The sequence below is a fragment of the Rhea americana genome, unplaced genomic scaffold, assembly GCF_003343005.1.
Source record: "Rhea americana isolate MKP2758 unplaced genomic scaffold, rheAme1 scaffold_50, whole genome shotgun sequence".
NCBI lineage: Eukaryota > Metazoa > Chordata > Aves > Rheiformes > Rheidae > Rhea > Rhea americana.
Genome location: NW_028186646.1, coordinates 3497555 through 3641733, shown reverse-complemented (window position 1 = coordinate 3641733; position 144179 = coordinate 3497555). Strand labels below are relative to the sequence as shown.

At 38.7% G+C, this 144179-nt stretch overlaps 1 protein-coding gene and 1 long non-coding RNA gene across 5 annotated transcripts in view; one reads left to right on the top strand and one right to left on the bottom strand.

The window, feature by feature from the left end:
* Positions 1-2140, top strand: part of LOC146588622 (uncharacterized) — a 3524-nt gene extending 1384 nt beyond the window's left edge. Inside the window, exons 2-3 of the long non-coding RNA XR_014897400.1 lie at positions 185-253; positions 877-2140. This is a non-coding gene — a long non-coding RNA (uncharacterized LOC146588622). The remainder of the gene's footprint in view (positions 1-184; positions 254-876) is intronic.
* Positions 2141-23975: 21835 nt separating this feature from the next.
* Positions 23976-85851, bottom strand: VIPR2 (vasoactive intestinal peptide receptor 2). 4 transcript variants are annotated; one of them, XM_085317692.1, is made up of 13 exons: positions 85552-85851; positions 82329-82431; positions 68676-68783; positions 64506-64603; positions 48509-48606; positions 45182-45323; positions 42884-43034; positions 41845-41905; positions 40523-40592; positions 35005-35096; positions 30848-30977; positions 30721-30762; positions 23976-29826 (listed from the first exon to the last, which is right to left on the bottom strand). In XM_085317692.1, the coding sequence occupies exons 1-13, from the start codon at positions 85600-85602 to the stop codon at positions 29653-29655; spliced, it is 1320 nt and encodes a 439-aa protein (XP_085173818.1). In that variant the 5' UTR covers positions 85603-85851; the 3' UTR covers positions 23976-29652. The 4 variants fall into 4 exon arrangements, with proteins under 4 accessions (XP_085173818.1, XP_085173819.1, XP_085173822.1 ...); XM_085317693.1 differs by having other exon boundaries at positions 45182-45263; XM_085317696.1 differs by lacking the exon at positions 45182-45323 and having other exon boundaries at positions 42884-42915.
* Between the last annotated feature and the right edge of the window lie 58328 nt (positions 85852-144179).

The window sequence follows — 144179 nt, the reverse complement described above, 5'->3', positions numbered from 1 at the left end:
GAAATTATAATTATTCCAATATATTATTATTTATTCCGATCATAAGCCTCTTTGAGTACTGAGCAAAGCAAATCTATCACGGATTACCTACTGCCAGTAGTATCACTTAATATATTATTATTTAAAAGATGATTAATAAAATAATTGTCTGGTGTGTTTTCTTCCTGTCTTCTTACTGTTACAGCCCAGCAAGAAACTTCCATAGCGTCAGTCTGGAGAGAAGGTGATATTTGGCTCATGCTGAGGAAAAAGGGTCAGTCTTTCAATTATGTTGGCTGCTGGTTAATCCTGATTTATTTTCTGTCTTAAGTACTGCCAGTATCTTTCAGGTCTAATAGTCTTGCAATGACAGGCTGAAATATAATGTATTATTTCCATTTTAATATCTGAATAGAAATTCAGATAATCCAGTCATCAACTGGATGATCAGGCTCACAGCTGTACGTAGCTTCACTGGGCAACAAAGAAGGGTTGCAGGTACCACAGCTGGGAGCAGAAGTGATACTCGGTGTGAAAAAGAGTGAGGAAAAGCGAGTGCTTGTATCCCACTGAGGAGTCCCTGCTATTGAAGACAAGGGCAGATTTTCCCTGACTGCTGGATCAACTTTATAACTGGAGCACCAGCCGACTGCCAAGGGAGACATTTAGCTTGAGACTGCTGATAGCGTGAGGGAACTTCATTTCTCTTTAAGAACAGGAACTCTGCTGTAGGATTAAGACTTTGAAATATGCAAAGGAGGCTTCTGTGCGGTGGGACAGAAGCCCTTTCCAGCTGTGGAGTTGGCTGAGGTTGAGAAATAGGAAGTGATTGTTTTAAAGTGCGGGAGACACTGTGTTGGCTCACAACATAAATTATGCATCTTCCCCTTCCTGTAGGCCTGCACCGTGTGTTCGTGGCTGAACACACCGTCCTTGGCTGCAGTGGAAAGAAGCTGTCTGGATAACAAGGGAAATGGAAGATCTGCAGAACAGTCATTCCTCACTGAACCTCCCTTGTCCTTCGCGACACGAGAGCGTGCTTGGAGGATGGATGCCTCTAGGTTCCCAAAGAGGGAGGATTAGCTAATAAAAAATTCAGTGCTTGGCTTCTGATAGCCCATAACAAGTACTTAATGCCTCAGTAGATGGAGGGAAAACCAAATTTAAAACTTATGTGGGAAATACGGATAATACAGTCTCTAAAAAAAGATTTCTGCAATGCTCTCTCATTCCAGGCTAAACTAATCCTGTTTACACCATGTGAAAACTTAGATCTTGTGCCTATCTTCCTCCCACATATATTTACACTGTTGCTTAAATACAGGTTCGGACCAAAGCCCTGCCCTGTTTACCGTTCATATCACCATTAGCATGGAAACACACACGCTGAGGCGTAGACGTAGCCGAGGTCCCCAGGTCCTCTCAAGGAAACCTTTGCGTGTGATAAGTTTGTTGGCTCAGGCGTTGGCTTCTGCACTCAGAGCTGGGAGAAAATGCTCAGAGCTGCATTTGCCCCATCCACTGAGGACAAACCTGAGCGCAGGACTGCTAAACCCAACCCAGACTCACGGTGTCAGAGGGAGCGGCCAGCAACGTGGGCGGACAGTGGCTGAAGTCAACTCTACTCTTACCAGTTATGTAGAAGTGTCTTTGTGCTCTCCGGTACGCAACAGCTATAAACATAAATTCTTCTCCTACTTCTACTGCCAGCCATGAAGAATGTTGGAAGCTGCCATCTTGCCAAACAAGCATCATTTCTTGTATCATCGATTTAAATAAGCATTTGACAGAACAGGCAGAGAAAGATTACAATACAGAGATTAACACGGAGCAAATGCATGGAGCATCCTCAGTGCGGAGGGGAAGCCTGTGAGTGACTTGATAGGACAGGTGAACTCAACTCTTCTGCTGAAGGGAAATTCTCCAAACTCAATAAAACAAGTAAAAAGGCAAAACCTGTGCTGTGTACTCTGCATCCAGTGCTCTGGAAGACTGTATGGGAAGCGTAATATTTCTTCAAATGTTCTAGGAGATATATGATGTGTTTGCTAAATCCAAGTGCAAGCTATAAAGTATAATAAATAGAGAACAGTCATTAAGAAGGCACGATGTCTATTTTAAATTAGGGAGTAGTTGAGCTATGGCAGTGATACAGAACATATTCCCGTAAAGCATTATATCTCTATCTGTAGTAGAGCAGATGCAGTATCTGCTCTGTAGTAGACAATTTTATTGTCAGAAAAACATATTAACTTCAAAATACTGCTTGGACCTCATAAAACCATTCCCAGTTTTTGAGTGCTTTATTTATGTACTATCATAACAATGATCCAATGGTTATTAAGGTGATTTTCTCAAACAGTCCTGAATTTAGGAAAAAAGTATTGCCATGTAAGTGGCAGCTGATTTCCTGTGGTTGCTTCCAGATGATTGGGATTTTCTTCTATGATTCTACAATCTATTTACAAAACCAGTTAAATTCAGTAGGATGAATTAGGATACAACAATAAAATGTAGACTATGATCCTGCAAACCTTTTTGCTTTTTATTCCCATCTCCCCTCTCTGGGAAGATTCTGGGGTTTGAATGAAAGCTCCTTGTAGCTAAGAAATCTGCAAGTTAGGGTTTAAGCTCCCTTTGTATCGATCTAGTCAGTGGTGCCTAAAGAGCCATTCGTCTGGCCAGAGTTAGGTGGGTACCTCAGGGTGAGCTGAATAGCTCCGTAGACCGCGGGAGGGGGATGCCTATCACTTGAACGCAGGTGTCTGATGCCACTTGAGATGGGCCTGGAGCAAGCTGTGTGGCCTCTAGCTACTCTTTCAGAAAGTCTTCGGTCTGTGACAGGTCCTAGATAATAGTTACCAGGTCTGTGTGAATGTACCAGACACCCTAAGACACCACAGATGCCTCTAAGTCCTTATGTTGGGCAACTGAGTTGAGCCCTCTCTGCACCTATTAAAGTATATTTGTTCTTTAATTAAATTAAAGAATTTAAGAATTAAAGAACATTACCTTTTAAATTAATTTTAAGAGTCTCATTCAGTTATTTTCCTGGGGAGATTTTGGCCATGTATTTGGTGGAGATGTAGGCTGAAATCCAACTAATGAAAATACCAATCTTCAACACTAGCTTACCTAATCAGGAATTCCACAAGACTACAGGGTATTACCAGCTGTTTTTGTATTTCATTAGAAAAACACAAATCAGAACTCTATAGAACGAGGACAAAGCTCTGATCATCTTCTTGGGATGTTTAAATTCAGTGTGGATATCATTGACAAAATTTCTTTCTGTTCTTATACATTTATAGAAATGCCAATATCATCGTGTTGATGTATCCATATGCTGATTCTTTTTCACATATGCATGTTCTCTTCTCACTGAGTTCTCTTACTGATCATTTTTCTGTATGACAGCATATCTTTCATCAGATACTTATCCTTCCTGCTGAGACAGATATCTCTGAAGAAGCATTTATCACTGATTACTGCAGGAATCATTCTTGAACTGTGACCTGTCTACCGAGTTTACATTTCATATGATATCTAGATTTGCTGTTTCTGTTTTTTTATGCAAAAGTTATTTCCAAGAGAAAAGTCTCCTATCTGGCTCTCCAGTTCATTATAATTGATTATTATTTTCAGTTCAGCTACTAAAGATGCAACATATTTTATGAATATTTTCATTAATGAATAGACAATATGCTGCAAATAATGTTGTCATTGAATAAAGTAGGATTTTATTGGCTTTACTATTTATTTCAATAGATATTTTATTAAGAAAAAAGAAAGTAAGAAACCATCTTTTGCATGTAGGTGGTGTTTTTTCGTTGCTAAAGGAAGTATATGTATGTATATTGTATATAGATATATGTATGTATGTATATATGTGTGTGTGTATAAAAATTAAAAATAGAATAGTGTTCTGAATTAGAAAGTTAAAGTTTGTTACTTCTGTTGCTCTTTATATTTGAGATATTGTCACTTTTCTTCAATGTGCAGCCATAATAGGGAGCAGACTTTATCCCATCCCATCCCTTGCTAAATGTGGAGTGTCCTGATTGAGTGGGAGCAAGTGAATTGGCTGTTGGATGTCCTTAGGGGAAAGGAACCTGAGGTGCCAGGGTCTGGGGTAGATCAGCACACTGGGAGAGCAACTGGGAGCCCACTGGAACTAGTCATTGATGATGCATTGTAAGTTTAACTTTTCATCAGAGTTTTTGTGTGATTTAATTTACATTTTTTTCAGCTGCCTTCTTTAAAATGTCTTCCTGCTGTCATTATTATTTAAGTATCTGGAAGGATGAATTTTCTCCCTGGGGTGCCAGTCATCCACTAGCATCTGCTAACATACCTCTTTCTCTCCAGGGTCACAGGGTGAGACTCCTTGACCAATGCCTAGAAGAGAAGAGAAGAGAAGAGAAGAGAAGAGAAGAGAAGAGAAAAGAAAAACATTGTGAAACAGTGATTTTGAAAGCTGACCACTGCCTAGACACCCTGAGAATCAGTAATGCATAAAAGATCTTCAGCAAGAAATCCTTACACACAGCTGTAATGAAAAGCATTCCCAAGGGCAGCATTTTACAGTTATGGCCACAGTATGTTGGTCCCATACTTCAAGCAGTTTACAGAACTATTTTGTCGCTCCTCTGTTCTATAGGTTAGTCTTGGCTCATTGGGAAGCACTTTCTGATGATCTCTCCCCTTGGGGACTCACCATGCCCCAGTCTGCAATTGCACATGGGCAGAGGGTGACCTGTCAGTCCTCAGCTGGACACTGAATGAGCCAGTTTGCTTTGAAGTTCCATTAACAGAAAGCATTTTGATGGGAATATCTACACCCACAGCAAGGAACTGGTGCATAATGAGCCACTCAGGACCAGTGAGAAGTGCTTTGGGCCTAAGACAAAATAAATGTTTTGCTCCGTCATCTTTCTGTTCTCCACATCCTGGTCGTGTCTCTGAACAGCCCCTTCCCATACTTCTGAAATGTTCTCCTCCCGCCCTGGGTACAGTGGTACTGTCCCTCACCCTGCATTTCATTTGGACTGCCAAACAAACTACAAGGCCAAGAACAAAAGGTCTTCTCTCTATGCAATTTTCTGTTAGTATATTCTATTCAGTAGTTTCAGAACTCTACATATTTTATAAACATTAGTTGGATTTATCGCCTGTGACTTCATGCTTTTCCAGGAATTTAGCTTTAATGTGCTTTCCCAGAGAATACTGCAATGAAGATAAGTCTGTGCTGTTATAAACTTACTGACAGTGCTCTATCTTGTCACATAGTTAACACAAACATTTCCAAAGCTGTTAGAGTTTAAACTAGGCCCTTAAGTATGCACTTAATCAGTATAATGAATAGGTATCGCTGAACTCTTCCCTTGTTTTGGAGCTCCAAAGCCAAAGGTTTTTAAGGAAAGGGGAAGAACGTGTCAAGTGAGTACCCCTCTAGACCCAGTGACTCATTTCAGCATCTGTTCTATCCAACTGCAGGTGCCATCGCTCACGGCTATGCTGGTAGAGAGTATTAAAGAAATGAGTAAAATTGGAGGATGGAAATTAGTTTAAGGCATATTGATAAATACAGAACTTGTTTGAAGATCTATGATGGTCCAGGAAGAAAAGAATGGGTCCAGGATTCCTGTTTTCAGGATGATAGCAGGAAGGAGGTAGCCCTATAGCCATAGTCCTCTCCTTGAAAGACTAATTCCAGATTACAAAGTATAACAACCTTCATCCCAGCTGGAGAAACTGAGCTTTTAGACTGAAATGTTAAGGTAGAGTAGCTAAGCAGGAATAAAAATGTTGTATCTTGAGAGCTACCTCCCTGGGAGAACGGGTTTCAGGTCTGGCATTGGCCAGCACCATGTACGCATTTTAGTCATGAAACACATGAGCAGCAGTGGGAGTAGGGACTGGAGCCCAGGTAACTTCCAGAGCATCACTCTCCATCTTATTTTCTCTATTTGCAAAAAGAAAGGAGAAAACTCCCTTCTACAGAAAGGAGAAAGAAACCCACTCTTCTAAAGCGAGAATGCATATCACTAAAAACGTTTGAAAGTTTGGTGTCAGAGGTGGTAGATATTCTTTGTACCTCAGAACAGTTAGTTAGAAAACTGGAAGGCACTCACCGATTTGAAAATTATCAGGAATTCGGTCTTGATTTTTATCCCAAATGCCATAATCTCCCACACTGTTTAACCTTTGTCACGTGTGTACGTGCCCTCCACACTGCTCTTAATTATAGCATCATGTTCCCACAAAACACGCCACATATTGTCCTTCTTTAATGACTAATCACTCCATTTTCCTATTAACCAAAGCAGCAAGTGGGATATTTGCTTCTTTCCTCCCCACTGAGCAAAACGTTTTATCTAGTTTCCTCACAACACATAATAAGTAGAATTTCAGACTGGTAACTGTGAACGGCTGCTATGGATACAAATTTCACGTCTCTGTTACTGTTCTAGGACTGCGTGGAGTGTTTGTAGCATATTAACCGAAGAACACGGAGGGTCCCAACATGAGCAGAGCAAACAGAAACATGTGACTTAGGTTCCCTATTTTATATATATATATATATATGGTGCCATGCACAGTATGCTTCACAGTGAATATTCACATTTATAAAAGCTTTAAAAAATGAGAAAGTTTCATTTGCCTTCTATATTTGCCTTTGCTCATTAGTCTCCCAAGAGAAAATTGATTACTAGCTTCTATTTATTTCTTAGAAGAGCACTTGAAAGCTCCCTTTTCAAAGATGCAATCTGTGGGCATGTAGCAGGATTCAGCCTATGACCATGACTTTTATGCATTACTGTCATCTCATATCACAGTCAGATTCGAGATGACATATCACCATGCATATATGAACAGATATGCACCTGAACTGGCCAAAGATTTCAATATTCTGAAATCTGATTTCGTTACAATGTGAAATATAAACCAAAAATTCCAAAACTATTGAGGAGGGTTGAAAGCCCTAACCAGGATAGAGTTAGGAGGAGAGGACAAATTCCTCAGATGTGAGACAATTTTTAAATGGAAGACTTGAAATCTCTGACCTGGCACATAAAGTGCTTCTGTGGGTGAGCTATGAGAAAAAAGAAAGCTTCTACTGGAGATTTATTGGAGTCAAATTATTTCAAGGAATGCACTTATTTTAACAAAGTAGTATTTCTAATAAAAATGTTTTCTAAGTATTTCTCTCTAGAACATCAGATACATACATAATTGGAAAGCAAATATTTAATAATGAGTATGGTTATATTGCATTTAATTATACTGCATATCTTACGTTACTATAGTCCATTTTGCAGAACCAAATGTCAAAGGTCTCTTTTCCCAGAAAATTATGTAAACTTCATAACTAAGACATACAAAATCTTAAGCACAGAGTGTGTAACAAAAGCTGACAGCCTCAGAAACCCTTTGTAAAAGGAGACAAGAACAAGCATTTCCCCTAAACATAAGCATTTACCAACAACGAATCAATTTGCGTTTTCAAATAGCTTATTAAACAAAATCTGTAGGAAATGAACTTTTGATATTCTTTATGCTATTCTTGATAAAAACATAGACCAGCACTATTTTCCTACAGTATGCTAAATGGCACATCTCCCCCCGTCTTTGGATATCGAACATAAAAGCAACAAAATGGACAGACAAATAAACAAACTTTATCGAATTCAGCAGCGTACACATGCAGGTTGGGCTTCTTACCAAGTTTAAACAAACGGACCCGTACATTGCTGCCGAGTGTGAAATGGCTCGGTTTGTCCCACAGGTTTGTTCAGTGTTGCGCTGGCAGTGTGTCTCACAGGAAGGATGACGGAGCAGGGAACTCGCACTTGTTAGCTGACTGTGGCAGGAAAATGATGCTGCAGTCACTCTCAGCGAAAAGTGCTGGATATCATTCTGCAGCTTTCTCTAATTCTTTTGTTTTAGGCTCCCCGAGGTCACATTTTCAAAGGCCTTCAGCTCTGAGTCTCGGAAGCTGTGCAAACGGCTGCCTGCGTATGTAAACCGTGCACTGGTGCACACGGAGGTTTGGGTTCTCGCTGAAGCTTTGCAGCCAAGGAACACCTCATGGTCTTCTTCAGTACTGCTACTAGGGCCAAATCATGAGCACAGGACAGAAGTGGAAGAAAATATTCGTAACACTATATCATAGTATTTTGCAGGATAAGAAGGCAACACGATAGCACTTAACTCTGTGGAATGTTATACGCTCTCCCTTCATTCTGTTGAGTGATGCAGCCCTGACAAAACAAAATTTCAGGACCTTTTGAGGTTCTTATCAGCTAAGAAATGTTGTAAGGAACTAGATCACAGCGGGCAGGGACTTGATTCAAAGCCTATTTAAATCTCTTAAAAACCAGGTGATGACTGGTCACACTAGAGAAGAATCTGTAGGTGGAAGTATCTCAGGCACATGCTTCATCTGTATGGGGCTCTAAGAGAATATAAACATCTTGCCAGAGAAGCAGGCAAACGAGTGATTTGCATAAAGACCTACGAAAAAAAAAAGAGATTACTCTGTCAGCATGTAATGGTAATTATCTTATGCTGCTGGGCTTCCAAGGCACTTCCTTGTAGCTTGAACTAATTCAATACTAATTCACTGAATATGCTGAACCAGGAATGTTGTGCCATTAAATTAACTCAAATAGCTTAGTAGTAACTGGGCAGCAACACAGCTGGCATTGCATAGATCTTCATCATCGGTTATCACTGGTGCCCCTGTAAACTGATATGTTTCACTGGGACTTTTATTGCTGAGGGTGTGTTGGTTCAAGTACGAGCTACTGAATGTCAGATCAACAATCCATGTTTTCAGATTGTTTTCCTTGAGCAGCTAATGAAATAATTTTGAAAAATCAATTATGTCTTTTCTTCCCTCTATGTTTGATCTCAGGGTAATCTTATTAATTCTGAGATATGAAATTCTCATAAAACCAAGCTTTGTTCCAAACTCATTGAATAGATTTTGAGCCTAACCATGAAGCAATTTAATTACCAACTCTGCAGTTAAAAATGGCACAAGCCAAGTAGTATTGCAGAATGCAAGACACTGCACAAATACTGGTTTTGTTTCGAACTGTTGGAGGAAACAGGTTTGGATTTATTTGAATAGATTTATTTAGTTTGTCAATATATGCTTCAACTCTGTTCACTGAAGTATTTAGCATATGAGACACTCCATAGCTTTCTTTTGGAGTAACTGTGCACTTATATTCAAACTCAAAGACTTATAAATAAGCCTCTTCTGAGATCGCGTTTGCAAATGTACTGCATTTGGGAGGGCCAACTCCCTTGGGACGCACCTCGCTGTGAGGGACGTATCCAGGTAACGTTTGGAGTCGTGTCACATATTCAGCTCCTATTAAGCCCCAAGGAAACTAAAGGAGCAGCTTGGAGAGGCAACCGACTCCAAGAGAAATTAAAACTGCTAGCTGAAAATTACTTTGAGAATTTTAAAGCACACAGTCAAAAACAATGTAAAATCAGTTAATGAGGAGAAAATTGCAATCCTACTTCATATATGGCACAAATCATTTATTTCTGAGATGAATCTGGTAGCAACAGTTGTCAGCGTGAAAACAGTGACACTCATGTGATGTGAACTTACGTCCTTCGGGGAGTAGCAAGATAACTCTCCATGAGAAACTCTAACCAAATGCTATGGTTAGCATAACGAAGAAGCACATTAACTCACTACTGTACATCATTTATTGTTATTAACAGAGGATTTCTACTGATCTCAGTCTTCCTTATAAGAGGCCATTGCCTGGCAGTGATGACCCTGTGAGAAAGGGACCAGCAGAGCCACTGTCATGACCAGGTGCAAATAACCTCCACTCTCTTGTTCCCTGGGGAAATGCTTTGCAAGCAGGGAAGAGCTTAAGCCAAAGATCTGAGTTATAATGAAATTCATAAAGGAAATTATACTGGAAAATATGCAAAAGTCTGTAGCCTTAGCAGTGGCAGGAAAACAAGCTTTATGTATGCACAGCCTGTTGTATGAAGGGATAGGGAACACTTTAGAGAGAAAAAAATATCTCTTGAAATGTGGCTTTTGAAAAAAATATTTGTTGCATAAGTCCAGAAGAAGGAATGGAATATTTTGTAAAAGAATTTAAAGTCGTGTAAGTATCTGATACCATTTTGTCTTGTTAAAAGCCAGATTGTTCCGGGTGCAATGGCGAAATGAGTAACAAACAGTTAAGCAAAAGCACAAAACATGAAATTCTCTGAACAGTTAAGTGAAATATATGGAAAAGTGAAAATAAAATCTATATTCTCAACTCTATTCTCCTGCAAAAAAATGACTTTTACATGGTCCCAGGTTTGTTTTTCAGGAGTTCTGAAATTATAAAATATCCTAATTGCATGTGCACAGCAATTATGAAAAAGGTAAAGTCAGAACAGCTATATGAGGCGCACGCTGGAATGACCATCAAACCAGTATTAGAGGAAGAAACAAAGACCAAGGAAAGAATCTTCAGCATGGAAGGAAAGGTAAAGAAAATCTTCACAGAAAATGAATTGATTTTCCTTGACATGATGGTAGTGTTTCCTGAGCCACAGAAAAATCATGTGACAAAAAAGTGAGAAGCTCATCTGGGGATGGATGTGAAAAGACACGAATATTAAATCAAGCTTTTTATATTCTTTTTTCTAATGATTATAAATTACTTTTCAATCAACTTGAACTATCCCTGCTACGCCATATAATATAAAGAGAGATCAAATGTTACAGAAAAGAACATTCTGCTGAGAGAAGGATTCCAATTCATAATCAATGGTTCTTTTTTGTTCAGAAATTTCATGTAAATCCATAGGACTTCTGTGCTGTAAAGCTTTCAAGGTAGAACCTGCTGAAGAGAAGAAATTGAATTGGTTATGCTTGGGGTTCAGAAATTTCTGACATATTCTTTTGTGAGGTCCATTTTGGTTTAAGTCAGTTTTATTTTGGTGTAATGCCAGTGGCTTTTGTCAGCTATGTTCGACAAAAGAATGCACATGGAGAGTAAAATCCCTTGCTGTATGTATATATGTATTTATATATAAGTATATATGTATAAGTATATATACAGCTGCAGCCACATGCACATAAGCTACAGCCACTCAGAAAGGTGCCTTTAGATAGTTCTGTGGAAATGCTCATTTAGGGCTCAATGGTAATCAAAAGTCAAAGAGAATATTTGATGAAGTCTTTAATTAAGACTCTTTAATATGTATTTCTTAACACACATAAATCATCAACAAGTTGTAGAAATCAGTGGTGCACCCGCCTCTTTGTCACTGTTTGCAGCTCTGATCCCTATAGGAAAAGGGATGTAGCAAAACTAGAGAAGAGAAAAAGAAGTGACCATAAACAGAGCCACAGAGCCTCTTCTATCTGAGGACAAATTAAATAGCCTAGCACTTTCCGGCTAGAAAAAATGATGACTGCAAATGGGGTAACAAGGGACTGATTATTCACAATTTTTCATAATATAAGACGTAAGAAACACCCAATAAAACTGTTAGGTTAGACACCCAATTAAATTGTTAGATTACAGCTTTAAAATAAAAAGAATTACTTCTTCAGACAATGCATAAAAAAATCATAGACCTCAGCCTCCGAGAACGCTGTGGAGGTAAAAGGATATAACTGTGTTCAAAGAGAAAAGACTAATTAATGGGGGAGAAACCTAGCAGTGAGTATTAGGCATGACGGGATGCATGCAGCTTCTGGCTCAGGTTATTCCCAAAGCCTCTAACTAGGACACCACAAGGAGGAGAGAATCATGTCATCCATGATCTGGTTTTATCACTTTTCCCCTCCATCCTCCACAAATTCCAGGCCAAGACAGTCTGACGATCTGGCTCACCTCTGGTTTGATACGGTAGGGCATTTATGTTCTTATCTCAAAGAAGATATTCCCAGGTGAACACAGACCAGGACAAGGGAAGTGAAAATCATTACACCTACGATGCAGGTACAGCGGCGGTGGTCTCTATTCACTGTGGTCCAAGAACACTCCTCAGTTCCCATTGCACATGTATAACATCTTTAACAAAAAGCTAAAATACCTCTCTAAATACAAAGCTTGTTGGAGATACAAGTAGTACTACCTTAATAAAATCTTTAGAAGAAAGAAAAAAACCCTCAACCCTATCCACACATTTATATCAGTAGTAAATGTAGTTTATGTTATCATAACCTATGCTCACATTCATGTTGTAGTTTTCTGTAATTGCCACAGCAAAACACTGCTGTAAGAACATACAGACAATGGTACAGTTAAATTTAGTTGACTATTTAAATCTTAAAATTCAGCCTCTGGACCATGCAGCCGATAGTATATGAATGAGTCACAGAAACTCGCTATCCATGAAGAAAATTACAAATTCTTGGTTCCAGCTTTTCTCGTTACTTTTTATCTCACCTGGTTCCTACCAGTATGGATTTTAGGTGTCTTTGATCCACAACATTTATAGGAATTCAAATGTACTTCAGATGCCAGGCACCATGGCTCTTGCCATTTCAAAGTAGTCATAAATTTTCAAGTTCTTCTACTTCCATTTTTGTTCTTTATGAGTAGGTCATTATTTACCAAGTCTTTAGAGATGAACTCCTACTTTCTCAGGGGGGACTGCATGCCTTTCAGTGACAGCTTGCCAAGTCTCCCACACTGTGCTCCCAGTCGGGAATCTTGGAGGTGCAAGTAGGGCTCACCAAGCTGAACTCAGATGTTGTCCTCTCCTGCACTTACCCCTAGTTTGCTTGTCTTCAAAATGAAGAGAAGTGGACGTGCAAATACTAACTCAATTAAATTTTGAATGATAGCCTGAATTTTAAAAATGATGTTGATAGCTCTCAGGCCACACTTAGCAAATCATTTGAGTGTGGCTTCCATCCCAGGGCAGCCCCATGTGACTGCCAGGAGGGCTGGTAGATAAACTGAATGGGTTTTGGGTGGAAATGAGCCAACTGGAGCCAGAGGGATCTGGTGTGATGTTGCCGTAGGACCCTGACTAACTCCAAACTGGATGGAGATGGGAGAAACCAGGGAAGCTGTTATTATCTTGCCCCTTCACGTCAGTCCTGAGACTCCTGTTTTTAGCTATCCAACATACGTGGAGTATTACTCATAGCTCTTGACCACATGAAATATCTTGTTGTGCAGCCCACAGGGTCAGAAGCATTGCCACACTCAAAGTATTCCAGCAAAACACTCCTGTTGCCATAGCTGCATGGGAACTGAAAAGCCAGCTTTGCCCTCACTTACAATAATATACATTTCAGAGACATCTCCAATGATTTTAATAAGCAAGGATGTGATGCTTGAGGTTTCAGAAATGACCCCTTTCTTTCTGGCCTGAAGAGAAATGCAGTGAATTTCCAGTCACTGAAATAGTTATCAACATATAGTCATGCATGCTTCTGAGAAACAAATTTGAGTGACTGCATTAAATCAGTTGACCTAATTCATCAGCATATGATAGAGCCTATGGTCAGAGTATCACTTGCTAGTAAGAGTACCAAGTACAAATTCGTACCATTAACTGACACACAAAACTGTAGGCCTTCTAACAAGAAACCTATAGTCCATGGCACCAAATTGGTATTATGTGTCTGGAGGACAGCAAACATAGTAATGATGTAAAACGAAGGAAGGGAAGACAGACAGGCTAATTAGTATGACTTGAATTGGATGCAAAGCTTTAAAATACTTTTTAAGGAAAAAGTAATTTAAGGCATGGAGTAAATAGAAAATAAGAGAAAATAAAATATGAATTTGCTAAAGCTAATGGTGCTAGAAAATCTCATATCCTTGCTAGATAACAATTAATCTCTCAGGCAATGGAAATGCTATATGTACTCAGATTAGTGCAAGATACTTGACAACCATATGGCCAGTGTGATTTAGAAAAGTCAGGGAATAGCATAAGCAATGCAGAAAACTGGCTGAAATGGTAGGAAATTCTCTTTGGGGTGAAGGGAGGTATCAGTGGAATTCTGCAGGATTCAGTCCTGAGACTGATCTTATTTAACAGCAATGATGTAACAAATTCATTAAAGGCTTGGTCCCAAAATGTAGGATTTTACTAATGAAGCTTACTGATGACACAAAGTCAAAAGAAATCCGTCATATGTGTAATGAAGATACTATTAAACAGCCCTCAAGGACCAAAATATTAGAAAAGGGATTAAACATAATAATGTGAAACACAGGCCCATTGGCTAAAAGCTGCTGCTACTAATTCTGGCTTTAAACCATTGTGAGCTCCATTCTTGGAGGTGTCAGGATTTTCCAGTAGAAACAGGAAATGATTTGGGGAAAAGCAATTTTCCAGGTGGAATGCTTTCCTGTGCTCAGAAAAGATTATTTTTAACTTGAAAACATGCTAAAAAAGCATGACCAGTCAGCCAGGATTTGGGGTGCATCTGCCTAGATTTATGGTAAGCCTCACGAAAGTATTGGGCTCTAAACACAAAGCCAGACTTTAATGGAGCATAGTCTAGAACAACTAACCTTTCAAAAATAAGTAAGACAAGCCTCCCCGCCTGGCTCACCATGCGCCGGGGCAGCGTCTTCCTTCGCCCTGCTCAGCTGCTGCCGAGGCCAGGGACGGCCCCGTCCTTCCCCTTCGCTCGCTCGTACCCCCGGGCAGCCAGCCTGTTTGAGAAGCTGATGTAGGAACATCAAAACAAAGAAATCAAGCAGACACCGTCCATCACGGCAGGCTACCAGGAGGGTGAGAACGGAGACTAAGAATTTTCCACTCCAAGCGAAACCTTCATTTTTGGCGTAGGAAAATCACAGTGGTTCGTCCCGAATGACGTCAGATGATCAGTCCAGTTTTAGTAAACTTGCACGTGTTTCTTGAAACGGGGAGAAGTGGCAGAGAAATGGGCGGTTTGCCTGTGCTGTCGTCAAGGAAGGGAGCCGATGGGGCTAATGCCAGTCTGCATCATCCATCATCGCAGGACACTTTACGTTCAACCCTACGACATGTCAGCATAAAACTTTCCAAAGTGTCTGTTAAGCTTCTGTTTTATCTCCTCTTTACCAGTGTCAAGCCAGGCTGGTAAATTAGAGGCTTGTTTCCTCACAAGTTTTCATCAAAGGGCCTAAATCTGTCCGAAAGTCAAATGTTTAGTCTTAGTTGGATGAAGTATGTTTTTTGTGGGGGCTTTTTTCGGAAGAATAGATGTGACCCAAAACAAGCCAAGTCTAAGGAAGGCTGAATTCATGGCTAAATAGCAGGACTGGGATTCAGAAGGTCTGCACAATATCCTGGACTGCCACAGATTTCCTGTATGAACCGAGAATATCTGCAATATTCGGTTTCTCCCCTGGAAAAATGTGAATAGTTCTATCAAGCTAGTAAACAGGGAGAATTCATGAGCTAATATTTTCAAAGCGCTTTGACAACTTCTTTGAGACTGTACGGAGCTGCAAAAGATTAATATAAATTATATTTCATTGCTGTGTAGAGCAAGGTGTCTACATCTGGAGCTTTTGCTCTCTCTTGGTAGAAATCTAAATTATTCATGCATAGCAGATTTTAAGCATGAAATACTGGCTTAATGTTATCTTTCGCTTGAAAAAAATTCATTTACATCCACTCGCCTCTTCACCATTCAGTCTCAGTGCGTTCTCTTCAAGCTACTAACATTTCCTTATGTTCCCGGTTTTCTAATCGCTTCTGCTTTAAAGAGACTTAACCCACAGCTTCTGCGAAAGGCCGCAGGGAGGCTGTCGCCCCGTCCCCAGCCCCGGGCGCCCTCTGACGCAGGTTCCTTCTGCCGTAAGCAGCCCCCGCGGTGCCATAGCCCCAACAGTTCGATTGCTTCGTTAACTGCCTGATCGCAATTTTGCTCCTTTCCAACGAGACCACTACTATTGCTCTTTCCGGCTACGAACAGAAATCAGCTGTGCTCCCGGAAACAAGGTCACTCGGAGCTGGCAACACGCGGGATCGGCTGCACTGCTTAAATTCCGGATGGCACCCGCAGTTCTCAGAAATAAATACCGTAAATCGAAACCGGCAAATATTGTCGATATCCTTGGTGATTCATTCATTCGTGGGACGGGCCGTGATCAGAGTGGGGTCCTGAGCAGTATGGATTAGTAAAAGGGACATTGGTCAAATTAGTAGCTTTCTTCCAATTTCAACACCTGTGATATCATCTTTAGATCTTTATCTTTTTACAGCCTCACAGGCTGAAAACAGCTTTGAATCTGGCCAAAAAAAAAAAAAAAAAAAAAGCACTGTTATAACTATTCACATGACGATTCATAAGTTTTTACTCGGGCATTTTCAGAAGGATGTAACAGATGAAAGCAGAAATATGTGAAGCTTAAATGGGCAATGTTACAGACTTTTAAGGAGAAAATTTTCCTGTATGGAAAAAGCAATGTCATAAGGTGTTCCTGTGCAGCTCCAAGAAATAAAGAAGGAAAGTTTTATGAGAGACGCATGGGTCACAACAAGGTTTTTCAGCTTGGAGGACACAGCAGGAGAATTCTGGCTTTCGTATCCTGTCCTCTCGGGGGAGAAAAGCAAGAGCAGGTGGGAAGCAGCCGCCGCTTTGGACAGTGATAGCAAAACAGGCTCCATCTTAACCTCGGAGAGCTTAATTCTGCATTGGCACATTGACTGAAAGAGAGGTGAAAGCAAACAGGGAAGGTTTCTATTATTAAATACAGCCCTACAGCTATTTTTAAATTTTATTCATTATTGCAAATAATGAATAGCCTTCTGCAAGGCTTATGAAACAGTAGAGTTGGAGAAATCTGATGCCTGATGAAGTTTTCCATTCCTCTGGAAGTGGAAACTCTGAAAGAAAAGCCCTGGTACATCACCACGTTCACATTTATGTCAGCTGCCTGGAAATTGCTACCTTAAAGGCTGAGGAAGGAGAAGAAACCTCTTCCAGTGATCCGCAATAACAAGAGGAGCTCTTGGCATGCAGCAAAGCTGCATGGAGCGACACAGAGCAACCCTTGAGCCCAGGGATTCAATAAGCAGCTGCAAACTCTTGGTTTGGAAACTTCAGACTGCTGGAAACATTATGGTATATAGCATGGAAACTTTACACTTCAAAAGTGCACTGCTCAGCTCAACAAGCACGGCGGCAAAGAAGGTTACTCTTTAGAGAGCGCAGCCTATAGTGAGGTGGAAAAAAATGCGGCCTGAGGTAGTGTTATGGCTTAGCTAAGATGCGATACTGGGAGATGAGCACTGCATGCATCTGGGTGTACATCACGAACTCTGTGGGTCAGAAGGAAGCCCTGCAGAGGCAACTCTGTGACAGTGTTCAGATGTGGGTTTCCTGATGCATTTGGCATGGGTGACTGTCAGATCATTGGTTTGACCTAATAAACCAAGCCCAACTATTTCTAGTACAGTCTGCATTTAGAAATGTTTGTAAATCTAAAAAAAACCCAACCCAGCACCTCCTGCAAACCTGTAGACATATACATTATATTCAATTTATAACAAATCTTTGTAGATCTTTACCACTTTTTATATTGATTATTTCCTTTGCAGGAAAATTTTACAGAAGCCAGTTGCATGGTTTGGAGTAAAATGGTATTGGAAGGAAATCTATCGGAGTGTGAGATCATGCAGAAAAATGTCAGTCCTCACATACAAGCTCACATAGTTGTTTAATCCTGGAACATTAACTTTTCTGTAGGCAAACCTCTGTTCTTCAGTGACTGATATTGTTGGCTTGGAAAGAGTCCCAAGTTACAGGTTTTTAACAACAATTTTCTCATTTGGATGGTATGAGACTCACCAGAAATACTTAAGTACTTTATATATCCTGTACAATTCTCAAGTACAATCATTAATCGCACAGAAACTGCTGCATTAATTCAGTGCCCTGTGGCAGTGATTTACATCATGATTTTTCTGTGTCCAATCATCATCTCCGGGGTTCGTTAATTTGATATTAAAACAGCATGTGATAAATTGCAAGCAGGATTGCTGTGTAGGGGAGAAAAGATGAAAGGTCATGTATGAAAGCAATGCTGTAGGAAGAAGCAGTAATCATTGTAAATATCATTCAGAATTACTCAGCTGTGCAAAGAGTGGTAAGGACTACTGTGCTTTTTATCCATAAAAACCCAACAATTTTAAAAATAGAATTGCATTAAAAGTTAGAAGGAAAATCTGTTGGGCCCATCTCTCCGTTTGTTTGAATTACTTATCTACTTTACAGTGGCAGATTTTTAAGACAGTGCAACCTAGATGGATGTTCAAAAATGCTTACTTATTAATGCCAACCGAAATCAAGTCAGAATCTAACTCCGAATTATTATTTGCAAAGAAAAGAAGAAACAAAATCTGGCCTACTGGCTCCTCTGCAACTTCTTTAGTCATTCTTATGTCTCATGTATAGCACACTGTGTCCTGTATCTTCAAAATCTGAAACTGCTTTAATTTATTCAAGCTCTCTTGCCACGGAGACATAGTTATTGGCCCAATAGGCTCTAAGTAGTGCTACATCAAACCTGTCAACTTCTTAGTAATCAGTTATGAAAAGAGCCATTTTGACTGAAGTACTCATCATATTCTGAAGCCATACATCAGATCTGTAATTAAGTCACCTCAGTACTTGAAAAGCCATGTTAAAAGTCAGAACAAACTTTTGCAAGACGACATCAGAAAATAATAAACAGAAATCTCAAGGAATAATAGCGAGACCTTTGATGTCTGAACCAGAGATGCTGCTCGACCCCGTACTGCGAGGCCACCCTGCAAGTTCGGAGCCCTCTGCACTGCAGTACGATGGCCCCAGACGACATTGCTGTCCCTAAAACTCACCCGCCGAAGTAAGCGGATTGAAGGCTACAAAAGAGCTCCTTAGACATCCCACCTTAGACACTTTTCCCTGGCTTGTACCATACTATCAGCTGTACGCCCCCAGCAAATACAGTAGCTCAGTAGCAAAAAGCAGTAGCTCGAAATTTGAATATTTAAGGCAATAGTCTTTTATGGTAATCAGATATTCAGTTTTTTTTTTTTGCTGCTTTTGTTTTTTGTAAATTGTAGAAGCTAAACTACAAGATAATGAAGAAAACTGTTCTGTTGTAGCAGCATTTTTTTCCCCACAAAATACTATTATGATACCAGAGCATCTATTGATCTCACTTGAGGAAGCGCCGTACACAAAACATAGGTCTTTTGCCAGCTTTCTTGCAAAAGAAAAGTGCCGTTTTGAATTCTGAATAGAGTGAAAGTGCTGCAGATTGTAACAAAATCTATCCGGATGAGATTTCTGCCCCAGGAAGTCTCCCTTACCGGGGGACGTGAAGAGCAGATTACAGGAATGTGCCGGGAGCGACCGAGACACGGCTGGGGCTGGGCTGGGCAATGGGCTGCACCGTCTGTTGAGTTACCGGGCGGGAATTTGGACGCCAGTTTAGTTTAACCTTGAACACAGCTACACATCCACGAGTTTACACAGGCAGATGGCAAACTTTAAGCTGTATTTAGAGAGAAATAAAATGTTAACTGTTCACAGGCAGAGGCAGGAAGGGCAAACTAATGAGTCACCATCAAAACCTGCCACTCTGTTTATCTGGTTATGAGCTGTACTTCGATGGTACGTGTGCTGCTCTTCGAGCTCTCCAGCTCCGTGTTCCCGTGTCCTTTCTCTGCTCTGGGGCCTGCCCGTCACCAGGACTGGGCCACTATCCAGCACGGACAGCCGTGAAGGAGTGAACACCAGAATCACTGTGTTTCGACTGAGGAGACTGTAAGAATAATAGAGCCACACTAGGTCCAGAAAAAAATCCTGATTTCTGAACTGGTGGAAATATTTCAGCCCTCCTGAAAATCTAAACAGCATTTTTTTTCCATAACTGATTTGAGCTTCAGAGTCAAATCCGGTGTGATGGATATCTAGGGCAGCCTGGCGTCAGGTAGTCACATTTATAGCATCAGTAGCCACAGGGCTACCCAATGGGTAATTTTTGTCTCAAAATGTATTTAAGTTAGCAAAACTATGTGCAGTATTCACAATTAACATAATCCTTCAGCTAACATGGCTGATACCACAGCGTTTAAGGCTTGATGAGACCAGGAATCCTGATTTACATTGAATGCTTCCCAAAGATATCGCCTTATTTGCTCAAAGATGAAAAAATGCTTTCTTGGTCTGGTAAAAGGCTTTTGACTTTTCTATTTTAGCAGATAAATCAGTGTTTTCTGATTCCATTCCTTATTCAGAAAAGTGTTAGTTTTGTCATATGTAGAGCGCTAAGAAAAGGCTGGCAGCTAAGATATGTTAAATTTCTAATTAAGAGGTGGGAAATATGGACCTTCAAGGATAGGTGGCTTGTACCTGTACATCTAAACTTTGCAGTCTGTATAACCTAACTGCAAACCATTTGCAGCAAACCTGCTCAGGTTTTATATGCAGTCCATATTTCTGAAAACTCAGCTTTATACGTATACAGGGAAAGGTTGTTGGGAAAACTGCTGACAGCTCCCCAAGGAGCGACGGACCTGCAGGGCTCTTCAGCAAGGCTCTGGACTCCCCTTCACAGTCCTGTATCCACCCACCTCCTACATGTCATCTCCTAAACCGGGATTCCCTTAGCTCTTCCATATTCCGATAGGAAAACTTTATTTCCTCAAAGTAATTGCCAGCTTTGACCCCCTTTATTCCCCTAACTTCACATCTTTTTTTCCTAGACTTCCAAAAGTCAAACTGTGTTTTTCTTTTATCGTTTTGAATTAATTTTAATTTTTAAAAAGTACTAGTCAACTGCAAATTAATTATAAAGATCTGAAGCCACTCTCCACCCCATGAGTCAACCAAATGCTTGATAATCCAGATTGTCCAAAGAAACCACTGTTTTTTAAATTTGATGACACATGCATGATGAAAGTTTAAACCATCCAAATACATTGCCAAATGCTAAGATGAATAATTACAGCCCAGAGGAAATAAACTATTCACCCCAGATATTTTGAGAACATATATAGAAGTACAGTTGTGCTATTCATGGATCAGTGTGTGAAGAGCTAATTGGAAGAACTTTTCTCAGCTATGGATAAATACAGAGCACAATAGTGGGAGAAGATGAAATAAGACTAAAAATCTCTTCCTGCTACTCAGACTCCCAAATCATCTGCGTCAACACTGGACTCTGTTCATGCACAAGCGATGGAGCCATGTGAGACTGAATCTATAGCTGAAACAAGTGTATAAAATAGCATTAACAGAGAGTCTTATGAGAGTGATTGGCCCTACGTCAAAAAACGAAGGATTTTTGTCATTCATTTACATTTTTAAACTATTGGATTTAGAAAAGTTCATAAACTTTTTTATATCTTTTCTTGTTTCTTTCCAAATTGGACATATTAATGAAGTTCAGATCCCCTAGTTGTATAGAACTGTAGGAAAGGTAAGTGGATGGGGCACCAGATCTAGTCCTTTGCTGTCTGAGACTCATGCCGTATAATTCCCTCTAAGCCATATAAGTGGGAATCTACAAGCGGGATTTTTCATAGCTGCCACTAGGCTCTTTCAAAACCTCAGTTCTCAGGTGACTGCAACATTTTCTGATTTCTCAGTGATGTCAGCCTATGTGATACCAGTCGAGTTTCTGAGGAATTTTGCATAGGTGGCAGAAACCCAAACGCTGCTGCTACTCCTCCGTGTGGTCCCCACCAGTGGTGCAGATGGACACCCAGGAGATGAAACAGTCTCAGTTTTCCACCTTTGGGATCAGCCAAAAACTGCTTTTCTAAACTGAGCACTTAACTGAGATGTTTAAAATTACATAGAAATGATCTGGGCCTAAATGAGGAGAAGTCAGTATTGCCTATACCCTGCCTAGGACAAGTAAAAAGAGCTGTGGCCCAAATAAGGTACACCTTGAGCTTGTAAAGGTTTAAGTTTTTTTTTTTTTTTTTTTTAAACTTGGGAAAAAAATTTAATTTCATATGTTAAGATTCCTTTCAAGTATCTGAACTGATAAGTTATTGTCCTGTTCCAAGAAATAGGATGTTATATTCTTTCTAGTCAAAACTATGAAAATGATTCTTTAAAGATGTATTTTTGAGGGAACCAATATTTTTCCTCGTGTTTTTATTGTTGAGCAATAAGGTCAAGTTAAGTGTTTTTTAACGGAGGCCATATGGTTTAGGCACTTATCTGAATAACAGAAGCTAGAATCTGCAGGAATGATTAAATTGTCTAATTCATCACCTGACTAAGACAAAATTATTCTCTACAGTACAATTTTCTATAGTATTTAGATTAGTTTTTAATTTTGAAACTGCTTCTCATGAATGCTGCTCAGCATAACAAAGTATCTCCTAATAGTCAGGCTCCATCACGAATTACGTCTTTCTAGACTTGCTCACTGCTTCCTTCGTTATCTGCAGAGTATTTTTTCCTCATGGCACGGAGACGGGCAGCCCGAGCCCCAGGCGCTCATTAGGAGCAGGGGAAGAACGTAAGCGGGAAGCCGGGGACACGCGGTGGCCGGGGGCCTTGCTAAAACCTTTCCCAAGAGAAAGCCCGGGCTTGCCTTGAGAAGCGATCTCAACCACCACGGCACACGCTCAGAAATATGGGAGGATTTTGACCTAAAGCACTGCTCCTCGTTTTAGTCTTTTTTGTCTCACAAACTCAGTGCTCGTATTTAATTGGTGCACGTTTTTAACCCAGGGCACTGATGATATTCTTTAAGATACCAACTTAATGGCATCTTAAATGTAAGGTTTCCTTAAACGTAAGGAAACCTTTTCTGGAGGTCTGACAGGACTCCAGCCTTCCAGGGAAGCCCGCTGGGGCCGTGGCCAGCGCTGATGGATCCCACCCAGCCGCTTTGCTCCCCGGCAGCTGGCTCTCCGGGGGCGCTCGGGCTCTTCAGCCCAGCGGTGTCAAGGTGACCTCTTCTAGGGACCGTCCAGTCAGCAACGGGAGAGGACACCTGCATGTGGGCGCTGACGGGCTTCGCAGCCATGTTCAGACCCTGTGACGGGCTCCTACACGCCGGCATCGCTCAGCGGGCCAGAGGACCCCTCCTGGCGGCATAACTTCTGGGACAAGCACAGACACGGGCAGAACGGGGCGGATTCGCTGGGGCCGTGAGGGACGGCAGGACGGCTCTCCGTCACGCCTTTCCACCACGCCTTTCCGCGCCTGCCCCGTGGCAGGAGCAGCCTCGGCCCTTCGTTTTCCGTGCAGTAACGTTCAGCGTCCATTACGCCGCCGAGGAGCCCGGAGCTGCCGAGGCAAGGGGCCTTTCCCTGCTGCCGGAGTTTTGAAAATGGGCTTCCGAGTGTATTTAGTGTTCCGAAAAACGTAGATATAGACATAAGAATAGCTAGATATCTTTTAGGGAAGAAATACATGATGAATGGTGTTCCCTCTCCAGAAATGGCTTCATAGCCTTCCTTTCTTTCAGCTTCACCACACTGTACTTCCGAAAGATACCGGGACAAACACTTTTAAGCAAGATATAGTATCTCAAAAAACTACCAACCAGCCGGGTGTTTACGTAGAGGGCATGCAGGATCACCTGGATCTATCTATTGGTGTGTCCTTCTTGTACCCCTGTAAACTTACCTAAGTTGCATTAAGCCATGCATTCCTCAGTGGAATAGCTCAGGTAAGGGGCCAGTTTTCTTTAAATGTAAATCTTACAGCTCTTAATTAGAAAGTGAAATATTTAAACGTAGCCACATCCTTCAGCATGGTCCTGACCCACTGAATCGGTGAGAAAACAGTATCAGTTTTCTGAAACATAAACAACGCAGGTTCTGTGCAAAACCTTTAAATTTGTTTTCCCTCATTCCTCTTCAGCCCTTTACAGTCTTATTAATTACTATTATCACTAACAGTATGAAGATATAAATGCTTGTTTGTTTGCAGTTTTATACACAACACACCACAGAGAAGTCTGTTACGGATGTGACATTAAAACGAAACAGAAAAAGAACAAAAGAGCAAAACCAAAGGATAGGCGTACTGGATTACAGTATGAAAAGCAAGTCTATTTACACACATTAATCTATACAACATCATAGTCTGTACATTTTGTAGAAAATTATCACATTCATTTGCATCATCTTAAATTTTTACTGTATTTGACAGAAAAAAATTATCAATAAAGATGACAAAAGAGAATTTCAAACCAATACTCATAGTAATGCTCCAGAAAAAAGTTGCAGCATATGATATGAACTTACTACAGAGCTTGGGAAATAAAGTAGTTTAGGGCATTTTGGTCACTGGTTTAGCTGACAACAGAAACGTCACTGGTTTTGAACTAGCTAGATACTGTTTGCAGTGGCAAAACCGGGTTCAGCACTGAGCTGCTAAAGCGTGCCGCAGAGTGCTGCTTTTCGGCGCTCCTCCCGGCACACACGGCAGAGCCCGCGGCTGCTCCAGCCCTCCTCGCTTGATAAACGCCACGGCGCCGTACCTGCACCTCTGCTGATCGGTTATGCCAGGGCACTACTGACCGCCCAAAGCTCATATAGGCACTCATGGTAGTGTAAAGGTACTTTTATTCTAGTAACGCTGTTTGCTGTATCACTGTGCACAGGCATTAGTTGTTCCAACAACACCCATTACACCCATAGTAGCTTTTTCTGCAGGTTACTTGCCAGGTTACTTTGCTTATCGAACATGTTTGGTTTTCATTGGAGATATGTGAAAAAAAAATCTGTATAAAGTAAATTTAAAACAAAAAAAAGTTTTAAAACTCACAAAAACAGGAAGGAAAGAATGGAAATGATCATCTCAGTCCTTAAGCTTAGAGACGCTTGCACTCAGAAATGCCTTACTTCACCAGCAGCCCCAGACTGCCGGGGTTGCTGCTGCTCTCCAGCAACTGCTTTCCTCATCATCATTTTAAAAGCAGAGGAAAGCTCGTCTGGGGCGTACCCCAACGCGAAGAAGCTGCTGCGGAGTGGAGCAGGCAGTCTCCTCCCGGACACCAGGAAGCTTCCTCATGCCTTTGTCACCTTTTGCCACCACTGAGCGTCTGCTGCTGCAGTACACTTCCAACGCAGCGCTGCCCGCAGCACCGATCACATCACCATGCTGTGAAAGGAAGGGAATGAGAGTCCCGACTCCTAAGCCAACGTATTACAAAAATATATGAGTTCAGATGGCAGAAAAATACTGTTAATAATCTTGCTGCATGTCATTTGCCAGTCCCTGGTCAGCAGTTAAAATGACCAGGAGAGCTGCAAGTGGCGTGAGACACGTGGTCGACGGGGTATGTCATACCGACGAGGGAGCGACTGCAGCTCTGTGTCTGTTGTGGCCAAAGCCATTACAATGGAAGAGGGCACAGGAGGGAACCAGGAAAAATAGTTGCGAAAACACCTTGCAGTAAGAATTTCAGAAATCTGACATCTTTAGTTTCTCAGAGAGGGAATCAACATGTGACTTTAACAGCAGGAAGCTTCATATAAGGAAGATGTCTCATACCGAAGAGCACTTTGGTTTAGCAGATGATCCTTCTACCAAAGACAAAATAAAACCCAAACACCCAACCCAAAGCAAGAAACAACTGCTATAAGCTGAATCCAGACAAATCCAAACAAGAAATAAGGCAACAGGGTTTACCATGGAAGGCCTGGGACACCCTACTGAATGAACTTTACTGCCTGCATTTTAAATTATCCTGCGTGTTTTGCTTCAGGATAACTTTGGACAATCCAAATTATTGCCTTAAAAGGGGGATATCTGGGCATCATTTATCAGCCAGACACCTAACGGACTCCTCTGGCCATAAACTCCACCACAGAGATTAATCTTACTTAATTTTAGATAGAAAGTGAGAAGTCTAAGTACTAGCTACCTATCCTGGGCTCCTTTTATAAAATAGATGTTTTGAGAGGATGATTCAGTTTACCTACCTTAGATGCCCCTCTGAAAATGGGATGAATCATCTTAACCTACAGACTATTTCTCTGTGATGACTATGGAGGGTGCATTGAAGAGTCCATAGCTCAAAAGCAGACATCTAAGTTTTAGGTGCCTAAATTAGGCGCAAGTGAATTTCACCAAAGTTTATTAAGCATCTAGCTGAAATTGATTCTGCAGAGGAAAATTTAAGTCAACTAATGGAAAAATATGTATGTTTAGGTTCTGGTCATCATTAGCAACTGGAGAGTTATCTGTCACAACGTCTCCCGCAGGCATCAGCAGGACACAGTGCTGATAAAAACCACTCACAACGAATGGTGCTGCCCGGAGGCTGAAGGGAAGTGAAGCACTCCGATTACCACACTGTAAGAGTGAAGCCTATTACTGCTCTTGTCCAGGAATCCTACAGCACAGACGATGTTCTACTGGCTTTTCAGTGGGAACAAAAACCTAGGTTTCCTGCCTTGAAGACTTTACAACCCAGTTTTGACCTTGACAACCAAAGGGAGAAAGATTGTAGAGGAATAAAAAAGGTGAGAAACAGTATGTGAAGGGCCCTCAGGGAAAGGACATGACCTGCCTTGCTGCCTTCACCTCCTCCCTTGACACACCAAGAACTAAGGGAAAGCGGTGCTCAAGGATGCCAAAGGGCTAAATGATGCTTTCTTGCACTGTCTCTCTGACTGTTAGAATCACTACAGCACAATACAAGACAGTTTATCGCCACAGTGAGGTGCAAAATGTAATGAGAAACAAAGCCAGGAAAAACTATCCTGTGTGTTGGAAAAATGCAAAATATTGCTCAAGTGCTAGATTCATCAAACTGATTTGCATTTTTTGCATACATTTTAATATGATGTGTGTCTGTGTGCAAAAGCAGCTGAAAGTCAAACAGGTCTCATGATGATGGGGTTGATGCTGGAACCTTTTATAAAATTCTTTGGAGATCAGAATTTTCTGGGAGTGAAAACTGATGAGCACCATGCCTTCTGGGCCTTACCGAAGCATTACGAAGTAAAGCTCTCTGAGACAGCATGTCTCTCATGTTGTCTATATTTAGATTCTATGATTTTTAATAGAGGGATAAGTCTTTACAAATTACCGCACTTTTCACTGGCTTGAAAGAAAAGCATACGAAGCCTCTTTCTCCCTCGCACGTCATTCTTCACTTGCCCATGCAGGCACTAAAAATGCAGGTTATTTGAAAAATCAGTGATCCCAATTTTGGTCTACCACTGATGCAACTTCATTGTCACATACAGCACTACTTGTTGCACCTTAAAATGTATTCCCTCGTTTACAATTTACTGTTTTATAATCCAGAGATCATTAAAATGCAGATTTTTCTCTCTGCTCATCTAATTAAAGCAAAGATTATTTTCTCTAGGATACACAATGAATTCTGAACACGTAATTGGTGATGCATCATGCAGAACAGGCTGATGGAACTGATTGCTTTAAACTTCTGTTTCTACACCACGATTCTGTTTGTTTCAGCTCACTTGCAGAACCTCCCTTGAATACAAAGATGAGTCCATTTGAACGCTTGTCAAGTGTGCCTTTCCACTTTTGGGTTTCAGGGGAATAAAATAAATTCAGCATTTGAGAACTATTGTCGCATATATCCACATATGATCTCATTTTCAGAAAGCTGAGCAGTCCAAACGACATGAGAAGCCTGAAGTGCACAGATATATTTAATTTAGGAATACCAATAACCCCTCAAAAGCTCCAACATGTCTTTACATATTTGCAGTCAAGAGTTTGCTGTTAAGGTTGTTCAGAGATCCAGGAGAAATACTAAAGGTCGGCAGTGGTTTCTGGGTCTAAAGTCTTTGGGAATATTTAGTATATAAAGTTTAAATACAGGTGTACAGTCCTATCTTTAAACCCCACTGGGCAGGCTAGTTCACTCCAGTATCTCATAGTTACTTCACCAAGTGACAGTAAAAAATACTTGGAATAACTGCAGGTGACCAAGAGCTGCCTTAATGTCAGATTTGCCAGGTAAGAATTAAATGATTATTTAATGCAAATGATACCTATTACATTAAGGCAATTGTCATGTAATATAGATAAAGTTACTGATTCTGTACTACTCATGTGATCATTACGGCATTTTCTATCTTTGGTTTTACCGAACTTTGTATCACTCCAGGATCATCTCATTAAAATAAATGGTGTTTGACTGATAAACAGGTAAAGTAAAACAGACTAAGAGGTGCAGGGATACGCTGATAGCTGCCTAAAACATCCCTAATACTGGCAGTATTTTCAGGAATGTACATGTGTGCCTGCCAAAGGATCCTCCTTGCTGCCATGCTCCTCTGTTCCTGGAAACGTTAGGGGCTTTATACTCTGCTACCTCCGTACAATCTGTTATCTGAAATATTAGGGCAATTCTCTTTATGGATCCAGGGTGCTCATGTAAATATATGTTATTCACACTTACTATTTAGAGTGGACATGGTCAACTCTGACATGAGAAGTAAACGTAACTGGATTTATTTCTTTTAAGATTGCAAATGTTCTTTGTATATTTTTAAGACCTTGTCAGTTCTATGTCTTTTTTTTTAAAGTGACTACATAAGAGGCTTGATGCTGCTGAAAATTCTTGCAATTTATGCCTTTTACGGTAATTTTTAGGGATTATGTCTATTTTTCTTTGCTGGAATCATGTTCAGTACTTAATTTTAAATCAGCTCAGACACAAAATAGAATTAAGCTAAAATATTTACATTATTCCTTAAATGGGTGTTGTAACTTTATTGAAATATTCTCTCTTTTAACTATCAAAGATATAGTTCTAAAGACACATTTTAATGAAAATATTATATGGAAACAATATTTTCAGTGGGTAATAGGCTAGCCAAGGCTGTTTATTCTATGTCAGATTGTTCTAGTGATAAAGAACCTCTTCAGAAATTGTTTAATATAAGATCAACACAAATCTCTGGCACTTTAAACAGAGGAGTACAACTGGTGACTGCAATAGTGCTATTGGCAAATGGTGATATTTCAATCATAACTATTACAGTAGGCTTTTCTAAATGGACTGCAAAGATAGCCCTACTTTCTGCACCAAAACCTAAAAAAACGGCACTTTCGGGAGGGATAGTAGGAGAAGAATCAAGCTCTGTAGGAAGTCATCTCTGAATTGAATGAGGATTTATACAACTAGCCAAGAAGTTTTTTTCTCCCTCCGTACAAATAATATTAACGATTCCCTGGATTACTACACTATATTCCCACTGTGGTTAATTATAGCCTTACATTTCTTTATTTTGCTTTGTTTTCCATAATTAGTACCTGTACTAGGTACTAATTGTAGTATACCCTTAAGGAAAGGAATGGTACTTTAGGTATAAATAAAGTGCAAGGAATTTGCTTGCTTCCCATCTAAACTTTCATATGTATCAAAGCAGTCTGCACTGATGAGGGTACCGTTCAACTTATAGACAGATTTAAGGTGAAAGGAACCACTATAGCAAATCATTTTTTAAATAATTATGGCTAGTAAATGACAAGAGAATATCAGAACTAATATGAATGGCATAAAAAAAAAAAGCATAAAGCATCCATGGGGCAGGTGTCTCTGTTATTACCTGGTTGGCTGCACAAACCAATTTCCCAAATATCAATATGTAGAAAAGCAAAGCATTAAACTGTACATTTTAGAAAATACCACATCAAGCTGTGTAAGGAATGATATATCCCACAGTTTTTTGTTTCTTCTTTTGGGGGACCTAGCTGATTTATATCATGGTGGTCTCCGTCTGCATAAAAGACTGAGCTCTTGAATGCCGATGGAGCTGAGAAACGCTTTCAGATCCGTTTCGAGAAATCGAAGAGCTGTGGAGTCTGTAATCTCTGCCTGCTGTCTGCTTCCAGCACAGACTCCGCCATTTCCTTTTCAGCTCCCCTTGCACCTACGTTTAAAAGAAAATGCGTATGAATTGAAAACATTTTTCTCACATGAGTAACATTTCCACATTTATTGGCTGTCAAGTGGGGACCCCTGAGGAATAATTTCTAACCAGTCTTTACAAAGATTATAAAATTGAGGCAAAGACTGCATCTACATCGTATCAGAAGAAACTCCAGGGACACTCTCAAAATCAGATTTGAAGCATTTGTACTGAAACAGAGGCTACTGGTAGATAGCTATTAATCATAAGTATTTGAAGCACAGAATCAAATGATTAGCCCAAAAATCAGGCATCCCACAAATATCAAAGGCCAGACAGGCAATCCAAACACCTGATTTCAATCTCCTATGCAAGCAGATGCCTTCTTTAGGTAGATTCCTTCTGTCAGACACTGTATAAAGTATTCTCTACTTTAAAAAAGTGGCTGACATCAACAGGAATTCCTTCCTTCTTTCACATTCAAGGTTAGGAAAGTTGCTCTACGCTGAACATTTATGAGAATCTGCTGCTGTTCTAGGGGTGAGATTCAGAAGATTACCCTTAAACATTTACAAAATGGTGTTTACAGTTTTGGATAAATTTTTAGACCTGTTGCATCTCGGTTGCACAATTCATTTGATTGTAACAGGGCTAGAATTAGCCTATACCAAATAACAGAAGACACACTTACTGACATGCCCACAGTTTGCAATGAATTAGATTTCATATAGCTCTTAACTCTCCACCTAAATACTCTGATTTCTTCTATTGCATGAACACTGCCACATATATATTCTATGAACTGGACTGCAAACAGCTTTTAAAACAACTTCATGACACATAGAGTAGTCATAAAGGCACTGTAATATTTATTGAAAACAAAATTACATTCTCAATAGGAAAGCGGAGACTTACTTCACTGTTCAAAAAGCAATACAGGACTGCAACAATCAACCCCTGGAACCAGACAACATTCATTAGTCAGTACACAGTAGTAAACGAGCCAGTAAAACTTTTTGTGAAGAAAAGCTTTAGAACCTACCTGAAAAGATCCCAAACACAACTCAAAAATTATTTTATAGTTATTGGAACTGCGGTCAGGAAACAGAGCAAATACTGTGTAGTGAACTCCAAATAAGGGAATAAGCAACAACGTGGATTTTGCAAGTCTCCTAAGTAATTAAAACAGAAAAAGATGGGGTTTAATGATAAACTCATTTCATTAAGGTAAGTACCTGATGCAATGTTGTTTAGATAAACCATACATGACTTCAGATTTATAAACAGTCTCATATATACCAAAAATTGTTTTCCTGTCAAGCCTGCTACGAGATCAGCCAGAGAGTAGCCCTACAGATTAATATAATTCCTTGTTACACTTGTTCTTGCTGATCTAGCCCTACCCCTAAAGCTGCAGGGCCTCTCTAAACCAAAAGACCTTTTTTTCAGCTGCCCTCTGGACAGGAGCAGGGTGTGGGACTGGCGCTCTGCTATGTATCCTTGACACTAAGCCAGGTCCCAGCCTGTTCTCATGTCACTCTTTTTCGGGGATGGGGGAGCAAATTGTGATATTCCACAGGGCTATGCTCTACAGAGCGTCACTAGCTGTGATCAGGTCTTTTAGGATACAACTACAGAGGGATCAGAGTAGAAAGGTAGAAAGGTTTCCTTCCTGCAAAATCATACAATAGTTCCTTTTCATGTAAGGTACAATCTCTGTCTTGAAGTTATTACACTAATGTTCATGTCCTCAAAGGTTGCACTTGGGTGGCTAGCGTGTACATTTCATATACACAGTGTGTAAGCCACATCTACATCATGCCATCAACAATATCAGCTATGAGATTTTCATCAGTAATTTTAGATTTACTCCTAAAAGTTTGTAACTATAGTGATGTTATTAAGCATTAATTTGAAATTTCGATTATGAAATACAATTTAGCACAAGTTAGGGAAAAGATAACGTTAAATTATTAAGCAGAACAATTTTGACAAATTGCCTGGGAAACTACTGAAAAGACGGATTGCTAATTATCCCTTATTTGTCACTCATTTCACTTTAATAACACCAGTTTTATGCATTATATGGGGCCAGTCATGCATATTACAGATGTCTGATATTACATAAAATTCAAGAAGTTAGCATGTTGAGTCCCATAATTCATCAGGTCTTGATGAATGTAAGTTGATTCAACAATGAAAGGAAGCTGCTTTGAAGCAACCTACGTTAACACAAAAATCAAGGTATTTCAAATAATTTTATTTTTTCTGTGTCCTCGGGGCCTTCCTCTGCTCATAACGTCTCAGAGGCTGCATTTGCTTATGTGGAAATAATCATTTCTGACAGCAAAGTTTCTCAAGAATAGTAAAACCCTCACAGCTAAAGGCGGTATTAGCATGCGAAGAAATAGGGTTTCCTTGGCAAAAGAAATTCACTGTAAAAATCTACAGCTGGAGGAGATGATGAGGGCAGCATATTTCCTGGTTTCCCAAGTAAAACAGAAAATGGATTTTTTTTTCCAGCTTAATCCCTCTCATTGTGAAAGTAAAATGAGGAACAAAATGTATGGAACCAGATACAAGCAGATGGGAGAGAGGAAGAAAAGAAAAATGGTGACTTGCATGAGTATTATTCATTTTAGTCTCATATTTCACTTTCTTGTTTTAACAATTTTTGACTAGCTGATGTTAAAATACTGCACTTACATTTTAATCAGGAAAAGAGCCAGACAAAAATAGCCTTCTTCTTCTTCTTCCCTTTTATTTTTTTTTTAAGAAAGTGCATTTGCATTTTGAAAAATGAACCTTCTGATCTTTAATTTGTTCTGCAGAAGCAGTATTTCTTGAGGAGGTTAATATACTATTCTCATGAGTATCTGCTAAACATCATACAATTCAAACTTAACCAGGTAATCAAATGCTAAAAACGAAGAATTTAGAGCGCTGAACAGTGAAGAATAAGTTTTCTAACATTGAACATTTTTATACTATGAAGCTTGACAGCAAACCATGGAAATTGATGTGCCTGATATGAAGGGAACACCTCATTTTCATCAAATACACAAATACTGCAGGGAAACAAAGAAAAGTTTCTGTCACTTAAACTTCAGCAGATTTCCTGCCTGTCTTGCCTAGCCTGTTAGATACTATGCTAAATAATAACTTACTGACTGCGTAATTTCATCTGGGTTGATTTTATTCTCCCACAGTCAATTAATTCAAAGAGCAAACACAAAAGAAACCATGCATCTCTTTGAAGCCCAACCCTATGTCAACCTGGTGGTACCCTCTTTTCATTGATGACTCAAAATCCTTCACTTTTTGATTACATAGCAAGTTATCTGTCTATAAGTGGACTTACAATGGGATTAGGAAAAGACAACATGTGGCTTCCAAGGAATGAATATTTAATGCAGATGCGTCCAGCATGCTTGCACCTTTGTGCTGAAGTCATCCCTCACTTTGAGCCCCTTCATTCCCTCTTCCAGTGGTACAGCAGCTCCCATGAGCTTAAATGCACACCAAAAGCTTAAATGCCCACGGGGTGTACAGAACATTAACAGGTCACAAAGGTAGCAACTTACTGTGAATGCCCCCATATCTCTGGACACATCAGGCTTCCAGAAATGCATGCAGTTCTTACATGCGTCACTGGACTTACTAGGTTCACTTCATTGATAGGATAGTCAGAATATGCAGATATAGTTGCCCATCTCCAGCCTGGATGACTGGTAAGTTAAAGATCAGGGCCTAACATGGTAGCACAACAAAGCTGGAAAGTCTGCAATTTTTAATCTACTACACTATGTTTCAAAGACCCAGTACATTCTATTAATGTAAGTACAGCTCCACTAAAATTTACTTTGAGATAAATCAGTAGACTAGTACAACAGTATTTGTAAACCAAAGCCACTTTGAAGCAATTTAACTGAACAGTGTAAAATCATTCCTTGATGCTGCTTAAGGGCTGGCAGAAGATTTATGGTTGATTTTTACAAATACTACAGAATGTTTCATTTTTCATCTATGGACATGGTAAGTAAAGTCTCATAATCTGCCCTAGTCCTCAACCGTCTTAAGAGCCCTGGGATGTAATAACACAGCATCAAATGTGTCATGTTGTTTCAAAAATATGTAGGATTCTAGCTGTCCTCAGTTTAAAGATTTTTTTTTATTCTAGGACCCCATGTTTCATCTGCTTTTACGAAGAGAATTCAGTATTTTTTAAATGAGGAAAAGAGGTGTTATCAGGGAGCCCATTTTCAAAGGTCCCCGCAGTGCATTGTTTTGAATTTTCAGTGTTCATGGTAGTCTTGTCATTTATGTGTTATTTTAAAATCCTAAAGTGTACAACATAGTGTCTACACCTGGGCTTTAAAATAAGATGTAGTACAACAGAGACTTGATTCTAGATTGTAGTATGCAGCAGCTATTACAATAAATGATCATAAGCAACATGATAATATAAAAAGGAAAAAATTCAATTTAGCAATGTGTTTAAATTCCAGCCCCCTCCCTGACATTCACTGATGATGAAACTTTGCAGATAATGGATATTGATTTAATGGTCAAGCCAAAAACCATCAAAAAATGAAAGTCCAAAAAGAAAACAAGTTTATCTAAAGCTGAAACTCTTATTTTTATCTGGCAAGATAATGTAAGATGCTATTTTAGATCAACATAAAGCATATTTTACTTGGAAATAAACCCATTCCTTTGATGTCTTTTTTATTTTTTCAGGGCTAGCTTCCTTTCGGACCTTAAAATAAATGCAAATACTACAACCAAAGGGGTTCAAAAAAGAAAAAACAAAAATTTTGTTTTTAAGGAGATTGTAGCAAAGCACTTTGACCTTGAAACTGGTTTTGTGTTGAAATGAAATATTTAAACTTTTTTAAAAAAGATACTCCTTCCATATTTTGCATCAACAAACTCATTGTATTCAACTCAATTTCAAAAATAGCTTGTTGGTCTTCATGAATTGCTTATTTTTCACCGAATTTACTGTTTGATAAAATTTATGTTCATCTTTATTTCAGCAAATTGTTAAAATCTTTATTAAATCACATCTAAAAACAGATGCTTTGGAATTAAATGCAATTACAGTTATCATATCAATTGTTGGCAGCAGGTTTCAGCAGGGTAAATCTTATAGAGATTATTTTGGTTCTGTATATAATATCTAAAAATACGACTCACTTGTACTGTGACTGGTCATTTCCTCCAACATCAGGAGATCTTAATTTCTGCAGTAAGATTCTTATAATACTAATGAAAAGTATAAAATTCACCTGCAAAAAAAAATATATAGTGATTTCTAACTTCTCAATAGAATATGCAGCACAGGGAAATGTTAATCAGGCAGACTAACCAACTTGCCAGCGAGCTTTGTGTACTTGCCAGAATACATTAAGCTTTACATTGTCAAAGCTATTGTCTGTTTTCTGCCTCACTAATAGTTACATCCACTGTACCTCTGCATGGCCCCAAGTGCTAGGCTGCCTGACAAGAGCCTTTGAAAGTCCCAATTGTCAGCAATCCCCTTTTCCCAAATCTCAGTTGCAGACAGGATTCCTGGCATGATGACATATTGGACATGAATTGGTGCATGGTACTAAATTCTTGTGTGGATTCACCACTAGAAGCCCAAAGAATAATGCAAGTCCTGTTTATAGTTTTGACTCTCACTGACCCCTCATTCTGACTTTTAGTATTTTATCTCTGGATTAGCAGAGAGAAGATTTGTTGCACAGGTGATCTGTCCACTCCCATCAAGCATGGAGAGGGTCTTTCCCATGTGCTTCTCTGCCTTTCTCAGGTAATGATGCAGACATTAGCTCTGAAGCATCTGAATCCTGGCAATCTAAAATTTTATTCTCATATAGCAGCCCTCCGAGATAGAAAAATACTATTATGATCTGATTTAATAGATAAGGATTGGAGATACTTGGATAAACAAGGCATCACTTTGGAGTTATGATTAGATCCTGATCAGTCTAGGAAATTCAACTCTGAAACTCAGGAGATCTCAAATCTGATTCCCATAATATCCCCACCTTTGGCTTTTGGCACCTTGTAATCACCAGGTACTCTGGTGCTGGCTTGTTTTCTGTGGTCTGTAAAGTACTCTGCACATTAAAAATGGTGTGTAATATTAAGGTGATGAAACATTCTGAATCCATTACATCTTCCCAGCAACAACGTGAGCTAACTAAAAACAGGACTACATAAACAGCTGCAGTAAATACATGTGTTTTAGAAGAAATCCATCTAAGAAAATATTTCTGTCACTATGAGAATAAATATTATATACTTTTTAACTAAACCTGATCCCAGAGCTCAAAATCGGGAGGCTAGGTATCTAACCAGAAAGTGCTAGCCTCACTGCTATAAATCTTCAGTTTCTCTCTGCCTTGATTTATTGCTGTAACTTTGTTCAATCTTAAAAACTTGGCTGTAAGCTCTCCAAGTTGAATGGCCTACTGTGTCTTCTCTAAAATACCCAGTACAGTCTGTGGTGTGAATAAGTTACGATCGTAACAACTGCACCTTCCTCTGTATTTACTATTTTCTTTAGAGAAAGATGGGTGATGGGAAGCAACAGTGACTGACAGTGATTAAATTAAAAATCAGGAAAAATAAAATTTTTTTTGTTTTGAAAAAAAGATAAAAACAAAACATTAGAAAATACCAGCCTTCACTGAAGTGAACACATGATTTGCAAGTAGATGGTGAATCTGAAGTTTTACTTTCTGTATGTCTCCCCAAGAAGTAATTTGTAGAAGTCAGTATTCTTTCTGATGGTGTTGTATCTACAATCTTATTTATCATAGCAGAGTAAACAGATCAAGTGATAAACATTTAGCAGGGTACATACACTAGAGCTGCTATCAGTGGGCAACCAGAGAACTTCCATTCCACCGTATATTTTTTAGACACAACGCAGGACAATGAAAAATCTTTACTCTATATTTGCACAGGGGCTGGCAGAATAGCTTCTTGCTCTTGAGAGCCCCCCCACATAGCTTCTACTGTAATAGAGTAAGTTGTCATCCTTTTGGTTTCTGAGGCATCAACTCAAACAACACTAGACTCAAGTGACTCATACTGGACTGTCATTCATGTATTACATTTAAGTCTGTTTTAAAACAAGTCTATTTTTCTCTTTAAGCACAACCTCATATTAATGAAAAACATGCATTATTCTTGGAGTGTGTAAGTAACATTCCTTGGCATGACTGAGCTTGTAAATCCAGCCAGAGGAAACTGTGTGTTAGGATCTGAAGGTGGAAACTGCCACTGAATTACTACAGTAGAGCAAATAAACTTCTGTAGGATTTTAATATAAGATATTATTGATCGTTTGTTAAAATCCTTTATATACCTGATTTGGAATAATATATTTCAGCAAAATACGAAACAAGCAGTGTCCTGGGATTTTACTTTTAGCTCTTCAGTCCCATAAAAGCCTTTAAGCATAATTTCTTTAAATGGAATAGAATATGTATATTGTTGCATGAAATATAAGAACACTAAAATGAGAAAAAAGTGTGAATGCAGAGAAACTGCAAGACCAAGAGAAAGTTAAAACAAATGATTGGCTCTTAAGTGGAATAGTGTTAAGAAGCTGGTGATGTATTCTTTTACTAGTCAACTTGTTCTGAGAATAAATTTTTGAGTCCAAACACGTTGCCTAAGGAATTATCATTTAAATTGTCTTCATGTTGCTTCTTTTTTGCTCTTTAATCATTTATACTAGCTGCATTGTGAAATAACAAGATGAACATTTCAGTTACTTCAATGTAACAAAAGTACAGTTTCCACCTGACCCCCTCACTTCGCCCTAAATGACAGCAGTTTATTTAAGTGTAGTTACAAAGAAGGCAGCTGTGGAGGTACTTGTCAAATGGAGATTACAGGTGATACTCCAAAGCAAGTGTTTGGAATAGTATACCTCCAATTAAAAAACTCTGAAGTGTGTAAAGCACGAAGCACGGAAGCTTACCAAATCACTTTTCTCAGACCAAAATTGTCCATAGAAGATGTCAGGGAAGGCCTCTGATGCACTGAGTTAACTGAAGCCATTCCCACTTCGAGAAGTGACTTCAGAAATTGCTCTGTCAGTGCTATTTTCTGTTTGATAATAACCTTTTAGATAATATAATCCTCTAACCTGCTAAAATGTTTGGAAGTAATACCGAAATTGATGGAAGAGAGTGCATATGGCATGAAGACTGACTGGACTTCCTGTTAAATCTAATGCAGTTAAACCACTGTTCCTTAAAAATCTCCACTTTATTTCCTCCTACTTTCAACAGTATATTCACAACATCATCCTCAAAAAAAAAAAAAAGTCCACCTCTTTTTTTTCGTTTGTTTTGCAGTCTTCCTCTTGCTCTTAAAGATTTTCAGTATCACTCTTACTCCAGGCTTTGCATAAGATAGCATTTCCATAGCATTTCTCAATTTATGTGTTCTACTTTCCTTCATTTTTCTGAAATGTAGCTTCTTTCAGAGTTTTCCTACGTTCACTTTCTCACTGAGTGCTTACAATAGGTCTTTGTCCTTCCTAATGCTGAAGCCATTTGTTAGAGCTGATTGTCCTTGTCACCACCCTCTGCAACATCTCTGGTCCTACTATATTCGCTAGAATAGACTGAAGGCACTGTGCAAGTGAGTATGATGGAGGTACATCACATATTTATACAGAGACAATATGACTCTTTCTCAATTCCTATCCAAATGACTTGCGATGATCTATTTTCATTGTCAAATATCAGGCAGCATGGAGCTCATTATTCCCAGACTGAATCTTCAGATTTATTTTTTCTAGAAGAATACATTATCATTATCACTGTGTATCTGTATTGAAAATTATTTTCTCATGAAGGCAGTATTTTTTAATTACGAATGCTCAATTTAATGAGACATTTCACGGGCTGGCTACTCTCATTCTATGAATGTATATTCTACTTTGCACAGCAGTATACTTGCATGGTGTCCCAAATGCCACAATGAGTGTAATGATTATAGCCTGATGCTCCAAAAAGCTACATTACCTAGATGGGCAACTTACAGATTTATCATTGCTTTACATAACCACCTGCACTTCTGAATTCTCCTTTCACAGCTTAACTTTCCAAATGCAAAATATAGTTGATCAAACAGCTGAGGAATCATATAATCCGACAATTAAGTGATTTGATATGCAGCAAAGGCTGCAGAATCCCTTGGCCATCTTTTGTCGCTCTCAACCCTAGAATATCCTGCTGAAGAGAAAAAACACCTCTGGAAGCAGAGATGCAGAGAGCAGATCCTAAACATGTGCAGCTGGAAATCCATAAAAGGTCATTTGCAAAACACTTTGCTATGTCTTACAACGCCATTAGATTAAACCAGAAATAGAACCAGAAAAAAAAAAAAAAAAAAAGAACATGGCTTTTCTTTGACTGACCTCAGAGCGTGGTTCTGGTCCATGTTTTGATACACTGGACTTATGCTGACTGACCTCTACTACATTTTCTTAACTCCCAGTCCATTTCCCAGTCTTTGCTAAGATCCAGCTGGAATTCAAGTCTGCCAGTGAGCAGACTGTCTCCATGTCTAGGACATCTTTGGAGAAGCGCTGCTTCCCAGCACACAAGTCTACTAGATAGCTGTTGAAATTGAAGATCCAGAGAAAAGACTTAAACCTTTCTGTAAACACCAGGTGGTTGCTTTGCTTTCATCATTTATCATATTTTCTTCATTCTGGACTATTCCACATTCCAGCTCCTTTAGGGGTATGTCCACTTTTCATGCTGTAGTTCTGTTACATGCCCCTTTCTTCATAAAATAAAATACTTTTCCTGTGAGTTCCCCATCTTGTGTCAGTTCATACATATGCCATATCCTACCCTACTCTCTCTTTAAGCTTTGTGGAATTCACTCTGACAAAGATTATATAAAGTTCTTTCCAAATCATTTTCAGCACAATTTTTATGCAAGCACATAGTAAAATGCAAGCTAAAGTATAAGTGCTGGGCTGACCTGGACTCTCTTGAGATCCTGTGTAACCTAATAATGCACAAACATTTCTAAATGACTAAAGTGTACAAAGACCAGAGCAAATGTATCTAAAATGCATTAATTTGTATTGTGACTACTTCGACAAATGGACATATAACCATAAGGTATTATGCTCAATGTTAAGTACACAATTATCACAATTAACAGGAATTTTAATATGCTACTCTAGTGATTCTGATAAGCTCCACACAGAAAAACCCCTATCAAACATGCTCAAAGGTTGAAAATATTTCATGTTCAATATATATTTCAGAAGCTTATCAATTAAAGAAGGATCTACACAGCTATAATTTTTTATGATTGCAATAATATCAGATTCTCAATTGCAAGGCTATCTGTTTACAAGCAAAATCAAATCTTCAATTCATTGGAAAATGTAATCAGATTTTTGCTTCCCTAAGGCAGGGGAGATTTTTAAGAAAAAACAACTTACAAATAAAAGCAACTGTTCATTTAATAGGAGGCAGATAAATTTTGAAGTCAACAAATTTTAATAGCCTTGGCATCTCTTTAAAATTTCTCCTACAGTGTAATTTCTTTTCATTAAAATAGAACTCTTTCCTGTCTGAAACTAGCAGTAAAGAATAATGGTTATATGCACTGCACAGTGCAGAACTGATGTTTAATTCATGCTTCAAAGTTTACTTACTATAATAGAAATTAAAATTGGTATTCGTATAACCCACCAGGGACCACCATGCTCATTTGTATCCCAGCAACTATAAAAAACAAAAGCGAAAATGATGTTAACATTAATTTCATCTAGCAAGCAAAACCTATGAAGAGAAGTATTTTGGATATACAAGTCAAAATGCACTAAAATAATGCCTATATTTCACCATTTCTTTTTTTCCTGCTTTTATTTTTTACATCTGTGGTTTTAATATGCATATTCAAATCAGCTAAAGCACCAGGCACAGGAGGCTAGCAATAAAAATAATGGGGGACATTGCCCCTTAGGGTCTCTAAGTTTAGTTTCACTTTGTGTCAAGGCACTTTTCCAAAAAGCACTTAACAACAGCCTCTGGAAAGCAGGAAAATATAAAGCAACTGACAGATAGAATTAAAATGACATAATTTCCTTGTGGGGTATTTAGGTTATGGATGGCTGGAACTGGCTTAGGAAAATGTGAGGCTGAACCTGAAACGTTGTCTGAAAAATTGGAAATTTAATTTTCACTGCAGGCTAAGTAATTCTAGCCTGAACACTCTGAGAATAAACGCTCTGAATGATTAACCTTAAACAAGAGCAATAACTTCAGAGTTCTTCTAATTGTTTAGTAATAGCAAAACAGAAAAGAGTCGTTTAAATGTTAGAGGTCTTGCAAAGAAAACGTAAAAATTACGCAGGTTTTTCAATTTAACTGCAGAACCAAATAACTGAAAAGTATTAGTCAGACCTCCCAAAAAAGAATGTGAAAATTGTTTGTTCCACTAACCCTTCTGTCCCATTCCTCAGTGCCAGCAGGTGCAGTGAGTCTGACCTTCCCGCTGTGTTACCTGAGCTCCCCTCCTTGCGCCAAGAATAGCTAGGCCTTGCTCTCCTCAGTCACACTGTTACCTGAACCTGCACTGCTTTAATATGTTTACTTTACACTGCTTCACTTATGTGAACGTAATATATCCAAAGATTTCTAGATTTCAATCCTTCGAGTTGCCAGTTCGCAAGTTAAGATGCCAGTAGTCTACCTGTGGACTTCAAGGAGGAGCATTAGTCAGAATGTATCTCTGCCACTTCCTCCTCTTAAAAGTTCCCAAATAAATAGCATGCAGAAACTTCATGCTGAAGGGATTTTAAACAATTGTCCCTTGAGTGTCACATCTGTAAAATTTCAGCTTTCCTGTATTTATCTCCTTTAGAACAGCAAACTACCTTTCTGTGAACGGCACCATATCCTTGCCTCTTATCCAAGGTAAGGCTTGTACTGGTACAGTTCGGGACTTCAGGCTTTCCATTTCCCACCTACTTACCCGGTGTCCTCTAAAATGATTCGTGTCACTGTCCATGTAATAATGAATATGGTAGGAATTCCTAAAAAAACAAAGAGGTTTAGGGGAAGATTATAAATAAGTAAGTTCAGCCTGCTTGTAACCATTAATTTCCCAAATACACAGCACATAGTAAAGTGTAAAATGGAGTGAGAGGCCTAGCTGATCAGTCACTCAGCACTAGCACTGTCTTACTAACATATACTGCAAGAAAGTGGGTTCATTTCTTATAAAAATGCAGCTGTAATCTCTAAACAGACAAAGCAGGCACCTTTCTTGGTTTCTTTCTTAGGTTTCTTTCAAGTGACCTACAGGGAGATACTATACCCATACCCGTTCCCAATTAAATAGACTACAATATAAAACTGAAGGGCAAATCATTCAGCATGGAGACATTCACACACAACGGTTTATTCCTGAAAAACCTAAATGCTGTTTTATCACCACTTATTCCTGGAAGCTTTAAATTGCTCCATATATAGGCCACTGCACTGTCTGTATATCGAAAGAATACATGTATTTAAAAACAGATGGAAAATATTTAATGAGCTTTTCAACAAAGGCAAGTGGCACAGCATAGCCTGTGTCTATACACCTGAACTTTCTTTCTCCTCCCAAATTAGGACAGCAGGATCATACTAATCATGCTTTGGGTGGTAGTCCCTGAACCATCCTGTCCCCTGAACTACCCCCAGGCAATATCAAGGAGTGCAAATTGGCACAGGTGAGAACCACGCCAAGGAGTATGCAAACAGGTAGGTGACCGCAGGCCCTGGCTGGCTATGGGCTTAGCAGTAACCTAGGGGATGAGCATGGAAATTTTGTACCTGCTCTCCCCCATGCTGCAGTGGCCGTACCTATGGTGGAGAGGCTGACTGAGGAACTAAAGAGTCTGAGGAGTCGCTCCATTGACCACAGTCCTCTAATAGAAACAGCATCATTACCTTGGTTGAAACACTGAACTTAACTAATACATAGGTAAAGAAAAAAGAGCATTATTGGAAGGTATTTAAGTTCTTACCCCATCCAATCAGCAGATAGACTGTGAAATGTCTGTTGGGGGAGAATATTAGCACAAGAAGGATGTGGAGGTAAAGTCCTTCAACTAAGAGCCAGTAAAAGTTTGCCATAACACCATACTGAAAAAATACCAAAATAGCCTTGCAGCCCACCTGAAATGTGAGAACAGGGATGAAACTTGTTGCAAGAAAGATGCTGTAGTATTTTGTTAGTAATATTTCCTGTAAGTTTTAATTCTCCACACAATGCTTTTAAACCAGGCCCAGTAGCAAAAGTTTTTCTTCAGCTAACCATACAAGCAAATTGGTACATTTGAATGAGTATGGTATATAATTATTACAGAAGTTTTAGATGGAGTAAATTAACTTAGAAAGTTTCAAAATATCACAGCATAAATATTCTAAAAGGTGGTGCTTTCAATAAATGCACACACTTGCAATAGCTGGTTAATGAATGGCTATTAGATTAAATCATCACCTGTTAAATGGCTAATAAAAAAAATCCAGCTGTTTAATTTTTTCAAAACTGTACTCAAGCTTCAGAACATATTAAAATCAACAAAGAAATTGCTTTCTGAATTAATAAAGACCAAAAAAGCAAACAATGAAAAATCTAGCTTTGTATCATGAATATCCCAAGCAAACTTAGAAGTTGAGTGGACTTTTAAAAATGATGTTTTCCCTTTAGAAAATGCTCTAGTGCTTCTTAATTAGTAAGACAACAGACACATATATGACAAACTGAAGTCCCAGCACAGTCATAGTCTGTATGCTGCTCCGCGGAATGAATTTTCAGAAGTCTGTGCTGCTGATGTTCCACAGTGCTGGCTGCTGCTACTTTGGTACTTCCCAGGAGGAGTTTGTAGGTGAGAACTGAACATAAAAATGTTTCTGCTGACACTGACACTGACACCGAGAAATGTGGTGATATGGTGAATGCAACCTAGTGAGTTAAATATTATACAGTGATTTCTCCTAGTTTCTAACTGCTTTACTCTATCCCTTGTTCTAAAACACTTTGTACCTCCGCTGCTTCTGTTAAAAACCCAAGTATCCCAAATGCCTAGCTCGGTATCTTACTCATTTAGTGATCGATTCCTTTGTCTAAACAAAGGTATCTACTACCGTGTCAGACGTCTTAAGGTACCCCTGACTCCAGCTGCCTGGCCAGAAGGGCATGGGTCTCCCAGTCAGTCCCATGTGGATATTTTGGGTATCTCAGGGCATCCCATGTAGCATTACATGCATATATTCAGGCAACTAAGTAAGACCCAAAACCTTGAATTCATTTTACCTAATTTTAGCTGTCTAAAGCAAAGTTTCTGGTCCAAGCTAGCCACCCACTAGCTAGCTAGTTTCTCCTACAGTTTGTGAAGAGAGGACAGGCATGTCCAGAGAGAGTCTTAAAATAGATGAGATAAGCTGCCCCCTGGAAAAGACTATGTCTCTCCCAGTGAGAAAGACAGAAGTCCAGAGAAGCAGCTTAATTCAGTCATCCTGTTCAGTGACTAACTAATCTTGCCGCAGGACTCCATTGCAGAGCGGCAACAGGCCAGAAACTTTAACAGGGGAAAATTAAGTATTTCAAAAATGACAACTGAAACTTGTTTGGATGCTTAATCAGATCAACACTTAATGCCTAAAATTTTGTATTCCCTCTTAAGTTCCAATAAACATTTATCACATATGCTCCTCTGTATTATATTTTTGACTTACACACCTGCACCAAAATATTTTCCCTCCCTGTTTCCCATGCAGTTAAACCTGTATCAGGTCTATTTCCAGATGCTGAATAGTGAAGGTATCTGTCCTTAAAGTCAGCCAGAATTACGAATCTCTGGCATTCAGATCCAGGACCTAGTTGCATTCTATTTTAAATGGGGTGCTTTTAAGAATCTGTGCCTGCAACGGAGTTGTGCAGTGCACACACAGGCTGAAGGGGCAAATCCTCCATGCTGCTAGGTACCAGAAGGGGGATCCAGCCAATGCAGGACAAAGCAGCTTTACTGAGCTGGTCATCCCCCAAGTAACGCATCAGAAATTAGCCAACAGGCCAAAAACCGACAAATTCAAACAAGGTCCTATCAGGCTGCAGGCAAGAATAACTGGAGAATAAAGGAAATTGCAGAATTTACCCCTGGTAGTCCAAATGCCTGCTTTGGACCTACAGATCCAGTCATTATATTCTCTACAGAATGCTCTACTCTGATGGCTTGGTATTCCTATATATTCAAAAGGATCAGGGAGGAAAATGTAGTGAGGTAACAGTATTAAACCAGGTAGCAAAAGAGGTTTATTACCCATGAGGTTTGATCCTCTGGACAGTGAGCTGTGTTGGAGCTGGAATAGAGAATATCATCCTTGACTAAAACAGAGATTGCTCTTAGAATGAAAGAGAGGAACAGGTTCAGATGGATGTAGTTCCGAGTACAATGAAGTTTTCTAAGAAGAGATTTAAAAATAGGCATTTTAGATTTAAAGATAGAAAGCCTCTTGAATAGACTTCTACTACTCTCTGTCTTTCTTAGTGATATGAACCTTGAGTAAGCACCTATCTTTTCCTCCTCTGCATATTGTTAGCTGTCTTGCTGTTTTCTTTTATTACTATCATTATTTTCTGACTAAAATATACAAATAAAGCATCTTTGACACCTTTTCAGTATCACAGACCAAAAGATCCTAATAGCGTTTTCCCACATTTCATTCCGGTTTTTTTCTTCCAGATAAAATCTTGATTAACTTGGATGTGTTTCAGACATGCTCCCACATTACTTTCTGGTTTATATTTTTACTCCTTTAATTCTTGCATGTTCCTATATAATGGCTTTTCATGCTATGATGTGAATATATGTGATAACAATTAGAGAATGCTTGCAAAACATCAGATTGCATATCCTTTTTGTCCAGTGAGATATAAAACTCCTCTTCTTTTGCCCAGCAGCCATGTGAAAGTCTGACAAAAAAATGAGGAATTTACTGTTCCAAGTGAATAAGCTCTAAGGGGAAGCGATCTAGCACTTGAGGGTCTTTCACTTAAAAGACATTCCTTTCAGAATCTCCCTGTTTAACACAGATATGTTATAGCAAATTTCCAGAAACCAAATTGCTGCAAGGTTTTTTTGGTCAAAATCAGCACCTTGAACTGCACCTGAAAGTAAGTCAGAAGCCAGGGCATTTTAGTGAGTATGATAAACCAATGGAAGATGAAGATGCAATAGGATGTTATGGCTAGTTGTGTTCTGTGCAGTGTCAGCTTCCAAGTAGTCTTCAGGTGTAAATTTGTACTGAAAAACACTGAGTAACCCATCCGAAACTACAAATGCAAGGCTAATCGCAGTGAGTGCAGCATTTCCAGCCAAGCAATGCTAGGAAATAATAGAAAATAATAGACTTATATCTAATAGATCCAATAGAAAACAATAGATCCAATAGGAAATAATAGATCCATTTTGCTAGTCTCCAGTTTACAAAGGACATACTATCAGGCTGAAATTAAAGCAGTTAAAACCCCCGTTATCTCTGTGGCCATGCAAGTCCTTTCCTGAATCAGGTTCTGTAAAAAAACAGACGTATCATTACTATGTTACACAGCATCACATGCTTCTATAGAATTCAGAGATATATGCAACAGAGGTATGGGACCAAAATATTTTTCTTCAGCAATTAATTTAGAGTTTAGTACCTTGTCACATTCAGTAGTTGAAATAATAAATGTTGGATCTATAAAAGGCCATCATATCAACATTTGGAGGTACTGTCTTTTTATTCAGGGTTATGTATAATGATAAATGTTGTTCTTTAACAGTGACACAAAAACTATTACTCTTTTATCTTTGGTAAGACTATGCCTTATCTTTGATAAGACTAAGAAAACTACCATTGAAGAAATGTTTACAGAAAGCTGATGTACATGAGAGCAAGCATCTAATAGAAATGTTGAAGATCTGTGTTTTTCTCTTTGCTAAGATACACATATTAAAGAAACTGACATTTTCTTTGGAAGGCTTTGTTATATAGGAGCACTCCCAAAGGAACTATAGTAAGAGCTGTGCACACACATAGCATTTTGCATTCACTTCTACTGTTGATACAGTTGAACTTGTACCATTGCTTCAGCTGTGGCCTTCACAGTAAGTGTCTCCTTGTTACCTGCTTAGGAAACTACATACTGGCCAGGGTATTTGAAAGCTAATTTGCGTTCCTAATTTAGCTTACAATGTTAGGAGGCTAATGCTCCTAAACTCCCTGTATACTTAACAGAGAGAAACAATCCTTATAATCTCCCACAGAAAAGTCTGTCTTTCCGCTGACTCAGCTGAAGGATTGGGAAGATCAGGTTCTCATTTGGGTATTTAAATTGTGTCTAAAGTTGTAAGACTTGAGTACATCTTTGAAATTTTCAATCACCTTTTGTACAGTTATTAAGAATACATTTATCAAGACATTTGTTACAAAACTGTAAAGAGGTTTGATATAAGTCTGTATATACACTAGCTGGTTGCCAGCAAAATGAATATATGTCTTATTCTCAGCAAATGAGTGACTGGTGATGGACAACAGTCAGTTGTCTATGATATACCTACTACCTTAGATGTGGTTGTGTTTTAGCAGTTTTGCCTGTAAGTTTTGCTGGGATAAAGAAGATTACCATGAATCATTCTATTCACTCTTTTTAAAGATATCCCCAAAAATAATCATGGGTCATGTATCTGCTCTGAATATTTAATTATTGAGACAGTTCAACGGCACTCTCAAAGGTTTACAGAATAAGCCATAGGAATAGCTCATCAAAGGATTGATGCTCTGACAAACAACATGCAACTCCTTACTACCACTATTCCTATTATTATTCCTACTATTTACATGTACTTCTTTTGTAGCAAACCCAGGTGATGCATTTTCTTTATTTTCTTAGTAACTGGTGGAGAGTGGGACAAGAAATTTGTGCGAGGTTTATGATGGAGAATATATTGGCTATTCTATTAGATAGGTAGAAATGAAACATAAAGGCATGAAGTTGGACAGACTGAGAACTCTGATACTGATAATATCGTTTAACCCTTTCTTTTACCAGTAAGGGTCTGCTTTTAGTCTCAGATAACTACTGGAATCTTTGGCAACATCAAAACAAACAGTGCCTTTCCTAGTACCACTTAACCAAAACTTTGCACATTCAGCACTTTCCTTCAGCACAATCATCCATATCTTTACAACCCCACCCAGAAAAATTAGTGATTACCTTCAATTATACTACTCCTCGAGACCACTCAGAAGTACAGACATCGCTGTCCACTTGTCCAGCATTAAAACCAGCTTCCTACTTATTTTCAAGAGCAATTCAAGGTTTTGATTTTGATAATCAAGACAGAAATGATTTATTTAATCCATTCCAAAATTACTATTCTTTTTTTATATAGGTTGTAATGTCTGTACATTTGTAAAGTGCTTTGAATTTTTTTAATACAACTGGTACTAGCAAAAATCAAGTTACCATTACATTCCTGTCACCTATTTAATTTAGCAAAGTATAAACCCAACGCATTTTCTAAATACCTGAGTAATCAGTTATCGGACAATTGTTAAAACTATCTTATCATTGTTCTTATTTACTCATGAAAAATACATACCTGAAAAGACAAAGAATTATACTTCCTGTTGTAAGAGCGATCAGAGATACACTGTGTCCAAGGGTATAAATTGCTTTCACCCTTATATAAAAGTTGACCTGCACAGAAAAAAATATATACAGAGGCCATTTACTATACATAAAACTGACTGTAAAATGATATCATTTTACATTAAATCTGAAGACTAGAAGTCACATATCACATTATTTTATTCTGTTGCGCTATACAACATGCGGAGAATGTGTAATATCTTTAATATATTTTTGAATTACAACATCTCAAGCCAATTGACCCTAGTAGAAAATTCAGCCTCAGAACCTCGAAACTTAGACACACAAGCTGATATAGTTTCAGCTGATTATCCCAGGTTGATGAGGTCAACGTAAGTATGAGATTCATAAACTTCCATAAATATTATCAAACTGGGAAGAAGGAGTCACTCTTTGAAAGAATGGATAATCTCTGAAAGAGATAATCTCTCAGTCCTTCTACTCCAGTGTACTCAGTAATGCATTTATATATAAGTTTAAATCTAAAGACATGTTTAAGTCCCTCTAATTTCCTATTTCATATGTTCAAATATTTCATTAAATTTTGACCCAAACAACACTTCATATCTTTAGTAAAATTATTTGTTAAAGCTAGGAAAGTCATCTTTTCCACAAAGAAAAAGCAGATTAAAGTGCATGGTCTGCTGGTTAACTGTAGTCATCTGTAAATTTACCAGCCATACATTAAGCCATTAAATCATATTCGGATAAGAATATCAAAAAAAATGATGCTAAATAATGTCAGAATTAAGCTGCTTCTTGACTTATGCTTGCAATGAAGTCATCGGACTGAAATTACTTTCCATGAAAGCTAGATAAAATATTAAAGCTGTAGAGTTATTCACTATTTTATGGAATTAATGGATATGTTTTTAAAAATAGTGTAGAGTATGCCATGTTATACAGACAGAATTTCAAAATTTTGATCAAGTGCAATGTCTGTCTCCTATTTTTGAATTTTTGCATTTATTTATTCACCCTTTCCATCTCTCTCTACTTGGCACATTTTAACTTTGATTTGCCCTTCAATTCCTTATTAGAGTGGTAGAATTATATTCCCTAATTTCCTCAATTTCTGGGCAGCTCTGAAAGCAATGCCTAGAGAAAAGCGCTTTAGAGCATCACTATGCTTCTTTAACTGACTTGCGTCACAGCAAAAGGAACATCAGCCAGTCCTTAGGCAATTTTCTGGGAACTGAGTGATAAACCATTTCTCAGCATCAATTACAACAACCCATAACAGGCTTCTTCCATGACACTAGGAACGCTGCAAATACGTTGGGCATGTTCCTTCTTTAATTCAGCCTAACCTCTGCTCCAAAATCATGGAAAGAGGGTATTGCTTCACACTTTATGGCTTAACACTTTGGCAGGCTCATGTACTTATCATCAGTATTCTGGAAGAAAGCAAATTTTATTTCCTGACCATGTGCACATCAGGAGTTTCGAATAAAGCAGCTACTGCAAAACTTGTAACTAATGCACAGCAGTTTCACAATAGGTTTATCAGTTGTCATCTTGTCATTTGCATGTCATTAAAGACATTTCTACTAAGTGTACAAATATAAATTTGAAGGGTCTCTAAATCAAAAGTTCTTAACACCCACCATGTAAATACTGTAAGTTTCAGGGAAATAAATGTCATCTGCAAAAAAAGTTGCAACAACAATAGATCTACTTAGTTTAAATACTGAGTGGAAGGTTTCTTTTTCACTTTCACAGAAAAACCTGATTAGTAGAGTTGTCCTTTTAATAATAACAGTGATGTCTAAACAAAAAAAAAAATCATTATGATACTGCAGAGCAGAGGCAGAAGTCTCTATAGCTGTGCTAAAGCCTTGTACACAACAGCTGGTAAGAGTGGACATGGGGCAACTTTACGCCACTCTCATCTTCTTATCTCAGGGATTACCAAGTAGTTTAACAAATCCTGACAGGATAAAGGAACCCCTGGACTCCTCTAATTTGTATCTGTTAATAGCCTTCAAAAGGTAAGTAGGCAAACCAGGAGGTCTGATGTAAATTGTGTCCTGATCCTTTCACAGTCCCTAGCAGAAATGACCTCCTCCCTCCCAAGAATAATTGAAGATTGGTATCTATTCAGGGTTCTCACTATGCTAGAAAAACTTAAAGCAGCTGTAAGGTCTCTCTCTGCTACAGAGTAGTCTAAATGTGATATGAGTTGGTTATAATATCTGCTCCAAAGAAAGAGTCTTAGCTTTGCCTAGTTAAGTAGAAATAACTTTGGAAGAGCAAGCATGTGAGTTTGGCACATGCAAAATCATCTATTTAGTTTTAACATATAACTAAACTGACTAAACTGTACGCTTTTCTATAACTCACATGGTGTCTATACTCCAGATTTAAGACTACCTTCCATCACCTACCCAGTAGATATCCTTATTTCACTTCTTTTCCTTCAGTCAAAATTCTCTTGTGCTCACTTTCTGTCAGTGGACATCTGCCATGAACCCCTTTTTTTGTAGCTCTTGTAAAGAACTCTGTACACAAATGGTACATGGTAAGTATTAGGATGCTGGCAGTTCTAGAAACATCATTATTCTGATTCAGGATGCTTTAAAATATTTGAATGAATAAAATAAGCTTACTCACAATGAAGTTGTAATTAGAATTATTTGTATTATTAAATTGGATTATTAAATTCGTAAAACAGCAATTTGTTTATGCAGTTCTGTTGCTAGTCACTATCTATCCCATATTTTCAAGAGAGATCAGAGTCTGCAACCATAAGAGGTAATTTGAACTTGCACATTTCCTTTCAACAAGAGAAAGTAGCTATTCTTAAACATGTTTGACATTTTTGAGAACTCAAGTACTTGGCTTCTATCTGGTACTGAATATAGCATTAATTTGTCAAAAATGAGTCATAACATCCTTTACTACTAATTCACTCAACTGGTTTCTGTATCCACTGCACAGAGTGGATTTCAAAAACTCTATTGTGTATATGAAAAAAAACCTTATCATTCTGAGTGACTAGCACAGATTGTATAGTGCACAAATGCATACCTGTTGCACATCTTACTATCACATTTAATGATGTAAGTAAATCCAGGTAAGCTATACCAACACTGTGACCTACAGTCCCACAGTCGAAAGTATGCATTTTATTGATCAGTAGAGAATGCCTCTATTCACTGACATTCATTTTCTCCATTCAAATATATAATACAGAGTAACAACATTCTAGCTATAAAACATCTAAGCAATAACAAAACCAGTATCCAAATGTCTTTTTTGCAGGCCAATCAAATAAAGTGCAGCTACAAACTCACTGCACTGAAATGAACGTGCCAGGTCAAGTACCAGTGGATTTCAGATCTGTTTATGGGATGAGAAGAGCTTTTTTGGCAATCATGGATGATAATTTATTACTAACTGAGAGAGGGCAGAGATCTGTTCTCATCCCGCAAAATTCCACCTGCAACATTTTACATTATCATCAGGTTTAACCAATCTTTTTAACTTCCAAATGAACATTCCTATTAGCACCCTTCCTTCTGCAGCCAAAGATACTGGTCAAAGAATCACGATCTGAGAAAATGCTGCCAAAATTCAGTTTACCCTTACGGAGATGTCTCCACTTGGTAAGCACAGCTCCAACGGCCTAATTAAACTGTACCTGCTTACCTATGTGTAGTCATCTAGTACTACCCGGAATGCCTTAGACATCTGTATGCAGATGTGTCAAAGGACCTCTTTACTGGAATGGCAGCAGCACATCAAATGGCACTAGATACCTATGTTTAGGGAACCTCATCAAGCTCTGTTTCCACACACTGGTGATTAGACACCTCTCAAGTAAACATTAACTTTAAATTTCTGATCTGGAAGTTGAATTTCACCCTTCCTGGTTTTAAAACATAGGCTGGTAAGTATGTGAATGTAAGTGATTGGAAAGTATGACTGTTGACTGTGCTAGCACAGACAAAACTGAAAGACACAGGAAATTTGTTCTAGCATCTACTCTGATGTTCTGAACACGGCCGAGTCAGTTCCCACCAGATAAGAAAATCTGCTGTGCATGATGAAATGTTTCACATTTCTATTATGAATGGATAAGAACAAATCTCATCTTCTGATCATTTTTTGCTGATGTAATTATTCATAATTCAACCAATTCATTATTTTTGAAATAGCACCGCTTGTGTTACTATATCATTCTTGCCTATGCATTGTATTTTCTAGGATGTTAATTATCCTTTGAAAGGTCCGGGCATACCAGATCTACAGAGAGACTGTAGATTCTCCTTAATTTTTTGTCTTGACTTGGAGATATTTGTTTAGGAAATATGTAAATTGGCTGGTGCCAAACATATTAAATTTATATCCATGATTACTGTGCATTGCCTTTGTTCACTTTTTCCATATTTGCCCATCTGCTTCTCAGAATGAATTGCATTAATCTAACATTATTTTCCTCCCATTATTCCTGCCCTATACACAGCACCTATTATACTTTCATAAATTTAGATCACAGAAGCAAATGATTTACAGTTGCCATTATGCGCATGAGATGGCATGCACTATGAAGTTCATCAGAATGTTTCTGGACCAGAAGTATTATTAGGAAATCACAGTCAGACCAATGTACCCAAGGGAAAGCCTTGATCCTGCTTATACATTCTGCTTTACTTTGTGTCAAGAACAATTTGAACTCAGTATGTCTTTTTTTCCCTTTTCTTGGAATTCTACAGGATTCCATTGTACTGAGTAAAAACTCTATGAAATTTATCTGTTTTATGTAATTCAGCTGAGCATTTTTTCCATTTTGAGGGGAAAAGTTTTTGGATAGGTCTATGAAGTTCATCTTAGGATAAGCAATTTCACTTTCTTGTAAATGTTTTCCATGCCAAGGAATGTAAAGTTCCTGTTTGCTTCCTCCAGATAAGTTAGATATAAAGTGCAGGACAGTGCAGTAAAGTAGAAGATGCTCTAACAGCCACTGAATTTTGGAGGGACGGATTTATTTAAGCCAGCTATCTATATTGTTTTTATAACCAATGAAGAGAAGCAGACAGAGGGTGATTCATGCCACCCTAAGTGATCCCGATCATCCTAAGATAGGCATCTAAAATATCTTAGAAGGACAGTAGAGTAAAAACACCTATGCTTTCTCCATTAAATACAAAGTGAACCTAGAGTGACTAGTGCAGATGCAGATGATATGTACCTAAAGTTAGACAACATGAATCTGTTCCAGGAGTCTCTCCACTGGTTTGGTCAGCTTTCCATCATGTGGTAAGAGTATTATACATTTTTTTAACATGTATTAAGATTTTTCCTTTATTATATTTTCATCATGTTTTTAAGGCCATTATTTGAAGGCTGGCATTTGTTTTGTTTGAAATTTTTCTAACTGAGGTCCACCTCACATGGGATTTCAGATACCAGAAGTCTGCTTTCTGAGTAATAATATCACCAAAAAAACCCGTATTATTTTAAAACCTTTCAAATAAGTACTGGTGACCAGGCAAAGCAAATGAGGCTTATTTTGCTTAATACAAATAATGGTGGGATATAGTCCTTCTAAAAGGTAGGCAACTCATCAGAACTAGTCATTTCCTCTCCTGAGAGAGAGGGAGTTAATGGAGGAGAACAGACGCATTTATGCTATGATTTATCTGTTTCATTGTGCTTGCAGTGATTCAAAGATATTAGGATAAGATGAATTGCATCCAGGTTCCAAACACTGTATCCCCTTTGACTATACGGAGGACACAAGTTGTCTCGCTTAAATGCAGATGTGTATAGTGTACAGTGTAGTCAGACAAAGCTCATCAGGGCTTTATTCCTTAAATAAGTTTTTGGAGCTTACCGATCAAATAATCATCTGTTTTATGATGTGCCCTTCTATTAGCAGCTATCATATTACTTCTGGTTACTACACACAGACCTAGTGATGCCAGTATGTAACTTAATGAGCATGTATCTCAAAGTTACTAAACACTAATGAAAAGACAAAAGAGTAGTGTTTGGTACAAATAAATTACTGGGAAGTAAGGGAGTAGATTTCCCACATTTTCGAAGGGAAATTTCCTGAAAGACCAGGTGGCAGAAGCTTGACTGAGGCACTGATTAAACTATACTTTAAATACTATTTTCTCACATAATTATAGAAAAATTACAGTTTTGATTCTTCTGTTACATCATTCTTAAAATATAAAGGGGGCTTAATACATATATACAGCTGTGAATGCAAACAGATTAAGTATACAGTTGTTTATAGGTCAGTTAGATATTCAGATAATCCAAATAAACCCACTTTAAATCAAATTAAAGAGAATTTTCATCAATTCAGCTTAGTTCCAAACCACAGAGTTAAACTGAGGAAAGTTTTCAGGTAGCCAGAGTTTATGAGCCTTATTCTTTTAAATTCATTATTTCTGCTTCAATTCACATGTGTTCAAAGCAAGCCATTGGTGAAAGGAGTTGTCATCCTCACGAGGTCTAAAATCCCATCATGACTACAGCTCTAATTCTAGCTGCTGGAAGTTGCAGAGGTTATTTTTGTTCAAAATATCCTGTGCTTTTCTCTTAAAGGCTATCTTGCAGAAGTTAGTGCTGCAGAATAATTTAATAGCATGTTAAAGAAAACCTAGAAGTCCATTTCAAAATTGTTGTTTCTTAATTGTATCATTATATTGCATCTGTTATAGGAAAAATTTTAATAAAAACTGTAAGAGTAAAAAGCCCTTCCCTAACACAATTTTTATCTTATGATCTATGTCCTAAGTTATTTCTTCTTTTACTACCTCAACATATAACCTGCCTTATTGACTTGTGCCCTCTATTTCCTGAGATGGAAATCAGCAATCAAGTAAGTACATGAAGAGAGAACAATATCATTGAAAGATATTGTTTGCCTAATGGCCTTCATCCCTTAGGAATAATATGCCAACTGCTCTTTTTACCAATAAGGCATATTGCATTGAGTCTGCACTGAGCTGTCCATAATAATGCCTACACAGTTTCCTGGAGAGTTTATATCTAATTCATAACCCCTTGGTATTCACAGTAAAGTGCACAAATTGTTTCTTTCTGGTCTGTTCTTGATTGGTCAGTCTAGACTATGATCTGCCATCATTTTGCCCAGGTGCCCAACTTTGGAGGGTGTCAGTTTGCAAAGGTAGCAAAAAAGGACAAAAGTAATGGTATACAAAGAAAAAAATGAAGGATGTACCTTTAAAAAATTGTTCAAAATGATTCAAAGTGAAGGAAAACAGCTTAAATGGATTTACAGGCAGTGTCAGCAGGTTATTCAACATAAATTTAGTTAACAGCATTTTTCAGATTATTTTCATGTCTAACTGTGGAATTTCCAAAGAATGGTGAATGGTCCTGAAATCCTCTGAAGGAAAAAGAAAATTTCCTCTAGGGACATCCTTTACTCCAATTCTCTCCTGGTCTGGCTATTAATAGCTTGCAAGTGAGATGATTCAAGTCCTTATAAAGCTTCTAGTGGTCAGTTCTATAGCACTGGCAGGAAATACAGGAGCATCATATTTACATTTTCCCAAGAATCATTCCCACCATATATATACCATATGTCACCTCTTTAGGTAGATGAAACTAAACCAGTTATATTCACTGCGTTTGAAAGCTCAAAGGTCTTTCGTCTTGTGAATTTTTGAAGGCATCATGAAACCCCATTACTCAAATTGGGAACTGGGTGATTTTACAATAACACCAGCAAGAGTTTTAGGGGTTCTTTTTATAAAGTGAATTCAGCTACATAAACTTAAACAAATTGTTGCAATTTAGAAACAAATTTGCATGGCAGGTGTTGATATTGTAGAACCGAAAATATTACTTTAAATATTCTTCAGACATTAGAGTAGGGAATGATGTGTACTGCGGCTAAGGAAAGTAGCTGTGGTTCAAATACTATCTGGCTGAATGGAACAATTCCAACTCAGAAGGAGATACAGTATCTTTTATTGTTCTGTATGATCATGAAAAAACTGTTTAGATTTGATTTCAGAAAAACTCCTTTGCTTGCATCTTTTGAAACTGGACCCATCTAAAGTTGTAGCTGATTTCAGAATTTTTAAATGAAGAAGAAAAAAAAAGGTTAAACCCTGTATGAACTTTCTAATAAAGCATTAGTTGTCCAGTTGCACTGATATAACAGTGCCCCTAATTTAGCCGCCGGCTATGTTCTCTGAGCTTGACAATAACTGTCAGGAAGGCTGGATATGAAAATGACTCTCCTCATTTCTAGCCACTAGGAAGAATAAAAGAGATTGTTTTTCTCCAGCAAAGCACATCACTTAAAGTAATGTTTCAGGCATTCTGCACACATGCATGACCCCTACAAGAAATAATCTGACTAAAATCAAAACAGGAATCCTACCTGCTCTTATTCTGGCACAACAGATTGCAGTGCCAACAGGACTGAATTTATCTGCTGGCCATTCATCTGACAAAGGGACATTCATGAATTCACCACACAGAGGAATAAGCTGAGTTTGAAGGCATATGTAGCTAATCAGCCAAGAATACTTTAACATTGCCTTAAAACTGACCCTGATCATTTTCTTCAAGTTAAGCACAAGCAAGTAAAAAATAATGACACATGGGAAATTATTTTATCATATTACATCCTGGCACACAGAACGCACACATTTGTAATTATTCTGCACTTGGAAATGTGGATAATGAGCAAATTTCAGATCATTTTATTAGTCTTATAACAATCAGCAACTTAAGCTTTTTCTAACCTTCTGCTGAGAGAACATTAATCTTGCTTCTCAACCTATTGAAAAGCTAGTTAAAGACTAATACATTTTGAATCCATTACTTTAAAAATTATAACTATTTAAATTCAGGTGTTGTGATTTTCAAAAGCAAAAAAAAAATTTATATGGTTATTACGTGGTATTTTACCAAACTCCACGTTCAGTGTAGATGCAATCATACTGTTACTTAGATTTCCTGTATGAGGGTAAATAGAAGTGTCTTAATTGTGCCTATAAGCCGTGTATAACTTCTAATGACTCAATATCCGAAAGTGGCAAAATATATTCTCTGCAATTCTAAAAAGATGTATTTATAAAATATTGAAAAGAAAATAAAAGACAAAAGATTAAAATCTGCATTGTGTTGTGCCCACGGAAATCCAAGGGACAGAAATTACTTCTGATTAATATTGATTTAATCATAGCTATTAAATGTTTATCAGTGCTCTGTATGTTACACAGTACCATTTAGAAATAGACCCTTCATATTGTATTAATGTAAAATAAACAGGCAAAGCCATACCAAATTTGACAGTATATGCAAATTAATGGTAAGCGAGGTATGTTGGCCTATCTTATTTTCTATATGCTATTCTGTATGAACCATAATTAGTCAGTTCCCAATTTAAATTTATTATTATATCTCCAAACTTAGTTAAAAATAAGATTGTCAGGAATAAAATCAGTGCAACTGAGTAAAACAGAATTTAATACTATGTGATACACATACTAGAATACATATTAAAAATATTAAAAACATATATTAACACAGAGTAAATACTGAAAACCTTTGAGATTTTGTAACTATATTGAAAGTACAAACTGACTGAATTCATGCATATGAAACACATCTAAACTTTCATTGACTGAAGTCATGTATATGAATGCATCTACACTTTCTGAAAGTCTAACAAAAATAGTATTTTTGCAACTAGAGTAAGAATAGCTGGCCTCTGTAAAATATTCACTTCCTTATTTGAGCAATACTGACTCCAAAACTGAAATTTAACAATGTACTTCTAATTTCTGAGGGAAATATTCAAATTATAATCTCAAAATTCAACAGTTGATTAGGCACTGCAAAAATCAGTTCCTTACAATTTTCAGAGCAATTTCATGGAAAGGTTTACAGAATCTTTAACTGAAATCTAGGCTCTAAAGACCTAATGCTACAGTACTACTTTTTTTTTCTTTTTTCTTTTTTTTTTATGGCTACCTAATGTTAATGGGCTTTAAAAGGATATAAAGACAAAAAGACTGTATACAAAAAATAGAGGATTAGTACGTTTGTGTCATTAGTGTTCTCTTGAACACTCTTTCTTGTAAGAGCTGTTCTAATGCCCACTTGTGATTTGTTTTCTTAGAAGAGACACCTTTTTCTGGTAACGTTTCCTTTAAAGTTAATTCAGTGTCATGTTTACTAAGTTCAGGAGACAGAAGTCTTCTGCGTATTTACAGAGTAGACAGAGCACTGAAGCTTGCTAGGCAAAGCTCAGTGTTACCCTGCTGATCTTTCAACCTCAACCTTGGTTTGGAAGGACCTCTAGGGGTGAGAGGGTAATTCAGTGCTGACCAGAACAGGAAGGACAAAAAGCTTTGAATAAAGTTTAGGACTAGATTCTTTGTCCAAAGAACTTTTGTTACTGAGCAGGTATTACCTTTAACTTATAAAAAAAACTTTATTAATTTAACAAAAAAATACAACTGATCACTACTAAGGTATTTTTGATCATTATCATGGCAGACAACTGTTGGTCATGTTTATTCTGAGGGCTAGTATATTTCTGTAATACCATAAGAGAATCCAGTATTCACAAATATGATTATTTGCAACTCTATTAAAGATCTATGGTTTTACATTTTTATAACATATGTGTCACAGTGCATTCCATAATATCCAAATATTCACACTGGAAGAATATATCAGAACATGTTAAATTGTGTAAACAATGTAAAATCAGAATTGTTAGGAAATCAGTTCTGTGCTTAAGACACTGCAAAACAAGCAAATGCAAATTAAAGTGCAATAAAGAATCTTAGTTCCTTCTTTTTCCAAAATGAAGTGAAACACCACAACAGCCATTACTAAAATATTGTAGTACTGACTTGTATGTGGATAAATATTAACTGAGAAAAAGAGATGGATTCTATGATAGGGACAATTTAATTATTTCCTATTTTTGACTTCTGGTGCTTCTACACATTTTTTAAATGGCGTAATATAAAATAGAATTTACCAAAAATACATCTAATAAAATTAATACCTCATGGTATTTAATAATCTTTGACATACATAACAAATTCATGGTATACCTTTTCTGAAAAGGTTCTCCTTCAACTCACTTTAAGCCTAAACATCATTCTAAGAAGATCAGTGTTAAATGCTTTCACATAAAGGAGCCAACAGACATGAGACCAGTAATGTATTAAATCATCATTAATTTTAATTGCAGTAATAAGTTCCTCTTATTCAAAGTTGCTTAACTGTAGTGGGAGAGATGAATAACATTATAAATGTGGGAATCTCCATGCTTTGCTACCTAAGTGTGTGCCAGTATAAGCCTATCTTTGCATGTGAACATTCTCAGTGTGTACAGATAATGTGCAGTGCCTGTGGACAGTCTCAATTTGTAAATTAAATTCTCACTCTGCTTTACAAGAGAGATTAACAGCTTATATTCAGTCCTAGTCTTCTCACTTGAAGTCAATGGAAGAAAATTTTGTATTTATTTTATGGAATATTGGTCTCTTAATCACATCTTGTGGAAAAAGCAATGACCAAAAAATGCAGAATGTAATGTAAATAAATACAGCATGACTCACAGACGCACAAGAAGAGCACTGGTAGACAGCAGCCCTGTGTTACATTTTCTTGAGGGAAAGATCCAATTTAGACTCAGGACAAACAATCCATTAGTCCAGTGCAAGGATCTACTTCACAGATAGAAGTAATGCATCTATTTTCTAAAGGCAGTTACATTCAAGAGAGTGTTTGTCTGAGCCAGCCCTGACCTTACTGACTTGACTCCACTTGTCTTGGGTAGACTGTGCAGTAGTGCACCCAGGATGTTTTCTTTGACAGCGGCCTAGAGTGGATGCTTCAAGAAACTGGTCAAAAAGGAGAATACTTCTTCCATAGACGATGTTTCTACTTACCCACAAGTTGCACTGGTATTATAAAGTCCTTAGTAGCCATGAGGATCTTTTTCTCCACTACTTTGTCTTTGTATGACCCTATGTATTCAAATCACATAGCCTATAACTCATACAGACTGGGTTTTTTCTAAGTGATCTAATAAATCTGAGGCTAATCCATGCTAAGATTAGTCAATGCTGTATTAACTGACCCAGACATTATTTTTAAATAAAATGGTCACAGTTCAGCCCTTTACATTCACCAGCCACCCTGCATATATTAGTAATACTGACAGACAGTCTAATACCCTCTGAGGACAGCTAGGTCTCATCTTTAGCCTGTTCAGTTTAGATAAAAGATGTCAAAATATGTCCACATGAAAGAAAAGGTTGCAATGAGGTTTAGCTTAGTTAACACATCTTGACATGTTTTTCTAGCATGGTCAAATCCAGTTACTCATTTTGCCATTGTGCTGCATGAGCTCAACAGAAATATAAAAGAAAATGATACTCATTTGAGTGACTGGGATGACATCTAAAACTTAATCTATGAGGCTCCTGGAGGTTAGTGGTAACTGATTTACTTACAGGAAAAAAGGCTGGAAGTATGTAACAAAGATTTACATATACACTTTGATGTGATGACAACACAGAGAGTTTGTTTACGCCAATTTAAGCTCCATGCCTGTACCTACTCATTTCCATCATGTGCTGGCCATGAAAGCCACAGACCTACAGGAGGCTGTGCTAACCCCTCTCACAGCAAGGAAAAAAGTTTATTCAGGCAGTGTCAGATTTGTCAAATGGTCCCCTACAACTGCAAACAGAAGCACTAGAGAATACTACTGGAAGATTTAATATAACACAAAAATATTCAATTTAAGGATGCTGTATTAGAAATTCACAGTTAATTTCAAAATGTGAAGCCAGTAGTTTCCTTTAATAGAAGCTGTTAGCTGTATCATTAGACACAGAACATAGATGTAATGTTTTAACACTGAGTAAAATCAGCGCAAACTGCAGAAGCAGACAAGTTTATTGATACCTTTATGGTATCAGTGAACTTTGCAGAGAAACAATGGATGACCTGCTTACAGTATCTTTAAATAAACTTTCTTATTTCAGATCATTATCAACCTGAAAATTTGATATGTACTAATTAACTTCCCCTTCAGTCTTTACTGACCAATCTCTATCATTTAAACCTTCTCTAGAATATTCAAAACTGCTCAAAATAGATATATATCTATGTGTACACACAAATATATATACACAAACATGCTTCTACCTGATTTCTTTATATATATATATATATACACATATATACACACACGTAAAAAGTCCGTATCTTAAAAGACAGCAGAGAAACAGGAATAAACAGTTAATTAAATCTATGAGACAAACTCATTCAGCAGTGAAAACACAGGCACCAAACTGACACTAAAGACAGTTTCTATCTACTACCTGAACATTGTCTTTAGAAAAAAGCACACAGAAGAAAATTTAAGACTTACTATAAGAAAAGTATTTTGCAATCTGCTTTAAAATATTTTCTCTTTACGTTTTATAACCCCCAGGAAAACCTTACACATCATTCTCAAAGCATACTGTCACATCCCATCTTTATATCCAAGAATATATGGTGTCCAAGTAGCTTTGGATACCTTAGGATATTTTCTTTTGAGGTACTACCATTGAGCATTAAGATCCAAATTCAAGAAAATATCTTCCTTCATCGTATCACTTGGCTGATCCAGAACTTCAAATCTCTCCTGAAATCTTATAGCAGAATGATACTCGTACTTTTTTTATTCTTTCCCATGAAGAGATGGAAAGCCCATGCTATCCTGATTTCTATTTCAGATTTGATTCTGATAATTTCATCCTTATTTTAACTATAAAAAATAGAAAGTAGACGAATACTCTTATTTAAATATAATATTTTCACAGGAACAATTATCTTCTGACAAGCCAGCACTATCATACTAATTTTCTTTTTGACTTGTCAGCTTTAAGATCAGAAAAAATTATTGCTATGCCCACTGAAATAACCAGTTTATGATCTTTAGGCAAAGAATATTCTCTGAGCAGTAATACCTGTACTCTAGAAAAGAGGATTGGGCACTCATATCATGTTGCTTAAATTGTAATCAATGCTTGCATTTCCACTCTCCCTCCCTGCAATGCGCTATGCGTTTTATACCATACCCTATTTACGTTAGATATCTTTCTGAGCCTATTTATGTTGGATATCTTTCTGCTTTGTATATTGGTTAAATAGCATTGTTTTAATATCTGCTTTCCACATTTGTCTTTAATTTTTATCCTAGTTGTTTTACTATTTGCTGTTTTTCAGGCTTATTCAAATCTCATTGCTACTTCCTATTTGCAATATCTCTCGTTTCATTCCTGCTGTTACTGCAAATGGTAACATGACAGGTTTAACTGCAAGGTAAAATGACAGTGTATTAAAATGGCTCTCTTAAAACAGTGCTGTTTTCGCATTCTCAGGCAGTCAGATCATACCAATGTTTTGGAATGTGTCTGCACAAAGGACTGGAAAACAAAACATTCTAACCATTTTCTTTATCATCATTTTTCAAGTACAGTAATGTCTGGGCTTCTAAATATTTAAAAAATCAGCAATTTATAATAAGGTCTTCATAAAATACTTATTTATAAATAAGCTGACTGCAGCTCTAAGATATTATGAAATTTGTAACTGTTACTGTAACTACTAACTTTTAACGGTCCTAAATGAGACTAAGCAGAATTGCACCAATTACAATTTCCTAAATAAAGTTTGGTTTTTACTATAATATATACCCAAATAAATGTGAACACATACATGGAGTTGCTCTCTTTGCTTTAATAACTACAAATAATCTACAATCTATGTACTATTCTGAAGGAGAATCACATTTTTCCACACTTAGTGATTTACACCCTTACAGTTGCTCCACATTAAATACATACTTGGTTATGTAACTTGGAAAAAGCCTGCTAAAAGATCAGAACCCATTACTATCTCACCGCTTTGCCAATATCTATCACATTCTTTTGTGAACAGGCTTCTTATCACTAAAATATTTATTTTAGTTCCTGACTACTCCTGTTAAGTTCCTGTTTAGTTCTTGAATGGGGGTTAATGAAGAAGTCTCTGTCACAAATCATAACTAAAATACATCTTTAATAAACAGCAGGTAGGTTAATATGGTTGAGAAAAGCTTTTAAGGGGAGATGGCAAGAACGGCACGTCTCAACTGGAATGTTACCACCTCTCTGCAAGCCGGACAGCACTGTTCTGCCAGAGCTACTCCACACATACCACAATTCAGAAAAAGTCCAACTGGTCAAGTATCTTTATTCAGGGGAGAACTTCATAATTTTCATGATAATGAGAATTTTACTGACATTGTGAACTCACATTTATAAACAAACTCTTGCTCTGTTAGCCTTGGAAGAAAAAATGGGAGAAAACAGATAGAACACATGACGGAAAACATGCTTCCTTCAACAAAAAGGACAAGAAAGAGTTTCCACAAACTAAACAAATTCAGTTTTCCATTTGTATTATATTCATATTTGATAGCTTTTTGAACAATTTTTAATTGCTAATACAATTGAAGTCCAGTATAATTCCAGTGACCTAAATTAATTTTATTCATAACTCAGACATTTACCACCAATCAAGTAGTGTGTTTACTAATACAGTAATATGATATTAAGATGTATTAAATAGAAACTTCTAGAAACAACATAATGCACAAAATATTCTGCACAAGTCCAGTAACATTGCTATATTAGAAATGTAGATGCATAAACCAACTGTTTATAGTCATCAATTTTGAACAGTTTCTGATCGCCATATTTCTGCTTTTATCTCACATGAGATTTGCAATCCAAGCATATAAGAATCAATGCTATCAAAAAAGTTTACAGATTTCCATTAATTTTGATAGAATAAAAATGCGTTATTTGGAAGCAAAATATGTCTCATAGCTCTTTCAAACACCAACACCTAAATGAACAGACATATATTTTTCCTACCTTATAGTCATCTTCATAATCATTATATCCACAGGTGCTTAGGATGTCAGGAAAAATATCTGACCATCCACTACTTGTACAATTTTTGCTAATATTTCCTGTAAAGGAATATTTTAGAATTTAATTCAAAAACATTCTCAAGGGTCCTCAGCAATGAATCTTCAGCCAAGCCAGCTTAGTCAGCTCTGAAAATATGCTGTTAACATGCTGTACTTTCCAGCAGTCCTGCTAAAGCAACCCAGCTATTTCCCTTCATGTGCACTTCATTCATATTATTTTGGCTTTTACTCCCAGCTCTGAGTTGTGTTTGCACTAAAGAAAAATAAAAGAAATTCAAAGCTGTAATGGTAGACTTCTGCTTTGGTGTAACAGCTATTTCTGTTATATCTGAAAAAGCCTGAAATACTTTACAGTTTTATCTAAATTACTCTGAATGGAGTCTTTCAGCTAACTCTATAAAGAGGATAATTTGTAGCTAAAGTAGTTTGATAGAAAAGTAATTTAACTTAGAGCTGTTCTAAACTCTTAGCTAAGCTTTTCTGAGAAAGCAATACCAAACGATCTGCTGAAGAGTTATTAAAGCTCTTTTATATTATGATGATGAATTAATGCTACAACAAATGTTTATATATTTGGTTATGCACTTTAAAGGCCAAATTATGAGATTGGTTGAAGAACAATGAAAACTGGAGGGATCTCCATCTGTGGTGCAAACTACCATTTGAAAAAAGCATAGCTTTGCTCCTACCCAGCTGAATGCCCCTTATCATGTTTCTTTGAGCTTGTTTTGCTCCTGGACTGCTGGCTCCTGCATTTTTGTCCGTATAGCTTCAAAAGGAAGATGACAGTTTTATCATTTATCAAGTCTTCCTCACAAGCTGGTGAGCTAGTTTGGTGTGAGCTAGTTTGTTGTGCAGGGCAGTCTTCTAACTTGAAGGAGATCTATCATGTAGGTTTGAAACGCCTCCATTTGAACATAGCCTAGAACCCATTCTTCAACTTTATGGTGAAATGGTCTAAGAAAGAGATAAATCTTTCATTTTTTCAGCTTTTTAAGGAAACTGTGTCTGCAAGATATCTAGACTCTAAACAGGACTCTGGGCTTTGGGACCTAAATATATAATGGATGGCCCTAATTCAGTGCTTAAGCTCTGGAAAGAGGTTGAAATACAATTCCTGAGCCTCACGTGTCCCTAGGAGACACTTCTGGTTAGGGCTTTTGGATCATTTTCCCTGCAGACTGTATTTATTCTATTGCTTTGCATCACCCTGCCTATGACTAACTTAGGTATTGTAACACCTTAATTGGGGTATGTTAATATGCACACTGAATCTCACCCTTCGAACCAATCTCTGAAAACATCAGGTCAATGGCAGGTATAAGAAATTTGTAAGTACACTAGAAAGGAATTTTGAACATTTTATTGACTTCAGAAAGTATTTTTTGTTGAAACTAAGCAAAGAAATTGACTATTGTCTCACATGAGGTCACTCAGATGAGATGGTGGCAATGCATGATTCTATTCCTGGCTCCAGTGAATATGTTCTAACACTCATACAGCACAGAAAAACGTCAATAGGAGAAAACTGAAGAGTTTGAAGTCAGAAAAAAGAATAGTTCTTAAAATTATTATAACTTCTTAAAGTATTTGAGCATTAGCAACTTTTCATCATCTTTCTAACAGTAATTTTTACTTTGTGATGCTTGAATTCTATAACGTACTGCTATAGTTTGGAGTTTACCACTGGTATTCATCTGATTTAAAGATATCTGCTTTCCATCATCCAAGAACAACTTTTATGTGTCACAGATCAGCTTTGGCCAAGAATAACTCAATGTGTTTATATACACTCTAAACTAAAACCTTTGTGATTTTTATCTTGCTCACTGGTTACTGGAATACGTTCACTGTATACAGTCTTCGGCCGAATGTTGTAAATATTCTACGAAGGGTTGACTGACAAACGACCAAATGGCCCTAGCTTATAACTAGACCTTGACCTCAAACCACAATGTCTCCTCAAACAACAGGACTGCTTCTGCAGTTTCACATAGACATGACGTTTTTTAAAGAACATGTAAGCTATTTATATATTCTAAGAGTTTCACTTTAGAAGCACATCAAGATTCTCTGATATAGAAGAGCAGAGGAATGTGTTATCAGAACCACAAAGTACGTCAAAGCCAGTTTTTTGCAAGAAAATGTCTCAAGATGCTGAAGTATTTTCTTCTCTAAGTATTATACTTCTAACTTAAGATAGTTCTAAGCCTTCTAACTTAAAGACAGTTAGACAATGTTCTTTGGAAGACATTGGTTATTTCTACACCATCTTTCCATACAATTAAATATCTGAAATGATAACCTCTTTTAAAATCTCTAATTGAATTTGATATTTAAATATAAAACCTCACAGAATAACTTCTGGATATCCATATACTTACATGGTCATGTATTATACAGAAACACTATATGATATGACTGGTTTTATAGTAACAAATCATATAATATGAAGTTTTTAATATTCAATGGAGAATTAATTATGTAGTATGCTTAAACTACAACCCTGACAGCCACAGCAGAAAATAAGAGCCAATTCTACAGAAACTGTAAAGATGAGAGGGCAACTACTTTTTAATCCACAATTTAAAATAAGAAATCCGTTCAAGAATTGATGATATTTAAAAAATCTATTTGAGATTTTGAAGACTTCTATGGAAAATAAGGTGGTCCAGATATTCTTGTAGTAGAGTTTAAATTCCTCTTAAATCCTGAAAAAATTAAAAAGCTGAAAATTAGTCAGGAACTATCTTAGGTTAGAAGTATAATACTTACAGAAGAAAATACTTTAGCACCTTGAGACGCTTTCTTGCAAAAAACTAGCTTTGATGTAGTTTGTGGTTCTGATAACACATTCCTCTGCTGTGCTGTATCAGAAAATCTATATCAGAAATCTGGCTATGTAAAAGAAGAAACTGGAATTCCTGTTTAAAGATATTTTGATAATTCCCCGCCATAAGAATCAAGCAAATTTAAAATTTTCTGAATATGAATTAAATAAATGATATATTCCAGAGCAAAAACAAATCTTAAATGTGCTAACATACTTAGTTAAATCTTAATCCATCCAGCCATGGGGGACGTTTACTGTCTTCCTCTCCAGAATTATAGAAAAACAAGATTATTAAAATCCTCTTAACTGAACAAACAATTCTTCCTCCATCTCTCTCTCCCTCTGCTCCATTTCCATCTATATAGCACTTCTAAAAAATCACCTTAGTTTTGTCTTGTCTCAGGACAACATTTTAAATATCTCCCTTTGAGTAATTTGAATAATTTTACAGGTTTCACAAGATTTCATGAAGATTACACACACTTTCCCTTTATAAACTGTCTCATCTGAACAGTGGGGATAAGAACGTTCCTGCGGACTTTTGAACTATATATGCGAGAAACTACGTGTGCACCATCTAATTCTAAAACCTCACTGACAAGGCAAAGGCCAAAAGCAAACCACTTCATGATATACACATCTTGATACCACAAGATGGTGCAGAAGATGGTGGACTAAAACAGGTCTCCCAGCTGTCTGAGACACTGGGGTCTCTCTTTAGGTTCCATTAAAAACAGTGTAAAAAGTTTTATAATAATCCCTTTAAATCGCAATAGTGATAGTTACATATTTCGTACTAATGTTGGCTCAACTCTCTCACAACAGTGAGGCAGAGCTCCCTGCTAAGCACAGAAGGAATGAACTGCACATTTCTCACTGGTGAGTGTTAAAGGTGGCAGTCAGGCTCAGTGTTCTTCAGAATTAATGTGAAAAAGGTCAAAAAGAGTAAGCCGTCTTCAGCGTTTATTAGCATTACTATATCAGAACAGCATCTAAACCAAAGAACACCGTATGGACTACAAGGACAATTATTTGTTCTTTCCATGATATATCATGAATAGTTCCGATGATAATCTACTGGTTTAATTATTTAAAAATAAATACAAATCTTAACTGCAAATAAACATTTTTAACATGTTACCAAATACAGAGGAGAAAAAAAACAGCATTGTCCTGTCGAAATGATTTCAACTTCTTACGACAATGGGTTTTTTTAAAAATAGAGATACTTAGGACACATTTTAAAAGCCAACAAAAATACAACTTAAAATAAAATACCTGGTTTGCCAGAAAAAAGGCTAAACACTTTTGGACAAGGGACAGTGACAGTCTCTCCAATCTTAGCAGGACGCCAACAGGTAATGTTATCCCAAACTCCAACACATCCTAAAATAAAAACAGCAGTAACAGACTTCAAAGCTCAATCTGGTCTTGATCATGTTACTGTACTTACCTTACGAAGACTTGGTGGAAGTTTAGCATGAATAATTCAAGAAAGATCCGGCTCTTCCAATAAGGTTTCAAAGACGGTATTTTCCATGAAAATGTTACAGGAATCATAAGGAAAATGTTAAAACAATCAGTCTGCTGATCAGCCAGCTTCTTTTAAAGTCAGTTAATACATTTGTTTGCAAAATGTCTTATAAAAACCGTGTCATGGACCATGCTAAGGAATGCATTTTTAGGTAACAAGGATAATGAACATTTATAAGTAACTTCCGAGTATTAGTATAGATTAATAGCAATTCCATAACAGGAATAACCTTCCAGGCAAGCTGGAGTCTAACTACTGGCTTTGCCCATGCTGATCTCTATATAAAACACAACTCAAATACAATGTCTTGCGAAGTGAACATAAATCTTCCTGTATCCTGCTGTGGGCACTTGGATCAAGCATGCCCTGTTTGTTTAAAGGTGATGCATGCTTTTTAAGCTAAATAATTTCTTGTGAAGAGTTATGAGTACAAACAAGTAAGGAGATATTCATATTACTAGTTATCTCAAAAAGAAACGGTGTGTAAGATTCTTGGCATTTATGTCTTCAAATCAGCAACTGACAATGTACAGTTTAAATCTGTAGTAAATGCAAAATACATAAATAAAATTTTTATCCTACTGGTACTATGTCCATAACATCAACATAGAGTACATCATAAAGTATAAGGGACAGTTCCTTTTAATGCAGAGCATAAAACCTGTACGTAAGCATCCTTATTCTCCACCGGCTTGTATGCTGTGTCAACATTTCTGTCCAAAGAGCAATACAACAAAATTATTCCAGTTCAGTACCTTACACACCCACTCATACTCATTTCAACTAACAGGGTGCATATGACAATGTAAACTGGGAACCTGGTCCACAAACTCAAATTTCCATTCTAAGTTTGGCGCTCTCTTGCATGAAGCCACTACCACTTACTACTCTATCTGCTATAAACAGGATCTGCTAATGCAAGGAATCTGAAGACAGACATTTTGCCCTTGGTAGATGACAGGAGGAACCCTCGTTTTGGTGCATCATCAGAAATTCCAGAGCATTCCCCAACATCCTTTATGTCCACGTTACCTCATTAAATGCACACATCTGCACTACACTAGTGACCTCAAGCTCTCATTATTATTAGTGATTCAGTAAATACGGTTTCTGCAACCTAAGATATAGATCATAAAATCACAGAATAACTGAGGTTGGAAGGGACCTTTGGTAGTCCCTGCTCAAAGTCAGGCTAACTTCAAAGCTGAATCAGGATGGTCAATGCCTTTTCCATTCAAATTTTGAAAATTTCCAAAGAGGGAGATACAACCCCTCTGGGCAACCTACTCCAGTGTTTGGTTACTCTGTGAAGAACTTTACCTCACATCTAACCAGGATTTCCTTTGTTGCAGATTGCTTCTACTGCTTCTTGAAGGTTTTTTTCTGCACACCTACAAGAAGAGTCTAGCTTCATCTCTCCTATAAGCCCACTAAATAGATGAAGACAGCAATCAGATCCTCATTCGTCTCCAAGCTGAGCTCGCAGCTGCTCCTCTTATGTCACAGACTCCATTGTCATCTGGATGACCTCTGCAGAATTATCACTATCCAATCAATGTTTTTCCTGTACAGAGGGGCCCAAAACTGGACACAGTACTCCACTGAGATGCAGTCTCACAAGTGCCAAATAGAGGCAAATAATTATCTCCTCTGATCTACCAGCTATGGTCTTTCTAATGTAGCATAGCCTTAGGTGGACTACTGACTAATGTTTAAATTTATGTATTTCTAAAGCAGAACCTAACTGGGTCAGAGGAATTCCACCATAAAAATGCTTATTTTATCCCAAGAGAACCTGGAATTGTCAATTTAGCTTCAGAATCTAGACTATGAATATTTTTATTTGTTTCAATGAATGAGCCCCTTTTGGCTTAATACTGTGAGACAGTAACCTTTACTCTCAGTTGCATTTTTGGAGTGATAATTGCGGTATAGATCAGGCATAAACTTCTTCACTAGTTCATCGTTCCTAGGCATCTTAGTACTCAGTCTTTCTGTATCTGTGTGTCATGGAAAGTTCTTGCTTGTCTGGGTATGTATGCTTGTACAGTATCAGTTGCACCTGTTCACCTGTTGATCTTCTTGAGGCAACTTTTCTCTGAGATATATTGTATTCTAACAGAAAGTCAGCCTGGTAATGGCTCTTTTTCATTGCTGCCTAGTGTTGTGTTGTTTTTCCTTCAAACCTAATGTTACATACACAAACCTCTCTACCACTAAAATTTGAAGCATATTCCAGGGAAACTACTCTAATGCCAAGCACAACCAAATGACAGCGAAACACTCTCTCTGAAAGGAGATTCTGACTGGGCATTGGTTTTTTTTAATACCTGCTAGGGCTCCCTTGAGGTACAAAGGATGGAAAAATATTTAATATCACCCATTTTTCTAAAAAGACACTCTCTTCAGGGTTAGTGGAAAATGTCACTGTTTGTGTACTCAGTTTTTCTACATCTATGTGTCATGGAAAGTTTGCACCTTTTCGTTTCATCTTCTCTTCAGTGACTTCAAAGGGTCTAATCGTTCGGTTTCTTCAGTAGTTCTATCTCCTAGACCAAGATAGGTAGCTCCTTCTTTTAGTCTTGCCTTAGAGTAAGGGAGCCAGGATCGGGAACTGTGAGGAGTGGCATCCTTTTTAGCTGTGGCCCACATTTTGTTGCCACTGACAATTCACTTGGACTTTTCAGTTGTTTGGTCCCCACCCCTTGAATGAGTGTGTTTTAGTTAGTGACTCAAAGCATGACACTTTTGAACTCCATAATCACTCTTCTCTTCCTGATATTCATGTAGGGTTTGTCCTTTCTAGTGCATCTGTTCCTGCAGCTACTTCACACATTTCTTCAGGAATACTACTGAGTTTTACCTGTGCTCTGTGTTTTACCTTCTTACCTTGTAATCCCTCTGGCATATGTGATCTTTCTTTTAGCCTTAGTAGTGATATTTCTGAGGTTGTGTTGGTTTGGCCATCCATATCTAATTTAAAATATAAGGTTAACCTCTAAGCTAGTACCCTTTGAAGTCAATGGAACATAACATACTTAGGTGCTTCTGAACTGCAGTACTGGATTAAAATCAAGTCCTACTCTCTATGATGCAAGATCAGAGTTTATGCAAAGTAAAAGAATGTTTAGCCCAGCTAGTTCAGGTCATGTTTCCTTTCTAGTTGATTTTAGGCCAGAAACAACATCAACAACCTGACATACAAGTATTCAGAAAGACAAAGAAACTATTCTCTATCTGCCAGCACTCAGAACTGTAGTGACAAAATGAAAATCTCTTGGCTTTAATGGATGTATTGCCTTAGCCAGCATAAATATGTCCTGGAGTACACAAGAATAATTAGCATCTTTTTAGTTTACCCTCATTTTCAATAACTACAAATGAAAGCTGAGATGAATCGTGAAAGTGTTCATGCATACCCATAAAAGCTGGTGACTTCCACAAATTTTCCCTGCTGCTCAATATACTCTCTGTAAAATGGTAGATTTACTACTGTAATCTACAAACAGTTCAGAAGCCTGAAAATCGTGTGTCACACTACCCTATGGACTAAACTAAGTCATGGCTAAAAACTCAGCTGAACAATATGAACTTTGAGGCTCTGTTGGTATCTTTTCCATAAAAACTCATTCAAACTTCACTTACACAAAATATCATACAAATACAGAGGTTCAAGTCCTACTCCCACCCAAATCAAGAGGGGTTCTAGGGCTGCTGTCACTGAAATCAGATTTGTGTTATTGGACTACGAACTACCAATCAGATCAACACAATTTGCATCAAGTCTTAAAGTTAGCTTGCAGAGTTTCTGGAATTCAAAACATCAAAAGTCTGTCATGATTTCTAGTGAATGCATTTTTTCCTCTCAGCATTTCCCTCAATATTTTAGAACTTCACAAGTGTCTACCACAGATAAAAAGATATCTTTTTAGATTCTTTAAACAGATGAACTAATACAAAAGATGTAATACCACAAAAAGGTTAACTTAGAATGCATCAAAAATTGTGAAACTTGAGTGGCTGGCATTAGAATTCCAAGATGTGTATTTGCAGGCTCTTTTATTATTTTACACAAAATCTGAGAAAACTGATGAAATGTCCTGAAGGCACTGACAGTCACTGAATGGTTACAGTGTGCTTCTGAAAACTGGTCTAAGAGTTGAAAGCTGAAGTGCTGGAGTTACTGAAAACTGTAACAGCTGCTAGAAGTACAATCATTAAAAAATATGCCCTTTCTTGGGCTCTCAACTTGTATCTTTTCTTATTTCCCCTTCTTCTTATTATTACACACTTTTGATAATATTGCAGTAATATATCTTTTTCTTAACAAAATGCATCCTTATGTAGAAGAGGGATAGAAGTAACATTCTTATTACATTTTCATCAATTTTTCTATTCTATCCCAACAATTTATCTCTATGGTACAGCCTGAGCTTAATCATACACTAGCAGTATCCCATCATGCAACACTGAAACTAGCACTGTTCCACCGACCTTGGGAAGTTCATGATGTGGCACAACTGCAGACCCAGGTAGGAGTCACACGACTTCAAGCAGACATTGCTCTTTACCCACCACAGCTGTCTTTTACATACTGAGACATATTCGGTATTGTCAGTGGGTTGCGGAGCATGATTTACCTCATCCTAAAACACACCCAAAACAGGACAGATTAGTTGCTCCCTACAACTGCCTCTTTCTCCCCATTGACTAGAGAGGAGCCTACAGTGACTAACGTCTGCTATGAATATCTGTACTGTTGGAAAATGAAGGTGAGAAAAATTCTATGTTAAATGTGTCTCCTTCTGCTCACAGTAGCTTCTGCTACTTCACTACTCTCTGTCTAGCCATTAATTCAGCCAGTGTTAGAACTTCTGGACCATGGTCCATCACTGCCCCAGGAAAAGATTTTGTGCAATTGCATAAAATCCTCCTGTTTTTTTGCTCCTGTTCTCTGGAAGTTTTACCCATCTCCCATATATATAAATCTTATTCCTACTGTCTCCAGAGTCACATTTAGTTAGTTCTTTTGGAAAACATTAAAAAACTTTTTAAGTTTTAGTTCTAGTAACAATTCTATTAATAATTTAAGTAATAGTTTTAAAAGTTTTTTTAGAAAATATCTCAGATTTTAAATACAATTTTAATGTTCCAATCTTTGTTTCATGTAGTGCCTGCAATTTTCAGCATTTGTCATGTTTATAAAAAAACAACTAGCTTCTTTCATTCGAAGTACCCAGAAGTATTTTTTAGGTTCATTCATATCCTTCATTTATGGATTTATTCTCCATGTTTGCACCCAGTTTTAATAAATTCTCAAGCCTAAAGGTTTTTTTACTTTCATCCTGACATGCACATATACAAAATCAATTCACTTCTTCATCTGACTTGGATCCCCAACTTTTTCTGTGCAACTCTACTGCTATACTTCCGTTTACCCCCTTCTCTATCTATTAACAAAGCTAGCAAAGGCAAAAGAATGGGTTCTTCATGCTAGTTTCTGCAGTGTTTATAAAAACTCTTCTCCAGCCTATGTGTAACTGAATATATTTTCTATCTCTTAATTTGCATCGTTTATTTTCCCTGGTTTATCATTCCCATCATATCCAAGAAAACAATCTTCCCTTTTCTCACTGACCTACTCAACAGCTTGACCATGGCTCTAATCTTCTATACTGTTCCTCCAGATGACATTGTGAATAATATTTTGCACTAGTTTACATGGGTTTACTTTATTTGATTGTTCTTTAATGCTTGTGATGGATTTGGAGATACATTCGAATGAAAGGTAATGTAACAGACTATAAACTACACTGTGCTTCTCATCTTTCAGTTTATGCAAGTATTGACAATGCATCCATCACCCTGTTCTCTGAGATCCATTCCCTGAGCAGCAAGTTTGCCCACCTACGTGTGTTTCTTCATCCATAAAAATGTGTAGCACTGGATTTGTACTGGAAAGGTTTTAAATAAACATTTTATGCATATATTAACCACTAGGTGGCACCTTGCATTTGGATTTAAAAATTGTTAATTCAAAGAGAGTTTAGCACTTTTTAAACTAAGTGTGAGCGATACACAAAATAAAGTGAAAGGCCATTGAAAATGAATGAGAAAGTTTTCAACCAGTTCATGGTTTGTTTTTCGAACACGGAAACATTTTTGATTTTTGTACTCGACAAAGCAGAAGCTGCATGAGAATTTATGAACAGATGGACTGAAATTCATTTTGCATTTTTATACAACTAACAAGAAAGAAAGGCAAAAGAGGGGATAGAGAAATAGATAGTAAATCGGAAGCAAAGCAGATGTACAGCAGAACGGCTAAAAGTGTTGACAGCAAGAAGATGGTGACAACACTGCTACTCCAAGCTATGTTGCTGCAATCATTTTCCATCAGCGCTCTGAGTGCACTTACAGGTCTTAACAGCCCTGACCAGCCTCACCAGGAACCTCCACATGCCCCCTGCCTGTGGGATCATCTAAGCTCAGGCTTTCAGCTATTGTTTTAGACGCCTCTTTGTCCAACTTCATCACAGCCATACTCATCCCTGACCCAACCTGTGGGTGACCACCCAGCCCCAGCCCCACAGCAGTGCTCGATGCCGGTGCTGGGGCTGCCCCGCTCCCACGGCAGCCCTGCTCCCTCAGGGCAGCAGGACAAGCCCCATGGCCAGGCCCAGTCCTGCCCCACCAGGACCTCCACAGCTCCCAGCTCTCCTCCCACAGGAGCCATGGGTCCCTGTGGTGCCCTGACAACTTTACCCACACTGAGTTCAAGCAAAAGGGAAAACAGGCTGCAAAGTGGTTGACGAGGTGCTCCTGTACACCTACATGGAACTAAAGCACTGTTGCAAAATTGTGTAGTGTATTCACAAGCTCTGATTGTTCAGAAATGCTGAGGAAATGCAAGCGTAAACTTTTTTTAATTACAGATCAACAAAAGTTGTGCATTCATAGCAAATAAGTTTTGGAAGGCTACTATATACACCATATTTAATTAGTTAATCAGAATGATGAAACAAACAGACTTTATCTTATATTTACCTAAAATACTTTTTATAGATTTTAAAAGCCAGTCCTATTACAAGGAATGGCAAAGTACTGTTACTAAGACTTCTTAGGGGTTACTGTATTTTCCTTAAATGAAAAATTTCAGAAGAAATACCTTACCTCCTTTTTAAAAAATAACAGTTTCTCACCAGAAAATGAAACATCTATGAGCCTTAAAAAAAAAAAAAAAAAAAAAAAAAAAAAAAAAAAAGTATAGTTTACATATTTTTAGGGAACTGTAATGAAACATGGAAGTTAGTTACAGCTGAAAACCTGGGTAAAAAAATTCCATCAAAAATTTGAAACAAATAAATCAGGTTTTCCAGTTACATAAAATATTCTTCGGAGACAGCAGCTTTTGTCTTTGTATGAACAGACAGCCCTCCAATCTTGCCATAAGAATGTCATTTTATATTATATTGGACAGACATTTATGGGTTTACCGTCAAAGCTGTACATCTTTACATTGCCCCAAGTTAGACATGCCCTATATTGTTCATAAAATAATATTAAGTACCCACCTCGGGCTTATATAAAACCCATCACAAAATATTGTAAGTCTTTGTAGATAATCAAGTTTCTAGACTGTGTGCTATCTGTTGTATTAGCTTTAGCTTACTTAATGCTTTGGTACTCGTTTTCAGTAATGCTGTGGTATTTGAACTTTGGATGTCATGATTGCCATGGCCAAAGCTACCAGGATTCCAGGGCAAGACTATATGGGGCAATTTTCCCTTCAGAATCTTCCCAAAACCAAAACAGACTACCTTATGGCTATGCATTTTCTTTTTTCAGGGCTCCAAATGACATTTTTTGAAGTCCATTGATGAATTTCTACTCACCTGTTACAGGGTAGAAATTTTAAATCTTCAGAACTGTAGAAGGTCATCTGTAGCCACATGTTGCTTTCCTTCCTTTCAAAAGGGTGTGCTAGTGTCACTCTTAATAGCCTCTATGACGTGAGATTTGGAATGAGGCTGATCAACTATTTTCTTGGTCTTCTCTATTTATTTCCTGTCAGTTAGTTTTCACTATGCAACTAGGCTTCCCATAACTCCTTTAAGGTTTTTTCTTACCCCCTGTTCAGCAAAAAGACTAACCATCTCACATTCATTTACACTCTCAAATAATTATGTATAGCTTCCACAAAGGCCTAAAGTTGTCAACACCACGGGGATGAACACAGTATTACAGGTTTCGTTAATGATGATAACTTTTTAACGAAATCCCATAAATAGACAAACATTCAAAGCAAGCACCCCATAGCTCCTTAAGTACTTGTAAAAAATGCATGAATCAGAAAGTAGCAGCATGTCCGTAAAGCAGCAGCACAGAGATTACAGAAAGCTGAAGTTGTCCTGCCAAGAGCTACAGGAGCTGCATGAAAGAAAGCTTCAAGAACCCACTACCTCATTTAATTCTACATATAACTCTACTTCAGATAACTCTAAACAACACTTTAGTCTGAACTACTGGCTCATTTTACTGAGAAAATGGCTGCAAAAAAACCCCCAAATAATGACAGAATACTTTGATGAGACTGAGCTTTCCTGGGAGGATTAAAAAACCTTTGTGGAGACTGGTCCATATCCATTTTTCTTTCTCACATAGCAAGAAAGAGACTTCATCCGGCTTTATGAGCTTCTACTGATGTGGAAGACAGAGTGACCTTCAGGTTGGCGTAGCTACACTTGCTGTCAGACCTTCATTCATGCCATGTATGAACATGCGGTTAAGCACAAGACAGGGATCTCTCTCTTACTGGAGAAATAAACCTAAAACCAAGGATTAGTTAAACTAACTAGCTTTTGGATAACTTGCAACAGGTCTATCATTCAACTATTCATTCTGCCATTCTGAAGAACATTCTGAAAGACATGCTGTATTCTTCCACAAGATTATAAGGGTGGTGCTGAAATCAATGAGTGAAATTCTACTCCCACTGTAATTCAGGAGAATAGATTAGATTAGACAGTGACATTGGTCCCTCTTGCTTTAGATTTATGAATAAGTGAGAGTATTCTCTTGGTAGTCCTGTCTGTTTTAATTTTCCATTACTTGCTGCATTATAAAGTTGCTCTTTGAAAGGTTTATGAAACTGTTTTGTGCAAGTTTTTTCTGAAGCCATTTCTCTTCCCATCTATATCCCTTCCTCAAAGTTAAGATGCCGTATCTAAAAGTAAAAATATTATCTGGCATGAGTCTCACAAAAAAACATTTGGAAAGCAAGAGCTGAAAAGACTGATTTAACTGTGCAGCCACTTAGTCCAAAATGAATTAAAAAAAATTTGATTTCATTTTTTCCATAATGAAATCTTTTTATAACTTTTGTTACAGAAACTTGCTATAAAATCTACTAATATATTTTAAATAGATGTGAGTTTTAAGATTTTTCACTGTAAGATTTCACTTTTCATTTAAAGGTGAATGGAATGAATCAATTACACCATAAGGTAAAATTCTAAATACCAAATAAAGACAAAAATTTGCATTTGGCTGACTTTTATGTACTTTGAACCTTTTTATTGGGAACTTTTTTTTTTTTTTTGGGGTAGGAATACAAGCCATGCAGAATGGTAGAATGGTGAAGGATAAAATTATGTTTTCCTATATGGAACTCGAAACGCATAGTTATTATGAACAACTTAGAATGAAATTTATCTGTCCTCCAGAAATGAGAGCACAAAAAAAAAAATCCTATCTTAGGCTTCCAGCTTATTTACAGTTACATCCATTTCTTTGGTGTCAAATTATAGGAGGAAGAACAACATGTGGATGGAAGTTAATGCAGTCTTCACGAAGTAAACATCTAGATTTGCTAGAAATCACTAAAGAAAGGTAGGTGCTGCCACAGGTCTTTGGAGAGTGACTTTTGTCCCTAAGTTGAGTGTAATGCTCTCCAGTAACTAAAGAGTATTTGCTAATGCCTAAAATTACCCCAAGAGTGTAAAGCAGGAGGTCTGCATTGCTGTTTAAGAGTCTGAGGTTAGCAAATGAGAAGAATTTTGACAGAATAGTTCCTGTGTTTTTAATGTATCTTTAACATTGTTCAGAGGATGTATATACAATATTAATACAACTTTTCTTAGCAAAACACACTATTGGTTTGTTAAGTCATGAAGTAAGCAGGTCCTTCAAAGAATTCATAGGCAATGATTTTAGGAGCACTACAGAAATTAATGAATGAAATTCTTCAGTCCATGTTATGAGGCAGCTCAGGTAAGATAACTGTAACATTGGTTTATGTTGTCAAAAAAAGTTAAAACAGCCTTTAAATCTTTTCTTTATGTCTCCCTAGCTGATGTGGAAATATTAGATACGGTATTCCATAAATAATTGTCTTCTAGGCCAAAAGAGAAGCTGCCTACGCTGTAAGATTTGAACCCTCTGTAATTCAGTAGCAATGCATGCCCATCAAGTTCTACAGCATGACACGCAGAGATGTGAAAGCCCGGAAGTCAATGGAAAAATCTCCACTCATTTTGACAATGGAGGCCCAAGCTTCCAGTAGACAAGCTCAATGAACCTTTATTTCCAAATTCTGTCCAGCAACTTCCACTGGATTTCATTATAGCTTTTGTGATGCAGGTAACATATACTAAAGCAGTTAGAAAAATTGACAAGGGCTGTATAACCATTTTTCTCTTTCAGGAAAGTAAAAGAAGCAGGTTTTGTGGATTTATTGTAATGAAATACCTTTCAAATGTAATAGAAGTTTTACATGTGGAGCTGGGACTTGGACTAGTCCCAACTTGCCAATTTTCATCAGTCATTCTTCTTTATCAGCAGTCAGAGTATCACTGTGATAATCTGCATATCTTTGTTCAAAAGACTATCTACACTTTTAAATGTACAGAGAGTTTATTGGTAAGAAAGGACATAGGGAGAAAGGTTTTCTTAGGCCACACAAATGAGTATTTTTAACACAGGCTCATCTGTACAGGTTCTTGATGATGCCATCCGCAACATGAAGCATAGGATAAATTCTCCTAGCACATTAAGCATAGAGTTTCTAAGGTAGGTTCACCACCTCAGGAGCTTTATTCCAATCTCCTACAAAATGGAATATTCCATTAGTTTCATCCAGGCATTCAATTAAATGTATAAATCCTTCCACCACTCTTCTATCTCTACCTGCAGGACTGAATCAACAGCATCAGACATACTATCTTCTTCCATGACAAAAAGTTCTTATAAAGCAGCTTGCCTTCAGGAGGCCACCACCTTTCAAGCGAAAGGAAGCTTTCAAGAACCCATTGACAGAATTGACTCTTTCTTCTCCCAGAAAAGCCAAAATGAAACTGATGCTCATCACAAGCATATTCTTAGAGCAGCCCATCATCTAGGATCACAGAACTGAATCTTGAAGCAAGCTGACTTCCAAAGCCTTAAAATCTCTAACAGTGAATTTATTAATTCAAGATTTAATTCATTAAGCATGACTAGTAATTATTTCTCCATCTGGATTTACACTGGTATTATTTATGTAACAGTAATCTCTCTTTACCAGTCATATAAATAAAAAAATCTAAATGTAGATGAATTATTCCAGTAAGATTTTGCTTGGAAGAAATATTCATGCAAATGATTCACTGTTATTATAATTTTTCTAATTACTGATCTTGATTAATCAAAAGGAGAAATGATAGTAAAATATAAACTGCTGCTAATGGTGCTCCTTTTAATTATTTTATTTTAGACAAATTGATATTGAAGTATGCACTGAAGGGGCTACAAATTCAAATTAAGAAGAGAGATAGAGGAAGGATCGTATGTTGAGACTCATGTTTATGCTTAAGAGGCACTGTAGATGGCAGGTCATTGGGGGACCATAATCTTCTTCAGAAGCGCATTCTAAAAGAACTGAATATGGAAAAACACATTTTCTTGGCTGATGAGGTGATACATAGGATATAACTCCACTGCAGGAGCTGTAGTCCTCCAAGGAGCCCAGTTATTCTGAGATAGTAAGTACCTGGACTACAAAATGCAGGACATCAAGATTTATGGTTTTGTAGAGTTAATTTGAAATTAAGTATTTCCAGCTACTTTGAAAAGATTTTGACAATGGAAGTTAATGATTACTTTTAGTTGTATCATTACTTTATAAAAACCAAAAATTTATTTTAAACGAAAAAAAAATTAAAGTTGCCTTTATAAGTATTTTTAGTATCTAAAATTTCTTTCCTATTTTTTCTAAGTCCCTCTGGAAGCCCACTTTCCCTTCAATGTTATACATGGTATCAGAGGAGTACTGAGCAGGTAGCTATATGGAAGCACTTCAAGAAGCACTTCTACCTTTTCACCAGTAGGGGCAGAGAGAGTGCTTTTGGCTCACAAGCGGTGGCATACATTTTACAAAAGAAAACTGTAAGGTATTGATACCTTCAAACCTAAAAATAATAAAATTTAATAAATACATTCTTCCAACTTTCCTAAAAAGCCTAAGGCTTTCACTATATTTTGTCTCAAGGCTGATATCCCAGCTACTTTAATGTTATGGACTTGCTTTTCATTTGCCTTTCTGGATCTATCCATTGCCTTCACACTTTGTTTGCTTGCTGAAAAAATAGCTGTGTCAGCAGCACCAGCTTCCAGGAAAAATGTCGTCCTTTTCTGTTTGTTTTCTGATAGTCTTATGTTCTATTCACATGATGCTAGATTTTCTTGCTAAAGTAAAAGCTTTTTTTTTTTAAAAAAAAAACCCGAACTCCACAATGGCTCCTTTTTATTTCTCTTGAATTATGATTGACCATATCCGTATTTATGTACCTAGGTATTTGAAGAAAAAATTTTTAAAAAAGTAACACAGTAAATTTGCTTTTTGACTGTAACACTACAGTCTAATTCTGCTTTCACGTGACCTATGGACTTCCGAGGGTGAATCTGATCTTCTGCCTAAAATGCCTTCTCCCCTGGAAATCCAGTGAACATTCTCAGCACTTCTGGAGTATAGCATTTTACTTCCAATGACAGCCAGAGAGAGACACTTGGATCCAAGACTTTCAATCCCTTTGGTGTTTCCCTGCCCTTTTCCTCAATTACGTTCTTTCTGCTGTCCCCATCATCACAAGCTTGCCTCTTTGCCTGTGAAAAGAGTACAAGCAGCAACAGCCTAAAACATGAGTGCATATTTGCTTCCACTTGCTGTTCCACACAGAGTGCTTAGCCCAGTACAGCTACAGCTGTACCTTTAACACAGAGACAGCCTGAATTCTAAAATAAATAAAAATTTTAAGCATAGTATAGAAAAAAAATGGCAACTGTAGCTGAGCCAACAAAGAGAAAGGGAGAAAACCTCCATTACTCCAGCTGTCTGCACGTCACAGCTTATCTTTTCTTACCTCTGTAGTCCACTGGTTTTAAATTCTTCAGAAGCTCCATGCATCTTGCTTCCTCCTTATGAATCTCCAGCTGAAATCTGCATTCTGGATGGACACCATTCACCTGTTCCAAGTTAATAAACATGCCATGGTGTGGAAGCACTAATCAAAATGTCTTATGAAGAATGCAACTACGCATAATGAAAACCACAAGTTTAACAGGTACTATTTTCGCTCAAGTATATACTAGGCATTTTACAGACACAGTCACTGCCCATTTTAACTTCTCACACTTTGACTTTTCAAAACAAAAAGTTAAAATAATGCACTGCCATAAAAAGAGCCCTTACTTCTTGTCGCATTCCAAAGCCAATTGTCATTAACAGAGAATTCCTAACCTAGTGCATTCACCAACACTGTTTACTGAGGCTTTTTTCCTCTGGAAAAACAGTGAGTTAATCTCCACTCTGTAATAGCAAGATTGAAGCAAAAAAAACCCAAACACATCTGCTTTCTTGATTTTGTATGAAGTGAGCAAAGCTGAAAGTTTAATATGAATCACCAAATGCAAAAACTGATCAGACTGTGTTATCTTTGACATGGTAAATTTTACTTCTCTTCCCTTTTTCCCAATGTACATTTTACCTCCTATATGCCCCACAGCTGGACTATCTGGTTCAAGGAAGTGCTACACAGGGGCAAATATATATATATATATATATATATATATATATATATATATATATATATATATATATATATAAAAAAGGATAAATATATCCTTTTAAAAGGATATATATCTCCATCCTTTTAAAACAGAAACACTACAGGTTTTACTTGCTTACGGTCCTGTCATCAGTTCTGCTCAGATTTTCAGGAAGGGTTATTTGTGTCCATGAGAAGGGATAGGAATGTAGCAGGTATGGGGAGAGAGAAGAGACACGGGGAAGTTGCACTGAAGTTGACTGAGCCCAACAGAAGAACATAAGGAGTTCATAAAGAACTGTATATATAGGAGAAACAGCTGAGCAAGATGATGACAAATGGGAAAGTGTGAATGTCACTGGACCTAAAAGGACAGTGAGATTTGCCCAAATAAAATGAGAACATAATAAAATAACATGTGAAAGTGAATAGTAAGATGTGCTTCAGTTATCTGTGTACTTCTTAGCTACAAAGGAAAGAGTGGCTTCTCTCTCTCAAAGTTGCTTTCCTCTTCTTTCTCTTTCTTGCTTTTTCTCAGAGAGACTTAATAGCAGAATCTTGTAAAAGTCTAATTTGTGAGATATTATTTTTCCAAAATGACAGTATCTATTTAATTAATGACAGTATCTATTTAATTAATTTTATATAATCCAGGCCCCAGAACCTACAACCCAGGGCTAGGACTGAGCACCTGATTATGCTACAGCCTCCTTGCAGGCAAGCTACTTGCACTTTCCAAAATATAGCACAATAGCCTTAAGCACACTAGCAGGAGCTATTAGTGAAACTCATGAAAATCTGTCTGTTCTTCTCCAAGTGTCTCATTTCCCCTTCTACAAAATGAGAACCTCACTTCCTTTTCACCCGTCCTTTCTCTATTTTGACTATTTAAATTATATGCTTTCAGGGCAGACATTTTACAGCAAAATTGTAGACAGCCTTAACATAAATTAGAATTTCTAATAGTTAGCACAGAAATTTCAAAATTAAACTGAAAATACTTGCATTTTGTAATCTATTATTTGCCTTTCAGATACTTGCATTTTGTAATCTATTATTTGCCTTTCAGATAGCTCCCAAATGCCCACACAAATTATATGATTTATAATGTGTACTCGCTTTGCATAGCACATTTTGGAAAAAAATGCCATTTTGCAAAAAAATCTGTAATTGACAAGAAGTCTCCTATTCCTCAAAAAAAAAAAATATAATTAGTGGGACTTGGAAAGTTAGGTTCCAGTAAGTACAAATTTTAACTAAATGAGAGGTAAAACGAAGTAGCTGCTTCAGTGAAGAAACCTGTAAAGCAAGTGCCTTCTCTCATTTTTATCAAGTAATTGTAAGTTTGCCAATATCAATGATCTGATACAGAAGATAACTTTGAGAAGGTAAGTTTGATAGTACCCCAAGATAATGCAATGTTGTTTTTCAAACACTGAGCACATGCCAAACAGCAATATACTTTCCTCTAACACATAGTCCAGTTTAGTCCAGATGTACTTCAGGTTACAGAGATGTAGGGTTCAAGACTGTGTGGCACTGACCATACCCCAAAACACATCCAGAACTCTGAAATGGATTTTGAGGGCAATCACCAGCTTTCAGGACTGGTCAGATCTTTCCGTCCTTCTTCCCCACAGCTTTATGCAAGGACAGATTACTTATTTTAAGTAATGAATACAGAACTGTGCCGCAGGTTACAAAGATGCATCGTTAGCTGGAAAGCCAGCTGAAGAGCCTCACAGCGTTTCTAACAGCAGAACAATTTTTAAGACATCCAATTTGAGCAGAAAATCATTTCTTCTGTCAAGGATTTTACATTCAGCATCAGCCTGGTTTCCCAACTTTGTGATTTTAAATTTACGATACCAAAAAAAATGGAAAGACCCAGGGGGGCTCATTCTCTTTGTAACTCCTGTTTTGAATAACATCACACACTTTTGCCAGCAACTGAGGAAAAATTTAAGAACATAAAAGTATAAAAGGAAAATACCCTGCACTCGAAGATTTTAATATCCCGAATATTTTATGCTGTTATCGCGTAAGAGGAAATTATCTACGCATTATTTCCTCCCGTATTCTGATTTCCAGCGACCCCGCAGAGCTCCGCTGCCTCTGCGAAACTCTCCGGAGCGGAGCCGAGGGCAACCTCGGGCTCCCTCCGCGGCACGGCGGCGAGCGCTGCGGCTCCCTCAGCCCCTCTTTCCACACATTTTAAGCCTAGGGAAAATAATAATAATAACAACAACACAGGGTGGGGGGAGAAGAGAGGGAGCGCCTCGCGGCTCCGTTTAAGGGCCAGGCCCCGCTGCCGGGGCGGCTCAGGGCGCCCCCGGCTCCGCCGCCCTCCCGCCGAAAGGCGAAACAACGGAGAACTTGGGGCGACCTGGCGCCGGCTCCGGCGCTGCCCCCCGCGGCGCGGCGCTGAGGGGAGCGGCGGCCCCGCGCTCCCCTCGGACGAGCGCCGCGGTCATTCACCACCACACGCGGCGTCTCCCACCTGCCGGAGCCGCCGCGGAGGCTGCGCGGGGCGACTTACCCGCGCCAGGCTCCAGCAGAGGGGCAGCAGGAGGAGCGGCAGGTTCCTCATGCCCGCCGAGCGCCGCCGGGCCCCGCCGAAGCCGCCGAGCAGGAGCCGGGTCCCGGCGCGGCACCATACGGGCCGCCGCGCCGCGCCCCCGCCGGCGGCCGCCGCCGCCCTGCGCCTGGAGGCGGCTCCCGCACGTGCTCCGCGGCTCCCGGCGCCGGGTGCGCGCTGCCCGGCGCGGGCTCGCGGCTCCTCCTCCGCACCCCGGCTCGCCTCCCTCCCGCGTCTCCGCGGCCCCTCTGCTCCGCTTCCTTTTCTCCTCCTCCCTCCGCCCGCCCGCCCGCCGCGAGGGGTGCGAGTCGGGCCCCGGCCCCGCTGCCCGCCCCCGCCGTGGGGCGGCGGGCGGCCTTTCCTCTGCCGCGGGGCCCCGGAGCCCCTGGACCCCGTGGACGCGCCCCGAGGGGCCCCAGGACCCCCTCATCCCCGCAGACACGTCCGGAGGAGCCCCTTGTTCCCCACGGAGGTGTCTCGAGGGGCCTGAGAAGCCCCTGGTCCCCACAAGCACATGCTGAGGGGCCCAGGGAGCCTCTCAGCCCTGTGGACGTGCGCTCAGGAGCCTCTGGCCCCCATGGATGCATCCTGAGGGGCCCGAGGAGCCCCCTCGTCCCCACAAACGCATCTCGAGGAGCCTCTCGTCCCCACAGATGCGTCCTAAGGGACCCAAGGAGTTGCTCGTTCCCACAGAGGTGTCCCGAGGAGCCCCTCATCCTCACAGACACGTCTCAAGGGGCCCCTCATCCCTGCAAATACATCCCATGGAGCCTGAGGATCCTCCTCGTCCCCACGGATGTGTCCCAAGGGGCCCAAGGAGACCCTCAGCCCTGTGGACACATCCTGAGAAGCCCCTCATCCCTGCAGATGCCCAAGGGGCCTGAGGAGCCCCCTCATCTCCTGCAGCTACATCCCAAGGGGCCCGAGGAGCCCCCTTGACTCCTGTGGACGCATCCCAAGATGCCCCCTCATCCCTGCAGACGTGTCCCAAGGAGCTGGGGATCTATCCCAAAACTGCAGGCCCTGTTGCCCTCTCAAACCGCCAAGATTTGGGCTTGTCTGCCCCCAGAGCAGGCACACGCCAACCCTCAAGCCTGTGTGTGGTGAATGCGGCAGGGTCAGCCCCGCTGCGGGCAGATAGGCACCATCTGCAGATCCCCCCACCCCCCAGCTGTTTTATTTGAGGCCTCAGGAGAAGACCTAGTGGTTAGGGCAACCTCATGTTACTGCCTGGCAGCTTATACCACGCACGAGCCTCGGTTTTGCCTCATGAGGCTTATAAAATATAAAATTAAGCAGCATTGATGTTGACCCATGCCTGTTGTCATAGAAAAAGCAGAGTTTATGTGCTGGCTTTTAGTTGAAAATGAGAATAAATTAGAATCGTCTTTCTGCTGTCTTGTATGTGCTGTAATTTAAGTGCCAGATATTAAAAGGGACTGAGTGGGCAACATACTATTATCACTTAAATAGTGACTTCTGGTATGAAGCTGAAGAGAATTTTCATTTTTTAATACATTTACAAAGTTTCTCTTAACATGCTCAGAACAAGGAACTGTTTACAACTTTGGGATGTCATTGAAAAGAAATGCTACAAATCATAATGAGCAGTGTTACACCTGCATGCTGACAGTGGAGAGAAAAATTAACAAAGAAAGAAAAACATAGGGCAGCATATGAACAAATCTTGAGAAAATATTCATTGTAGCAGAGACTAGTTTGGACTGACATTGATCCTAGGCTCCCCGTTATTTACCTGAGCTGTTTGGGGAGGCTCTGAGAGGAGAGTAAAGCACATAGGCTTAGAAAAGGATTTCTTCACTACATTCACTTTGTTCTTAGCAATTACTAAAGTGGTAATCAGTAAAGCCTTTCCGAAGTAACGGTCTTAAAACCAATTCTCTAGTGTTATCTATGATGGGAATCTGATGTTTTATAATTATTTCAAGTCTTTGGAAATCTGTTTTATCTTTCTTTGAAGTTACATCTCACACTTTGTGATGACTGGCTTCCTCCTAAGAAAGCAGACTATATAAATACTCTCATCAGTGGATAAAATTTATATATGTAAGGCTCCTCAGGTACTTCAGCAATAAACCCAACAACAGTCCCTGCTGTCAGAGGTGCTGTCCACCAGCCCAGGAGCTAAGGATACAAGGATAGCCAGACATCAAAACCCTATGTTTGATACTTAGGGCAAATGATTCATTAGGCTGTTGAAACTGAGTATCCTTGGAAACTAATTAACAAGTTAGTGTTAACAATCTGTGTAGAAACAGTCTTGGGAACTGTCATCATTATTCCTTTTGTTCAATGACAGAAACTGGTGTCTAGGATATGAGACCATGTATCCCATACAGGCACAGAAGTTTTGAAACTTACCATCTATTATATCAGAAGATTGTCAAGAGTCAGACTTTTTGTCATGTTTTGTTTTCAATTAATCAGTATTTTGGGATAAAAAAAATCATTGGAAGTTTCCCAGCCATCTCTTCTGTCACTATCACCGATGAATCTTTGACATGAAAGGGACAACAGATGAAGGAGATACATCAAACACTAATATTTTTATTTAGCTATAGCTAAGTGCTTTTTTTTTTTTAACCTGAAAAGAATACGAATTATTGATGGATGAAGCCCAAAAAGTACACTTTAAGTTCTTTTCACTTAAACATAACACAGTTCAGTTCCCTGTTACAGCAGATGTAGAAAGGCAGGGGAAGCAAAAAAGAAACTAACACAGCTGTTGATATATAGGGGAATGAGACAGATATTCTTATGCAGCAGAGAACAGACAGCATTACAGGGAAGCAGGGAGGCATATAAATTTAGACAGTCGGTGCAGGCTTGATGTCATTTCCAAGAATGACTTGGTGAATTTGAAGAAAAGAACAAGAGATTTTTTCAGAGGTTTTGGAGTCATCCATGAAGCACGGACATGGAGAAAAAAAGGAGACAAACACCTATGTCTACAAAGGAGGATATCCCTGTCCCAAAGTAAGTGGTAAAGAAGTAAACGCAATTTGATTGAAAAGGATATGATTCTAAATCAACAGAGCCCTGAGAAGGCTGTAGAAATGAAAATGGGAAGTTCAGTGGCAGGGAATAGTGACATAGTGACTAGCAATGCCAAGGTGTTGCAAGCACTCTGCTCCCATAGCAGCCAAAAAGTTTGCTCCAATTCCAGCTATTGGAAAAGTACTGAGACTGCCAGGGAGAGGTACATGCCAGTAGAGTCATCAGTTACAAGTACTTTCTGTCCAGCTCTCTCTTCAGAGTCCTCTAATACATGGTGTATGTAATAAATAGCCAATAGGACTTTTGATCAGGCCACTGGAGAAGAAGCTGACGGCTTTCTGTACTGAACAATGATATCAAGCCCTTTTAAGCAGAATCCTGATTTAAACTGTGCAGTTCAAGATGTTCTGACAATTTGTATTTCATCCACAAATCACGTGAAAGCCTTACTTTCATCGTTTAAAAGGAGTTTTTTTTGTTCAGTCATCTAACATTTACTGTTTACTCAATGCATAACATACAGTTGCCAGAAATCCCCAAACAGTATGTAAAAACTTACTTACTCAAGGCATATGCACAAGCTGTTTTAGACTAAGTGCCTCTTTCAGGAGCAGCTATCTCTTGATCTGCTGAAGCTATTTTATGTGTTTCTAGTCCTGTTTTCTAGACCTCAGAGAGAGCTTCTTTTCTCACTTTGTTCAGAATGCACTAAGTCATAGTGCGGAAGGAGTGCTCTTCCCACTAAGTCTTTATCAGATACTCCTTAATCTCCCAAATGCACACTGTACTGTTATCCTGCATTTGATCAGTCTTTTTTTTTTCTTTTTTTCCTGCATCCAAATGTCTAGGGGAAGTTTTAATCAGCCATGCAAATAGAGGTTAAAGAGAATTTCCAAGGAAAAGGGAAGTTTGCTTGTGCCTTTAATGTACACGTTTGTACCTTCTGTATTGGAGAAAATGAATGAAAGTTCCCCAAAATTTTAGCATCAGTAATTTCTCTGAAGTGTTAACATGGATGACATTATTGAACCTGTTGCAGTGATCAGATCGCTGCACAACAGTGAAGGTGCATTTTGTATGTTCCAGGCCTGAGTGGGGGCAAACAACATGTGTCCTACTAATGCAAGTGGGGATTCAAATCTGCAGGGGCCTGGTGGCTACAATGCTGCCCCAGGGAGAAAACCAAATACCCTTCCTACAGTCCAACAAGTGCAACGGTTGACCTGCTTGCATTAAATGTTCTAGGAGTTGTAGTCAGAGACGATGATGATATGCTGGTTCTTCTGAGTAAACAAAAGAAACTGTCATCAGTGTACTTCATTGGCAGCTCCAGCAGATGTTCAGAGAAATCCTCCTACTTATTTTGAAGTTTTGCAGTCGTTAGAGGTCATCCTTTGTCTACATAATCCTCTTGAACTCTGTGCTTGTTTCTTAAACAGAAAAGCAATGACATGCAGAGGAAGGTCTAAGAAAAGGCCATCCTTAAGTGCCATTTCAGTCTTTCCGTTCTCTTACATTTCAGCATCCCCAATGGTACCCACTGTCTCTAGGCACAAAGAAGAGGCTACAGCTGATGCACTAGGTACTTCCCAAACTGCTTTTTTTGCAATGACCTGGAAAACTGTGTTTATCAACAGCAGCATACCAAATAAATCCAAACAGTGCATATTTCTGACCAGCAAAGTAATGATATGAAGAACTGTTCATAATGATCTTTCTATAATTTAAAAATAGCTTGGCTACCTCCAAATGTATTTCTGCAGATTAGAAATACAAAGAAATTATATGAAAAAGAAAAAAATTATTTTTTTTCTTAGGTATGCTAAGATCTGGACTCTTAGACTCTTAAATGGCTTAATTAAGAAGATGTCTGAAACAGGGAAGATTTGGATATGGCACAAGGACATTTGTCATCTTTATCCTAAGTAGACTCTCTCACTTTCTCTCTCTAAATATATATACACATACATATACTATAATATGTAGTGTAAAGTATGCAATTTCCTCCTTTGTCCTTCGGATTTATAAGATGCTCAAGCCTTTTGTGATTTCAAAACAGCCAGAGAAAAACCCTTTCTTATCAGTAACCTTTCCAGTTTCTAGACTAGTGTTCTTATTTCCATTTCAAGCAGGTCTTTTCATTAATAGCTATTGAACACATTAAATTAATGGGTATTCTATTGCACTCACATGGGTAGATGAAGTAGAATCTGGACTTTTGTATTTATAAATATAATGAAAATAATTTGGCTATCTGACATACTGTAAAATAGTTGGCTAATGTCTTGTCAGCTATGATTTTTTAGAAGATCTGATCAGCAATTTTTGAGTCTTTTACTGGACATAAAGGAATTAGATCTTTTTAAATCTGAAAAGACGCATTTTTCTGGTGATACAATGAAGGGAAAATTGATTTTAGGTATATAATGGTTAGTTATTATAATTTTTATGTAATTTGATGTAAATGATAGACTTTGCCAAAAATCAAGAGGCAAACCCAACAAAACTCAAGCAACTACAGAGAAAATGAGCTGACAGAATAGAAGACAAGGCTTTAGAAAAGTAGGGAAAAAATATGTGTGGAAGGGAAGACAAATGGAAATAGAATAAAATATAAGTAGAGTTTATCAAGCAGAGTTTGTACTATCTTAATCCAATAATTTTCTCTACTAAGACATGATTTTTTACACAAGTGAAATATATTAGATCTATTCCAGAGAGCCTCCTGTGAAGCATTTGATACATTGCCACAGAAATTACTAGTTTAAATTGAAATGATGAGGCTTAGTGTAAAATTTATTATGTGTTAAAAAATGGGATTAAATAGACATGACAAGCCATGCTGAAGTGTAAACATGAGGATGAAAGGAAGATAACAACGAAGTCCTCAAAGATCAGGCTGGAGTCCTCTTTTGATATTTTCAATAATGATTTTCATTTTGGAAAAAAACTTAAATTTGCTAATAATTCAAGGTGTTCTCAACAACAGGCAGCGTTTGGGTATCTCACGGAACTGAACCAACTGAAAATTAAGTACTAAAAAAGCAATGTAAATTTAATAGAACAGAATAGAAAGTCACGTGCTGAAGAACTACGAACAAGTATTTCCACTGTAAATAAGCTAAAGGGCATCAGCAGGAAATCCTGTGGATATTCACCAGTCTGTGGCAAATACGAGTATGAATGTGACATCGCTGTGAAAAAGAAATGCAATCTTAGGACATACAGGAGAGAGACTTGCCATAGAGTTAGAAAAGTAAAGGTGCTAGGTAAAGTGCAAGGGACTGGTCAGATCTCTTACAGAGTGCTGCATTTAGTTTTAGCAATCCGCACTCAAGAAAGAAAGAGCAAGTAATGAAGAATACAGAAAAGCTTGGTTTTGTACCCTAGTAAAACATAAACTAAGATGTAATGTATCACCAAAGAATAAACCTGTGTAGAATAAATTTGGCAGAAAAACAGGTGGCTTGACCGAGGTGAGAGGAAAGGTATGGACTGCTGGCCAGGTAGCTGTTCTAGACAAGTATTAGCGAGGGCAAAAAAAAAATTGTTTATCAAGATAGAACCTGCTCAGGCTGTGAAAAGGATTTTGTAATATAGCTCTGTGCACCAACAATACACAAGATTTTTTAGAGTTCTGGAGGTCTTTTCCAGACTCTTAGTCTATTTTGTGGTAAACAGTCCCTCTCCAAATTTTTGCATCAAAATTATTGTTCTCTGGAAACTAAGTTGCTGAGGTTTTTTGATTTTTTCACAGAAAAGAAGTTTTCCATACAAAGTGCTTGCCTTTATGGAAAATCTCTGTTTTTCATCAAAAAAAACCCAAAATGTGAGGGTGTTTTTTTTTTTTTTTTGCCAGAAATGCAAATATTTAGCTTTTGGATAAAATTTTCCATTTTGGGGTTTTCAAAAAATCATACATTCTGTCAACAGGAAGAAAATTACAATTTATCTTCCAAGCTCTGCTTTCTACAGATCTTTGCTCAGTGAAATCTTTTCTTGATACAAAGCAGATTTTAGGCCAGTACGCAAAATCCAGATCTTCCCTGTTTTGTAATCTCTGCATATCAGGAACCTTGTACTGGGCTCTTCTCCAGCAACAGGAGAAAATTAAGACTTGTTCTAAAGAGTGATATAAAAGAAGATTAAAAGTCCAGACTGCCCTTAGTCTTGGCAAAGGGGGAAGGGAAGAAATTGCATTAATATAGTCAAAAGCTTGAGTGCTAATGCTGCATGAATTTAAACCTTGGAATAGAAGTAAATAAATATATAGTGAATATTTAGAGTAACTTCCATTTTGAGGTTGTTTTGACTGGTAGTTTTTTTGTCTTTAGGATAGAATATTGTTCACATCAGCTTTTATTTTTGCTGCTCAGGAAGAAAACTGAAGCCTAGCATACTTCAGAGATTCATAACATCATTCTGTCAAGAACTTTGAATAACCGTTACCCTAATGGGAAACATAGAAAGCAATAGAAGAAAGAGATAGAAGATTAATGTACTTACCAATACAGGGCTTGATTTCTATTGCTTAGCTCAAGTCTACCCAGGAGATCTGGAAGAGGAAATTTCATCTTTAGTGTAATTAAACTTTTAAACACTCTAAAATTGCTGTCTCCATTAAGAGAAAAATTCAATAACATAAAGTAATAAGTGAAGCTTAATAGTCCAGTGTAATATGAATTGAATGACATGGTAATCAAGAATGGATTACTGGAGTTTGTATGAAGAATTCTCCACTAAAGAAATGCATGTTGACAAAAACAAACCATTGTAATCCATAGGAATGTTCCATAAGCAAAATCAATACCAGCCTCTTTAGGTGCCCAAGGTAAACACTAAAACAGAAAAGCAGAAAGAGACTGTGCGATGGTGAACAGGGAATACCAGTGTTAGTGGGTGAAGAAAGGCATCCTCATGAACAGGGATCTGTCTGCACAATGAAATATTAGGAGATGATGGGTGCTCTGTCCTTCTCTACAGCCTTTTCCCATTCAGGATCCAGAAAGCTCTGTGAAAAACAAAGGTCTCATTGAGCAGAATTCACTTTAAAAAAGAAAGGAAAGAAAATGAAAAAACAACATTAAAGGAAGAGATGGTGGTTCTGAACCCACATAATAGCTTCAGTGTTATGGAGGACTTTGTTTCCACATTTTCCTTAGTCCAACCTGAATCAAGGCCATTGTCCTGACTTTGCAGGAGAGCACCCTGGTTGCCAACCAAAGGTGTTCTGGGACTGCAGGAGCGTTGAGATTGTGCTGTTTTCTGTCACTCAGTGGACGTAAGGCTGGAGCCTCTCTTCTGTTTGGTCATCTATTTTCATGAAATGTAGAGGAAATGTGGATATTACGTACTTCTGTTTTGGTTGAAATTGGCTGACTAATTTGAAAGTTGTTAGAGATAGATGGATAGACAACCATGGTCACCCACACAGATGGATGCTCACTGTGGCCTAATTTTCTTAGGAAATCAAATTGACAAAACAGAGGAAAGGACAAGAACTTCCTCTCAGCCTGCTGATAGCAAATCTTTTTGTCTGGTCCTAGCCCCATTTCTGGCTGCATACCAGCCCAGCTTCAAGAGGAGGCATGAAGGACATCTTTGACCAGACTGCCCTCTAGCCTGATGACTAGCATATCTAGGAACTGTGTGTTTAGACCCTCTCAGGCTTCAGTGATACTAGAACCTACATTTCCTATTTCACAGCCAAGTGCATTAATTACTCTGCAATTAAACAGAAGATGGATATTACCAGTTTTGGCTTTGAACAGATTTAATAAAGTGCTTCTAGGCCCTAGATGTTTACATTTTGTTGAAATCTGGAAAAATGCACGTGGGTGGGATCTTGCCCCATATTCCCTGAAGTGTTGTTTAACAAGTGCTAATCAAAGCCTGAGAATCTAACTCAAAAAACTCTTGCCCTGATTCTACAGAAGTGTTCAGTGTTTTTGGATTTGTGTAGCTGAAGTGGATATTGAGGATTCTCAGCCCTGGAATCACTGACCCCTCAGGAAAAACAAGTCTTACCCAGGTACCTCTACGGCTGCATTTGTGGTCCAGTCCTGTTCACCTTGAGATCAATGGCAGTAGTCCCAATGGCTTCAGCTGGGAACACAATGAAGCACTTGGCTGTGAAACCATGTAAATTCTGCTCAAATCTAAAATTTCTATAAATCACATTGCTCTTTTTGAGGTGAGCACATAGCTGGCTGGATTTTTGATCATCAGAGAAATGATGGTACAGTCTCCTACTTTAAGTATCTTACAGCAGCTTCAAATACGAGGTGCGGGGCATCTCATATATTGAGGAATGATACACACTAGCTAATTAAACAAGCAACTAGCTAGATAAGTCTCCAGAACTTAAATGTCAGTTCAATTTTTCTCCAGACACAATGCTATTTTAGGTTGGAAACTAGAAATTAATCCTACAAGATGCAACTTCGTTGCTTTAATGTATACAGTTTTTAATGGAATTGCGCGGAATGATTAGTGGGACACAAATGTCAGAATACCAGACAGAAACTGACTCATCAGTCAGAGGATTTAAAATTAAGGTCAGGCAATGGAAATATGATGGTGCTTAGTCTTTATTGCCTTGCACCTTATGCAGTGATTTACACTGGAGCAAAATGGGTATAGTGGATGTAATGTGCTACTTTTCCAAATTCAAATTCCTTTCACAGTTGCTGCTGACGACACAGGGCACAAAGCAGTTAAGACAAAAATTCCAAACAAAATAAAGAAACAAGTCCAGAATGTCCCTAGGATGTGACTAAAAGCAATCGCAGGGGGAGATTTTAGGGTTTTTTTTAAGATGGATGGAAATTATGAAATGTTGAAACATCTAAATGGACCATAGCAAGAATATGCACAATGCATGCTTTCCCTTCCTATTCATTCCACATTTTCCCCATTTTTCATAATAAATTTGCATATGCCATCTTGTAAGAAAAAAAAAGCCTTTAATGCTGATATTTTTATGTGAAAAACAGCTTCATCCTAGAGCTTTGATTGTGTAGACTGCTCTAAAGTAAATGAGCTCCAAATTACATTATACTTGAACTAACTGCATATACTCACTGGAAGTATCTCAGTCCACAACAGGGCAGGAAGACATGAAAGACTGTAAGATCAAATGCTAACACCAGCTTTCATGCAATGCTAAGCGTATATGTTCCAGACTTAAAACATCAATTGCTCAAGATAGAGGAAATTTTAAAAATTTGGATTTTACTAACTTACAAAAAAAGTGTATATTTTTTATATAAAAATTATATTAAATTCAGTTTTCCCCATGTTAGCAGCTCATTTATTTTAATTCAAAATACATTTACAGTTACATAAGGACTTGTGGTCTGACCTCTGTATGCAAAAATCTCATCTCCTCCTGCATGAAAATACTAAAAGTCAGTTGAAATTTCTTTGCTTTTATGTAAAATTTCCCATGGTAAGGGAGGTTTTTGGTTTTGTTTTGGACATTTTTGCTGATCATATTTACTGTGCAGTTTTCAGGTGGCTGCACCTTTTCTTCAAATAAAAGCTTTTCCTCCTACATCAAGCACAGGTCTGTCAGTAAGGATCAGAGGTATGTTTTGCTTCTTTCCCATTCCTCTTTTTCTATCCCTTGCACGTGCTGATTTATGTTATTCATTTATCTCTTCTCTGTTACTCAAACACTTCCCAACTCACACATACTATAAATTTTTCCTGCCTGAACTACTGTTCATCATCCCATGTTGCCTACTTGTGTTTTGGTTGTAGTGAATTACAGGGCTCACATTCAGTTTCATCTGCTCATGTCCTCACTATTTTTTATTGCTATTTCATCTTCTAGCCTTTCTGCACTCCTGTCTATCCACCCTCTCACTGGGCAATCCATGACAGCCTGAGCAATGAGTGAATGCCTGGAATTAAATATTTTGTGAATATATGGAAGTTATTTGTCTAACTAAACTTGAACACTAAGAGCTGCTCTGTTATTTCTGAAAAATAATGCATTTCTGAAAATGAATGGTGTACTTTTCTCTCTCTTGTATCTACTGTGAGATATGAAGAGTTTGTCATTCTGCCAAGGGCAGTACTTTGATTATGTCAAAACTAGGGAGAAAAAGATGTAGATACGACACTGCAGAAAGTATGCATAAGGGAGGAATCAAATTCACAGTTAACACAAAGGTAGGGAAATAGATACTTGTTCATCGAATGATAAAATATGATAAATATTCATGGAATGATGAAATATGATGAAAGGCTTCTAGGGTGATAGTCAACAGTTACCGGGACCCACCAGTTTGTATGAGGTATGATGTGTCTGAACCTCATGGGTTAAAGCACCAATGACAGCCCTGGGAAAGGCCTAGACATTAGTATCATTTTCCTCTGGGATAGGAGCTGCAAAAACAAAAATGCCACTCCTCTTATTTTCAAAAAGGAGAATTACATAAGCAGGAGGAAGCTCAATAAAAGAACAGTCAAAGAGTAAAAACCTGGCAAATAGCAAGAAGACTGTTCAAAGCCACCATATAGGAATTCAGGGCAAGTGTATCCCACTCGAGAAAGACAAAAAAGAAAACTAGTATGGCTGAGCAGAAGGGTAGGAGAGGCTATTAGAAGCAAGAAAGAGCCTTTCAAAAAGATGAAACTGTGAGCAAGTGAGGAAAATCAAAAAGATCATAAAACTCTGTCATTACAAGTGAAAAGGCAGAATAAGACAGGAGGAAGAACTTCCAAAAGACATCAAGACTACTAGTAAAGTTTTTTGCAAACACATCAGAAGCAAAAAGCCCACCAGAGTGAGCAGCTGCAGTAGATGAGTGTACAAGGTACATCAACATTTTAAAGGTAAAGCTGTAAAAGAAAAAAACAAATAGATTCTTTGTACCTGTGATCACAGTGAAGGAGTCTGGAGAGCTTCCTGTGGCAGAGCCTTCCATATAAGCGTGTGTCAGTAAAATCTGTCGAATCAAGATTTTGGTAGACATTATGGAACAAATCGACAAAGGAACAGTGACTGCCAGGTCTGACAATGTTCCCGAGGGGCTCTAAAGGAACTCCAGAGTGAAATAACAACTCCTAACATTAGTGTGCAATTTCCCATTCAATTCTCCTTTTGTGCAGAAGATTGGCAGCTGGTTATTGTGGCACAAATTTTTAAACAACATTCCAGGGGAAACATGCGGTAGCATGCAGATGAATAGTGAAAGATCATTCTGTCTCTCAATACAAAGACTAGAGGACATGAAATTAGACTATCAAGCTAAAGATAAGCAAAGGAGATACTTCACACAGTGGACAGATAACATTCCAGAGGATGTTTGGGTTGCTAAAAGTTTATACAGGTTAAGCATTGAACAAATTCTTGGAAGAAAAGCCCGTGGAGGGTTTAATACAAAGATGTTACCACAGGCTCAGGAAATGTTTGACACACAAATCACTGGATTCTGGGAGAACAATCATGAAAGACCAAATGTCTTTGTCCTGTTCTTGCACTCTTCCCTAGACATTTGCTGTTGACCGCTGTTGGCGTCAGGATACTGCGTCAGTAAGGAAGTCCTGATGGCATTATGTTTTATGTTCCAGCAGTTTCAACAAGCAAATATAGCTTTGAAACGCTGGTTGTCCTGCAAGAGCTTAGCAGGAAGAGGGTACATTCCTTCTCCAGTGTCCTCTGCAGCATCATAGCCTGCGGCTGCAGAGGATCTGGGATTAGCAGTGATTCCCTAGGAGATGAACTAATGAGGCAAATGATCCCTGTTTATTTAACTCCTCTACAGTTCTACTAAAAATGTATAAGAAAAAATTGAAACGGATGAAGAAACAAAGAAGCAGAGAAGGGCAGGCAAGGGATAGGTCATAAAAACTCAACCTTTTACTTACATTTTACTTACTCATTAGTTTTAGTGTTGATTTGCACTTCGGATTTTCTTATAACTTTTATAAGTGTGTTTACACTAGTCAACATCTTGTTTACTAGTTTAAAGTGCACATATATTTTATATTGATAGCATTATTCGTAATGTTTTTATAAGCTTATATTTGCCATTTTAGCAAAGTCAGACATTTGTTTAAACACTTTTTGTTGTCTGTTTAATTATAAAGAAATGGAAAGCTGCAGTCATATCAACCTAAAAAGATTGTATCAAAGGGCAGAAATAGCGACTAGCAGTTTATATTAGCCAAGTCCACAGTACACTGTGTTCCCAAACTAGCAAGCACAGAAATGTCCATTTAAATTGATATTTTACTTGGCAAATAAATTGATTCTTGCACCACTTATTCCATAAATTAATCATATGCAATATACCTCATATAGAGTAGGAGTCCCCTCATCTTTGAAGTTCAAAATAGTATTTTCAACTGAAGATCAAAACCTTCTAACATATCAGTAATGTCCCACAGTCTTCCTCTACTCCCAAAACAAGATTTGCATTAACAAGCAGTTACTGTCTGCAGCATGGCTTGCCTGAGTCACAGGTAGATCTGAAAGATCTTCTGAGATGCTCTTTATTAGCTCTTGGCAACTTGAAGATGGTATGTCAGGTGGTGGTGTGTTACGTTCTTCTAAGCAAAACAAGCACTACAAATGTCCATTTAAAAGTGCTCCCTACACAGGCTGAACACTGTGGATGTGTTCATGTGATATAACATTCAAAAAGATGACACAAAAAGTAGGAAAATTTTAAAGAATGAAGACCTAACATTTTAAAGGAAAACCAGTGTACTGTTTTGCAAAGGGACAGAAGGAAACAAGAATACATGTATATGGAGATGAAAGAAGAGGTATGCTGAGGTGTAATGCTACAGGCTATAACATATATTTGCGGAATAAGCTTGCTCACAGCTCTAGGGCAGTATGTGGATAGGGCACACGAAGAAGGAATGTCTTTTGCAGATGCTGCTAGAACTAAAAAGCCTCAGCTTAAGAGCATGGGTGTGTATATTAACATATCCACACGGATTATCACCTGAATGGCAGCTATCCTCATATGACTGTCATCAGTGTGTTGGCATAGTCCATGAATTTCATTCTCAGAAAGCTCGTTGTTGTTGCCCTTACCAGTAACTGGATAGTGGGTAGTTTAGCAACACTAACTTAGTTATTTGTGCATGTGCTTTTCTAGAGTGATCAGTAGGCAACTTGATAGAAAGAACAAATTGCTTCCATATCGGTATGGAAACTTGGGATGTGTCTTCACAAACTTTAATATTGCACACAAGTTTGAGCTCCTATAGCTAACGCAGCAAAGTAGAATAGAATGTTTTAAAAAACACTATGTGCACGCAGCAAGGGTTATTTTCTGTCTTGAACCTCATAGGAAATTGTGAGTATGTAACTAACTATACCAGGAGAGGCACTATGTATCAGGGCCATCGTAAGATAGATTTTAGGAAGATGGAGAACTTATCCCCCAGATTTTAAAACATATAATTGGGTAGCATGTGAAAAAAAATAAATAAATACATTCCTGGATGCTAGCATAAGTCTTTGTTTCCAAATACTCATTCTAAATGAGTAAAATAACCCAGATGATTGTCTGTTTGAAGGTTTTGGTACCAATGCTTGATTAAGGGACCAAATATTAGCCACTGGACAGCTCTTGTGCCTATCTACGTGATCTTCACTCATTTACTTCAAACAAAGTTATTACAGAATGAGTACTGCAGAATTTTCATCTTGGTGATTTGATTCATTATGCTGCAACTATTTCATTTGTATATAAAAGAGGGTAGAACTTTGAAATATTTCAGAGTCTAAAAAACAAGTCTGAGTATTAAATCACAAAGCTAAGGTTCTCTTTTGTGCTTCCATTTGCAGTATTTCTCATAATACGGCTTAAGATGTGCCTCCAGATGGGTGCTGAATACACTGGGTGCCTTGTAGGGCAAAGCCCTTTCTAGAGAGGAAGATAGCAGTCCCAGTGCATTTGGTTTTTACTGTGATCTCTATCCCTCCTCTCCTCCAGCCATTTGGTTTTCTTCTTGTCCTCTCTCCAGCCTAAATTCCAATACATAGGCTTTTTCCATGTAAAATATTTTCTTATTTGTGAATACTTCCCATGTAGCTTCTTCTCAGATAAAAGCTTCCATAACACCTTCATCTGTGCTTTCCTACTCATCCTTGTCCCACCGGTGTGCTGTGTCCCCACTTACAAACATTTGTCTGGCAGTTTCTCAGACACCACTGAGCCTTCCTTTTTGCTGCCCCTATCTGTTAGCTAGTATTATCACGAAGCATTAATAGTCCCTCCTCCCGGGTACCCTATGAAGAGAATGTGGGGAATTGCTGCTTCTCAGGAAAAGGACTGCAATGGCAAGCAGTGTGAGTGAGGACAGCCCAAAGCAAGCCACCTAAAATGCTTAAATATGTGACTTACGAAGCCACATCTGTTCATGAGCATATGCCCTGGGGCTCTGGGGTTCACGCAGGCATCTCTCTCTGCTGAGGATTCATCCCTCAGGACTCCCTTGGAGCGAGCCACTTCTTATGAAGTCCACTATGGGGAGCAATTATTTTGCTCCAGAGCTTTGCACAGTTCAGTCCTCTTCTGTATCTAATGGCATGTAAACCCATCTCTCAGAAAAAGGTTGTTCTAGGGAGGCAGCACTTTGCGTTTTTCTTGTTGAAGTTATACTCCCGTGCATGGCATTCACAGCCAGCCTAAACAAGCAGAGATCTGAAGCAGAGAGAGGATGTGGCTTGCCCGGGGGCACCCCGTGGGCCAGGAGCTGAAGTGTGCTCTCTTGAGCCTTGGGGCACCAGTCAGACTCTGAGGCTGTAGAAAATGAAGAGATGCTCCTCTTAAAATTTCCTTGAGATTAAAGTGTGGCATCTGCGCAAAATATGGAGTAAAGCCTGACCAAATATAGTTACCTTATTTCCAAACAAACCAGGAGGGCAGGAAATATGGAAGTCTTCTCTTTTGTATATATTTCAATTGTTAATTATAAAATAGTAGATTTTCTATTAGCAGTTTCCAAAGTGAGAATGAGTATTTCTTTACTTCTATACATATATACTTAGGCATGCAAGAAAATTAACTTGTAAAACATCCAACCCTTCCCACCTCAAAATGCATCAAGACATGAAAACAAGGTGTATTGAAACAACTAGATTTAAAAAATGGCATAAACTTGTTGAAATATCCTGTCAACATGATTTTGGTTAAGGTGATTTCAGTTGCATATCAACTGACCTTGAAATAATAATAAAAATTGTTTTCATAGTTCCAATTACTGAGTATTACTTTGAAATTTTCATATTAGACTACTGTTTGTTTGTCGATTTCTTTACAAATGTTTTTCATTTACTGGCAGTGGTGAGGAACATCTGTTCAGTTATAGACTGTAAAGTATACGTCAGCTGGGGTTTCAGCCTTTAAGTAAGAACAGTTCTCATCCTGAACTTCTCATACAAACTCCTGTACTAAGATTTAAGATGAAGAAGTTTATCTTGTCTGTAAATTTGAAGTCCACTTTCTTGAAGGTTGTCTGACAAAAATTGTATCTGCTTCCTAATTTTGTGAGGCTTTTTTAATGCGCTGCTTTTATATGTGTTTGTTATCTGCCATTTACCAAAGTTTTGTAAAAATAGGCATTTGGATGGATAAAGGATTGTTTGAAACTTTTTTTGTCCATCATTTTTCTCTTTAACTTAAAAAAGCCTTAAATATCTACTCTCATCTTGTTCTGCTGGATCATTATTCTGAGAAGTTAGAAATGTTTGTTATAAGCTGTTAATACCTTAGTTCAGAAGTGATGAATGCTGAATATTTTTAAAAGGGTTAGTCAGTTCCTGAAGTTAAATAAGGAATAATGAAAAGCAACGAAAATCCAGAAGGTTATATCTAACATGACAGAAAATCTTTCCTGTTCCAAATAGCTCAAATTTCACTGCCTTAAGTCTTGGGATATCATTTTTGATCTAGCATATGTCACTATTTTACTGGCCTTTACAGACAGACTTTAGAGTTTGCCCATATTAGGATAAAAGAGATACAGGTTTTTTTTAATCACTACTTCATTAAAACTCCTAACTATAGAGAGAGGAAATTGTATTTTAACTTGTATTATCTAGCAGAGCAAATCCTACAGGGAGAGCTGAGGTTTTCCTTAATCATCTAATGTAATTGATTCAATTCTTTAAAAATTTCCTGCTAAAAGAGACAACGATAGTTTCCAAAGTACAGAACTTTTATTTTAGAGGAAAGTATAGGCTCAGAGAATTTTAAAATCTAAATACGCTCAACTAGAAAACAAGTAATTGCACAACCAATGTAAGACAAAACAAAAAAGAAAAAAAGCAAGGTTTAGTGTTTCGCTTTAGGCAGGAACATGAGTGCAGATATCAGGGAACTCACACGGCAGAAAAATCTTGATGAGTGCATTCATCAATGCCTAATAAGGCAAAGTTCCCATTGAAGCTTTTCCCATGATTGGGACATTTCTATCATTTCTGCCCTCTATAGATTTTCTTCTGTGCCCAAAGGCCTGAACTTATACTACATTCTTCTCATCTGTGGGATAGAAGTTTCCCTTTTTGCTCCAGCTGCCTATTTCATGAAATTTCCAAGAACTTAATATTTTTATGTGGTAACTAAAGTTGCATGACTTCTGGATGTTTTGTACTTGAGTGTAAAAAAGTCTGTTTGCAGTATACTACATTGAATTTAAAAATCTATTATATAAAAAAAAAAGGCATGAACCAAAAATATTTTTCTGGCTATCACCTTCTAAGTGAGAGAACTGATTTATATTGCTCTTGGGATACACGTCTTCAACTTTAGCTTTATTTTAAGCATCTACTTCAGTTATATGATCCCAATGACAAGAGTAACTCAAGAGTGACTCAAAACCTGCAATGTTTTTGCTTTCAGAACTCAGCTGATAGTTAATGTAGGCCCATCCTCTGGGTTTCACAGATGAGAGACTGAGATGCAAAGAGATAAAAGACAAGCTAATACTTTAATAAGAGTTACAATAAAAGATTAAAGCTTTTGGCTGGAATACAGAGGACAAAGTACAAAGCTGTGATCCCCAAAACTGCAATTCAACCATTACTTGGAGGTATCAAAACCTCACAGGTTCTGCATCCTTGACTCAAAGTCCTCTGCGGCATGACAGTCTGCTTCTGGGGGGGTCCTGCAGCATCTCAGATCTTAACATAGCTAAGCAGTGTGGTTCATAGATTGTCCCAGAGGCTGTACCAGATTCAGAAATTTCTTTATTTATTACCCCTGATTCTGGTCTAAGAGGCCTTGAAAGAACAGTAAATGAATCAAATTTGGCTGCTGCTTTCTGTCAAAGCACAGGTAAAGCTCTTGCTTTCATCCAGCAGCTTAGCAGCCAGGGTACTTGCACAAGCAAACACCTGGATTCAGTTCTCCTTTCAGCAGGAATTCAGTCCACTTTCTGAGTCATATAAATTCGTTAAAGAATCAGTGGACCAGAAATAAGGTGGGAGGGTGATGTCAAAGCACGGACGAAGGCAAACCCACTGACCAAGGCACTCATCTTCAAAGGTCAGCTCCGCATGCTGCATTTGACCCGAACACCTTCCAGCTGGGATGTATGCACAACCCTCGGGCAGCGCTGGAAACACCGGCTGCCTCCCTGCTGGCCATGAGCCTCTGGGGGAGGCTCACCTTCCCGTACTGGGTCTCTCAGCAGCTCTTACCCCATGATTCCTGACCTTCTGCAAAGCCCCAGAGCTTCGCTGGCAGGACAAGGAATTCTCAGGCCCTGGCCTGGCCGGTAGCTGCTAATTAGGGCACTTCCAGGGACAAGAGGGAGATAGCAGAGCGGGGAACTGACTCTGGAGCTGAGATAACAACAGCAGTAAGCATGATAACAGTCAGCTGTAAAAATCTGCCTTACTGACCAATCAAGTTTTAAAGGCTTCTGGCACACTGTGTTAGGCAGCTCTCCAGACTACCTGTGTGTTAAGGGTACGTCTCTCTGTAGCCACGAATAAGGACTTAGCATGAGCTAGAATTAAAAATACGTTCACTCAAGCGTGTTAGCTATTTCAGGCTGTCCTCTGCTCAGTGCGTACCCTCTTTGGATGATATTTGTGCGTTCTTTTTTGCCTTTGAGAGATTTGCAGCTTATCGTAGTAACCTTGACCCCCAATTCAAAGGCCAGCAGCTGTGGGTTAGGCTTTGCAAGACTCAGCATCAGGGTATCTAAGCCCTTCCTGGGCTCTAAACTCAAATGACAGTTTCAGAGTTACGCAAGAAGTCTGTGCCAAAGGAGAAAATTCATCATCTGTCTCCCAAATTCTGTATCAACATGTAGAATCAAATTTTTTTCCCCTTTTTCTTGATACCTTATTTAGAGACAGATTAACTGCCTGGAATTTCAGACCAATGTTCAAGCAGAACTGGAAGCCTTCTGGCTTTAGGTAGTAGCCCTGTCTTCTGTGGCCTTGAGCATGCTTATTTGTCCATGTTTTAGTAAAAGATTGTGTGCTATATCTAACTGTTCTTCATACAATCTTAAATATAAGTATCCACCCAGAATATGTATAGACTTTTGATATAATCTTCACAGTACCAACTGAAAACTGGAATTCCATTGCAATTCATATTTCTATTTTTTTTTGTGTTGAGTCCTGAGCAAGACTTCTCCTATAATGTAACCTATGTCTTATGAGAAGAATAAAGGCTACAGTGTATTTTGGAAGTTATAATTCAGCTAGGTAATCTGGTTTATAGAAAAAGAGAACAAAATTTAATGGAACTGCATTTCCCCAGTAAGGCTGTGTCAGTATTTCCAATTGAATTGGACCCCGTGCTCAAATTCCTTTGTCAGGGGAAAATATATTTTCTGATCAGCTCTGGTAACCATCTACTAAGTAGCTTATTTAATAATAGGGTAGATGGCTTTAAATTAAGACAGATGTTGATGTGTTCTGAAATAAATGGTAGAGTTGAACTGAAACATAGTGAAGGAATTTCATAGTGAATTTTAATGGTCCGTGTAGGAGATCAGACTATACAATAACAATAGTCTATTTTTGCTTTAAAATGTATGAATGTCTAATTGTTAGTTATTATCATGCTACCATTAAGATTATTAAAAGCTCACAAAACTACACATGAAGAAGACAGAACAAGAAGAGCTTGTCTCCTATGTAATCATTTAAATAAAAGTAATTTTCAAAACTGTTGCTCTCACAAACTTATTTTGTGTACTACAGTGTTTGATCTGCTGTGACTTTAAAACACATGGAAGCCCTAAATATTTAGGACACTTTACGAGCGATTTGCAAACGCTGCCAAACTTTTGCAGAAAGACAACTTGGCAGTGCTCTTGTGTTAATAGCACGTTGTTTTGTTACTTGTACTCCGGCAGCCCTTACCCTAGGCTCCACACTGTTGGGCACAGCACAGACACCGACTTTTAAGACCTACGGGCAAAAAGAGATGAAGTGGCTTGCCCAAGGTCCAACAAGCACACCTCCTCTGTGTATACCCGTTAACGCTGAGGGACTGGCTTTTTTGCTCCTCTGGAGTAGTCCCTGGAATGGCTGTGATTTAAGCGTGCTGTCTCCTCTGCACACGGCTGTCTCACGTAAGCCGGCTAGCGTGGGAGTCCCTGCTCACCCTCTCCAGGACTGGGCATGTGCCTGCTCCTCCCACGCCGGCTGGCTGGCCAGGCAACATGGGTATAACCATACATACCATACTGCACAAATGAGCTTGTTATAAACAGCAAAAACGAGCTCCAGCCTGTTTTTCATCTCACTCTATCACTTTGGTGGTGTACCAATATTATTTAATTCTTTAGACACTCTGACTATTAGCACTGCCAGCTGCTTGTGACTATAGTTTTGAAACATTTCCTAATCCAAGCAGTCTAGCTGTGTGGATTAGTGCCTCAAAAATCTCTCTTGTTGCTTTAGGAATTTTTGTTGCTTTTATAAACATAAACAAACAAACTTTGACTGTCACTGCAGTTTGTTGTTCTCTAAGTCCTAAATCCAAGTTCTGCTGGATCTCTGCACATAGAAAAGATGAGAGGCACATGCTCAGCACGTTAGAGCAAAAACATCTGAGTACTCTGATTTTTTAAATTCACTTCTTTGAATACAAGATCTGGATGTTATCAAGCTCTGAAAAGTTGGGGAAAATCGAGTTAATTTGTGATGCAGGAAGATATTTGCCGTCTAAAAATTATTAGTAGTATGTGTAGGAGTCATGCTCATGGTGACAGAAAATGTACTAAATGCAAAAATGCTATGAAAAAGGAAGTGAAAGAGAGAGAGAGAGAGAAAGTAAAGAATAGAAAACGAAAAAAGGAAGGAAAAAAGGGAGGGAGGGAAGGACAGAAAGAAAAAAAGAGGAAAAAGAAAGAAAAAGTGCAGGAAGGGAAGAAAGAGAAGGAAAGAAGAAAGGGAGAGATGCACCAAAATTGCAAAGTCAAACTCTCAAAAGCTTGAAAACTGAGGACTTAAGGTTGCCTGTATGACTTCTTGGCCTTTTGGTGTATATGCTTTACAATTCAGACCTATAGTTACAGATCATACTTTTTCCTGAGGTATTTCTGCCTCATGCAGTAAATGGATATATAATGTAATATAATGTAATATAACATAATAAATATCCTTTCCTTTTTACTCAATATGTGACCTTAGATCTTATTTAATTCATGCTATCCACATCCTCCACACAACAGAGATTTGTCAATTTTCTGAAAGGCTTTTCTGAAGTTCTCAGGTTGGGAGTACTTGAATAATTCACTAATGTAATGGATTAAGTATCACAGCAGCCAGCTGAGGTGCTGAGATGGAGGGAGGCAAGAGGGACCAAAAGAAATTCAAGTGAGCAATGAATGTGTGACAGTACGAGGAACAAAATGTCAGATGCACATGTTTGAGGGAGTAGCCATTGCAATGATCATACAGTTGCATCCTGAGCGTGGAGGTGCCTGGCTATGAGGCAGCTTCTGCCTGCCTGGCAGCTCCAGCCTTGGCACACTGTCAGTGCTGTCAAAACAGGGGAGCATGGGCATACATGCTACAGCCATTAGCTGCCACTCCACTGTAGGATGAGTCGCCTCAGCTGTGGTCATGCATTAGTCCAGCTATAATGGGAGCTCAGTATTGCATTCACTTGTGAGCTCTAGATCTCCTGGATCTCACCATAGCAATTGTGCACATGACAGTTGCACAGCCTCTCTTGCTGTATTTCTTATCCTTAGAGAGCTTGACTTTACAACCATGCCATTGCTTTAAGCTAATTTTGGGTGTCATTTCAAGCTGTGAAGCAGGTGAAATAACACCAGTAGATATCTTACAGGTAGATATCTTGTTAACAACATTTAAGTGTTTGGCATGGATTTCAGCTCACTCTTCTCATGTGCACTGAGGATTCAGGATTTCAGGTTTTGCTAACTACGCATCAATTATAATCTTGTCGCAAACATTTTTCCTCTACTTTGAGTGAAGGGTCTTGTCCTCTCCATCTTCCTTTCTTCCTTAACCTCCTCTAGTAATGTGCTCCCATTGAGATTTCTCGCTCTCACTGCGTTTGCCTCTCCTGTTCCGCTTCCTGTATTTCCTTCTTCTCTGGTTCCTGCAGATTATCTCTCCCTGTCTCTCTCATACCATTACTTTTTATTTTGTACAATAGGAATATTGAGAGAACAGGGAGCTCTTCCTAGTGCTTTCAGCACCATTGAGAGAAAAGAGCTGTTGCAAGGAAAGAACAGCTCAAATTGTGCAGACATGGATTGTAGGATACTCAGGACAAATAAAATCTCAGAAGAGTTACCAAGCTATTAAATACTAGCAAGTTTCTATTGATCCTTTGCCAACTGATTTTTCAAAACTTTGGAACTTGCCCAAACTTTGGAGGATTTACTTAGGCATGAAACCAAAACAATACTCTGAACTATAGAGGCTCCCTAATTTCTCAGTGAAATGATTGTTTTAAAGTAAAATTGCTACAGAGCAGAACAGCTATAGTTCTGCTCTAAAGTCCATTAGTAGTGCCATTTTGCCATATCATCGTAACATTGATGGGCTTTTAACAAGCAAACCAGTTCATTTATTGTATATTTGCATTCTTTACTAAATAGTTAGCAATTGCAGAAAGTGCTGGAACTGCTTCCTTAGATTATTATAAAGCAATATTGAGTTCAGAGAATCACAGAATCACAGAATGGTTGAGGTTGGAAGGAACGTCCGGAGATCATCTAGTCCAAGCCATCTGCCATAGAACACATTGCACAGTATTGCATCCAGGCAAGTTTTGAATATCTCCAGAGAAGAAGACTCCACAACCTGTCTGGGCAAAATTTAGTTTAATCTATTTTCTGTGTACTCCTATTTCATTTGAAATTGGCAAGCTACAGAGTAAAAAAGTAGTAAGTACCTTGTTGAGGAAGAATAAAATAAGCAAAAAAAAAATTGTAGCTAGATTTTAAGAGCTTTATGGTTATGCATGAATTTATTCTATAGATGATTAAATGTGTTCAACACTTTTTGAAGACTGCAGTGGTGAACCCAGGTTAAATGGAAATTCTAAAAAGGAGCAAAATAAGGTTTTCTCTTCTGAATCTTGGAAACCAACATCCCCGAGGCCTTCCAGAAAGCAGTCATTTTTCTTTTTCAATGGTCTTGCACAGGGAGCTCTTCCTTGTTTTCCTTCTCTCTTGGTTTAATCTCTAGTTTATACTTTTTGGTTTCAAACCATAGTCATCAGATCTGTGCTACGCCGCTGAACTCAATAAGGTTGCCAAGCACAAAACATTTTTAGTTAGTAAAAGTTCCATACTGAACATTTCTCTCCTTCACAAAGAGACAGTAGTAATCTTTCTAAATATATTAAAAACTTTCCAAGGCACATTAGAGATAAAATTATCTACTGAAATTTGCAGTGTGACTTAAAATTATACATGATGATCTCATTCTCTTCAAATTCTATATTTTACATTTTGTTTTATAATCCTATTGAATTCATATAACCTTGCCTCCCATTTTTTATGCTAATTAAATTCCATGGAACTTTTCCATAACGGTTACTGTGCTAATTCCTGAAAATTGCTTTGAGAAAGCAAAAATACTATTTAAGCTACACTTAAATCTACAAAACCATGAAATTAGATGACTGACTTCAGACTTATTCTTACTGACAAGTCATACATTTACAACTTACCACTGTAAGATTGCCAGTCTGGCCAGTGTTATTCTAGATTTAGAATCCGCTTTGCTTGCCCTCTCCATCTCCCCATTAACTCGAAGTACATACGTATGCCTGATGGATGGTTTTGGTTATCTGTTTTAAGTAGACTGAATATATGCAAATACATATAGAAGGAAGAAATGTGTCTGCAGTGTTGCAGCAGAACAGATGCGATAAGAAACTGCTATTTATGAGCACCATGGAGGAGCACTTCTTCAGCTCCAGGTACACACTAGCAAGACTGCTTCCAAGCACTTTCACTGCTTGTCCCATCCCTGAGCCCTGGAGCCCACTAATGAGAGGTGGAGGAGAAGGAGGCGGCAGTGGAGCGGGACCATGTGTATGCAGTGTCAGCGGGAAGCGGACGCTTCCTGTGACAGCCAGCGTCCTGCCGGCTTTTTATGGTGATGCGGCGAGGCAGGACTTCAGCCTTCAGCTTTGGCCCAGTAATACCAGACAGCAAAGCTCAAGTGGTGGATTCAAGTTTTAAGTGAACTGATGACTTTTATGGAAGAATACAAATCATTTTAAAGCACTTTCTGGAGTTCAACAATGGGGCAAGCTATTTGTACAGACACAGCTGATGTGTTTTCTTTTTTTTCCCTAAAGAACGTAGGTTTATATGAAGACATCTGCTAGCTGGCCCTAAGATTCTGCTCACATGTTCTGTCTGAATTCAAAAGAAAGGGTGTAGGAAGCAATATAATCTGGCAAAAAGGGAATTAAATAGATAACCTGAGGTAATATCAAACTGTTTTCTTACAAGACTCATTTTCTCAACTTCAGGCTATTGCAGTCCCTCTTAAAAATAAGACATATTGGACTGTTCATTGCTAGGGATTGTTGGCTGCTGCTTCATTAGTCAAATTCTACATCCTGACTGCCATTTTATATAGACAAAAATAACAATTTTCAAACTCTTTGAAATGTTTATATTGCATGTATCATAGACCTGCTGCAAAATCTCAGGGTTGCACCATAATTCTATAAAGGAAATTGATGCAGCTGAGCTTTACTGTCTTGTGTAAAACTTTTCCTTTTATAAATTCACAACTTCAAAATGTTTGTTTAGCAACTTTTCTGCAATACACTCATCCTGTCTCATCTGCAACATGAAATGTTGGAGAGTCCAACAATAGTTTGAAAACATCTTAGCTGAGGGAGAATTAGGTTCATCTGTAGATAACTTTTTCATTGGATAATTTTTTTCCACATGAGCAATTTAGTCACTAGAAAGTGTGCTTTTAAATATCCCTAAATCACTTGTAAATGCAAATGGAATTCATGGAAAAGTTGTTATTAATGAAAATTATTATTTCTTATATATTTACGACACATTATAAAAAGTTATTAATAACTTATCTTTTATTCAGTTTAGAGCTAACTTGATCAAAACATTGAGAAGAAGGGGAAAGCAGTTATATGCACAGAATGCTGGAAGAGGCTGTGTCCTTTGATAGAGCAGTTAGGGCTTTCATCCAGGAAATGAACACAGATCAAATTCCTCTCTCACTTGAGAGCAGCATCCACTTTGCAAGCATCTTCCTGCCCTATTGATATTCTACCAGTAAGTATTAAATACTAATCACAAAATAATTAAGTTACTGAAGGAGAGATTGCTCACCTGAAAGAGCAGTAACCGTGTTATAAAATTCTTTGTCTCTGTGATAATATTAGTATTTTATATTTTATATGAAGCAGGAGAGCAAGAAATCAAAATACCATATAATATGGTGGGAAACATGAAAACCTGTCTTCCTGAGCAGATCAGAGAAATCAAGCTAAGAGCTCTAGCCAGATGAGATGACCCGCTCTCCATTTTATAAAGGATGCCAAAGTCACAGTCATTTTTTCATTACTTCATTGCTGAGGAAGATGATGGATATTCAAATGAAACACTGCTGAAAATATTTAGTTTCATTTTTTTCATATTGAAGAAAGAAAAGACAAGACTTTCTGCCCGTTTCTTTCTTTTTTATCATTAGCATCCTCCTCCCCAACATGCAAAGCAGGGGAAATGATTGTAAAGAGAGCTGATTTGGGAAACAAGCAATTGCCTGTTGTCCAAGACCACAAGATCACTAGGACAGGTCAGACTGCAGCGTACATCACCTAAGGAAGGTAGGAGTAGAAGGTGAGGGTATGCTGTAATGTCTGACCTGAGTCTACAGTGCTCTAATCATAGAATCATAAAATCACTAAGGTTGGAAGGGACCTCTGGAGATCATCTAGTCCAACCTCCCTGCTCAGCAGGGTCACCTAGGACATGTTAGACAGGGTGGCATCCAGGCAGGCCTTGAAGATCTCCAGAGAAGGAGACTCCACAACCCCTCTGGGCAACCTGTCCCAGTGCTCTGTCACTCTCACAGGGAAGAAATTCCCCCTCATGGTCAGGCAGAACTTCCTGTGCTTCTATTTCTGCCCATTGCCTCTTGTCCTGTCACATGGGATAACTGAGAAGAGTTTGTCCCTGTCCCCTTGATACCCTCCGTTCAGGTACTTGTACACATTGATAAGATCCCCCCTCAGTCTTCTCTTCCCCAGGCTGAAGAGGCCCAGCTCTCGCAGTCATTCCTCATAGGGCAGGTGCTCCAGCCCTCTGATCATCTTTGTAGCCCTACGCTGGACTCTCTCCAGTAGCTGCATGTCTCTCTTGTCCTGGGGAGCCCAGAACTGGACACAGGACTCGAGATGAGGCCTCCCCAGGGCTGAGTAGAGGGGCAGGATCACCTCCCTTGACCTGCTGGCAACAGTCTTCCTAATGCACCCCAGGATACTATAGGCCTTCCTGGCCGCAAGGGCACATTGCTGGCTCGTGGTCAATCTGTCATCCACCAGCAGTCTCAGCTCCTTCTCTGCAGAGCTGCTCTCCAGAAGGTCAGCCCCCAGCTTGCACTGGTGCCTAGGGTTATTTTTCCCTACGTGCAGGACTCTGCACTTGCCCTTGTTAAACCTCATGAGATTCCTCTCTGCCCAAGTCTCTCTGAATGGCAGCACAGCCCTCAGGTGTATCAGCTACTCCTCCCAACTTGGTATTATCAGCAAACTTGCTGAGGAGGCACTCTGTCCCTTCATCTAGGTCATTGATGAAGAAGTTGAACAGGATGGGACCCAGTCCTGAGCCCTGGGGGACGCCACTAGCCACAGGCCTCCAACTAGACTTCATGCCACTGAGGACGACCCTCTGAATTCTGCCTTTCAGCCAGTTCTCAATCCACCTCACTGTCCACTCGTCTAACCCACATTTCCTGAGCTTCTCTAGGAGGATGTTATGGGAGACAGTGTCAAAAGCCTTGCTGAAGTCGAGGTACACAATGTCCACTGCTCTCCCCTCATCTACCCATCCAGTCATTCCATCATAGAAGACTATCAGGTTGGTCAAGCAGGATTTCCTCTTGGTGAATCCATGCTGGCTACTCCTGATCACCTTCTTTTCCTCCAAAAGTCTGGAGATGACATCCAGAATGAGCTGTTCCATCACCTTTCCAGGGATGGAGGTGAGGTTGACTGGCCTGTAGTTGCCTGGGTCCTCCTTCTTGCCCTCCTTGAAGACTGGAGTGACATTGGCTTCCTTCCAGTCCTCAGGCAACTCTCCAGTTCTCCAGGACCTGTCAAAGATGATGGAGAGCGGCTTGGCAATAACATCCGCCAGCTCCCTCATTATCCATGGGTGCATCCCATCCAAGCGCATGGATTTATGGATGTCTAGTCTGCCCAGAAGGTCTCTAATCCTATCCTCCTCAACTAAAGGAAAGTCTTCCTTTCTCCAGACTTTCTTCTCCTTTACCTCCAGGCTCCAGGATTCCTGAGGGCTGCCCTTAGCAGTGAGGACTGAAGCAAAGAAGGCATTCAGTAATTCTGCCTTCTCTGTATCCCTCGTCACCAGGGCCCCTGCCCCATTCAGTAAGCAGGCCCACATTTTCCCTAGTCCTCCTCTTGCTTCTGATGTATTTGAAGAAGCCCTTCCTGTTGTCCTTGACATCCCTTGCCAGACTCAATTCCAGCTGGGCCTTAGCCTTCCTCACTGCATCTCTACGTACTCTGGCTGCATTCCTGTAATTCTCCCAAGTAGCCTGTCCCCTCTTCCACAGTCTGTGTATTTTCTTCTTCTGTCTGAATTTGGCCAGGAGCTCCTTGTTCATCCATGAAGGGCTCCTGCCCCTTTTGCTGCACCCCTTACTCATAGAGATGCACCACTCTTGAGCTTGGAGGAAGCGATGTTTGAATACTAGCCAGCTCTCCTGGACCCCCTTCCTTCTAGGGCCTTAACCCATGAGATGCCACCAATTAGGTCTCTGAAGAGCCCAAAGTCCTCTCTCCTGAAGCCCAGGGTTGCAATCCTGCTTGTTGCCCTAGATCTTTCCTGCAGGATCCTGAACTCCACTATCTCGTGGTCACTGCAGCCAAGGCTGCCCCYAACCTTCACATCTCTAACCAGTCCCTCTCTGATGGTAAGGACAAGGTCCAGCAGKGCACCCTTCCTYRTAGRCTCCTCCACCATTTGTGACAAGAAGTTATCATTAATGCATTGCAGGCGCCTCCTGGACTGTTTGTGCCTWGCTGTGTAGTCCYTCCAGCAGATGTCAGGGTGGTTAAAGTCCCCCAKGAGAACCAGGACCTGTGATCRTGAGGCTACCTCCAGCTGTCTGTAGAAGGCCTCATCAACTTTCTCTTCCTGGTCAGGTGGCCTGTGGTAGACACCCACAACAGTGTCCCCCATGTTGGCCTGCCCTTTGATCTTTACCCATAAGCTCTCAACTGCCCCCTCCTCCCCGCCTAGGCAGAGCTCGATGAGTTCCAGTTGCTCTCTCACGTAAAGAGCAACTCCACCACCTCGCCTCCCTGGCCTGTCTTTCCTAAAAAGCACATAGCCATCCATGACAGCGTTCCAGTCATGTGAGCTATCCCACCATGTCCCTGTGACTGCAATGAGATCATGGCACACGGGTCTCCAATTCCTCCTGTCTGTTCCCCATGCTGCGTGCATTGGTGTACAGGCATTTCACAGAGGTGGTCATGCCCGCAGGTTTCCCAGGAAGGGTGTACAGGAGTCCCCCATAGCCATGTCCCAAACGCACATCCCCAGCTGCATGCACCTGTTGGAGGCCCCCAACCCAACTTGTGTTTTGTTGTCTACCCTGTCTCTATGACACTCCCCACCCCTGCCCCTTCCTACCTAGTTTAAAGCCCTGTTGCCAACACCAGCGGCATAGCCAGTTGTTGATTTGGAAAATCTTCCTACTCCTCCTCCCATGCCTCCCTCTAATTGGCTCCCAGACCCTTGACCACCATGCCCAAGGCCTTGAAGTCTTCTTTGGTTGTTTCTAGTTTGCCCTCTGTATTGTTAGCACCCCCATGAAAGAGCAGCAGAGGGTAGTAGTCTGATGAGCAGACAAGCCTTGGTAGCCTTTCAGACACATCTCATATCCTCTCTCCTGGCAGGCCGCAAACCTCTCTAGAGGAGGGGTCAGGTCAGCAGATAGGCACTTCTGTCCCCCTCAGCATGGAATCACCCACTACAACCACTTGTCCTTTCTTCCGACTGGTCACACAAGGCACAGGGTCAGACAGCCCAGTTGCATCCCTTGAGGTCATGTCCAGATTCTCCTCATCCTGGAGTGCACTAAACCTGTTCTTCAATTGTAACTCCAGGTCTACAGGAGGATTAGGGGCCTTTCCTCTTTTTGTTCGAGAAGCAACTAGCTTCCAGCCTTCTTTGACAGTGCTGTGCTGTACTATTTCACACTTCACAGAGTCCTCCAGCAACTCCCCTGCTGCAGGGGATTGGGACTCCGGGAGCAGTATGGTCTCTGAGAACACCCTATCTCCTGCTCACTTTCTTGCATGTTTCGCAGTCTACTGACTTCATCCCGCAACTCTTTCACTTGAGGACACAAATCATCAACAACAGCACACCCCTTGCAGGAGGGCAGACCATCAGTCCAGGCCTTCTGGAGAGGCTCCAAGCACTCCCTGCAGCCTGAGACCTGTAGGACAGCATCTCCTGCAAGAGGCTCTGTCTGGGTTGAAGCTTCTGACACAGCTGATGTAACAATTCCCACAGTTACAATATGCTTTACTGTGAGTTATAACCATGTTTGCAAGAGTGGACACTACTAGCACCGGAAAGACATCCTCTTGCACCTATCTGCGCTCTTCCTCTGCAAACTGCTGTGTCTGGGAGCTGTACTCCAGGCCTGGCTCTTAAATAGACCTCTCCCTACTACCGACCCACAGGGTACTTGATCCACCCTAAACAAGGGCTACCTATGTCAAAAGCCCCAACTCCCTCTATTCAGGGGCAAGGGAGACTGCTAGTAGCAGTAGCTACACCCAGCTAGAGTGGGTGATAAGTGCTGGGGCTTCTTCCAGGAGCGCTTAAGGCTTCCTGCAGTTGCCCTTGCCCAGCTCCCCTTACGTGTTGGCAAGTCCCTAGTCCCCTCGTTCCACAAGGGTCAGCAGAGCACAATGTCCAACACGGGCCCCAGAAGCTCAAAGCAGAGCCGAGACAGTGCTGCACAAACTGCTGCGTCTGTTCGCTGTGCTCTGAGAGTACCTATTCAAGAAGAAGCAGCAGTAATCGTAGAGTAAATATACTGATGAGAGCAATAATGCAGTAAGTGCATTAATGTACAGTTGGTAACCATTTATATACATCTCTATATAGTGTTTATTATTTGTATTAAAATTGTATTACAACAGCTCCAGTCAGAACAAGATCCTCTTATCATGTTAACTGTACAAACAAATCTTTCTGACCTGTAGAACTTACAGTTTAAATTCAGACACAATAAACAAATCAAATAAATGGAGAGACTGGAGAATAAAGGCAGAGAGAAATAGTGATAAGAACACTTAGTTACACAGACCATGTACATGCATAATTGCAGCTCTATTTATAAGCTAGAACTAAACATGAGATATTAATGAAGTTAATAATCCCTGCTGGCCTGCTGCCTAGCTGTAAAAGGAAGGACAGGATTTGTCTGAGAGGAGAGTATTCCTACACCCTGCTGTGTGGCTGAGCAGGATTTTGTAAATGCCATGGGGTTCATTCAGTCTCTCAGTTCTGCTGGTGCTACCTTCTTGAGCAAACTATGCAAGGACAGAAGTAGCACCTCTTATGGCTGTATAGTCTTCAAGCATGTTCCCACCTATAGCAGCAAAGCGATTCCTGTGCTATATCATTCTGTAAAAGGGGACTGTTTACCTGTGACTTCAGGGTGGAAACTACGCTTCTAACATTAATGAGTTAAATGTTGCGTTATTTTTAATGACAGGACTTTTTTCTGATTGCTGTTTTTGCTTTTTATGTATGATGCATACATATTACACTAATAAATATTTGCACACAGTAATAAATATTAATGAATATTAATAAATATTCAATAATAAAAAAAATGGAAGGAGATCAAGTAATCTTGATGCCTCCTCCCTTCCTCTCTGCCTCATGAAGCTCAATCCCAGTTTAACAAGCCAAGGTTGCTTATTCTGCCACTGGGATTTATGGTTAACACACTACTGCCTGCAATTTCCCACTCTCCGTTCGGGGAAGGACGCGTGGCTGTCGCCAGGCTGCCGCTCCACTTTGCGGGAGAGCTGAGTGGAGGCTGCAGGGCTGAGGTGAGCTATGTTGGCTGAGGCTGTGAAGTCAGCACTTTAGCAGGAAATACACACCAACGTGCACCTAACTAAACACTTTCCTGATAATTCTGCTTCCTTGTTGCAGCTGCTGCTTCTTTCTGTGTTGATGCCTGCATCTAGGGAGACAGCTCTCCTCTGCTCTTGGTCTCACCCCTGTTCGCCAGGTCAGGACCTGAATACCCAGAGAAATGAGCTGTTGTTGACAGTAGCTACCAGTTGTAGGTTCACCTTCCATTTTTCCATCCATCCTTCACTCATTCATTTATTGAAACTGTTCTGTATGCTGGTATAAATAACCCAAGCTTCCTCTCAGTGCTCTCTGCTGATAAGATACTAGAGCTTTGTAAGCTCTAGATGGAAAGAGCAGCTCAAAGCAATAGGAGTTGTTTGTGGCTTATGCTCTACAGCTTATGCTGTGCAAAGCTGTTGGTAGGTGGGCATCCAATTTGCAGGTAGAAAGAACATGAAGAGCACCCGTGGTCTCTCTGCACCCTCATGGAAAGGGAGTGCACAGCCTATCTCCAAAACAGTCAGTTCAATGCTGGGATGCTGTCACTGCCTCAAGAAAGCCATAAAATACAAGCCACTGGGAACAGGCCCCAGGGAAGTACGAGTGTGTACTTGTCCTGTTCTTGTCCTTTTACTTGGCATCTGCTGCTGCTCAGATACCAGGCCGGACAAATCTTTGGTCCAAGTAGACCTGTTTTACGTTTTTATGGTCTTATCAACCACCATCCTATCCTTGTTTCCTGTAAGGAGCAAAGGGGAGTCATCTCAGATCAAATAACTTACCTCACCTTCCACTTTTCTCCTCTTTCTTCAACCCTCTCATCGTGCACCTCTCTTTCAATTTCAAGCTTTTAGGTCAATTTTAAAAATTATTGTCCATCTTTGTTTTCACACTGCCCAGTGCCTCTTGGGACTAGAATGGGAATAGCCAAAATACTATGAGAAAGCCTTTTCTCAGGCTATTTACAGCTTATCCAGAAGCAGAAAGAACTAAAAAAACTCATAAAGAGCCAGTTCTCACAAGACTGTCCAGCCCAATTTAGCAGATAAAAGAGATTTGAATAGTTTAAAGAAATATTCAGACTCTTGGGTGGTTCTCTGTCCTGACCTTTTTCAACAGTTTATGGTTTACTGATCACAATCTGTATTTAATATCACTGTCAGAAGATAAAGATTTGGGGTTTTGCTTGGGTTGTCTGCACAGAAGTAAATTTTATACTTCTCTTTGAACACAGTGAATTTTTTAGCCGATGAAAAGAGATAGATGCCTAACTTATGCGTATTCACATTTGGGATCATGAGTTAGGCACCTACTACATGACTAAAATAAGAGACTGTTGAATATTTCCTTCAGCCTCAATAGAACAAAAACCTTCCCCCCAAAACCGGAGGAGTCACTGTGGAAAGTCTCCATATTGTGGTTACTCTCAACAAATGAAAATTACTTTTGAGGCCATAAGCAAAGCTACCTGTGGAAAAAAGTGGCACTTTTTAAGCTTCTACACGGTGCTTTTTCAGACAGATGGCTGAGAGGCTGTCCAGAAGATGAGAAGAGTGTTCATTTTTATATTTCATGCCTCTCTTGGAAGCTAAAAGGAGATTGGCACTGGAGAGGATCCAGCAAGGATAAGTGCTTTAGCTCCTTTATTTTTCTGTAACAGGAATCCAAGAAGATTTTAAGATAGCTACAGTCCTCGAGGTGTCACACTGGTCTCAATAAATTCAGTGGCAAAACTCCAATTGACTTTAGCTGGATCCGGGTTTCTCTCAGACAGTTTTGGCAAGAAAGACCTTTTCCTCTGAGGTGTATTTAAAGAACAAACAAAATCTATATTACAGATTTTTAGAGCAGTGACATGATCCTAAGGGCAGTCCAACTCTACCTCTTACCCCCCACCCTTTGACAAACAACTCCAAATCCAGGAATCTAAGAGTAAAATGAGCTTTTGCACCTAAGTTTTTCTTCAGGGTTTTGAGCAGGGATGTTGCTGTCTACTCAGTACTCCTTTCACTGCACTGCAGTACTCCTTTCATTGAATTAATTCAGGTATAGCACCCCTAACAGAAGCTAACTTGTCATGTTGAGAAGCAGGCTGCAATTTAGTCACACCCAGCAGCTTAAATCACCAACTTACAAGTGATCTGGAAGAAGAACTGAATAGACAACTACCCATACAGAAGCAGCCTATAGCTCTACAACTCTCTTATTCATTTATATAGTGATAGATAGGATTACGTATGGATTGTGTTTTAGCAAACTAGGCCCTGTGCAATTCATCGCTAGTCTGTCCAGGTCCTAAAGAAAGAAAAAACAGTTTAACAAGCCAAAACAAATGGATGGAATGGGAAACAACAGTGAAGTCCATCAACCTAATGTCATGTAAAAGTCCGTGTTAGAGAAAGAAATAGAAACAGGTTTTCCATTCCGGGCCTCTATGGGTTCATTCTGCTTCCCAAAAAGCTTGCTGAATTAATTCAGACACTGTTTCCTCTCTGTCCAGCTTGGCAGCCAACATAATTGTCAGGAAGTTACTAGATTTCAGGATGGCTTGTGTGGATAATGTTTCTCTTCTGCTTATGGTGTAGTAAAATGATTTTCTAAACTAAGTTAGCCCAGATTCTTCAAACTGTCCCTTGCATGGTAATATGAACATTTTGATCAAAAATGAATCTGACTGTATGAGATCAAGGGAACGTGGCAATGAAAGGTATTTAATCTCCTTCTAAGTCATCAAGAATTGCCCTGTTGAGATAGGGGTAGTTTATTCAGGATACAAGCAGGATTTTCCAAACAAGGAGGATCAGGGTCCATTACTGGAGAAGGACAGGAAGCTATAGGTCATTGGGAAGTGGGGAGGGAGTCGAAGGTCAGTATGACTTATGTCAAATCAATTATGAAAAAAAAGCAACAAAAATAAGGGGATCACGGAGAGCTCAGTTGCATATACTTGTGAGGAGACCAAGACATCTCTCATGCCTCAGTCAAGAAGAAGTTTAATTCTGTTTGTTCTTACAAACAGATCCTAGAGAAATCCTTATGTGAACAGTACAAATGTTTGTCCTGTTCTATTTATAGTACCTTCAGTCCAAAATAGCTGGGACAGGGGGGAGTCATGTAAGGAACATAGTTTGCTTCTGAACATGCTTTTTTTCATGTTCATATATTACTTATGTACATACCCACGCACTCACTTGCACCTATCCACATCTCACAAATGTGGGCTTTTCCAAAAGACTCTCAGTAAGGCAAACAAAACTTGTAATACTTTCATACAGCTTTGCTTGCTAGTAGATCGTTCCATTCGAAACAAAAAGCCTCATTCAAAGTCCACTGGAGTCAGTGGAAAGATGCTCATTGACTTCACTGAGATTTGGCTCAGGTTCCAACTCCCTCTCTGTTTACAAGCGGGAAAATAGGCTGCAATTTCTCAGTTGTATATGCTGGGCTAACTGCACCTGGAACTAAGTGTGCAGAAAAGCCCCACATTGTCAAGGCTGTATTTTGCAAATTCGTTTTTTGTTTCTATCTGCTCACATATCATTTAATTCTTTGAAGTTAGTTGAACAAAAGATGCTTCTAGACATCTAGTCATTGGATTTCCTGTCCTTACAGGGCTTGGTGGCTCACAGAGATGTTATATCTAAGATATACCCTTCACTATGGTCATGCCGAAAGATATCAGCTTGGTCTTTTGCAGCAGTGGAAAGCAATTTTCTTTGGAAATGGTTGGGGGAAGGCAGTGACAGAGGGAAGAGATAGGTATGGAAGAAAACTTTTTCAGATTCTCCTCTGCATAGCAGAGATTCTTCAGTCCTCCAGTAGCCTTGAATAAAAAGAAATATCTATGAGTTGGATTTGAGACTATTGCTTAAATTTCTTCTTAAAGTCCAGTTTTATCAAGTAGTTTTGCAAAAGGGTTAAAATGAATGACTAGCAGAAGCTTTTGGCTGGTTGGGGATGCACTGTGAGTGCTGATTCTGATGCCCTTCTTGTGAATTAATTAACTACTATCATACCTTCTTATTTCCAGACTTAATTCTATTTTGGTACTCTAATGGGATTTTGAATGGGCAAAATGGATTTTGGGGGGGGGGGGGGGGTTGGTTTGGTTTAGTTTTAGTCCAGACTTTAAAATTACTCTTTCAAGCTTGGAATACTCATGAATAAGAAAAATAGGCTAGGTCCCATCTTTCGTCTACCAAGCGGTCTGCATTATTTTGAGGCATTGAGAGTTACTCAGAGATTTTTCATTGATTTTGGTTTGAATCAGGTCCAAGAGAAGGGCTGATGGGGGCTGAAGGTAGCTTTAACGTGAATGTCACACTCCAATACTTCTACTCCAGACAAATGCATTCTAAGTCTATTGTTTTGTGCAGTGATGCATTACTAAAGTGGCATAATTATGTGGGTGGCAGAAGATTTATGATATACTCACTTATTCATTTCTTTAAGTGCTTGATGGTTGTTACTAATGTGGCAGATGTACACAGCTGTCAAGGCACCAGCTAAACCAGGGTATTTCACTTTTGGAGCAAAATCCAGTTGTAGATAGTCCTTTTTTTTTTCCAATTTAACTTTCAGTCAGAGACTTATAAGAGGGTTTATTTAATTGTCTTATCTCTTTATTACACTCTGATGACAACTTAATTATTCAAGAAAAATTAATAGTTCCTCCACTTCCTTGTGTTGAATGTGAGAGGAGAGTATTATTCACTAATTATAATGAGAGAATTACGTCAACAGAATTTGTGTGACTACACATACCATAAACAAAATCAAAATATTGTACAATGACTGGGAAACAGTCTAAGAAAAAACTATTTGAATACCATACTAAGGAACTGACTAACACGTTCATTTGACTCAGGAGTCTCAGTACGCAGAAATAGTATTCTTGTCTATTGACTTCTGTGTAGCCTGGAAAATACAGTAAATGAACTGGCATCCGTGCTAGCTCTGCCTTTTTGAGGTGATTTGTATTTAAATTAGTAGCACAACACCTTGTCTGCAGTGTATTTTTAGGCTGTTTTCAATGCTAATAGAGTTATTCCCTTTAGTGATATATTTGTTGTATAGTGATCTGTCAGTTGAAATTGGTTTAAACTGCAATCAAGCCTGACATTGCCAGAGTCTGAAGAGTTCAGAATGGTGTTCACACCTATAGTCACTACGTGCATACAAGTAGCCAAAGGCTAGGAAAGAAACTCATCACTAGTTCCAGGACTTTGAAAAACAAAAAAAGTGAAATCTAATATCCATTGTGCACAAGAACTCATTTTGACCATTTGGCCTAGATTTTCATCTGAAGCTACATTTATCACACTGCCTTTCTTAGTGTAATAAACATCCTTTTTATGAAGCATCAAGAGAGCATGGCAGTGCTTTAGGGGACTTTCTACAGGCAGAAATGCCAGGCGCAGAAGCAGCCTGTGACGTGGAAGACAACGGAGAAGACAGTGGGATCACCTGGAGAATAAGGAATTACTTAAAGTGTAAGGACAGGAATGAAACAATATTTCTCCACTCATATATCTGATCTCATAATATCTCATAATCTACTTGATAACAGTGTTCATTGCAGACTCTTATTCAAGAATAGGAATTAATTTGTTCAGATAGGTGACGACCGACCTCTTCAAAGTCCCAATCTCTGAACCAAAACAAAGTTCACTGAGAGTATCTGTTCAAAATGTAGACAATAACTATCTAGAAATTCATATAGTATTCTGTAAAATAAAGAAGTCTTTGTAGTCGTTAATACACTGACATTCGGGATACTGTGTAGTATGTTGGCAAGAGAGTGATGAGAAACAAGAGGAAATCCACAGAGGATCAGCTCTTCCTGGACTAACTCAAGAAAATGTTGAATAATTGTCCATTAATCAAATTCCATTTGCCATCTGCACAAATGGCAAATTTGTGTGATTGACAATTGATGTGCTTGACAAGATGATATGAATGTGATCATATGATATGAAGTTTATTTTAGCAAATACCTATTTAGCACTCAATATATCTGAGGCAACATCAGGGACCTTTGTTTTCATAGGCTTTTGGAGAAAGGTTTTCTTTGTGGGCTGCTTTCTTGGTCTGTACCTGAATAAGATTTACTTTGATAGACTTTGAAGTTATTTATGAACTTGATAAGATGATTTTCCCTGTAAGAAAATGATACTTCATTCCAAAACAACTTGAGTTTTACATTTGCTATAGATTTTTCCTTTTGTTAAGCTGTCAGTGAAGACAACACTCTCACTGTCTGCAAAACTGTTAAATAATGAATACCAGAAGTGGCTGGTGTGTTCCTGCTGCAGATAATATGATGATTCATGCTGCAGACAATATGATGATTCTTGGCTGCATGTACACAGACTGATTTTGCATAATTCTGCAAATGTAGAGCCTGATACTGCACTTTTGTGTCCTGGATCAGAGTGAGGGGGAAAAAAATCCTAATTTCACTAAACACAGATTTTGCCATCAGTGGCTGAGATGTCTCACTGTGGCTCTAACGTCAACAACTCTTAGGAAGCAAGGAGCATCAATGGAAAATTTTGTGTGTGTACGCCTTCTTAGTGAGAAGCAGTCACATGCCTTAGCAGAGCAGAGTGTCAGATCATGCAAACCACTTGTCAGCGGTTTTCTCACGAGTTTACAGGTTATTCTTGTTCCCCGTATTTAGTTGCCAGTAGCACACAGGAAACATTGGGACAATAGTCTTCTTTTAATATTTCCTCTGATCTCTTGATAAGCTTCATGGTCACAAATGATGAGGAGGGAATGTGCTATTTATCTTTGCTTTCCTCTATAAAGATAAAGATGTGACTTCTAAGTCACACTGAACAAAGTAGTTAGAATAGTGAGAATATTAACAAGTAACAGAAAATTCCTAAATATCTGACAATATTATCTCAGTCTTCCAGTAACAAAGTATATACTAAAAATTGGTTTCACAGGATCCGAAGTTCACAAGGCCTTAACTTACAAATCTTGCAGGTCTTTTTACCCTATCCCTAACCTGTATCTTTTGCCTATATCTCTTAATGCAAAATATCTTTCTTATATATACATCTTATCCAACTGTATGTTTTAATGCAAAGTACGTTCGCACTTCTGGGAGCCAGGGCAAAGCCACAGATCAGCCTAGTAGTTACAGAGCTGCTTCTGTGCTCCCATAGCTAAAATTTTTTTTTTTTTTTTTTCTTTTTCTTTTTCTTCAGGTGTTGCTCTTGCTGCAGTTACTAGAGGCAATGTCTGGAAGCAGAAGTAGGGATCTTCGGTGAGGCAATTGATATGAGTGGGAAAAACAGACAAGTTTTGGGAAGAGGAAAGAAGGAAGCTCCAAAATAATTAAACCAAACCAAACCAAGTGAAATATAAGTGTTTTTAATTTAATCTTGTTACAATTACTCTTCTTTTTTTCTGTCTGGTTAGTCTTGATGAAGCCTTCTTGAGCTTCAAAGTTTGTCATTTTTTTCCAGGTACATTGTTTGGTCAAGTATGTAATTTTCCCTTGTAACCTGTCTTTCTGCACACTGGGAGGGGCTCAGCAGGAGTAGATGGGGGTGCTCCCCTTCTCCTGAGCAGCTCAGGGCTTTGTGGCAAGGGCATATCTGAGGGAGGCGGTGCTGAGCCCTTCAGCTGAAGACATACTTGAACTTGTATCTCTGTCTTAGAGCTGTGCGATCAGAAGCCCAAAAGTGTAAAAGTAGGGAAATAGTACCCGTGTTTAGAGAGAAATCAAAAAGAGGCTTACACAGCCCTTGGAGGCAGAGGAAGCAAGGGAGGACTACATATATCTCTTCAAAGGAAGGTTGCAAACTCTAAAACCTGAGTGTATAGCAGTACCTCTGCACAGCCCTGAGCAAAGCACCCTGAGGCAGGCCGGGTTTCACGTGTAACTGCTCCTAGGGTATGGTGGCTCTAGTTTTTGTTTGCTAATCGTGTGTTAGCATATGACTACAATAAAAAATCTATTTTATCTGATTCTTAAATGTTGCCCTCTACAATGTCGCACCTGTAAATTGTGACTAACAAGTTTCCCTGAAGAAAGATGACCATCCCGCTGGTGCTGGCAGTCAGTCCTTGTTTACCTTTCCAGCAACATATGATTTTTCAGAAATTCCCATAACTACCTGATAATTATAGTTCCATTTATCGCCCCAAATCATAATTTTACTTACGGAAAGACACACAAAGAGATATGTCTCACATTACAGAATTTCTATTTTTTTTCCTCCAATATTTCTTTGAATTTACCAATTTTAGATGTGATTCACCTAAAAAGAAAGTATGAAGTCTATGCTAAACCTCTAGTCTCCTTCTACCAGCAATTAATAAAGATAGGCACATGGGAAGGAGAGATTCATGCTGCCTTTCTAGGGTGTCTGTTTAAGTGAGGTGAATTCTCTTCTGGAGGTGCCTCTTCCCCATCACAGTGATGGCAGGCAGCACTTAGATGTGATACCTGCCCTTTAAATGACTGTAGCCAAGTCAGATGAATTCCACACTGTTTATCTGCAAAATATTTCACATAGTCTAGATAATATTTTGACCAGTATCAAAATCACATATAGCTTCTGGTTACAAAAATTTGAACTACTTTTTCTGAAAGGAATTCTTGGATCTGAGGACTCAGAGAATTCTCCTAGCAAAACTATTTTAATGTAAGAAAAAACAATTATATCCAGGGCTAATGAAAATAATGGATTCATGCTGTAACTTTAATATCGTTATATAACCATATATTAAGAAAACTAATATGCCGTTTCATGTTTGTTTTAAGGTGTTCATCAACAAGCTATCTAGGTTTTGGTTCTAATATAAATTGTGATGAATTCCCATTCACAGGGCATTCTGAGAGACTTTTTTCATATTCCATTTTGATATGAAAATGCTTATGCAAAAATCTAGATATTTTGGTTAGCAACTGAATTTTTATCTTCTTGAGAATATTACTCCAAATGTGGGACATCACAACAAGGAACAAACATACGAGTAAATGAGCCAGAATTCTATTCTCTATTCTAGAATATGGACAATGGAAAATATCTTACGTTAAGCATTTTTGGCTCTCTATTTAGTCAGAACTGGTTAAAAAATCTCACGGAGATTTTCTAACCACATCAAAATCTTCTGCAGTAATATTGTTAATGTAGATCCGAGCATTTTTGCAATGACAAGAGGTTTGAGCTTGCTATCTAAACATAGACCTCAGCACTGACGTTCTGGGACCTCACACCAACTATATTGGATGAGAGAGGATGTTTTCAATTTCTCCTTCTATTGCATTTAGAGGAGGAAATTTTCTGTCTGCAAAAGGAAAAGAAGCAAGGGGACTGTAGTCACAATCCACAACATGGTATTAACGCAAACTACTCTGTTGCCCAAGCATCAAACCACAGTTATGCTACTGCTCAATGCTCTGCGTAAGGCTAGAGGAAGAAGCAACCTAAATATGCTGGCATATGTTTCTGGACTTTCTGATTACATGGGAAATTCAGTGATTGAAGCAAATCCCCAAACACTTGCTTTTAATTTTTGCCTCTACTTTGTGAGCATGAAGACTCTGGATGTCTTGTGCTTCTACATCCCCCTTGGGTTGCATTTTCCAAAATATGGGGCTCTGTGCCCTGGGACTCACAAAATCTTTGACTAGGCAAGCAATGATATAACACAGATCTTTGCTCTTAGGAGAGAACACTACAGTGGATTTTCATTACTTTTCAAGAGGATGTTAGAGCTATTGACAATCATTGGAGACAGGGTAGCTCTTGCCAATTCTCATTTTGCTCTTCTACAAATCAATTAATGCTTCATAGTAAATCTGGCAATGTTCAAATCCCATTATGCAGCACTGTTCAACAGCAAGGGAATGAAGCAAGATCTTTTGTTACCCAGACTGCCTTAGCTAAACAGACTACGAGGTACCTAGCCAGAAAGCAAGAAAAATAAACAAAACAGGTACCCAAAACATGGACAGGATTCTGCTCTAAATTGCCCTGATGCAAACCAAATAGAAGGTGTATAGATTTTTTTTTGCACGTAGAGGGAGTAAATGTTAATTGAGTGCTATGTTTTGAGATGCATAACTGGAATTTTGCTTGAATAAAATTTATAATGAGATGACAAAATCTGACACATTGATTGCCATGGAGAAAGTCAAACAGTTTTTTTGAACATACAGGAGATTGAAAAAGCTCCTAAAGCCCTTCAGTTTTTCCCAGTGCCCAGACTGTCAACAGAATTGTGAAGGAATTGCTGACATTATAGAATGTATAAATTTGTTTCTTCTTCTCAACATTCTTCATAATAGTCTTTGCACAAAAAAACACAAGCACCCAGCGCATAAGAATTAGGTCTTAACTATCTTTCATCTTGCCTCTCCTCAAGAAACCAGGCAAGCTTTCAACCTGCAGCTGCCTGTTACTAATGTTAGCTTATTTAGCTGCTTTTCTGTGCTCATTTAACCAATTCATTATGACAAATGCTCCATGCTGGCTCCAGAGCTGCTCTTCTGAAAATATGTATGTCCCCATTTCTTTTGTTATTATTTAGTCTCGTATATTATTGTTAAAATCACATTACACACAAGAGATGATCTAGGCTCCCCACTGAAATAAAAGATTGATATCAGAATATATTTAAAGTGTGTCTAGTCAGCAATTTAGAAAGTAGATATGCTGATTTTTGGTCCTGAAAGTAGTTGCTTAGTTGTGAGAGCTACCCTCAACTCCATCATATCATTAATCCATCAGAGAGCTGCACAAGAAGATACTGCAACCCCTCCAAACCCAAAATATTCATGATATCCTACTTGTATGGTTTTCTGGGACTTTGCAGGTTGTGCATGAACTCACCATTTTTCTGAACTAATTAAATGGTTCAGGCTTCCTTTGGTCATACGCACTACAGTCCATGCCTACAAAAATCATTTATCTATTATACACACTTATGTTTGGTTTGGACTTGATTTGGGGTTTTTGAGGGGAGAGGGAAGAAAGATCAGTAAGCCCAGTATATTAATTTCTATGGTAAAGTATTTTTGCAGATTTTTTATGAACAAATGAAGCTGCAAATGATGTACATTAGAAATGGGCCAAAGCTAGATGACTTGCTCTCATAAAGCAAAACAAACACAAATTTGTTTCTGATTGTCTCTGAACCTGTAGTTTTGAGGCATACAATAAAATCTTGGACATTCTAGTATATTCTAGATAGTTTGGTACCGCTCAATTTCATTTAAAAAACATGAAATATAAGACCTTATTCTGATTTTAATTCCCAGATACAGATTTGAATATCCTCTGTCAAGTGAGAACAGTAATTACGAATTTATTCTGGAACTGTAACTAAGATCAAGATCAAGAGTAATTTGTTTGAAACAAGCTATGTCTTTTCTTCTTTTTCTTACCTAGAATATCCAAAAAATAAACATGAACAAAGAGAAAGAACAGGTTGCAGCTGGGGGGGGGGGATGATTGACTTGATCTGCAAGAACCATTTCTGTCCCAATCCATACATGCTAAGGCCACAATCCTTTAGAAAACTGCAGAAGCCAATCATGAAATTATAAACACATTATAATAGAAATACAGTACATAAAGTCCTGGTAGCCCAATAATGCTGCTGTAAAATTTTTTTTGCTGGCTGAACTTTACTCCATTTTTTCTTTTCAATTCCTTCTCCCTAACCTCACTTTAAGGAAGCCTAATACAAAAGAAGATAGAAAAAAGAGAACCTACTCAACTAACAAGTAATATTTTTACAAGAATCAAGTAAAACTGTCAAGAAGAAAGAAATACATTTCAAAAATGCCCTTTATGATGACCCCAATCATAAAATCAACACAGTAATATCAAGAATGTGAAAATGACTTTTCACTCAAATAAATAAATAAATAACATGTCCTTCCAGATGGGAAAAAGGAAGAATGAACAAATGATCTTTTCATATTCAAACCATGTGCCATGAAGTGAAAATAAGGGGGGTAGAAATATGCATCCTGACAGCTTTATGGTCTAAAAATGCAGGGAAGTTCCATGTTTTTCAAGGTCAGTCACACTCAGAGGGGTTTCAGTCCTGGAACAGGGCACGAATATGTGGCTATTCCACTGACTTTTCCAGCCCTCAGTGAAACACCAGAATACTTTATTAGCCATGCAAGAACTGGTGCACTTAAGGTCTATGGCACTAACATTAAGACAGAAAGTCCCATAAAAGAAAGTGGGAAAAAGCTGAGTGTTACTTGGCATGCGCAAGTGTTTCAGTCTTAGCTTTGGCCCAGGGCTAATGCAGGTATAACTCTTGAGTAACTTCAGAACAGGCAATGGTATTACCTTGGATTTACTCCAACATAATTAAAACCAGATTTTGGCTCATCTTGCCCTGTGGGAAATACTATACAATTTTTTAGCCATATAGCAGCGTGTTCTTATAGTGAGATGAGACTTCGTGAAGCTCCTCTGTTACCAGGCTAGACGTAAGTTTTCTGCAGTCTGGAAGTCATTTTAGGAGAGCATATTCCAGCAGACCTTTAACATGGCTGGCCCATACTGACCAAAACTAGGGCTCGGGCTCATCAACATTGCGTGTATAGACATACTTTCAGTCACAGTACCAGCTGAAGGCCTCTCAGCAGAGTAGACATTTCATTTTCATCCAAGATTGAGGGACTGGGATTCAGATCTGGCCATTCCTGCAAAAAAAAAAGAAAGTGTGAGAAAATCCTAGAGATCAGAGGAGAGCTGGAGGATAGCCTTAGAGAACTGGCTGCCAGGAATGGCAGAGGTGGGAACACTGGCTCTTCTTCTGAGGGAAGGAGAAGGGGAGCCAGCACCCTTTCCCCCACCAGCACTCTCCCATCAATGCAGTGCCTAGCCCGACTTTCAGGGCTCAAGGGCAGAAGAAATAGGCTGTGGGTCCACAGTGGCTTTAGGGAACTGCCTGTGTCACCTGTACCTAGAAGTTACCTTACCCTGCATGTTATCTGCAAGGCAAACTGCAATGAACAGGGTTGAACCAGAGTCATTCCCTGGCTGATGTCCCTACACCAGTTCAATGTCATTGGGCTGCTCAGGCACCAATGTCCAGCAACTGTCCCTTCACCATCTCCTGAACAAAATCCATGTGCTGGGCTGCATGCAAATACTTGCAAGGGGCTGACCTTCTGGAGAGCAGCTCTGCAGATAGACCTGGGAGTGCTGGTGGATGACAGATTGACCATGAGCCAGCAATGTGCCCTTTTGGCCAGGAAGGCAAATGGTCTCCTGGGGTGCATTAGGAAGAGTTGCCAGCAGGTCGAGGGAGGTGATCCTGCCCCTCTACTCAGCCCTGGGGAGGCCTCATCTCGAGTCCTGTGTCCAGTTCTGGGCTCCCCAGCACAAGAGAGACATGGAGCTACTGGAGAGAGTCCAGCGCAGGGCTATGAAGATGCTCAGAGGGCTGGAGCACCTGCCCTATGAGGAACGGCTGCGAGAGCTGGGCCTCTTCAGCCTGGGGAAGAGAAGACTGAGGGGGGATCTTACCAATGTGTACAAGTACCTGAAGGGAAGGTGTCAAGGGGACGGGGACAAACTCTTTTCAGTTATCCCGTGTGACAGGACAAGAGGCAATGGGCAGAAACTGAAGCACAGGAAGTTCTGCCTGACCATGAGGGGGAATTTCTTCCCTGAGAGTGACAGAGCACTGGGACAGGTTGCCCAGAAAGGTTGTGGAGTCTCCTTCTCTGGAGATCTTCAAGGCCTGCCTGGATGCAACCCTGTCTAGCATGCTCTAGGTGACCCTGCTGAGCAGGGAGGTTGGACTAGATGATCTCCAGAGGTCCCTGCCAACCTTACTGGTTCTATGATTCTGTGAGAGGGGAGGGAGCAGGAGTTCTTCATTGCCAAGGACAACTCTAACGACTTTCAAAACTCAGTACTGGATAGTCCCTATAGAAAAAAACTAAGAACTTGCCATAAGCATTCTATAATACCACTTAACAATGTAATTCAACAAGCAATACAATTTCTCAAGCTCCGAATTCAAGATATATGTAAAAAGGATCCAATTCAAAAGACATATAAATGAAGTTGGAATGCAAGTGTGTGTGATTCATCCCAGCAGCATTATCAGCTTTATAAACATAATTCAAAATACCAAGGGTCAATATTTCTGTTAAAAAATGAAAGAAAGCTGCATTCATGAAGCACAGTGATAGCTTTAAGCTGTAATGAGGGATCTTTTGAGAAGTAAAAATTCTTTCAAAAACTAATTTCCCCCAAAGCACAAAAGCCAGTAATAACAATGCAGAGATCTGAGTGTCAGAGTAGTCTGGATTCAGCTCATACAATCAAGTAGGAGCTAGTAAAGAAACAAAGCTGTCCTGTTCCCATGTCTCCATCACCTGTATACTCTACAAGCTTCCCTTCAACATTGCTGAACTGCATGTTGCTTCCACTGATCCTTTTCCATACTCTCCTGGCAGCCAGTGATGCAGCGGTTGTAATACACATCCTGGCTTCATTCTTGGCACTTGCTAGAATTGGTGAACTTTAGGATAAATTTGCACATTTGTTATGAATTCATTTTTTTTCAATATGTAGTATTTTCCTACTGCACTTGCTTTTCAAATTATTTAGAGATCCGGATGTAAATGTGGAAATTATATTTGAAATGAAGATTAGTAGTTTGGTCTTGAATTCATAAATTTGTAGTGATCAAATCTTGCTTGATATAATGAATGATGCAAGTGACTTCCCAATTCATAATATAGTTTCCATCTGATTATTCCTTGGATCTGCATACTACTAATAAGGTACATGAAAGCAAGTCATCTTACTATTCAGTGCCCTCTGATATAATGCAGATATTACAAAATACTGGGTTCTCAGTATTGTTTTTATGACTACTTATTAAACAATCTATTTTTTTTTTACGGTAGTGAAAATTTCTGTTGTTTGGCTTGCCCATTAGCAGATTGTCACAGAAGAGATGTATCATTAGCAAAATTCAAGTTATGCTCTGCTGTCAGACCACTCTGTCTGTTTTTCATCTGTCGCACTTCATCTTAAAAATCTTATAAATTCAGTGCCAGTCACACTGAGAGACTCTGACGCCAACACTTACATTTAACCACTCATTCAATTCTGTGTCTACTTCATCTGTGCAAGCTATAACCTGAATAAAAGTATCGTATCATATTTATTTTTGTATAGTGACTTATATAAAAACCGACTTATATAGTATTCCAAGATTATGACAGAAGCTATGAAATATCTTCTTAAAATCTAGAGTACCAATGTTAAGTATTTGTTGCTGTTTGATGCATCTTTGATGATTAGTCTTCTGTGGTTGAAAACTCACTGAAATTTACCCTTCTCTTCCTAAGATCTGTCTTTAGTCTCTTAAAGATACTTTTGCAGTATACTTGGCTTACTAATTATGTTGAATTTTCTCAATTTGTTCTTCACACACTGTTCATCTCTTACATCTTAGAATATTATAGATGGATGTAGCTGTGATTTACTATCACCTCTTTCAACAGTTGTATCAATTTCCTTACTAATATTATTCACTTAACTCCTCTTGGACTTTCCTGTACTGCTTTATTGAGTTGATTTTTATTGATTTTGCTTTGCACAGAACAGTTGCTGGTTGTTGGGGAGCTGAGAGTGTTTTTGAGAAGTGAATGTTTGTTTTGGCTGGTTTCCTTTTGTCGACGGAGATCTACATTCTCTTATTTAACCAGGCTTGAGGATTGCTTCTCCAAAAACTAACTATATTTTTCCCAGGATTTATGATATGGTCTTGCAGAAAGGACTATAACATGTCAGTGTTGATGCACTGTGATCAGTTTAGCCTTACTGCATGTGAAATCTAATCTTCAGTTCAGTTTGAAAATGCTGCAATAAATGGCATTTCTCTTAGTCTGTTTTCATCAATTCTCTTTTACTGCTCATGGTTTTGTTTTCTCATGTTTCAACTGCTTTCTCTGCAGTTATTGTTTATTATCTTTGGTTCTGAGCATCTGGATCATGGCACATCTGGATATTCACGTAAATTTTTTTCCAATACATATATGGTACCTGAGAGATCGGCTAGGAGAATTCCAAGTTACTTCATGGATATCTTTGTGAGGAAATAAATAAAAATCATGAGCCCCAGTGACAGAAACAATCCAGACATCTATGCATCATTCTGGTTTGGAAACTCAAGCTATATTTATACATTTATTTCCAGCTGTTTTTCCCAGCCACTGGGTTTGAATTTCCTCATTAATTTATTTGCTGTAGGATCATCTTAGTAAGGTTTATGAGAAAACAGGAAAAGTTCTTCTCTTGGTATTTTTTGTTTGTGTCAGCTTTGTTTTTTGTTTCTTTAGGATAGCTTGTTTTGGTTTTGTCTTTTCTTTTCCTCTTTTTTTTTTTTTTTTTTTTACCCTTGCTAACCCTAAAAAACACCCTCCCTACATTTAGACATAGTTACTGTTATAGGAATGGAATGAAACAGAGGAGTCAGTAAATATTCTTTAAATTAATAATTCTCACACAAATTCTTTGAAAGTACATATTTGTTTATCTATAACATTTTTAAAATATCCAGAACTTAGAAAAAATAGAAAGTTTGGTAAGCAGAAGGTCCCTATACTGAGATACTATGTGCTGCCAATGGACAACGTGCTGGGATAGCAGCTAACTGGGTTTTGTTTCCAATAGAGTCTCTTGATGAGTGCATATTCTCACTCATCAAGTTGTGCTAAAATCTAGCAGAAAACCTTAACCTAAGTTAAAAGTTAAAGGTTACTCCTAGTAAGAAGGAGCTGCTAATTCTATAACTAAAATGTAATCTTTGATTTGAATTTAAAGGTAAATCTTACTTCTTGGCCAGTAACATCTTAAGAACATAGAGACAGACCACAGAGATGCCATTCCCATAACCATACCCATATTATTTTCAAATATATTACGACCTTTTGTTTAATATTATATTCTTCTTATATGGTAGGGTTTAGCAGCATATAGTTTTGTTTCTCTCATCGGTAATGATCAGTTTATGTTCCGTCTACTACAGTACATAACAAGGATATATCACCATGTATTGAACAGAGCTAAATCAGTGCCAACGAAATTGGAATAAGGCCTTTTAAATTCGGTTATGTTCACCTTATGGTAAGAAATATTAGTATGTAATTTACAAAGGTCAAGTACTGTTTTAAGATAAAACATTTTAGAAGAATCCTCTCAAAATTCTAGATGCTTTTGAAAAATTCATCCAGATTCCTAATCCATGAAAGGTCTTTTGGACCGTTAATCAAGCCATGCCGGCTTTTGCCCTTAACATTTTTCTTCAAGCTAATCCACAGAAACAGGCAAATAAATTACACATTAAAATTTATGAGTACAATTTTTTCCTTCCCTCTAACTAATGTGTGTGATTTTCCCCGGAGAAATTCCCTCCTGCATAAGAAATTAAAGCTTTTAGGCAGAGAATGGCTCTACTGTCTGGAGGAAAACCAAAACCATTCCCATTCCCAAGTTATTTTCTGATGTTTTAAAATTTTTTGTTTAATACTGTATTGTTCATGTGAGGAAGGGGCTAGTAGCACATATAAATGTAGTTAGTTCCTGAATGCTGCAGCGGTACAACACAGTATAAAAATCATTTCATGGGTTAAACATTTTTTATGCGAAGGAGGACAATTTGTGATAGTTTTAACTTTAGCTGAAGTTCATTAAGAAGCTCCAAAAGCAATAAAACTCTAAAAGTAGCAAACCTTTTAGCATCTGAAACCAACAATTTTGGAGCCTATGGCCATTTTGGTTTCCAGTCTAGACAATCAACACAATGAACTACATTTGAAGGAGCTTATCCAGACATTATGTTTATAAGGAATGAACAGGCAAACCACCTGTATGACATGAGAAGGCTGTCTCAATCCTGATGCAAGTTTTCATCAATTTATAAAGAGTCAGCAAAACTCGGATCTGGGCTGTTATCTTTTTAGTCAAGTGTAACAGTTTGCTTTGAGGTCAAAATCACAGAGATGAAGATGCTGGAGTTGTAAATTCCTACTTGCTTGATAAATTGCAATGGTAATGCTATTGGAGGTTCCTGCAGCCTACTTCTAAACATCATTTTTACATTGTAATGCTAGTCAAAATATACATTATTTATGAAAAAAGTAAGGGTTGTAGCTTGGCTTCCGGGAATCCATCCTGTGCACAATTAACTGCTACACAATAAATATACAGTTTTGTAAGTGGAAGAAAGCATAACCATCTACTGCCAGTGCTGATTTTTAAGACAGTGATTTTTGGGGGTCATTTCCAGATGGAGCCTTGAATGGTTCTACATTGAGCCAAATCACTTTTCTTCATCAAACATTACAGCCTTAGTTTTAGCACAATGTACATAAGAATGGTTGTTCTCTGAGCTACACACAGTGGAAGCTACTATACTGCTAATGTCACCTTCTAGGTCCACCTTCTTTGCAACCTCTGTGCAAAGAAAAGCCCAGCCCAGGTAAAATACCATCTCTGACCTACCCACCATTTTAGACAGGTAAATTTGGTTGTAGGCTGCTGAACAAAATAGATAACAGTGTACTGAAATTCTTTTCTGCAATCAACATGTTCAATATAATCCTACCTTTCTGTTGGTTACTTCTTCTAACTGGCAGTACAAGGCGGACTAAATTTTATCTGAATTACATGGAGAACAGCTTTACAGAGATCAGCTGGGTATTATTCCTAAAAGAAATGGAGTAAATAAAAATTATCTCAGTAAGCAATTACAGAATACGTTTTGAGTCAGACCTGCAAAGAGCTGGCAAAAGCCTTTTTTTTATACAGGGTAAAACCAGAAAAAACTCGCATTCCTGCATTACATAAAAACAGTGTGGAAAAAATACGATATTAGAAGTAATTAGAAAGTTTGTACTTTCTCTTTTTTGTGTTATCTTCAAGATACTTAATTGAGGGATGTGACTTTTCCGGACTAGGAGGGCTGGACTATAAGAGAGGATTAGCAGAAGAATTATGCAGATGTTTTGTTAGCAGTCACACACTGAAGCAAAATTTTGAAGGGAAATGAAATCCATTCGGAATATACAGCTCCAGTGAGTCTTGCAGCTACAGAATCCAGCACACAACTCCTCCGTTTGTCCTGGCTGCTCAGCTCCAACGTTTCAGTTTGAGGCAAATTTGATTTGACTGTGCAAAGAAGAGGTTTCACGTGTCCTATAACATTCAAAACATGCTGTTCCCAGAAATGATTACTGGGACAGTAAAGCTGTACTCATTTTCTGGGCATGTTGAAAAAATATAAAGAATGCAAAAAAAGTCTGTCCTGACTTTGTTCCTGAGCTTTCACCCGGAAAAAGATTTAATGGACCCAAGAGACAAGACTTCACATATATTTGTGAGGGAAATAGTCTTCAGGAAAAAGAGTTTTCATTTTTGAAATGACTCAATGACACTTTTGGACAGGCTGGGAGCAGGAAGGTCTTGCACATCAAAACAAAAAAAAAAAGGAATAGGTAGTCAAAGTGTTGACCAAATTATAAAACTGGGAAACCTACATATTCAGTTTGACTGACAGAAACCATTGCATGTCTGAAAAAAAAAAAAAATCTGACAGGTTCGTTTTCTATCTTTCATGCTTTCAAGATCTGCTTTAAAGATTGAGGAAGTTCAGCAAAGCCACTGAGATCTTGGATTCTTAGTCTGAGTCAAAATTAACTGCCAGAATTTTGGTACCAAACACAGCAGGAGTGTTGGAAATAAAGATTATCCTTGACCTAAATTGTTATTACTCATTCTCATAACTTAGAGGAAGAATAGGGAGAGTTGTTGTTTTGTTTTGCTTATTTGTTTGGAAACTTAAGTATAGAAATTGTCAATGACTTTAGGAATGGGTATTCATAATAGCAGCTTTTTATGTTTTTCTTTATAAGGTTAATCAAAGTATCTGACTATAACCCTTCCCTTAGCACTTCATGTATTGTCTCCTTGGAAGCACAACAGTTGTAATTTCACTCTTTCAGGATAAATGATTTTCATGGTAATTTCATTGCCATTATCCAGTCCACATGTGGTGGTTTTGTATATAAATATATCTGACCCATGGCTTCTAACTAGTATTCTGAAAAATGTCCCTTTGAAACATAACAAAAAGGTAGCAGTTATAGCAAAGTGTGTTAATAACAGCAAGATATATAAGCACTACTCTGACCCTACAGATCTGTTAAAAAGTAGCTGAGTTAGAGGAGGATTACAAGAGGACACCTGAATACTTTTCAGTGACTATAGTTCTTGTAAACAGTCATGTAAACACTTGCCAGATTATTCTGCATAACAAACACTTTATTTGCATATATCCAAAGTATCCATGGTGTCTCTGTGGAAGATAAGAAATTTAAAGAGGTTCAGCTTTGCCTCTGCTGTTCAAATACTATGGCTTTGGAACAAATAATGGGCTAACTGAAAAGCTGAAAGAATAGACCCTAATTTTGGCTCAAGGGCAGAAGAAAGCAACAATCCATCTGAAAAATACTATTGATGCTCATGTAAGAATGCTTAATGTTACTGCTTGGACATAAGCTACAAATGTTGCATTCAAAAATATACGGAGGATGATGCAGTCATATGAACAAAGGGAGTCTGATATGACCAAATACTACACAGAAACACTAAAAGCAACTTTAGTTGTTTATCTGTTATTCAGTTATGACAAAGGACAGAGAATTAATCCAGGAAGGACACTGATTCCAGAGGAATTCCAAATTCAGGAGCCCCCTTACAATGCACACACGAGGCTGGGCACTTTAATAGCAGGGTTTGCTGAAGCCAGCACATACCACTGCTGATGGCTTCCTAAATGTGCATCTCCCAAACTTAGCATGGGGCTACCCCACCTGGCGCTTACCAAAAAGAAAGAAAAGGGAGGGAGAGTCACCCTCAGTTTCACATTTTACTTCCCAAGGTGTGTGTCAGGGCTCTGCATGCCCCAGCAGGCTCTGCATCCTCATCCACCTACCCAGCACTTCAGCTGCCTGCACCAGCTTCGATGCAGCATGGCTTGGACCAGGCTGCTGCTATAGGAGCTATGTGACACTGAGCTCCATTCGGGGCTCCCTTGCATTGCTCTGGAGCTGCATTTTGAGCTCAAGTCAGAAAGTCCCTTTAGTCTTCCCTGGGTGATGTAGTGGGAACTCCTCAGACTGTTTTAGATGGTCCATTCTGTTAAATCAATTAATATAGAAAGTTGTAAGGTTCTTTGTTGCACAGATAACATGCTGTGCAGGTCATCCATGCAATGCCTGGTTCCCTTTTAAAAGGCTTTGTCAGAAAGACTGAGTGAGGCTTGGAACTGGGAAGATAGTAGAATAAAATTTAAAGTGATTTTAATCTGATAAACAAATTCCGCCTTTACTATAGTATACAATTTATTGTAGTCAAGCAATATTGTTAGCAAATGTTTTGCAAACATCCATTATTTCTCCCAAATGTATAGCATTTCATGAAGGAAAATTCTGTTTTATCACAAGCGAAACTTGAATTCTTTGAAAGATGGAGTCAGAATCACTCAGACTCAATATATGCTCTGCCTTTCTACACTGGGTAAACTTGTAGGTTATCCTGAAGCAAATCCTGTGTGGTAGAGCCTCCTGGACTGCCTTGGCAGCAGCAGAGGTGACACAACCTGCCTTGCCATGACTCGTGTCCCATCACTGCAACTCCCTGCTGCTGGTGCCACAACTGCTGCCATCGTTGGTAACCTCCAGCAGCTGGTCCAGCAGCACTCTAGAGCTCCTGGCCAACTATTTTTGCTTGGCCAACAGTTTTCTCCTTAGAAACCAGACTAGGAAGAAAAGCAGGTCCTGGGGCACTGATGAAGAAGAAGGAGAAGCTATTAACTCGCACCCAGCCGGCTGAAGTTTATGTTGCCTTGGGAACTTAGGAAACAAAAAAAATGGGATTAGGTCATGTGTTAGATGATACCGCAGTTGGTATCAGGCAAGGGCACCATACCTGCCATATGCTGTAGGCTAGGTACAGTGTGCCTCCGATACTCTGACCCTCATTTTCTCCTGGCTTTCCCTATGTTTGGGGAGAATGCTGGTTTTTGTCCGTTGCTGTGGAACCGTGCTGGCCATTTAGGCCTGCTAGCTGGAGCAGCTGCTTATGTTTATGGTTGGCCTTGCTCTCTCAAAGGATTTTTGGGAGAACTGTCCTTGTGCCCCACTGGGTAAATGCCTAAGCAAGGCTGGGAGATGTACTGAGGTCTCCTGGAGCCTCATGTTCCCCCTGTGATAGGCTGTGATGATCCAGTCCGTAGATGGGACTGTTGTCAAGAAAACTGAACTGCAAGGAAATACTAAAAATAAAGCTGGCAAGACAAGCTTGATAGTTTTTTGGGCGGAAAACCAAAGTGAGGGAATGTCATGGATATACTCGAACTTCAGACAGGCATTTGATATGGAGGCATATGAGGGCCTAGGGAGAAAATTAAATCAATCATAGCTTAGACAACAAAACAATTAGTTCAATCAAAAGTTGGCTAGTGAACTACTGACAATGGAAAATTATAAATAATTCATTGAGAAGAGAGAAATTGACTGGTAATATCCCACAGGCATAGGTATTGGGCTACTTATTTAAAGTCTGGATACTACATCTACACAATTGTACAAAAATAATAAATTCTTCAAGATACCCGAAGAAGAGAGGCCAATTCAGAGTGTTTCGCTAGAGAAGTAAGTAAGGAATAAGCATCACCACACTAATTTCTGTGGGTGTGTGTGCAAGGGATGCTTATGAGAGACATGACTGGATTTATTCTGCCTTCATGTCCCAAACAGTTTGGGCTTTTACCTTTGGCTGCAAGCTTTTTGCAGTGAAGCCTGATTTTATGTGGGATCTCTTACAATCGAATTAAAACAAGAGCTCTAAGAACTGGGCTTTGAATATAGAATCCAAAAATCTCTCACTCCCAGTTTTTTCAAATACAGACAGACCTACATTCCCCAGTGTTTCCTTCGAAGCTGACCATATTCAGCAGCAATGCAACAGTCAGCTCAGTGCTGTAACTCCCAGGGTTGGTATCTAGCGACACGTGGAAGATGCACAAAATTCCTCTCCATTTTCTTGATTTATAGTCAACTTTATTCAGTGGTGTGAACATGCATGATTAATTTAGACTCCTAGTAGCAAAGACTATAAAAAAGGATAAGTATTTTCTTTACCTTCTTTATAACAGCAATATTTTCATTATCTAGTCTCCCATGCTAACATTTCCACTATGGAAAACACAGCGTTAGTGAGGTAAGTGAACTACATAGAAAAATTTGGGATGGCTGCAGTTATCCCGTCTTGCACTCTACTATTAATCATTTAGGTCACCCAACTCTTGCAAACATAAACTTAAAACAAGCACTAGCAGCCAAACTCATAAATACATCAGCAATCAAGACTTGTTTACTTTTGAAAATGTGGTGAAATAGCCAGGATAACTGTTTCAATATAAACCCTCACACGGCCACTTTTTTTCTGAGACAACTATTCTACTTAGTTTTCAAAGACAGGCAACCTCTGAGTCATCAAAACTCTCTCCTCTGCCACTGAACAGGATTTTTCAGATAACTAGTTTTATTTTAGATCTCTTCCTTATGGTCTGCTGGTTTATCTATAATTCAAGTAACTCCATTTTCCTCTGTCTTTGAATTATTTAAACTGTTATGCATCCAGACAAATACACTTTGCCAGCTTTCCAATAAGATCCTATACCAAAGTAGATATTTGTGTATTTTTGTATGTATTGGTCAACATTATGATCTTGGCTTGAATGTGAAAAAAATCAATCCTATTTATATCTTTCACTTTACTTTTTATTTGCTAATAACATTTTCTGTTAAGAAACCAGTCTAGTGCTAAATCTGTATTCTCCCAGATTTTAACCTACAATTTTTGTATTTGCAATTTAAGTAGCACTGTAATGAGAATATTATTGTCATTATTCTCCTAATGCTCAATAATCATTTTTTGTAGATAATTTAAATATAAATCAATGCCAAAAATAACCGATTCTCCTGAGATCAAATAAATTAAGGAACTGAAAGATGTAAATAAAATCTATCTATTTCCAATTAAAGCAGCAAGATCAAGTTTAAAGTGAGCTTGATCCGAGATTATTATGCAATTTTAATGTGGGCAAAATTAGTTTAGAAAAATTCATCAAGAAAGTTAATGCAACCTGTTTGAGAGCAATAAATCCAAGAAGTATAGGCAGCACTGTGTCAAGGGCTTAATTAACTGCAAAGCATACTTGAGAAACTCAACGTTTTGTTGAAAAGATAGCATTCTAACGGCAAAATCTTTGCCGGGGGTTCGGGATTAGAGCCCCTCAAGGTGCTATGGCAGTGTCTAGGGCGAGAGACAAAGAGCCACCTTATGTGTCTCAAATAGGAGCCAGGCAGAATGCAAGAATTAAAGGGGGTGGGGGAATATTTTTATATATACATATATATGTACATGTATACATATAAATATGCATAAGCACTCTCTCTCTATACATATATATACATATGTATTTCAAACTCAGCTTGCAGACCGCCCATTCCAGAAGCTGCCCAAGCGCCAGGCACTCCCTGAGGCAGGTTCCAGCGCTGCTGCAAAGGTCTTCAGAGAAGGGAGCCCAGCTCTCCCTGACTGTGCCTTTGCGACGGCAGTGGGATGTGGGGCCCAGGAGGACGGTGCCACCCAGCGCACAGCCCTGCGCTGAGCAGCGGGAGCACATCCCTCTGCTCCACATCCGGTGGGAAACCTCAAGGAGCTCCTGCTCAGCTGCTGCTCCTCCAAACGCACCCGGCGCCGAGTGTCTGCCTCTGAACGGGCTTAATTTTCCAGCTGAGATCAGAAACTTTGCACTACTGTTGCTCTGAATCAGTCTCATACAGCTAAGAAAAAAATGTTTAGCATGGTAAGTTGTAATTCAGGCTACCTGACACTGCACAAATAGGTGGGACTCTACCGTACCTAATTCAAACTATCTTACTGGTCATTTAAAGCAAGTGCTGTAGTTCCTCCACTTCAGTAAGGTGATAAAATTTTATGCATTTTTATAAAATTAAATACTTAAGGAACAAACTGGACATATGCTTACTGGCAGAACTACCCCCTAGTTTTTCTGCTTTCTTTAAATATTCTTCCTGCAACAAAACTTATACAATTATGAACAGAAAATACAGGCACAGTATTATGATGTTAATCCACTTGGAAAATTTGGCAGAGCAGTGAAAAGATCCAAAAGAAATAAATTATGTATCCTGAAAATCTTGAACTATGGAGTGACTGAGCCATGGGAAATCCGTACAGTAACACTTGTTTCTACGAGCATTAACGCTAAGGGTTACGAGGAGAACGTGAAGAAACTTGTGCTAAAAATTCTCACAACTTCAGCTGAGTAGAAATCAAGAAAAATTGTTGCTTTCAGTTTGCCTCTTGCTGCTCTTATACCCTAGACCTAGTGTGATCAGCGACTGCAGAGCGAGTCTCACCCAAGGAGCACCCGCCGGCGCTGTATTGCTTCAGACCATCACATTATATGTGCATAAATTCTTCGGCATCTGGAATGGGGGTACTCCAGTTCCTTATTGTTTAAAACACATCATTCAGATATTAAGGATTTTTGCACAGTATTTGCAGTACTATATCACTTACAGACCTTAGAATATACACTATTTTTTAACTGATCAAGATTAAAACTGTATATGGTTTTTGTTATATTACTTATACTGAAAAGTTGTTCTAGACCTTGTTGTTTTGATGGTTAGAAAATCATCCTAATTTCTGACCTGCCTGTATTCCTAGAGTTTGGGTCCATCTACTCTTCTGTCTGCCCTGTCAGTTAGATTTAATGGTATTTATAACACTACTTTTTCTCAGCTCTGATGTATTTCTTGAACTGTGAAATTCCCTCTTAGCCTTTGCTTCACTTAGTCGAAGAAGAAGATCCTTTTAAGACTCTCTTCTTCCCCTGTCATTCCTGTTGGTGGTCTGCATCTGTTTCATGCAGACCAAAACATGGGTGATCGAATTTGTACACAATATTCCAGTGAGGTGCCTTGCACAATGTCGTTAGACTTCCCTGCCGCTAAAGAGCGTATCCAACCTAGAGCAATCCTACTTCTGCCTCTCAGTTTTTGATGGGTGCCCCATAAAAATGGATCAAAATCACTCTGCGATCAGCTAATTTAGCCAGATCTCTTTTTGTTACAGTGCAAGGAGAAAATGAGCAGCAAGAGCCACTGAGCTAGTTTGTATTGTCCACATGCAGTGCAGATCTCTGTTGCATCGACTCTTCTCCCAAGTTTGGTATGGCCGCGCTGAGAGTAACAGTTAAAAAAATAAGTGGACCACAGTGACGATGGTTACCAATCTACAAAGAACTCCAAAGCAGAGCATAAGTGAGTACCATGCAAGAGGAAAGAAAACAAGGAATCTTATTTATACCAAAACTCACAATGTGCCTTTTGTTATGGTGTTTTATCTTCATATGTATGCATTACTGTACATATAAGATAATGTATTTATAAATTATTGAGCCAGTCCCACAAAAGTTGTATTTATGCAAATAAGCTACAAGATATTAGAAGAAAAATGTAACTGTGCTAAATATTATCATTCCAAATCCACAGCGCTGGATTCAAAGATGTTCAAATGTTTTTCTTAGAAATATAATTAATGCAG

Excerpts from the sequence above, each read along its gene's own strand:
- VIPR2 (XM_085317692.1), bottom strand. The coding sequence starts at position 85,602 with ATGAGGAACCTGCCGCTCCTCCTGCTGCCCCTCTGCTGGAGCCTGGCG. Across the intron at positions 82,432-85,551 it reads TCTGCTGGAGCCTGGCGCGG|GTGAATGGTGTCCATCCAGA; the intron begins GTAAGTCGCCCC and ends AACTTGGAACAG. Across the intron at positions 45,324-48,508 it reads ATAATTCTTTGTCTTTTCAG|AAAACTTCATTGTACTCGGA; the intron begins GTATGTATTTTT and ends ATCTCTTCTTAG.